Raw genomic sequence first — 144,179 nt, 5'->3', positions numbered from 1 at the left:
GTGTCCAGGGTCAAAAGGGATGGTCTGCAGAAGAACCCGGAGACTCCTCCGGTTTCCTGGTGTGCTGGAGAACTTCTGGTGGCCCCTCGGATCTCCTCTAACCTTTCTTTGTGACCAGGGCTGTCCCTGGCTGTCTGGTGTCCCTTGGGGTTCAGCCCATGATGCTGCAGAGAGGAGCCTGGGGAGTGGGGGAAGCCTGGGGAGTGGGAGGGGCCTGGGGAGTGGGAGGGGCCTGGGGAGTGGGAGGGGCCCAGGGAGTGGGTGAGGCATTTTTCTGCCAGCCCCCTGCCTGCGGGGTCACCTTCTCCGTGGGTGGCCCGGGTCTCTGCTCCCTTCCCTTGACTCTCCAAGCATCTGAGAGGTAGCAGCTCCCGCCCCCCAGCTGCTAGTGATGGGGCACTGCACGACCCCTTGCCGGTTTCCCTAACCCCTGCCCACACCTGGGTGAATAGACCCCGAGTGTGTTACCCAACTTGAGAGTGAGGTCCTTCCCTGCGGCCCTGACACCCCTGGCGGGTTCTGGGGAGTGGGCTGGGACCAGCCTTCTCCCAGGCGCTGTGCCCATACTCAGTTTTTAACGAGTTTTTAACAAGACACCAGGGGGGCTCTTTGGAGCACTGGGTGCTCAGCCCTGGCGACCCCTACTTGCTGTGCACCTCTCACGCATGCCCCAGCGACTGGGCCAGGGCAGCCTCCTGGGACGTCTCTCCAGGGGTGCAGAGGGCACCGGGAAAGGCTCAGGAACCTCCTGCCTCCCCGGCCTGTGGCTTCCAGCCAGCACCATGGGGCCTGCTCCCTTTGGCTCAAAGCCTGAGGCTGTGAATAACGTTTTGTGCAAGGGAGCCATAGGAACCAGGATCCCCAGCAGTGGCAGGGCTGAAATCAGAGTGCAGAGGGAGTCAGAATAGAACCAGAATTGCTGTTTCTTTTCTTTTTTTTCTTTCCTATTAAACCTAATGCCAGCAACTTAGTTTTAGGAAAAAAAAATCCGTCACATTGAATTAATATTATAATTAATTTTATTGGCATGGGGATGCTGTTTGTATTTTCTTTATAAATTTGTTTTGCTTTTATAGTTGTAAAAGAGTGATAACATAAGAAATGTACAGTCCTACATTTGTACACGCTTAAGTAACATTATATTAAAAATAATTTAAGCTGATGGCTAAATTCCATGAGCCATGTTATCTTGAAAAGGCTGTTATATTATTCAAATTTCACAAATGTGGCTTTGAAGTTAAAACACGAGCATTATACTACTTGGATTTTAATCCTGGCTCTAACAACCAACTGTGTGATACTGGACAAGAGAATTAATGTCTCTACACCTCAGTTTTCTCTTCTGTAAATGGGGATAATGATAGTTCCTACCTTTTATGGTGGCTGAGAAGAATGAATGAGCCAAATGGTATGAGGAATCAAAATACTTAGCACGATATATAAAATCCTATGTTAAAACTATGTCTTGGAGACAAAAGAAGATGGCGGCATAGAGAGGAGTGGAAGCTAGTTTGTCCCCATGGAACAACTAATAAACAACCAGGAACAACTAGTAAATAATCTGGAATAACTGCGGGGGGACAAATGTGACTGTCCACTCATCATACATCAACCTGAATTGGGAGAAATGCCTGAGATCTCAGCATAAAATCTGTGAGTAAAAACTGCGGATCCAAGCCAGGCACCCCCTTCCCCCATGGCCCGAGCTGCAAAGCCTCGCAGTGCTAGAGAGCAGCTCTCTCTGAGCAAGCGAATACATCTCAGCTGAGCTCCAACTGGGGTTTTAATTAACAAATGTGGACTGCTCAATATAAGCTATGAATTCCTAACAAGCAGACAGAGGCTTTTGGTGATGACTGACCTTGGAGAGCCGGTGGGTGGCTGTGGACTGGCCCTGAAGGGGGCTTTCTGTTCCTTTTTCAGCTCACTCAGCCATTTTCAGTTCCCAGTGCTCTGACTCAGACAAAGGTGGAGATAGCACAGGCAGAGAGACTATTCAAATGTAAATGGCCTCTCCGTAGGCAGTGTATTTTCCCTAAGAGGAAGAAGGTGGTGCCAAGCTGTACTAATCGCCTTCCATTCAGAACCAGACCCCAGAGCCTGGGGGAAAACAGCCACAGGCCACACCTCCTTACATCAGTCTGGAGCTACAGGCTGACAGGCGCCACCTACTGGGTGGAAAAGCACAGTGATTTGAGGCCTCACAGGGTGTACCAATCTTCTAAGGCAAACCCTCAGGGAGACATGATACTATTTCCTCCTTCTGAGACCTGAGCCTGTTCTGGTCTGGGAAAACCTGATTGGGGTAACCAAGGAAACCAGATGCCTAGACAACAGAAAACTATAACCTACATTAAGAAAAATGAAGTTATGGCCTAGTCAAAGGAACAAACTTACACTTCAGCTGAGATACAGGAATTTAAACAACTAATGGTAAATCAATTCAAAAAGTTTAGGGAAGCTTTGGCAAAAGAGATGAACCGTATAATGAAAACAGTGGGCATACATAAGGTAGAAACTGGGCATACATAAGTTTGAAAAACCAACTAGCAGAATTTATGGAAACGAAAGGCACAACACAAGAGATGAAAGACACAATGGAAACATACAACAGCAGATCTCAAGAGGCAGAAGAAAACACTCAGGAACTGGAGAACAAAACACCTGAAAGCCTACACACAAAAGAACAGATAGAGAAAAGAATGGAAAAATATGATCAACATCTCCGGGAACTTCACAACAAAATGAAATGCAGGAATGTACGTATCATTCATGTCCCAGAAGGAGAAGAGAAGGGAAAGGGGCAGAAGCAATAACAGAGGAAATAATCAATGAAAATTTCCCATCTCTTATGAAAGACATAAAATTACGGATCAAGAAGCTCAGTGTACCCCAAACAGAATAGATCTGAATAGGCCTACACCAAGACACGTAATAATCCAATTATCAAACATTAAAGATAAAGAGAGACTCCTGAAAGCAGCATGAGAAAAGTGATCCATCACATACAAAGGAAGCTTGATAAGACTATGTGTGGATTTCTCAATAGAAACAATGGAGGCAAGAAGGAAGTGTGGTGATATATTTCAGATACTGAAAGAGAACAACCAACCAAGAATCCTATATCTGGCAAAGCTGTCCTTCAAATATGAGGGAGAGCTTAAAATATTCTCTGACAAACAGACAATGACAGAGTTTGTGAGCAAGATAACTGCTCTACAGGAAACACTAAAAGGAACACTGAAGACAGAGAGGAAAAGACAGGAGTGAGAGGTTTGGAAAACAATTTTGGGAGATAGTAGCACAGCAGTGTAAGTACACTGAACAAAGATGACTGTGAGTGTGGTTGAAAGAGGAAGGCTGGGACCATGTGGGACACCAGAACGAAAGAAGAATGAAAGACTGGGACTGTATAACTCAGTGAAAACTAGGGTGCTCAAAGATCGTAATAAACGGCACAAATATGATTTTATATGAGGTAGAACAAATGAATGTCAGCATTGCAAGGTGTTAAAAATAGGATGGGATTGGGGGGGTGGGGAATACAATCAATGCAAACCAGAGACTATAATTAACAGAAACATTGTATTATGCTTCCTTTAATATAACAAGGTAAATACCAAAGCTAAATGCATATGGAGGGGGCATAGGGGAAGGGTGTGGGACTCTTGGCATTGGTGATGTTGTCTGACTCTTTATTCTACTTTAGTTTAATGTTATCTTTCCTTTTGTTGCTTTCTAGCTGTCATGTTTTGTTTTTTCTCTCTCTCTTTTTTCTTTTTCTTTTTCTTTTGTCTCTCTACCTTCTTTGACTCTTCTTTCTTCTTTGTGGAAGAAATGGAGATGTCCTTATATAGATAGTGGCGATGGTGCTGAATACATAAATACGTGACTATACGGGGAACCAACAGTTGTTTACTTAGGATGGAGTGTATGGTGTGTGAACTAAACCATCTTAAAATTTAAAAAATGGGTTGATGAAAAAACCTTGATGGCACTATATTGAGTGAAATAAGACAGACACATAAGGACAAATATAGCAGGGTCTCACTGATATGAACTAATTATATATGTAAACTCATAGACATGAAATATAAGTTACCAGGATATAGAAATGAGGCTAAAGAAGCTAAAGAATGGGGAGCAGTTGCATATTATGAGCAGAATGTTCAACTGGGGTGAACTTAAACAGTTGGAAATGGACAGAGGTGATGGTAGCACATTGTGGGAATAATCAACAGTGCTGAAAGGTGTGTGAAGGTGGTGGAAAGGGTAAGCTCAGAGTCATGTATGTCACCAGAAGGGAAAGCTGGAGGTTAAAAGATGGGAATGTATAAAACAGATCTTGTGGTGGACAAGCTCTGTGATTAACTGCACAAATATTAGAAATCCCTCTCATGAACTAGAACAAATGGATGACACTATAACTAGAAGTTAATAATAGAGGGGCCATATAGGAAAAAATATATATACCTATTGCAAACTATATACTACAGTTAGTAGTATTTTAACATTCTTTCATCAACAGTAACAAATGTACTATACAAAACCATGAATCAATAATGGAGGGGGGTTGGTTAGGGGTATGGGAGGATTGGAGTTTCCTTTTTGTCTTTATTTCTTTTCTGGAGTAATGAAAATGTTCTAAAAATTGAAAAAAAAAAATAATTGTCATGTTGGATGCACAGCTTTATAATGGTACCATGGGCAATTGATTGTATACTTTGGATCTTTGGATAGTTGTATGGTATGTGAACGATCTCAATTTAAAAAAAAGAAAAAAGTAAACAAACAAACAAACAGAAAAAACTGTGTCTTGTCTTAAAAAATCATTCTGGCCCTAATCTTGAGATTCTGGTAAATTTCCCTATTCAAATAAACAATTATTAATGGGAACACATATCTAAATTGTAATCCTTATGTGCTGTTGGTAAATGTCCCGGCCGGCGGGACGTTCAACGGAAGCTCCAAATCCTGTGAGGGAGGAATGGTATGGGACAAGAGACACGAGGAACGACAGCAAGACAGGTTTCTGATCAAGCTGCAAAACTTTATTGAAGAGGCAGGGTATATATACTCTAAGGTAGAGGGAGTGGCTAGTACTAACGGGTGGCAGCCTAGGATTGGTGGCTGCAAAGGCGGGTGGCAGTCTAGGATTGGCTGCTGCTGTTGCTAGGGCGGATGGCAGATGTAAGGCTAGCACAGGATTGGTGGCTACTGTTGCTGGGGTAGAAGGCAGGTAGTAAAGCTAGCACTCTAGGCGCGAATCTTAGGCGCGAACGGCTATCACTTCCGTAGAAGGCTGAGGGCAACTTAAGCTGTTGTTACATCAGCCCTAGCGGCCATGTTGCATATCTCCGGCATCGCTGAGGGTGGATTTTATACATGCTACCTTAATCGTCCCCAACAGGTAAATGGCTCTTATTATTCAAAATTGTTTAAGCAGAAATAAAGTATATAGACTATTCCGAAATTTCCAAGCAAAAGGAATTTAGTAAAGTTGCCAATAAGAAATCCTGAAAAAAAGAAAGCATGAACTGTATCACAACAACGTTCAGCTTGGGCTGCTGGTGCGGACACAGGAGCAGGTTATTTTCCAATAGTCGCATGGGCATTTGGTACAGAAGAGGTGTCATGGGGCACTATTTGATGACTTTCCCAAAGACCCAAAGGACTGATTAAAAATTAGATTTCCTTTTCACATAGGGCAACAGAATCATGGAATTACCTGAAAACATATGTTTAAAAACACGCATGCAGGCTTGAGTTGTATTTTGGGCACTTTACACCACTGTAGGAGATGCCCATGAGACAGAACGTGGAAACTTTTCATCTAGCCAGGGATTTCCATATGTCATCCGTATTTACTTCCTATTCTTGCTGGAAGAAATTGCTACAAATTTAGTGGCTGCAAACAACACAAATTCATTATCATACAGTTGTGGAAGTCTGAAGTCCAAAATGGGCCTTGCTGGGCTGAAATCAAGGTGTTGAGAGGGCTGTGGTCTCTCCGGAGGCTCTGGGAGATCACTCCCTAGCCTTTCCCAGCTTCTGGAGGCCCCTGCTCCCCTTGGATCATGGCCCCATCCTCCACTATCAGGGCCGGCAGCGTAGCATCTTCAAATCTTCTCTAACTCTGACCCTCCTGTCTCCCTCTAGGAAGAACCCTGGTGATTAATCCAGGATAATCATTCCACCTCAGATCCTTAACTTCTGCAAATATCTGTAAAGTCCCTTCTGCCATGGAAGGAAACATATGCACAGGTGTCGGGGACTATGACATGGATGTTTCTGAGGCTCAGACATTATTCTTCTTACCACATCATCCTAGGCTGGAGGTCAAATTTGCAAATTTTCTGTCTTCTATTCAGTGCTACTTTGGGCTATGTGTGGTTTTGCTGTATGTGTGACCAGCACTTTCTCTGCCAAATCAATTCTGCATGCATTTATGTGCACCTTGAATGCAAGCAACGTTGTTCTACAAATCCATTTCTCATGCCAGCTGGGCACATTTCTTTCTGTCATGAGACGGAAATCTTAGAACCTCCAGACTAGAGGCCCCTGAACTTTTCCATAACAGCTCATCAATATGTGTGTTCACACATGATTATCACCTCTTGGTGCTCTCACACTTCATCACCGGAGGCAGAGGATCTAATCAGGGAAGTAACTTGGTGTTTTTACAGTGATGTGTCCACTTCTTGGTGTCGCAATGCCATTTGCCAGAATGAGAGGAGCAGGTTTGCGTTGCAGGCTGGTCGAACTTACAGTGCTGGAGGTTTAGGACTGAGATTCGAGTACTTATCTCTCACAGTTTTGGGGTCAAGACCCAGGAATTCTGTGAACCACACGTGGGTATCCTGACCCCTACTCAGTTATGCCCACTGTTTCCACGGTGAACCCAACAAAGATGCGTGTCTTTCTGATCGAAAAAGTTTTGCCCCCAGTGTATCAAGCATCCATTCCTTAAGCATTATTTGCATTTCAACCTTATTCAACTTTATTTTAGCCACTTTGAATTTATCTCTTGGTTTGGGTAGAAAAAGTTCTGCAGTCTTCACCTAGATTTCAGCTACTCTCTTTGCTGTGTAATTAGAGAAAATTGACTTCCATATAATCTATTGAGTATTAACTCTCTTGCTATTTTATTTCATTATTTTCCCAAGTCAGATGGGAAAATATTGATAATACTTGTAGCTGACAAATAACATATGCAGAATATATAAAAGCACCTACAAATCTCTAATAATAAGACAAACAATTTATAAATGGGAAAAATGCTTGAACACTTTGCCAAAGGATAAATATTAATAACCTATAGGCACAAAAAAAGATGCTCAATATCATTAGTAAAAGTTTTGAAGTTTTAAACTTTCAAGGCAGGAACTGTGAAAACGCTGAGATTTTGTTGTACTTATAAGCTAACATGTTCATTTGTCATGATTTTATAGTTGCTGGTGGAAAGTATGAGACATCTGGGTCAGAAACAACAATTTTTACTCATAGCAATAGTAGTAGCCAGAGTAACACCTCTGTTCCCTGAGTCCCAGCTCCCAAGGGGGCATGTGACGAGGGCCAGGTGTTCCCTGCAACAGTGAGATGTGTTGTAGAAGAGCCAGAGAGGAGAAAAATGTGAACTGAGACAGGGGCTACTGGCAAAGCTGCCGATACTCTCCTCCAGAGAGAGGCTTTATCTTTATTACCCTGGAAGGTAAGCAGATCTGCTCTGGGGAGAGGAGGAAGACATCCCTATCTTTACTATCCTGAAATGTGAATAAATCTGCTCCAGAGGGAGTCACTGTCTCTTGTTCGAAGACCATTTGCTTATACAAATACTCTTGGAAAGAGGGTTTGAAGCAAATTGGCTGTTAATGCCTAATATGTAGAAATGTGAGATTTGTGGAGAATTAACCCTCCAAAATCAAGGAATGCAAATTAAAACCACAGTGAGATACCAGTACATACCCACTAAAAAGACTGAAATTTAAAAATGGACGACACCAACCATTGGTGAGAATGTAAAGCAACTTTAACTCTCAAACATTGCTGACAGGAGTTTAAAATGGCATGGCCACTTTGGATAACAGTTTAGCAGTTTCTTATAAATTTAAACCTATCTGTGTACTGTGACCCAACAATTCCACTCCTAAATACTGACATGTGTCCTGTAAAGACTTACACGTAAGTTGTTCATTGCACTTTTCTTCATAATAGTCTCAAACTGGAAACAGTTAGAGAGAATGGATAAACAAATTGTTGATTATTCGTACAATGCAGTACTACTCAGCAATAAAACCAGTGAATTGCTGATACATGTGATAACATGGATGAATATCAAAAAAACATGTTGAGTGAAAGAATCCATAGCCAATAGAACACATACTGTCTGCTTCCATTTATATGAATTGCAAGAACAGGCAAAACTAATCTGTGATGGTGGAATTAAAAACAGTGGTTCCCTAAGTAGGAAGGAGTGCCTGGAAGGGGGCTCAAGGGAAATTTGGAACTTTCTGGGATGATGGAAATATTCTGTATCTTGACTGTGGTGATGGTTATATTGGTGTATACATTTATAAAAACTCATGGAATTACACACTTAATGTCTATTCATTTCACATTTATATTTTACCTAAAAACAAACTGTAAGCAAGTTGAACTCTGGTTAGAGCCTTTGCTTTTCACAGTGGTCTGGATGGACCACAGTGACATTTTGGGTCCCCAGGAATTAGTGTCAGTTCAGAGCCAGTGTCAAGTAATCCCCGAAGAGTCTGATCACTGTAGGCTGGGAGAAAGATTAGCAGTATAAATTTTGGACAGTATGGCAGGGAACCCCCTCAAAGGGAGCTGACGCCCACTTCCCTTCGCTCAAGGTTCTGAGTCTTTTAACTGCTCATGTCTGAGAATTAATTGAGGGACTGTGACTCTCTGCTTTTGTGATTCAAGTTGGACTTCTTTTCACTTGGCCTAGAACTCTTCTGCTTGTGTAGCTCGACTAAGAATCCAGTAGGCTGCCCATCTAGTTTTCTGTAGACACCGTGGTCGACTGGCCAATGCCAGAGATTTCTGCCAGTGGGATACCTGGATTACTGCTTTGGCTTTGGTATCTGTTTCAGTAAACATAGCAACCTTGTCTTTGGTGATAAGTGTGACCACTTGGCCCCTGCCACCCCATTGTATTTAGAGATCCGGGTCCAATGGTAGCATCTTCTTGATCCACAGAGAAGAGCAACCACAGGGCTCCTCCAGGGTGCTGGGCATCCTTAATTCATTTCTCACGATTCTGGTAAGTTGTGTCCTCTGGACCCTTGCAAGGTGGGTGAGCAGGTTTTATGTGACGTGTCTACTCTAACATTCCGATATACCAGGTGTTGAATACCTTCCTCTAGAGTGTACCAAAGCAGTTCTGTCATTTCAGCTTCATTAGCCAGAGGCCACCTTTGGATCTTATTTCAGCCAGCCAACCAAACCCCCAGAGCCCTTCCTAGCCCCTTGAGCTACAGTATCAAATCCAGAATCCCAAATCAATAAACTCAGCCTGATCCAACCTGATATTCCTTTCATCTTGATCCCATACCTTTAAGATATGTGGGAATTCCCACATATATACCCTAGATTTCCGTCTACATAAATGGGAAAGATCATGCAATTCTTTTGATGTGTATCACATGTCTTCACACCTTGGACCTCAGAAAGGGGGAAATTAGATATCAAGGACATCATTGGGACAGTTAGTGGAATTTGAATGTGAACTGTGGATTACATGGTAGAATTATATCGCTTAAATTTTCTGATTTTGATGCTTGTACTGTGGCTACACATTTCCTTGTTAAAAAAATATATACAGATTGAGCAAAAATAACTCACCAAATCCTTTAAAACATAGCTAAAAATGAATCACATCCTACCATTTCAATTACAGTATTTTTGTTCATGTAACCCCTACAAGATCTTTGAAAAACAATCTTCCTTCTTTTATCTTTGTAAGTTGATGTTGAAAATGTTTCATCATAAGTTTCACTGAGGGAAATTTTCCAAAACTTGTAAATAAGGTAAAAAGATAATTATGTGGCTGTTTAATGTCTTGCTAAGAGCATTTCTAACAAGACAGTTTGAGCAAAACCTGACTCTCTTGGGGAGTGTAACTTTGGCTTGTATTTCCTATTTGATGAGGGCCCAGTCATTTCACAATTGTGTACAGTTAGAGGTCAAGTTGGAGAAAGATGATACGGTGAGTTGATGTTTCTTCTCAGTCTAGTAGAGCAGATAACCTCAAAGGTTATGATTTTATTGTTCTGTAGGACATGAACTAGTTTCATTTCCAATTTAGCTACCATTTGGTCATTCCTGCTTTCCTGGACAACATAAAACCCCACTTTCTCATATCCTCTTTGAAACAGCTCTGCTCCTGCTATTTCCCTCTTCAATGGTTTAACTGAAACTTTGACACACGCTCACCAGCTATTTGAATGATAATTATGTTTTGTGAGTTATTCTTTCACAGTTCCAATAGCCATAAAATGTGTAATTGGATTACATTGTAAAAGTTTTAAAATAAAACTACCAAATTACTCTTTCCATGCATCCAGTTGATAGATTTAAACCCACTGTCATTCATTTAAAAAATACAAGAAGGAGCTCATCTTTAACAATCAGAAATTTTACATCATTTTTTTTTCTCCTCTTTAACCTTTTGACCAGAACTTTTAAAGGTCATTTATTAATAATGCTATCATACTTTTGGAAAAAAGTATATAGATGGATATGTAGACAGACGATAAATGTTTTTAAAAAATGCCTTCTGATTCTGAGGCTTTAAAAAAATTCAGGGTTGATTTATTATTATGCTTATTATTAGGACACAACTGATCAAAATGATAGTTGTATATTAGATTTTTTGATAATTAAAAAATATAAGATATTTTATTGGAAATGCAACTCTTAATGAGATTGCTGGGGATTTATACAAATTTTTATGTGTATAATTCATGTATGTATATTTATTGCTATTTTTATTTTTATTCTATAAATAAGTAGATGGGCATAGGAAGAATATTATTATTGCATTGTCATTTAATTCTTTGAAATCCTCCTGAGTTATATGCCAAAAATTACATAGTGATTTTTTTTTTTTTTGGTTAAAAATGCTTTTTAGTGATCTACCAGCTAGCAATTCTGTCATCCTTCAGTTTCATTGACAGCAAAGAATTGATAACCAGCTGACTTATATAATGATGCTAACATTTTGAATGGATTCCAGAGGTTTGTCCACCCCAGGACAATATACACAGTGAAATTAGGGACAGGACACAGGTAAAGTGAGAGAAGGGAGATTGTGAAAGGGAAGATGGGGAAGGAGAAACTGTGCCTGCTTCCCTTTCAGATCTAGAAATTGACTCGCTTAACATCCATAACCACTTACATCGTTTGAAGACTGCTGCTGTAGAGAATTTGGCTGTAGACAATTGGATGTTGTAAACTAGGATTCCCTTAGCTACCAGTGCCAAACTTTCAATGAGTTTAAATGAATTTACAGTATAGGTGCACTGAATACACCACATCAGCTGTGTAATTAACCCAAATATACCTGCCAATATAATTCCAAAGAGGAACTTCACAAAAATGAAGGAAATATAACCTAGAAATTTACATTAGCATTTAACCAAAAAAATTTGTTGGGGGCTAAAATACTTTAAGAGAGATGAAACATATTCCCCATAATCAGGAGCTAAGGGTGACATTTTATTCTGGTATATCAATGGAGAAAGTCTCACTGATTCATGTGCCTGGATTATGATTACCATTTTGCCAATGATATGAAAAAAAATCATTCATCCAAAGAAAGTTAGCTGAACCCATCAATGTCTGAATAGTCTAATCAGGAAAAGCGTATTTGCTGGATAATCAGTACAAACCATACTAAAGGGAGAAAATGTGCTTTTCCCCTTCCTCTCTTCTTCCTCTCCCAATAAGCTTTCAGAGTTTGCTGCAGTTTGAAGCTATCTGGACCCCAGAAAAACATGTTCTTATTCTATTCCTGTGGGGACAGACCTACTGTAAGTAGGACCTTTTGATGAGGCTGCTTCAGTTAAGGTGTGGCCCACGTCATTCAGGATGGGTCTTAATCCCCTTCCTGGAGTCCTTTATAAATGGAATGAATATATAGAGAGGGAAAGAAAGCCATGGAAGCAAAAAGCTGAAAGCAACGAAACCCGGAAGAGGAGGAAGGGACCAGAAGATGCCAGCACGTGCCTTACCATGTGGCCGAGGAGCCAAGGATCGCCAGTGGCTGTTATTCAGGAAGAAACTATTGCCTTGATGATGCTCTGATTTGGACATTTTCCTAGCCTTGAAACTGTAACCAAACAAATTCCCATTGTTTAAGCTGAACCATTTCATCGTACTTGCTTTAAGCAGATTAGGAAACTAAAACAGAGGTGGTGTGTAATTTTCAGCAAGTGATCAGTTTGTAATTCTCGCTCCAAATATGTAAAACAAAGAGGCTTTTACATTCTCTTGTCATAATCCATTTCCAGGTAGTTTTGTTCTATAATCTCACTTGGAAGTCTGGGAAATTAAATTGGAAAACACATACACACGCACGCGCGTGCGCACACACACACACACACACAGATATATAACAAAATACAAAGCTCCCTAAACTCATCACAAGGCATGCCCTGACTTGTAGACTACTCTTCTTAATATCTTGCTAACAAGGCACTGTGTAGATTCCAAGATTTCAGATTATTAAGTTTTTCTGCCCACTAACTTTAAGAAGGCTGTTTTAACGGAAGAAGATTAAGAGGTTTCCCTAGCATGGATTTAGGGTTACCATATAGCAGCTCCATCTATGAGCGATTAGTGGTCAAAATACTCCCATTCTCTCGCTTTTCTTATGTGACTCATTGGCACCCACTCCTTCCAGCTGAGAGAGAAATGAGGCTGAGGATCCTCCCAATGGCCTCCAACGCTCAGGCTCAGCCATGGCTGTGGCAGAGGTGAGGAGAGACATCAGAGTGGCTGGATTCCACTCCAAAATATCCCACTGTAGTGACCTCTGACCCCAGGGGAAGGGAGGAGAGAGGTGAGTTATTAACTTCTCGTTCCTGTAGAAGTGGGTTGGGAGGGACAGAACACAGGTTTTTCTCAGAATTCCTATCTTTCAACATTCCAGGCGGGACTGTTAAGGAAAATGATACAGTATACCCAACCTTTCATTCTCTCAACTCAGCAAATGGATTGGTCTGGGTGAGAGGACAGAAGATAGAAAAGATAAAAATGAAAAGCACAATCAAACAATTCATGGGAAAACATTTCTCCAAACGCTTTGGAAATTCAAAACCAATGTTTAAAAGAGGACTTAAAAGTGAGGAAGGGGAAGGTTTCTCTTTTTCTCAAATGGGATTTTCTTTTTTGGTAATACCATTTGTTCTTCCTGTACTTTAGATTGGACAACTCAGAAGGATAGAAGAGATGTGATGCAAGAGAAGAGCAGAAGCAGTTGATCAAGAATAAAATTTCAGCTCTATTTAATGAACAGATGCCTTTTTACCCGCTTCTTCAAGTCCTCAACTCTGGGAATGATCATACGGCTTTGCTGTGTGACTTTTAAAAAATACAGATGGTCAGACTCCATCCCTGGAGAATCTAAGACAGGTCTGAATGGGGTCTGGGGTGTGATTCCAAAGGGAATGCTTCCTAGCACAGCAAGGAATGAGAGTCTAGAAATACATGAAGTACCTTTGGTACATATCCTGGTATGACTTGGATGGCAGCTACTGTTCATTCCTGGAAAGTTGGTCCCATGGCCTGACATCATATCATGGTATCCAGTTGGGTTCGGGGATTTTTGTCAAATTTAGTAACAAGAACACCTTTCTTTTCCTATCCTGGAATAGCTCCCAGCTACTTTAGGGATGACAATAATTTCTTTTAAGTTAATAACTAAGGAAATACTTTTTTACTAAGTAAGAAATACCTTGGTTTTATTTTATTATAAAACTGCATGTTCGTTACTGAAAATTCATAGAATGCAGAATATAGTAAATGTCACCTGTGATTCATCTACCTGGAGAAAGTCCAGTTCTCATACATTGTGTAAGACGTTTTATGTATGACCACGAAATTGTGATCATATAGTATGCATGGTACACCCCCATTTATTAATTGATCCTTTCCCCTCAAAAGTATCAGGAATATTTTTAAGGTCAGCAAATACTGACCTTAATGACTGTATCACATTCCATTGTATGGATGTATTTTAACTTATCCATCCTATATCCTGTTGTTGGGCATTTTGATTATTTCCAATGATTAACATGCCTGCACAAATTGCTTTGCACAATGACTCAACTATATGCTTTCTGCAAGAGACTTAAAGTCAAAGATACAAGTAGATTGAAGGTGAAAGGATGGGAAAAAATATACTATCAAGAAGGAACCAAAAGAGAGTTGGGGTGGCTATACCAATATCAGATGAAATAGACTTTAAGTCAAAAACAGTTTGAGGGACAAAGATGGTCATTATATACTGATAAAGGGGACAATTCAACAGGAAGAAGTAACAATTACAAACATATATGCACCTAACAGCAGAGCCCCAAAATATATGAATCAAATACTGACAGATTTGAAGGGAGAAACTGATGGTTCTACATTAGTTGTAGGAGACTTTAACACACCACTTTCAATAATGGATATAACAGCTAGTCAGAAAATCAATAAGGAAGTACAGGATTTGAATGATACAGTAAACCAACCAGACCTAACACATATTTAGAACACTGCACCCAACAAGAAGGAATACACATTCTTCTTGAGTGCACATGGATCATTCTCCAGGATACATCATATGTTGGGTCACAAAGCAAGTCTCAATAAATTAAAAAATATTGAAATTATATAGTGTAGATTCTCTGATCACAACAGGATCAAGCAAGAAATTAACAACAGGAAGAAATGGATAATTCACAAATATGTGGAAACTAACATACTCTTAAATAATCAATGGGTTAAAGAGGAAATTAGAAAAGAAATTAGGAAGTATCTTGAGGCGAATGAAGATGAAAAGACAACACACCAAAAACTTATGGGATGCAGCAAAGGCAGTGCAGAGAGGCAAATTATAGCTCTAAGTACTTACGTTAAAAAAGAAGACTTGAATCCAGAGACCTAACCTCAAAACAGGAAGAAATAGAAAAAGAGGAGCAACCTAAACCCAAAGCAAGGAGAAGGAAGGAAATAACAAACATCACAGTGGAGATAAGTGAAATGGAAAGCAAACAAACAAACAAAAAACAGTAGAATCAACAAAACAAAAGTTGGTTGTTTGAAAAGATTAATAAAATCTACAAACCTTTAGCTAGACTGACAAAGAAAAAAGAAGATACAAATAATGAGAATCAGAAATGAAAAGAGGGACATTACTACTGACCCCAATGAAATAAAGATTATACGAGGAATAGACTTGGAACTCAGAAGTCAACCCTCACATTTATGGCCCACTGATTTTTAACAAGAGGGCAAAGACCCCTCAATTGGGAAAGAATATTATCTTTGACAAATGGTGCTGGGAAAACTGGATCTCCATTTGTAAACAACCAAAAAACAAATGAACAAAAACTCCTGCCTCCTACCATAAACAAAAATCAACTCAAAATTAATCAAAGACCTTCATAAAAGAGCTAGAACTATCAAGCTCCTAGAATAAAATGTAGGAAAGTATCTTCAGGACCTTGTGTTAGGCAGTAGTTTCTTAGACTTTATACCCCAAGCACTACCGCTAGAGAAAAAAATAGATAAATGAGACCTCGTCAAAATTAAAACTTTTGCACCTCAAAGGACTAACTGTATCGTGAAAGTAAAATACAGCCTACACAATGGGAGAAAATATTTGGAAACCATATGTCTGATAAAGGATTACTATCCAGGATATATGAAGAAATCCTTCAACTTAACAACAAAAAGATAAGCCACTCAATTAAAAAATAGGCAAAAGACCTGAACAGACATCTCTCCAAAGAAGAAATACAAAGGCCAGAAAGTGTATGAAAAGATGCTTAACATCGTTAGCCATCAGAGAAATGCAAATCAAAACCGCAATGAGGTACCGTTTCACACCAATTAGAATGGCTACTATTTAAAAAAAATGGAAAATAACAAGTGTTGGAGAGGATGAGGAGAAATAGTAACACACATTGTGGCAACGTAAAATGGTGCAGCCCCTCTGGAAGACAGTTTGGTGGTTTCTCAGAAAGCTGAATATAGAACTACCATATGATCTGGCAATCCCACTACTAGGTATATACCCCAAAGAAGGGAAAGCAGGACTCGAACAGATATTTGCACACTGATGTTCATAGCTGCATTACTCATAATTGCCAAAAGATGGAAGCAACCCAGTCGTCCATCAGCAGCTGATTGGATAAACAAAATATGGTGTATACACACAATACATACAATGGAATACTATTGGCTGTAAATAGGAAGTCCTGATACATATGACAACATGGATGAATCTTAAAGGCTTCAAGGTCGTATTATGTGCTGCCATCAGTTGTAATAAATGATCTGCATGAATGCAGAGTGTTAGTGGTGGTGCTGTGTGGGATCCTGTTATTTTATGTGTGATTGTTCAGTCAGCTCACAACTTCTCTAATAAAAAAATAAAATAAAATAAATAGGTTTGCACAATTGTCTAATTATTTCCTCAGAATAAATTCATAAACATGAGTGTACGCATTTCCCCTCAGTCTCACCTGGGTAAGATATTATCACAACTTTCCATATTTGGGTATAGCACATCTTTTACTCTGGTAAAACTGGTAATTCTGCGTATTTACTCGTTATTTATATTTCTTCCTTGTGAACTCTCTGTTCCAGTCCTTTGCCTTTTTTTTCTGTTGGGGAATTCATTCTTATTTGTAAGATTGTTCTGGATATAAATTCATAGTCTGTCATATATTTTGTAAAATTTTTACCAGTTTGATGTTTTCCTTTATGGGGTTGATTTGCTTTTGTTTGCTTTTATTTTGCCATAAAGAAGTTTTAATTTTTATTTAGCTGGATCTATAAATATTTTTCTTTATTGTTTCACTTTGTTTTATTCTTGGAAAGGTTTATCCCAAAATTTAAACTATTTACCTATTTACTTATATTTTCTTTTCCCTAGTTGTTTTGTTTAGTCAGCCAGGCAGACAGGCAATTATTTCCTTTTATCCCCATTTCTCACTTCCATAACCCTTTTCTCCATATCCTTGTCAACGCTTGGTACTTTCCATCTTTTTTGGTTTTACCATTCTGATGGGTATGCTGTAGGATCTCTGTGTGGTTTTGATTTGCATTTCTATGACAATGAGGTTGAGCACATTTGCTTGCCATTGGGATATCCTCTTTTGTGATGTACCTGATTAAATCTCTTGCCTATTTTTAAAAACAGTGGGCTGTTTTCTTATTGATTTATAGGAGTGTGTTATATATTCTGGATATGAGTCTTTGATGTTTACTTGGTATTGGAATTATTTTCTCCCATTGCATGGTATATTTTTTAATCTATTAATATCCTTTATTCAGCAGAAGTCCTTAATTTTAATGAAGTGCAATTCATCATATTTTTCTTTATCATTAGCTTTTTTTTTTTTAATTCTGTTTGAGAAATCATTGCCCACTAGAGATGTGGGTTCAGGCTGAAGGCAGCTGACAGTGAGGACGCCATTGCAGTGGAGCAGGCAGGAGGTGATGAGGGTCTAAGACAGGAAAGTGCGAATAGAGAGAGATTCACGGGCTAAGTAAGCAGGTTGGATTGGTCAGTGGGAATGTGAAGGAGACATTTACAGAGGCAGAGAATCAAGGAAGGACAGACAATTTGGGGAGGAGGAAGAGAAGATAAAGAGTTTAGATTTGGTCACGCTGAATTTGAGCCTCCTGAAGGACTTCTGTGGGAGGCCTCTGGAAGGCGACAGGGCCAGTTGGAAATACGGGTGGGGAGCTCTGGAGGGATATTTAGGGCAAAAACACAAACCTGCCTAGTGTTAATTGAAATCGTCACTGTAGGTTAAATCCCACAAGGAATACAGAAGGAGTCAGGACAGTGTCCCCAGCAATGTCAATGTTAATTTGGTGGGCAGAGAAACAGGGGCATCCTGGGGACAGGGTGCCCTCAGAGGGCACCTCCTGGCCCACCCTGATACAGGTACACATCTCCTGGACTTTCAAGGTTAAGGTCTACTCTTCATTTCAGAACTCTTTGCACAGACAATGTTTAAAACTTCATTTGTTTTCACCCTCTTTATCACAATTGTCTTGTTCTGGATTTAATTTTGCCCCAAATTAGTGCTTAGCAATGGGAAGCATTGTCCATGGAAATAAAAACCAGGAAACCAATTGAATTTGTCATCTTTCATTTAATTGTTACATAGTGCAGAATTTTAGTTGGACAAATAAAAGCAGTTGATTCTCAGTGCATGCATTTGCTGGTACTTATTTTCCATGTAGCACTGGGCCAGATTTTCTTGTTTATCTACTACATTCAATATTGTCAAGATATCATCTTATTTCTTATATATATAATTTTAAAAACAAGTAGACACTTGGAGAAAGGATTAACAGCAGCCAGAATAGCAGAGAGACATGAAATCGACCCAGGAAAAGATCCTGTGAACAACTTATTGAGACCATTAAACAGGAAGATAAGTGGAATCAAAGTGCTCAATTGCACTACAACTTGCAAAGTGCAATAACACCTTCGTGAAACCAATTACCACGTTACCTTGTCCTGGCCACCCAGATTGGGAGATCTGGGCACATAAAAACCAAAGTAAACTTTTAGATGACAGATGGGTCATACATATCAAGTGCATTCTCTCAGTGGAGGCAGGAAGTCTCCTGCAAGCTGGTCTACACCAAACACTTGGACAGACAGTTTCCGTTTGTCAAATGTGTTATAGAATAGTATGGGAGTTTGGAGCTGTTCTGTACCCCAGAAAAGGCCATGTTCTTTTAATCCATCCCTGTGGGGGCAGACCAATTGTGGGTGGGATCTTTTGATTAGATTGTTTCAACTGAGATGTGACCCACCCAATTCAAGGAGGGTCTTAATCCTTTACTGGAGTCCTTTATGAGAGGATAGAAGAGACATTTAGAGAGAGCTTAGAGAGAGAGAAATGCCCTGGAGATGCTAAGAGAGAACCCACAGATGCTCAGAGAGAAAGCCACTGGAATCAGAAGCTGAAAGCGATGAAACCCAAGAGGGAGTGGAAGACCAGCAGATGCCCACCATGTGCCTTGCAATCTGACAGAGGAACCCCGGATGCCAGCAGCCTCTCTTCAGAGAAGGTATCCTCTTGTTGATGCCTTAATTTGGACATTTTCACAGCCTTAGAATTGTAACTTGTAACTTAATAAATCGCCATTGTTAAAAGCCAACCCATTTCTGGTATATTGTATTTCGGCAGCTTTAGCAAACTAAAACAGATGGCTTTACTCCTTCTAAAGCAAACTCAGCATCCAGCCTTATTTACTGCAGCCTAATAGTGCAATGAATGAGGTTTTCTTCATTGCCTCAGAGCACTTGGTTTATATATTTGCCTTTTAAATGAGCCCATAGAGATATAGGTTTAAATCATTTTGTTGACCGGAAATGAAAATGGTACCACAAAAACCAAAATGCTTGTCAAGGATACCCATCGACGAAGAACCCCAAGTAGAAATTCATTAGACATTCAGTAAGCCAAGTTTTCCCAGACAGGAACCACTGTTTTTCAATCTAAATGTATGGAAAGAAATGAAAATTCTGAGTTTGTGATTTTGTGCAGCAAAACCAGATAAGACAGTACATGGAGGAGACAATGGTGGGTACAAACTTGTTACAGAATTCTGAATTTATTTAGTGGTAATTCAGGGCTCTTTCCTGAGCTAACTAGGTTAGCCAATGAATTCGGAATAATGTAGATTATGTAGTATTAGGGTGCTTTAAGACAGAATCTTCAACACGCTTTAATTTCTCAGTTATATGGGAGCAGTAACCTGTGTTATGGTCTGGAATAATGAGTCACAACTTTGTTTAGTGGAGCAACAACTAGAAATCAAACATTCTTTTTAGAAATCCACAAATATTGGATAGTTTTATTTCCTAGTGAAACCAGGAAACACTTCAGCCATAGGAAATGGTGTCCTTGGGGCAAAAATGCAATCAAATTTAGCAACATCGCCTGGTTCTGAATTTTTCCATTAATATCTATTTGCTATTGATTCTTTAGATTGACTGACTACTGACTTTTATTAAAGATAAGCAGTGACAGCTTACACATACATACAAGATGTTTATGGGAGAAAAATCTTAAATTGAGAAAATATTTTCGATTGGTCTAGCTTTTTCCCAGGTAATAGGGTAAAGACTGTCTTTATGATTTTAGTACTCGAACACATTCGCCCAGCTCATTGGGAAACTATTCTACGGGAGCACATTTTTTGAGAATCACTATTTCAGCCAACACACAAAGCAAGACCGAGGCATGAGAAATGCGTACATCACATTTGCCCATTTTTACTGATGTAAACATTTGCTCAGCTGACCTTGAGAAAGCGATTGAGTCTTCAATTTTTTTTAGTGTTTTCCTAAAAACCAGCAAATCCTTTTCTCTATATTAAATGGTTGAATTAACAGAATAATATATTACCGTACTTCAGAAATTCAAAATCTTTTGAACCACTGCTGCGGTTTAAAGTAAATAAGTAAAAAATTGCTAGGTCAAAAAAAGGAGCCGTTGCCCTTCTCAGGCCTGTTTGCACCATCTAAAATTTTGATGAGAAAAGAGATATTGAAAATGCCAGTGTCTACAGGGCAATGAAATGGATTTCAGGTGAAATCCCAGAGAACCCTGGCAAGGTGGAGAAGAATCGGACAGGAGTATGGGAGGACTGGTAGGAGGACAGGAGAGAACAAAAACAATCAGGAGATACTGAGTTTTGGAAAGAGATAATAGTAAATTACAAAAAACATGTTTTTGCAAAAATATTACCCTTTTTGTCTCCCTCCAAATTTGGCAAGGTAACAGAAGGTAGATATGCAATTTTGGACCTAAAAATGGTAGTGATCCCCAAATTGGGAATCAAATACCACAGGAAGTGTGTGATGGGAGACCTCATGACATCTGTGCCAAGGTGGAAATGCATATTAAAATAAATTGTCTGCCCTCAGCCTCTCTTTCCCTTCAGCTCCCCAGAGCACTGGGTACCCAGGGCCTGCTTGTACTGCCAGGTTTGGCTTTGCAGTGAAGGTGAGGGGATCCAGCAAACTCATCTCAGGACCCGCTAAGATCTGCATTTGCACCGGAGAAGTTGTGAGCTACATGCAGGGATCAGATCTGGATGGGAATAGGCCATGGATTCCCATCTCCAAGTCTGGGTTGGCTGTCACCTTCTCACTGTTCCTTTTGCTAATTCCTTTGAGTGTACTTAAACTCTGGAGCTGGAGAGAAGTATACAGACCAGTTGTGGGTTGGGGACACCCCACATTTATTTTCTTCCTCTCCCTCTTCCTCCTGTCCTTCAACATAAATACTTTGCATTTCCAACATGTGCCAGGCCGTTGTCCTAAACATTATGAGAGAGTAATGATCAACCCAACCAGATCCTTGTGCTCCATGAGCTTACATTTTGGAGGAAGGGGATAGAAAATTAAGATACAATTTTTTTTTTTGCTCAGATTTTTATAGTTCCTATGAGAGAAACAGGCAGAATGATGTGGTAGAGAATAACTTGTGGGGAAGTGGGTCAGGAGAGGCTTCTCCATGTGTTAGGAATGAAAGAGGCCCCAGTTCTATAAACCCCCGAGAGAAGGGACCTTGTCTCATTCAGTGCTCTCTTTCCAGTGCCTGGAACAGTGTCTGGCACAGAACGGATGCTCACTGTTTACTGAACAAGGGACCGGATGACGTGCACCCGAGCCAAGCGCTGCATGATGATCCTTTTGAAGAACCAGGGAGGGTGCTCGGGGCAGAAGCAGCAGCAGGAACAAAGGGCCCAGACAGGAGAAAGATCGACAGGTTTGAGAAACACAGAGAATGTCGATGCGGCCGGAGCAGGGTCAGCGAGGGAGAAGAGTGGAGAAGGTGATGTCATGGGCAAGGGCAGGGCCTGGGTCATGCAGGGCCCAGTGGGCTGTATTTTGGAGCTTGGGTTTTATTCTAAATGTAATGAGAGGCCATGGGTGGAGGGTACTTGTGTGTTTGCTTTTCCCTAAAAGGGATTTTTAAAAGATCACCAGCTGCTAAGTGGAAAATGGACTAGGAAGGGAGTCAAGAGTGGAAGAAAGAAGATCAGTTTGTATAGCAGTATAGCTGAGAGTGATGGCAGCTGGAATCGGGTGGTAGCAGTGGAAATGGAGGGAAGTGGACAAAACAGATAGACTTTGAAGGCAGAAATGGCAAGTCATATTACTGGATTGTTTTTGAGGATGTGGGAAAGAGACAAAGATTTTACTCAAGTCTGTGGATCAGGAAGGGACATGTCTAAGGTTTCAGGGAATCAGGTGTTCTGTTTTGGAAATGTGATGGTTGAGCAGCCTGTTAAATAACCAAGTAGTGATAAGTTCACAATTGTTTGTGTGTATCCAGAGCCCATTGTAGACATAAGGGCATCTGAACCTCATAAACCTGTTGATCACATTTAAAAGCAGGGACTAGATGAGATCACCCAGAGAGATTACCCAGAGAATGAGGGTAGGCAGAGAAGAAACGACCAAGGAATCACCCTGGGATGTTTCAGTATTTAGAGATGGGCATGAAGAATGGATGAAGCCAGCAGAGGAGCTGAAAAAGCATAGCTAGAGAGACAGGAGGCTGTGGGTCTAAGATTTGACCTTATTTGCAAGAAAACTTGTTAGCCTGCTGCAGTTTCATGGATGCTGGCAGAAGACACAGGACTATGGGTCAGAAGCAGAAAGCTGCGTGAACTTCACATTCACATCAGTGTCCCTTGCTCCTAGGTCCCATGGGGGTGACCCACGGATATTGCATGCACAGAGGGTTTGCATCTCAGGTTAGGGAGCCCCAATTTTTTTTTAATGGTCCCCAAGCAACCTACCATTCTTTGCCTCAGAAAAAGACATTATCTTTATCATACTGGACAGTAAACATGTCTACCCTTTGCTCCAGAATGAGGCACTCTGTCTTCCAAGGTTGCTTGCTATACAAAAGTCCTTGAAAAGACAGTCTGGAACAGCAGCTCTGGGTCTCTCCTCATGACACATGAGGAATGTAAGAGACCTGTGGAGAGCTGCCTCCCAACATATGGTCACCATTTGTGGCACCCACCAAGGTTCTCCCCTTCCTGGTACCCTCAGGGTTGGTTGGGCCATGAGACTTCTTCTGAGCAACAAGTTATGAGCAACTTATGGCTAATGTGGAACTTCCCAGATCTCTCTTTTCCCTCTGGCCCAGTGGCTGTCATGTTTGAGATGGTGGCTGTTCATTTGGCCCAAGTGGTTGCTCAGATGCAAGAGTTAAACCTTTGTTGTTTAAGCCAGGAGTGGGCAAACTGCAGCCCGTGGGCCACATCTGGCCTGCAGCCTTTTATAGTGCAGCCGTGAGCTAAGAATGTTTTTGTATATTTTTCAAAGCTTGTTTAAAAAATAAAAAAAGAAAGAAAGAAGGGCATGGGATGGAGACCTGAGTGGCCCACAGGCCCACAAAGCCTAAAATATTTACTATTTGGCCCCCAGAAAATTTTTGTTAATCCTTGGTTTAAACCATTAAGATTAGGGAGCTGTTTGTTACTACAGCAAAACCTTGCCAATCCTGCCCAAGATGGGGGAAAACAAAGAAAATATGTTATCAGGAACCCAAGAGAGGTGATTGAAAATGAAGACAGTGCAAAGCCTGCAAAATAAATTGAGCAAGGTAAGTTTCTGAGAAATAAATACTGGATTTGAGAATATGAGTTCTGGGGCCTTGGTAAATGCAGTTCCATTGGGAGGGCAGGGACAATTGGAATGGGTGATAAAATAAAGGCACCCATTTCAAGAAGTTCTGTGGTGGAGGTGATGACTAGAGTGAGCTATGGAGTCAAAGACCATCTCTTGTAGGAAGGGAGACCCCAGAGCACGTGGACATGCCGGTGGAAGGGACTCATGGATGGAGAGGGAGCTCCGGTGTGGGAGAGAAGGAGAGAGCGGTGACAACGGCGTGAGTGAAGCCCTGGGCAAGGGAAAGAGCTCACGGGATCTAAGCACAGTGCAGGAATTGGCCATTATTAGAAGCAAGGACCCGTCTCCCATCAAAACAGGAGAAAAAATGTTTTCAAATGCAGAAATGCAGAGGACCCTTGGGTTTCATAGTGGGAAGACGAGGGAGTTCCTGCCTGATATTTTTTAGTAAAACATGAGGCAACCTAGGGAGGGAAAGTTGTGTCTAAAAGGGTGTGGAAGGTTTGAGAGAGAAGAGGGAGTTGAAATGCCTCGGAGAGAGGGAAAGGGAGTTGTGATGAGGGAAGCAGTACTGAGTGCCCTTGGGGGTCCGTGATCATGAACTTAAACTCAGTGTGACAGCCTGGCTTTGTGATGTCTCCAGCAATGCTTGGTGCTTGGATGCCAAGGCGAGAAGGTGGCTCTTTGGCTTCACGGAATTGGGGTGTAACCATCTGAGAGTAATAGAAGACAGAGTGGCTGAATTTCTGACGGAGTTTTCAAGGGCGGTCTGGAGAGAAGCCTCCAAAGGCACCAAGTACCTTTCTTTAACCGAGGGGTTAGAGAGGATTGAAACCCAAGCTCTACCGTTGATAGACCTCAACCAGGTTACTTAATCTCGTCTATAACACCAGCTCATGGCATGGTTGTGAGAATTAAGTGAGTTACTATAGTAAAGTCTTTACAGCAGTGCCTGATATGTAGAAAGCGTTCCCAAATGACCATGGCATCTGGATTGATGCCAGAAGGTTCAGGAAACCCAAGAGCCAACCAGAGTAATATCCAATTTGCCAAGATCTGCCCAGCAGGCACATGTTACCCTGTCTTCGTTCTTCCTGTCTTTTTTGCTCAGGGAGTAAGAGAGTGCAGACATGCTGAGAAATGTATGTGTTCCCTAAGGCTCATCCCTGTTTCCACATGTGCAGAATCTTCTGCAGGTTGAAGATGTTCACAGCGGGTGCTGTAAGTCTGGCATTAGAAAATGAGCATTTGCTAGCATTTGATTGCAAAGTGGGCTCTGAAGATGCGGAGGAGTGTGAGCTGGGGGAGGCCTGTGATAGCAAGAGACCCCACCAAAGCCTCCTGAGGTGGGTGTCTGGGGAAGCTGGTGCTCAGGCTGCTGGCCTGTCAGGCACTGCAGAAAGAGCCACACACATTCAGAGTCTGACGAGATGAACATACTAGAGCCAGAAAGAGAAGCCCCATCTACTAGCAGCGTCCCTCCAGCACCCTTTCCTGACAAAGTTTAACATCATGCCTGCTGTGAAGGAGAAATACCCAAGTGGTCCAGCTCCCTCTTACAGCAGAGCAGGTAACATAGGGTGGATTTGGAGCTGAAAGGCAATAAATTGATATCTGGTGCTATATCCAGAGGGTTCTGGGCCCCAGGAGCACTGAGCGTACTGGGCCTAGCTGTACCAGTCCTGGCCATGACCCATAGTTGTCTATTCCATCGCACCCACCTTGCAAGAGCAGAGGCAGAAAACCAGACCCAAGCAGCCTACCCTGAAGTGTGGCTGCCAAGGTCAGGGTCAGGGGTCTGTTTGCAGAGCCCCAAGTTAGTCAGCACCCAGACAGCTGCACCTGCCATCAGTGCTGACAGGCTCAGCAGGCAGCAGGTCATTAGGGTTAGGCCCCAAGCTTTCAATTTGATGTTTTGTTTAGTGTTCTCTAAAAGAAACAAAGATATATAAAGGTTCAGAAAAGCTCTTCATTATTCCTAAGATTGAAAAATGTCCTAGGTCCCAAGATTTCCGCTTCTGGCAACCTGTTAACCATTGACTCTTATCGACTTTGATGCCTCTAATCTCCTAACCAGAGAGAGCTCCAGATAAAGTGTAAAACGGAAGGTATGCGTCTCCCTAAGACCACCCCCAGGCTGTGTGGGGCCCTGGGAAAATATTTTTGCAGGGCCCCCGTCTATACAAACAGTCTGCTTAAAAAGGTTTATTACCCAACTTCATGGACGCAGGTAAGAAGCTGAAGAATTGTGGGTAAAGGTACTCACCCATCTACCTTTCCTTCTGTCTGTGCACGTGACGCCTCTATCCTGGGTCCTGTGTGCGTGAGCGCTGCCCAGAACCAGCATGCTGGCGCCATCCTGGTGGCCCAATCTCTGGTGCTCCTGAGGAGGGAACCCTGTGCTGGTTCTGGCTCTGGGGTTCCAGGATAACTCCATAAGAAAGCGTTCTGGAGCCCGATGGGGATTCTGGTCTACCCCAGACACGGGGAAGAGGGTCAGAAGGCAATCCAAACACAGGAGAAGACAGGGGCCTATGCTGGCCCGGGTCTGGGTTGGGGACACTGCATACACAAGGCATGGCCAGCTCCCGAGGTCTCAGGTGTCCCTTCCCTTCATGGAAGGTCCTCCAAAGCTCTGGGCCCCTGGGCATGAGGCCAACGGCAGAGGCTCTGCTCCCCTGGTCTAAGGGCCGTCCTGCCTCTGTCCGGTCCGCAATATTAAATCCTGGGCCTCAGCGGCCACCCACTCACTCCTTTCATTTTAACTGAGGGCACGCAGAGCAGGTGGGCCGCAGCACACCACACAGGGAGGGGCCCCCAAGCCAGCGCCCACTCCATGCCGTGTTGCTTCTCCATGCTTTTCTCTCGCTCCTTCCCTGCAACATTCAGCACCCATTCTCTTTCCTGGCTTCCTTTTACCTTTCCCAAAGCACCTTCCAGACCTCTCTTTGCAAACCTCCTTCAAAATGTACCCCTGTGTGATCTCAATTCTTCAGAGCCTTACTTTCTGCTAGGGCCCTTTGTAAATACACCTGCAATGACGGCTATCACTGTCACACCCCCCGACTAAGACATTTACCTTTAGTCAGGGCCACCTCTGAATAATTCTGTAACCACAAAGAATAAATTAAACAATGGGCTTTCAAAACACTAGGACAAGCAGCCTGAGGGAGTCTACTTTGCTCACACAGGCCTTTGGAGGGGCCCTTAAATCCCTCCGTGAAAGCAGTCGCCTTCTCACTGGTGGCGTCAGTTTTGGGCCTGTCTGCACTTGCCTGTCCCTTGCAGTAACCCAGCAGGGAATACTTATTTTACCCCAGAGAACAGGGAACATTTGTTTCACATAATTGGATTTACAAATATCAATTTTTCCTTACTGTATAATTTATTTAAAATGGAACTGATGTGTACCATGTGTTCATTATTTTACATATACTGGTAACATATTTCTCTGTTTAGTTTGAATGTCTAGTTCTTTAGTAAGGATCTTGTTGTGAACTGCTTTTCATGCATCATTAAACAAAGGCTCACCAAAGACCTTGTGTGCAATAGGTGTTAAATCTGCATTGACTGAGTAAATGAAGCTGAATTGAAGTTATCAGTTAGCAATGCATTAGGCTGCAAGTAACAAAAGTTAAAAGCACAGGATCTTAATAAAATAAGGGTTCATTTTTCTCCTCTATAAAATGTTCTAGAAGTAGGTAGTTTCTGGCTTTGGTTTAGCTGCTCAAAAATGCCATCAGGGACCCAGTCTCTATATTTTCACTCTGATATCCTCAGTGTGTTGGCTCTTATCCTAATGCTTGTGCCAACTGATCAAAAAATGACTGCTGCAAACACAGATACCATGTCTGTATTTGAGTCAAGAAGGGAGGACATAGCAGAGCTCTGTCCAGTGGTCACTACTATTTCTAAGAGGATTGGGAAGTGGGTAGTTTTTCAGCCTCTGTAATAGAGGTGGTAAATGGAGAAGATGATGAGAAATGGGTATTTGGTGAATCACAATTGGGAAGAACTATTTTTATGTTTAGAAAGAATGATGTTATTAAAATTATTCTTTGATGCCAAAATGTTTGGAGTAATTTTTGTACATATTTTAGACATTTTCTGTAAATTAATGATTTTGATTGAGAATTGCTTCCTTTTCTCTGATTGTAAAACGAATGTATTTTGACTTCAGCTTATGATAAGATATAGAAGGGAGCAGCAGACTGTTGTTTCTACCACAACAAATAGAAGAAGTTGGGTGAACTGGGAAATATGTTTTAAAATGACACTGGATATCAAGGATAAAGAGAGGCCTAGAGGAATTAAATTCCAGAGTGGAAAGAGTACCTTCTAAGTGAGTGTAGATTTGAAGCTTTTTTCCAACTTGAGGGATTTGACATGTCTAGGCATGGGCTGGCAATTGGGCCTACCAATTGCAGTGTGTACTCAGTTAGGATAAAGAGAAACCAGTAAAGCTTCGGGGGTAGCGGGGCTGGTGTGCAAGGGTCAAATCTGGGAGGTCCCCAGATGTGAAGAAACTTTTCCCTGCTGATTTCTCCTCATGGCAATTTTAATGGGGGTTTTTGTGGTGAAGGGGGTGAAAACTGGGCTTGAAAGGCAGAATGAAATTTCTTGTAGTCTCATGGAGTTTAAAAGCCAAGCTCATGCTACAGGGTGGAGCCTATGACAAACCACCCATCTCACCGTTGAGACATTTGAAACCAGAGACAGATTGGGTCTAACAGCCTTATCCCAGCACAAGCTCAACAGTTGATTGGATCATGGAGATCAGCATATTATCCTGTCTGCCTGACCAAGGAAAGGGAAAACCCTTTCTGGTGGAAAATATCATCTATTTCAGTCTCCACAGAAATTTTATATTCAGTTACAAGACATGAAGTAAAAGCAGAACAAGGTGACTCATCTTCAAGAGAAAAAACAACCAGTAGAAACAAATACACAGATGGCCCAGATGTCATATTTACCATCGAAAGTTTTGAAATAAGTATTATAATATGTTAAAGAAAATAGGGGAAATGGTGTACAAAATTGAAGACCGTATGAAAAATTTCAACAGAAAAATATCCACACCAAATGGAAATTGAAAACATGAAAATTTCAAAGAATTTATTGGATGGGTTTAATAGCAGACTGTTTTTAAACACACGGGGAGACAGGGTTAGTGAACTGAAAAGACAGGACAGCAGTAGAAATTATCCATACCTATGTACAGAGAGACAAACGAATTTAAAAAAAGAGAGACTAAGAAATGTATAGGACATTTTCAAATGATCTAACATAAGTAGTTGGAGTGCTTGAGTGAGAGAAGAGAGTAAATGGGGAAAAGCAATATTTGAAATTTCCAAAGTGGATGAAAGACAACAATCTGCAGATTTAAGTAACTCAGAACAACACAAGTAGGATAAATAAAAAAATTCCAAAGCTAAGTATATCACATTAAAAACGCAGAACCTAAGATAGAGGAAAAAAAAATTAAAAGCAACTAGAGGGAAAAAAGAACACATTAACTTCAAAGGAACAACAAAACTGATAGCATACTTTCAATAGAAACTCTGAAATCCAGATGACAGTAGAATGATATCCTTAAGGTGATTAAAGGAAAGAAATAAAGGAAAAAAGAAACTCTGCCAACCTAAAATTCTCAACCCAGTTAAAATATTCATTCATTAGCAATGAAGGTAAAATGGACATTTTCAGAAAAAAATTGAGATAAAACATTGCCAGCAGACCCACAATCAAGGAGCACTAAAGAAAATTCTTCTGACTGAAAGGAGTGATCTGTGTAGTTTATGGAATTGCATGAAGGCAGGGAGAACAGTGGAAAGGGTAAATATGTGGCTAAATATATATGACTATCGATTGTTTAAACCAATAGTAATAAAAAGGTCTTGTGGGGTTTATTACCTATATCGTAGTAAAATACATGCTAACCAAAGTACAAAGGACAGAGGGGGACTAAATGGAGTTGTACTGTTGTAAGTTCCTTGCATTAGTCTTAAAGAGGTAAAGTATTAAATAAGGGTAGACTTAAATATTTAATTATGAATTTGTGTTGTAACTGCTAGAGTAATCACTAAGAATAAAAAGAAAACTAAAAAAACCTAAAATTCAATATCCAATCATGATTTAAAAAAAAACCTTCTCATACAACTTAGAAAATAAATTCCTCAGTATAATAAAGCATATGTACAAAAACCCTACAACTAACATAGTACTCGATACAGTGAATGCTTTCCCCATAAGTCTAGGAAAAGACTAAGGTGTTCACTCTCCCTACTTTTACTAAAAATCATTTTGCATATACTAGCCATGGAAACAAAGCAAGAAAAATAAAACTATTTTATAGAGTGGAAAGAAAGAAATAAATCTATCTTTATTTGCAGATAACTTGATTGTAGATAGAGAACACCCAGATAAATTTATTACTGAATATAGTAAAAGACTTTTCCAAGATCACTAGAAACAGAGTTGATTTAAAAAAATAACTGTATTTTTACATCCCAGCAACAATCAATTGGAAAATAATATTAGACAAATAATACCATTTACAAGAACATCAAAAATATCAAATACCTAGAAATAAATTTAATGAAATATTTGCAAGACCCCTATGCTATGAACTATAAAATATTGCTGGAAGATATTATGCCAGTTTGGATGTATTATGTCCCCTAAAAATGCCATGTTCTTTGATGCAATCTTGTGGGTGCAGATGTATTAGTGTTGATTAGGTTGGAATACTTTGATTGATTGTTTCCATGGAGATGTGAGTCAATCAACTGTGGGTGAACCGTTAGATTAAATTATTTCCATGGAGATATGGACCCTGTGTATTTGTGGTGGGTCTTGATTTAATCACTGGAGTCCTTTAAGAGACACTTGGGAGCAGACAGAGATGCTAGTAACCAACCCAAATGCAGGCTGATGCTTAGAGATGCTTGGAGATGCAGACAGAAGGACATTTGGAGATGCTAAGCTAAGAGATGAGCCCCAGAGTTTGCTCTGGTGAAGTTGAGAGAAGAACCCAGATGCTTAGCTGCACAGTAGCTGAAGAAGCTGCAAGACACAAGCCCAGAAACATTCTGAAGAAAGCCGTTTTGAAACACAGCCCAGGAAACAAAGGAGCAGCAGACTCCAGCCTTGTGCCTTCCCAGCTGACAGATGTGTTCTGGACACCACTGGCCTTCCTGCAGTGAAGGTACCATCTTAGTGATGCCTTCGTTTGGATACTTATATGGCTGCAGGACTGCAAATTTGTAACCAAACAAACCCCCTTTAAAAAAGTCAATCCATTTCTGGTATTTTGCATGATGGCAGCATTAGCAAATTGGAACAGACATTAAAAAGGGACTTCAGTGAGAGAGATTTATCATTTCAGGGACTGAAATATTCAAAATTGTTAGGATCAAAATGATCTCAACTTGATCTCTAGATTCAATTCCAGTAAAAATCTCAATAGATTTTTGTTTTCAAGTAAAAATTGACAACTTGATTCCAAATAAATATGGAAATGCAAAGAACCTAGGATAGCCAGCCAGGTCAATCTTGATGACAATGCTTTAAGATTTGCATTACCAGATATCAAGACTTACCAAAATCTACTGTACAGTGTTTTATTGGCATAAGATAGAAATTAGATAAATTGGACAGAAAAAAGAGTCCAGAGGTAGATCCATCCATACGTGGTCACTTGATTAAAGACAAAGGCAATAAATGCAATTTATGGGAGAAAGCATGTTTTGTCCCTCAATAAATGTGACTAGGGAACTCAGACGTACACATGAAACAATGTGAAACAAATGTACAGCCTTTTGATGGCTCTGAAGCTAGGCTACGAAGCTTCTAGAGCAGTGCTTCTCAACTGGGGGCTTTTTGTTCCTGGGGAAATTTGGCAAGACATTTAGTTGTCACGACTAGTGTGGAGGTGCTTCTGAAATCTCGTGGGTAGAGGCCGGGGACATTGCTAAGCGTTTTACAATGCACAGGACTGCTTCCTACAACAAAGAAGTGTGCAGCCCAAAATGTCAATACTTCTGAGGTTGAAAAACCTTGGTCTAGAAGAAAACATTGGATAATACCTTCACGATCTGAGGAAAATGATGAATTGCTAAACAGAGCATAAAAAGCACTGTACATTAAAAAATGGATAAAATTGGGCTTTATTTAAAACAAAACCTTTTTTTCCTTCTATCAAAGAAGGGGAAAAAGCCAGTTACAAACTGGGAGAAGGTACGTATGATACATACGTGTATCTAATGAAGACTCTGTGGACAGATTCGGATCCAACCCATGACCCCTGACTCCCGGTTTCATATCCTCGTGTAATTCCCTCCCCTTGAGTGACGGTATGTCCTTCACTTGCTTCTAACAAAAAGAATATGGCCAAGGTGACGGGATGGTTTGTGGTTATGTGTACGGGATTATGTTCCGTAAGACTGTAATGTCCATCCGGTAAGGAGATACTCTCCCTCACTGGTTTTGAGGAAACTTGTGGTCATCTTGGGAAAGCCCACATGGCAAGGGACTAAGGACAGCCTCTGCAGGTGGCAGCTGGTAAGAGATCAAGGGCCTCAACCTGACAGCCCACGGGCACCGGGATGATGCCACCAACCATGTGACGGTCCACCAGACCTTCCCCACCTGAGATGCAGGTGAGACCACGGCCATGGCCAACACCTCGATGGCACCTTAGTGGGGGACCCCAAGGCAGAGCACCCAGCTGAGTCATGCCCGAACTTCTGGCCCATTATGGAAGCTGTCAGATAATAATTGTGTGCTGTTTTATGCCATGAAGTTCATGGCAATGTTGTTAGGAAGCAATAGACTCCTACAAATATGAGACAAACACAAATAATCCAATCAGAAATGGGCAAAAGACTTGAGCAAGAGAGGACATTCAAATGGCTGATAAGTATATATTTTTAAGGGCTCAGCATCATTACTATCATAGAATCACAAATTAAAGCCACAAGGATGTACTACACATCTACCACAATGGCTAAAACCAAAAAGACTGACAGTCCTATGTTGACAGAGATGTGACCCAACTGTCGAATTTTTGTCCAGTGTTTCTTAGCCTGTTAAATGAACAGCCACTTTTGACAACTATTCAGCAGTTTCTACTAAAGCACACTAATAAGCTACATCAGGGTTCAGCAAAAACTACAGTCACGGGTCAAATCCAAACCACCACATGATTTGAGGCATTAGAACAGAGTGTATGCTTGCAAAACTTGAAGTATTTACTCTGCTATTTCCAGAAAATTTTGCTGACCCCTGGGCTACATTGTCTCAGCAGTTCCTCTCTTATGAGCATATTTCCACAAAAAGAACGTTCAAAGAAAGTTCACAGAAGCTTTATTATAATAGCCCCATACTGGAAAAGCCTAACTTTCCACCAAGAAGAGAATGGATAAGCTGTGACATATTTATACAATGGAATACTTCACGTTACTTAAAAGGAGCAAACTATTGGTAGACATGACAACCTGAATGATAGTCACAGGTATATTGAGCAAAAGAAGTCAGATAGCAAAAAGAAAATATCATATGATTCCATTTATATGAAATTCAAGAGCAGGTACAAATAGTTGACAGAAGTCAGAATAATGGGAACATACACATATTCAATATCTGTAACTATTTTTATATCTATCTGTGCTTTTGTATTAAAAATTCCTGTGTACATCCAATTTCAATTCAATACTAGAATTATTTCTAGCCTTTCCCTTTTCCATGTTGGTGGATCTCTTCAACTGAGATTTAAGAATGGAGAAAAGTCAAAAACGCAAGCCTGATGTCATACAGACAGTATATATTGCATGGAAATAAATCGTAATTGGATTTCTGAAATGTGTGTTTCCAGAATTCCTTATACAGGTACAAGGACTTGCTGAAACCGTAATGGCTCTTTGTCACCTTGTTGCACAGAACAGAGCTAGGTCTCGGAGGTGGGGCAGAGTTTATTGATAGCATGCGGGGATTTAGGAGGTGACGAGGGATGGGAAATCACCCCAAGGAAGGGGTTCTCCAGACCTGATCTCCAGTCTCACCTTTGAATGCTCTTGACTACATGGACCCATTTAGAAATGTCCAAGAGGAGTCCTGTCTCTGGTGCTCTTTGGACTTTCTCAAGCATCTGTTTACTTGTTTCAAGGTCAGGCTTATCGGATGCATTCCCTCCCCTGCCTCAGGTTCTCTCCTTTCTAAGGATGGTGGCTATCAGGGATGGCCCGAAGCTGAGCATCTGACCTCTAAGAAAATGATGGTGGGGAGGTTACAGTCCCTGGATTCACATCTCAGAATCAAAGCCAGACAAGCTAGCCTCTCGGTTGACTTTGGTCCACAGATAACGTTGTTTGAGCCAGTTTCTTTAAAAAAAAAAAAAAAAAATTATTATAGGGTTTCAAATAAAAACCCAGATTCTGTCTTTTCCCATGTGCTAATCTTCAGCTAGACGTTTAGGGGGGTCAAGTCTTCTCCGGGATCCCGTTGCTCCCTGCCTGCCCTGCTCATTGGGATTTCCTGTGGGGTGGTCTTTTTAGGTATGTTGCAGCACAGCAAAGCCTTGCCAGAGGGCAAGGGATTCTCTTCCGCTCTGCATTTGCTTTGATCCCATAATGACTTCTCTGCTTTCAGGGCTGGCTCCTTGGAGGCAGAAGTCCACACAGCAGAAAGAGGTCAACTCTGGGCCAGTCAGGGGAGAGGAAACAGGAGAGGGTGGCAAGCTACATAGGCCATACAAGACTGAACTTCAAGTGTGACTTTGAGACAAAAGTGGAGGAGAAACCATGGCCTCTGAGCACCTGGACCTCTTCACTCCGCCAAGTACCCAGTGAGCAGAGGAAAAACAAAATGTCATGGCAGTGGGCTCAGAGAGGCGGGCTCAGGGTGTACAGCGGTGAGGGCCTGAACAGGGCTGAGACGAGCAGTTCATCGAGAGCCCACCTATGGAAAATCCCAGTTGACACTCTTGTTGAGTGGTGGTCCGTGGAGCCCTATGAGACCGGCTTTTATTTTATACAAGAAGACCTTTTGTTTGTTTGTTTTCCCAGCACTTGCCCTGTATGCGTGTTGTCAGAAATTTCCCAGGGTTGACAGAAAATTTTGTTCTGGGTTTCCTGGGTGACTCAACTGGAGGAGCTCTCTCTCTCTCTGGATGACCATGTCTTGCTTGTTTTTTCTTCCTGGGGATGCATCTAAACCATATTCCCAATTTCCCCAGTACCCCTCTGGTTAAGGTCAGGTCATGGGGGTGGAGGTGCTGTCTACCGCTTCTAAGCCTAGCCCCTACCTCCCCGGCACCCTCGTCTGCCTGTCACCATGTCCTCCCTTGTGAATAGTCAAAGGTCCGGGAGAGGATTCTGGGGTCTTAGAAGGAGCGCGGGTCCCTGACTATGAGGAGCAGAGTGTGCCTCCTCCACAAACATCGCTGGACTCTAATGAGAGCAAGAAGTAAACTTCTATAGTTTTAAGTCACTGAGAATTGGGGTTTTTTCAAAGCAACTCGTGTGTCCTAAGGTACTTCCGGAAAGTTCTGTTTCCTTCGAGGTCAAATTTCTCAAATAAATGTAAATGCTACGTACCCACCCACTTCTAACTTTAGCATCCTATACACCGGCTTCTGTTTCTGTGACTCTACCTGACTCTCACTTTCCACAATTTCTGATTTGCAAATCCAAAACACCTCTGGTTCTCGTTGGATTTGTGTTTCCGTGGTAACTGACACTGTTAACCACACCTGTCTTCCGGAAGTCCTTCCCCACTGCGGATTCCAACCCTACTACCTCTTACTAAATGTGTGGCCTTGGGCAGTGGCTCAACCTTGCCCAGCTCACCGGGGGGCTCCTCTGAGCCTCAAATAAGATCCCATCAATCTTCTAGAACAGAGCAAGGGTATTACTAGTATTGGGGCATCCGGATTTTCTTTTTGCTTCTCTGGCTTCTCCTCTGTAATTTTATTTATTTATTTATTTATTTTGGCTTTTCTTTCTCTGCCTGCTCACTAATTTTCCTTTTTCCCAAAGGTTATTTTCTTGGATCTTTTCATATCTTATTACTCCTTTGTGACAGTCACATTTTTACGTCAGGCTCTGAAAATTCCTGACTTTTATTTCCAATTTGCCTCCTTCGTACATCTTCCCTTGCACGTCATCAAAGTAGTCACATGTACATTAGAAGAGATTGACTGAGCGTCTTCCCTCTTGGGCTTTGTGACAGTGCCAGTCAGAGAACGGATAAAAAAATGAGAACGTCTTGGGGGCATGAATGGTGTTTTATCCACTAGACCATCAATGAAAAACCAACAGAACAATAGAGGGGAGAGAAACTGCTCGCTACCTTCTGAGGCCTTTATATGCTTGAAGATCATCAGGAATTTTACTCAGGATCCCCGCAGTCTTCTCTCCTAAATATAGCCCTGTCCAGGATGATTTCAGTTGGCTTGTTTTTCTTTAGAATGAGGATTCCCAGGGTGCAATCCACAAAAGCTTTCCACCTTTAAAATGCTTCTGAATAGGAGACTTTCAGGGTTAAGTAATATTGAAAAACTCTGTTGGAAATTCTCAGAGTACATTGAGATACTAAAGGATCTGTCTGGGAGGCCCTGCTTTGGAGAAATATGAAACTTAATTCAGCCTACCATTTTCCAGAATTATCTGGCCACAGAACCCTATTGACGTTGCTCACTGGGTTGACTGCAGTTTGTAGAGGTCCTTCAATTGCTACAGGAGGGCCTGGCAGGGGCAGGGAGAAAACAGCCCGGATAGGTTGGCAGCGGCTGCCAGGACAGCTGGGAGCAAAGAAGCAAGAGAGGGAGGGGCGGTTCTTTGAGAAGCAGAGAGATTTGTGCGGTGCCCCAGAGGTCAAGGAGTCTGAGAGATGAAAGATACCCGGCACAGTCAACCATGTGAAATGCTAGAAAATGTCCAAGTGATCTCGTTTACTTGTGCATTGAGTTATGCCAAAAGAATGTCTGGGTGGACGGCACCTGGCTCAGGATTTGTGGTGTAGCAGCGAGAGAGAGAGGTATGATCCCCGATCCTGAGACGGAAGAGGCTGGAGAGACCGTGGTTACATGTGGCAAATGGAGACCCTGGTGGGTCAGCCAAGACTGGGCCCAGCAGCCCGTGGGAGCAGCCCTTGGGGTTCCAAGGACCGAGCATCACAGAGCAGAAGTTAGCAGGGCATTGAGTCTTTCCAGATATTCCTCAAAAAGAAGAGGCATGCTGGAGAAATTGGTGAGGAGGGAGGCCTGCACATTGGGGGCACTTAAACCACTTGGAGAAGGCTCAGCGTGATCTTGCCTTCTGCTTATTGGTACCGGGGGCAGCTCTGGGAAACAGTGATGTGCTTGTTGTACTATGTCCTTTCATTCCAATTCCCCAGGAATCAGTAATTAAGGCTGACACCTTTGAAGAAGTGCTCCTAGTAAAGCCTTTTAGAATGTTTAGAAAGTTCAACTCCAGAGAGGACAGGAAAGTAAATCTCCGTGCCCACTGCAGCTCACGAGAGGGAGCTGAACTTGCACACAGAACGGAGCCCTTGATTCAGTTCTCGGTGTCTCATGAGGATGTTTGTCCTCTGCCAGTCAGCGAGCAGAGGCCCCTGGGCAGAAGTGGGCCAGTGGAAGCCCAGGGGCCTGGAGAGACGAGCAGGTTTGTTTTGTTTCACCTATACAGTGTTATAAAACATTGAAATAGAGGCCAACATTAAAAAATAGGGAGATTCAGCAGAAAATATGGCTTTCTAGCGTCTCTTGAAAAAAAACGAAGGGCCTGAGAAAATTGGTTGGCTCTGACAAGTGACTTCCCTCTTACTATGGGGCAGGCTCTGTATTTCTACCCCCAGGAAGATTCACTCACTTATGCTAGCTGCCTGTGACCCTTGCTTTGGAACATTTTTGGAGATGTTGATATTGAGATATCATATGTATGTGTGTATATATATAAAATTTTTTTTTAAATCAAGTTTTCAGATAGCATCAGGACCCGGTGCCATGTAAGCTACTAATACCACATGCAATGGCTAAAGGCCCCCGTCTGAAGTGGAGATTAAAATGATATTTTCTTCATAAGGTCATTATGAAAATCAAATGAGTTAATATCTGTAAAATGCTTCAAGCAGGGCCTGGTATATGGTAAGCACTGTATCTGTGTTGAATAAATTAAAAATTTTTTAATGCTTTCAATAAATAGTTGGTGCAGTTGCCAACTCTTTGCTTTTTCTCTGTTGTTCTCTCTCCAGTCTGGCTTCTGCAGCCTATTTCTCCAGCCATCGGTCTGATCTGTGGTCCGGGGAGGGGGAAAAGGACCCATCGCCTTCGCCTGCTTTTTTCTGTGCACTTATAATTTGCACAGGAGTCCTCGATGTCTTATGGAGGTTTTTAGTGAGAGAGAGCTTTCAGTCTTTATTTGCTGTCTGTTGCAGCCCCCTCTTTCCACCCCACTTGCCCCAGACACGAGAACACAGAACCTGAGCAGAAGGATAATCTAAACCTGGGGCTGGATGACATGCAAACTTGCATCTCCCCTCCCCATACGTCTGCCTCATGCCCACTTTCACTTCTGTGGGAAGGGTCCTTCCCTAGGGGGACCTGGCTTTGCAGCTACAATCCTGCAGCCCAGCCGCCAAGGGTCCTTCAGAGAGCCCAGCTCCTCTGGATCCAGTGCTGAGGGCAGCGGAGGCCATCTGGGTTCTCTTTCCTACTGGGGGCTGCCTTCCCAAAGCTTTTGTGCCCCAGTGGGCTCCCCAGCCAAAGACGCAGAGATTCCTGATTTTCGGAGCAATAACTCTCTTCAGGGTTGTGTCTGTCTCCATCTTTGAGTGTCTGTAATGTAAGTTCAAGGAATCTTCAGCAAGGAAATGTAGTAAAATCCCTATTTTCAGCATGGCTTTGATTAGTTCACTGGAGCCCTATAAAAGCTCAGACAGAAGGAGCGAGCTTGCTACAGCCAATAGGGACACTTTGAAGAATGCACAGGAGCTGAGAGAGGAGCTGCAGTTTGCAGAGACATTTTGGAGACGGCCTTTAAAAGCAGACTTTTGCTCTGAAGAAGCTAAGAGAGGACAAACGCCACAAGAGCAACTGAGAGTGACATTTTGGAGAGAAGCTGAAGCCTAGAGAGGAACATCCTGGGAGAAAGCCACTTTGAAACCAGAACTTTGGAGCAGACGCCACCCATGTGCCTTCCCAGCTAACAGGTTTTCCAGACACCATTGGCCATCCTCCAGTGAAGGTACCCAATTGTTGATGCCTTACCTTGGGCACTTTATGGCCTTAAGACTTACTGTGTAACCAAATAGACCCCCTTTATAAAAGCCAATCCATCTCTGGTGTTTTGCATTCTGACAGCATTAGCAAACTAGAACACATAGCCACAGTAAAAACAGGGCCTTCTTTTCCAGTGTCTGCTGGGTGCTTTGCTTAATATACATTCTCATTTAATTAAGGCTCTACCCCTGTAAGGTAGATGACAACATCTCCCTTTTACAGATGAAAAAACTGTTCTTCAGCCCTTTTAGCCACTGGCTCCAGGTCACAAAATTAGTCCACGTCAGAGCCCATAGTCAAACTCTGTGGTGCCCCATCCCAGTCCTTGATGTCCACCCTGGTGCACGGCCAGCTGCTCAGCCCTAACCCTGCAGGGACAAGACACTCCAAGACGTAAGACACTGTTCACAAAACACACTCGGCTTGGCTCCTCGACAAAGCCACAGACAGGCCGGGTCTTTGTGTGACCTGCAAGCCATTATGGACAAACTCTGCTGTTGGATTATATGGAGGGTGTGTCGACAGCCATGCAGTGCAGCAGTTGATATAGGAAGGAAAATTTACTAGTTTATTTGGGAATTTAGGGATAGATTTTTCTAGAATTTGACATAGATGAAAATATTTTCCATAAGGACACAGAGCTTGGATGAGTGATGTTTCACTTTAAAAAAAAAAAAGTAAAAATAAAGCAACCCCCCCCCCCACACTCATTCTAGCAGATTGAGTTTCCACAATTTGTTTAAGGGGTTTTGAAGGGCAGCATTTTGTGCAGAGCCAAGAATACAGCTGCAGAGTTGTTGGAGCAGGAAAGGCCGAAGATTTGGAGCCATGGATATAAAGGAAGTGGGGTGAGTTCTATCCAGGGAATAGCTATTATTATGGGAAAAGACAGCAAAAAGGACAGCATGGTTTTTACCATGTCCTAATGATGATGTTAGAACATGCTATTCTAACTCAAATATCAGGAGATTGCTCCGAAATCCTCAGAGATACGTTTCTGAGGCCAGATGTACTGCTTGCATCAGTGGTGTCTTTGGACTATTTTGACTTTGGTCTTCTAGCTGGATCTTATATAGGGGACAGAAAAAGTAATGCCCATGGTATTAGTGATGCATGCTTTCCGTAACAAATCTGGCAGTGCTGTTCGTGTTGTATCTTCAACTGATTGGTAGTCCAGGGTCATACATTAAATGGAAACTTAATGGAGACAGTTTGGGGAGGGAGCTAATCTAGGATGCTAACCTAAGATTACACCGATATATACATTTCTGGGAGACTCACTGGATTATATTTCAGCATTTATATTACTTTACTTTGCCTTCACTAAATAAAAATTTTAACCTAGCCCTCTCGTATAATGCTAGCAGAAAACGTGATGTCCCTAATGACTGAAATTCCCTGCGGCATCTTGCAGAGGTTCCAAGACCTCACACGGAATGGGATGTCGGGGTGGACCCCTGGATCTCGCTGCAGTGTCTGCGGGCCAGGTGCTGGTCTGTCCTGTGCCCACTTGGCTTGGCTGCACTTCAGCTCCCGGAGTGCCCTTCTCTCGACTGTTCCTTACTGGGGTGACCCACAAGGGAGATTCTCTCTTGAGAGGTGGAGGGTGGAAGGGGGGCAGCAGCAGCCGTCTGATCCCCCATCCCCTTGGGGTGGTGTCAAGCGGCAGCTGGGCCTGCCGGTGTCCCCCACCCCTTTGACCTCCCTTCATGTTTTCTGGCTCACAGGCCAGGTGTGTGTGTGCTCAGCTCCCTGAGGAAGGACCCTGGCTTCTTCAGATCACCCTGGTCACCAAGGTCAGAGGCAAAGAGAACGAGCGTGGGTTTCGGCCTGTCCTCCTGGCGTTCCCAGCTCATGCTGGTAAGGGTCCAGCTTCCTTCCTGGTTTCCCGCCTGTGGAGGCGGCTTTGTGGAGAACATTTAGCCAGCCCCGTAATTGCTTCAGCCAATCCCCTTCAATAAATCTGAATACATATACAGACACACACATACACACACACACTCTCCTACTGGTTCTACTTCTCTGACTGAACGCTGACAGGTACACACACCTCCTTGCACGGGAGCCTTTGTCAGGGCTGAATCCCAGGGTCCAGGGCCCGGCTTCCCTCCACACACCTGCAGCCTCTGCCCACCTCAGCCTTGTCACCCTGCCCGGGAGGTGCCAGGCCGTGGGGCATAATGTCCTGTCTTGGTGGGATGCTGACCTCCGTCCCTTCCCCGTCAGCTCCCTCCTCTGCCGGCGCTGCACCCAGGTTCTTGAGGGTTTCACAAAAGCCAGGAAGAGGGTCCCCCACAGGCCACTTCAGCTTTCAGCCCCAACAGAAGCCTACCAGGAGGCAAGCCGGTACAACCCCTTTCCTGCTGGGAAGTGGGGGGGGGTCAGAGTGGAAGAAAAATATGAAAGGAACGGGCGCCCAACCACAATGTGGGGGTTGGTGCCCAGAACAATAGACCCAGCAGTATTTATTCCCTATGCCTAACCGCAAGTCCCTCCCCTGTTTCCCCAGTGGCTGGATACTTCAGAGGTTACATTCTATTTAACAACTAGCCCGCACAAATTTGAAACATGCAGCCCACCCAAATTGGAAACATTTGAAAAAAAAGTCTCCTGTGCAAACTTGGAACATTTGAAACAAGTCTCCACCCCTCTTTCCTTTGTTCTTGAGCTGCAGAGCCAGTCTGAGCTAGTTTGGTAACAACTTATGAAGCTGTTTAAGGAATCTCTACCTCCCCCCCACCCCCAGTCTCCACTTTGTAAGGACAGTGGGCAGATAAACAGGAGGACCGGCCACCGATTATAGCTTGGCTTCTTGACCCTCTGCCATTCCCCTGAGCTGCCCCCACCCTGTGTGAAAGCTAAACTTAATCTAATTCTCACAGAACCCAGTGCAAATAAGGCAATAATTATCTTGCTACGGGAGGAAAGAACTAACTTAAGATGTAGAAAGAGATATCCTGCTTTGCCAGAGGTTCCAGGTAAGTCATTCCCAAATTCTACACTACCATATCAGAAACTTCTAGGGTAGGGTCCAGGAATCTGTTTTGGTAAACCTTCAGGTAGTTCTTACGCATGGCCAAACTAAGATCAGCTGCCTTACACCACCTTCCCTGTACTGAATATCAGTTCTCCAAGAAGGGCTTTCTGGGGGGTGGGCAGCAAGTCACTATAGTTCTCCCTCAAGGATCTGGCATGTTGGCTATTCCACATTGCTAAATATGCAGGAATAGGATCAATGTTCTACTCCGCAGGTTGAGAAATGTTCTTATCCAGTATTCTTACACTATTGGGAGGCAACGCTATCTGTGGGAGAACATGAACAGAGGGTTTATATTCGAATTAAACAACAACAACAGAAAAGCAACTAGTCTCAGGGTCAGGACTGGGCCACTGCTGTGGCCGCAGCTCACAGGCTGGGGGATGGGATGGTCAGAGATGGGGGGCAGCCTCCACTTTTGCCTCCATCTGCCTGAGTGCCGTCCCCAGGTGGACGGGCTGAGGTGTCCTCGTGGCTGTGGGCTGGGTTGCCCTGAGCTCCCCTGGCAGGACTCGAGCTGGGAGGTGTTTCAATTCATTGAGGAGAGAAACACAGGCAAAAGGACGAAGATGATGAAGATCATCCAGTAAGAAGGCCCACTTGGAGCAGCTCCCCATGCCTGCTCCTGATGGCTGGGTTCTTGGGGCACCTTGGGACGTGGAGGGTGACAGAGTAAATCCACCATGCATGGTGGCCTCGCTGCGCCTGGCCTGAGAGACTGTATTTGTGAAGCAATGTGTTGGGCAACGGGAGAGTCACACTGGGAGGATGAAAAGAGGCTTCAGGAGATTGAAGATGGAGTGATTAACGAAGATGAAAAAGTTGAAACTGACAGAACGATTGATATCCCCAGTCTTGCCCTAAAACAGATCTGAAGAGGGAATTTGATGAGGCTTTTCAAAGGAAAAGATGGAGTCCGTGCTCCTTTCTTCCATGGAGCATGTGTTCTGGGGGCCCTTTCCTCAGCTTCTTTTTGATGAGTGGAAGCCATCATCTCGTGCTAAGCACTCCACAAGAGAGCACCCCACCTTCTGGAGCCACTGGAGCCTCAGCAAAGAGGGCTGCCCCTTTGCGATGGTTTGCAGAGACCTTGCACAGAAGATGCAGAACTCAAGAATCAAGTTTCCAAACTAAAGTGGTCAATTTGTAGAAGGCTGCTGTGTTCAGCCATGAGCCTACCAGAATAATGGAGGGACTTGAAAGTTTTATGACATGGGTGCAATAATCACTCTGCTTGTGATTTGGGGTGGGAATTCTTATTCTGGGGAGACAATTTACTGAATACAGCTTCTCGCCAAGGAAGCATGTCTCAAAAGGAAAACAGCTCTTTAAAGGAACATCAGATGACAGCCTCTGAGATGGCCGGTGTGGAAGCTGTGTGCAAGGGGAACTTGGTTGCTCACCACACTGTCTAATCCTTTCAGACTCATGGGAATGTTCTCTTTAGGATGAAAGAGATGGCTTGAGAACCAAAGATGCTTCTACTCTAACTGTCCCCGGACAGCTGAGTCTTAGCTTACTCCCTGGTCGGGAGTTCAGTTTACAGCGTTTATATAATTGGTGAAAATAATTGGTGAAATCAAAAGCTTCAGTCTAGTGCTAAGAAATCTAATGGAGGCCCTGAAGCTTGTCTATTAGCTGTCGATTAGATATAGCTCTATTGATTAACCAGCCAGTGAAATCATGGCTCACCTTTTTGCCTGTGAAAATACAAACGTTTTGTTTGTTCGTTTCATTCTGCTCTAAGGTTTATTTATCTTGTGCTCGCTCGTGCTGCTCCTTGGTTTCCCTTGCATAATAGTGAGCTTGGCTATCCTGGATGTTCACAAGTTAATGCTGAGAGATCAAAAGACACAGAGGCAGCTCAGGTGCAGACTACACTGGCTACCTGGGGGCATCCCGGTTCACCCCAAGGAGGGGCTGTGTCAGCTGAACACAGAATTAACAACTTCTGCAGTTAAGAAAAAGTTACACCTCTATTAGCAAGATGAGTTTTTATCAAGGGCGAAGTTAGAGAACAATGAATGAATTCTAACTGAGAGTGTATTGACAAGTGACAAGTGGCACCTCACCAACTGGGCAGTAATCCTAAACCTTAGTGGGGAAGAGATCTGGGCTCCCAGGTTGCCATCTTGAGGATCTCAACTAGGCTTAATTGTTTCCTCTGAGAAGGAACAGGATTCAAGTTTTTAACTTCTCGGGAAGAGCTCAAGTCTGGCAGGGACTTGGTGTAGTGCCACATGAAGTGACAAGTCCTTTGCTGCTACTGAATATCCACTTTGACTTTGAAAAGTGGATGTAACTGGCCCTTCTATCACATGACAGAAGGCTGCCCTGAATTTTTTGTGTTCTGATTTCTTTTCCCTTTGTGAGAATTGAATACTTGTGCAGAAAAAATATGGTTTATGCCAAGTAGAGATCAATTTTTAGAAACCAGCTCCCAGGCATTTTTGAAACCTACGCTGAAATCCCTTCCTTTTTAAAGATGCCAATTAGGGTTATTCTAGTACAAGACAAAAAATGGAGAACTTGCCCAGAGTCAGGATAGAAGGTGTGATGGCAGCTTTCCAAAGAAGGGCCCAGAAACATTGACTAAAATTGTGTTCTATACTAAATTATACAGTGTACCCTTCCTATACACTATAGGAATGGTTGGGCAGGCCTCTAAACAAAGTCTGTACAATGAAAAGGAGGGAAAAAAGGGTCCCAGAACCAGGCTCTAAAACTGTTGGTAGAGATAGGAGACAATTAAGATTATGTTAAAATTCTAACAAAACTTGTTTTCAGGAGCCATGTTCTGATATGAAACTTGTTTCTGCAAGATATATTTAACGTCTCTTTTTGAACTCAATCTTCTTATATTTGTATAAAGATTGTTTCCTCCATCCTTGTGATGCTTGCTCATCTGAATCTTTCCAATCGTCATGCTGCTGGCTGTATTGTCCTTTTGTGGAGTATGGTTTGTGCTCTAAGATTTCACTAGGAAATCAGCAGTTCCATTTCATCTACAGTGATCTCTGCAACATGGATGGAAGGGTGGCCTACTATGTTAATGTGTGAAGAGAAAGAATTTATCTAAAAATGGTGCTCTTTAATGAACAAATGTGTCTTGTCTTTAAGTTTTGGCATAGGAGTTTGGTGGTGGTGTTGACTTTTGGGGGCTCAATATGAGGGAAGTGAGTTCAGTTCTCACAAATAAACCACTGATTATTGAAATGGTACAGATGTAAATTTTAGAAAAATAAGTTGGTAGAGACAGAACAATAAGAGTATTTACTGGTAAAGTATAATTTTACATTTGGATGTGAAACTTAGGTGTTTTGATTTGTTTTTTAAATAGTGACAAGAATGATGCAAGATTAAGGAAGTTCTGGAAGATGCTATAATTTTACTTTAAAATGAGAATGTGTTGATTCTGTGTGTTATCCAGACTACCAAGGACCATCGAGGACTCAGGATGCATTGTCACAAAACAGATGAGGCAGCCTGTCAGGGCAAACTGCCTCAGTGGGCTCTTCGGCTGCTTCTTTTTTTTTTCTATTTTGTCTGTTATGATTATGATTGAGGATAATTGACTTTCATGTATTAAATACATTTTAACCAATTTTAGTCCTTTTTTTTTTCTGATGGTCAAATTTTCCTAAATTTGACCAGTGGGGACCCCTTCAGCTGACTCCTGTGCCCTTTAGACCTGGCACGTCCTCCTCACCCCCAATCCCAGCCCTGGAATCGGCCCAGTCTCGTGTAGTAGGACAGTATTTTGAACCCAAAGTCTTCACCCGGCTGTGATGAAATCTGAATTTCACAGCCTCCCCAGTGACCTAAGCTGGCCAAAATGTTAAACTTGAATCAGGTCAAGCCCATAGATCTTACTTCCAGTTTACTGGAAATTCAGGGAGTGGAGGAAGAAGTTAAACCCACTGCAGCAAAACAATCAGGCAAATCCCCGCCAGGCAAATGGCCTGGTGTCTGAGCAGGTCAGCATCGCCACAAGTGTCGGGGACGCCGTAGAGGAGAATGGACTTAGGAGATACAACAAAAGCAATACAGGGTCATCAGCTGAATCCAGGTTTGGAAAAAAAGTATAAAATAGTTCTGGGGTCTTCTAGGGGGATTTTAGTACAGATTCATTATTACATGTTAGCTAATGACTAATTTTGTGGGGTGTGACAATGGATTGTGATTGTTTAGCTGAATAGTTTTCAGTCGTACGTTGCAAAGTGTTTAAGGGCAAAGGTATTGACCACTGTAGGTTTCTTGAAAATGACTGGACAACAAGGAAAACAAACACAAAAATAAAGTTGCATATAAATATGTGTAAATATAGTGTATATTATGTATACTTGAAACAAATGTGGCAAACGGTTCACCATTTTTGAATACTTGTCTGGGCACAGGTATCTATTGGGCTATCCCTTCTACTTTTCTGTTAAGTTTAAAGCTGTTTATAATAAAAGAAAAGTTGAACAAAACAAAACAGAAAAGCAATGGGGCACCCCCCTGCTTTTGGGACACAGAGAGCTCCTTGCTTCCTGCCAACCTTTCATTCTTTCCGTCCTCCCAGTTCTCCCAGTTGCAAAAGTCAGCGGTCTGGAGCCTTCCTCCTCCCCTCCTTCTTCTTGAGCCTTTTCAACCAACAAGTACCCTTTTCTGCCACGTCTGTCTCCTCGCTCTGTCCACATTCACATCCGCAGCCTCCTGGGTGCCTGCAGCCCTCTCCGCCCGGCCTCCCTGCTCCAGGCCTGTCTCCCCCGAACCCGCTTGGCCCCTGGGGGTCTCTCCAAGCGCGATGCGCCCCCCACTGCTTGCCAGCGACACCCCATTGCTTAGAGGATAAAGTCCAAGCCCGCAGCACGGCCTGCGCTGGCGCTCGGCCCAGGGGGGGTCTCCGGCGACTCCCCGCGGGACCCTCCAGTGCTTCCCGGGCGGCGAGTCCCCCATAGCAGGCCGGCGCGGAGGCTGGAACCGCCTTTGCGCGGACTCGGGAGAGGCCGGGGGGCGCCCAGGGGCCGCCGAAGCCCCCGGGTCGGCGCCCCGGCCCTGCCGCCCTGTCTCTCGTCCTGCGCTCGCCTTTCCGCGCCGGGCGCCCACCCCTCTGCAGCCGGAACCCATCTCGCCAAGAGCTGAGGATGATGAGTCCCAAGGGCTGAGCTTCCCAATGGCCCCTGGCACGTTCTCAGCACTCAATAAATGTCAGCTGTTAATATTGTCTCCACGGTTTGTGCAACAGATTGCAGCTCCTGAAGGAGGGGCAGTGTTTGTAGATATTATCCTGTGCCAGGCACTGTGTTAAGTGCCTATTTCCCGTGTGATCCTCCCAAGTGAGCTGAGTGCCTCTCCGTCCACTCCCTCCATCCCTCCTCCTCCTCGCTCACTTCCCTCTCCCCCTCCCTCCCCTTCCTGTGTCTTTCCTCCCTTCCACGCATTTTGGTGACAAGCCTGTGCTGTCATCCCTATTTCACAGATGAGGAAACCGAGGCACAGAGAGGCTAACTAGTTTGTCCCCATGCACCTGGCGAGTTAGGCGGCAGCCCCTGGCAGGGGGAGTGTCCCACTCTCTGACCGGACTTGGTGCACTCAACCCTGCACCTGCTATCTTTCTTTTTACTGCAGCAGGCAGGACCCCTATTGGCATGGAGTGATCACAAAATATTTGTGAAGTGAATGAATGAATGAATGAATGACTGTGAGGGACAGGTGAGTGGGGACATGGTGAACTCAGGTATGCCGGGCTCTGCTCATCCAGGTGAGTGGCCCGTCCAGGGAGGAGGGATTTGGGGAGTGCAGCCCCACATTCAAGTCAGGGGCACCCCGAGGGGAGGAGGTGGGAACCCCCAAGAAGATCCACGCCTGCTCTTGGAAAAGTCACCCATGCATTTTGCTGAGAATTCACATTAAACCCAGCCAGAATTTCATTCTCTTTCTCCTGGGGTGAATGATCAGCATTCATTTTTTTGAACTTAAAGTTTTTTTTTCCTGTCTTTTTTGGGCTCCCCTCTCGTCCTTGGCAATTCCTCAAGAATTATTTCATTTCCACAATTATGTCTGCAAGTTTCCTCATCATTCTAGCTCTTCTGAGTAGAGATTTAAAATCATTAGCTGCTGGGGGTTCTTTTATTACCTCCCTGGTTGAAACCTACTTCTTCGCTGCCTCTGCTGTGATTTTCCCATCTTAAATTCGTTCCCCTGGTATAGCCTGGGGAAAGGCCCCCTTGGGTATCGGCAGCGGGTAGAGGCCCAGAGGTCACTCCCCTTCTCCATCCTGTCCCAAGTCGCCCCTCAGCCCCGGTCAAGATCATCTTGCCCTACATTATATCCTTAATGACACTCATTTCTTTGGAATTATCTTAAGATGATGTTCAGTCTCCTCTCCCCATCAGAACCTGAGCTCTTATTAAACTGCGGGTGTCCTCACTACTGGTGAGTACACTGCAGGTGCCAGGTACATCCGTACTGAAGCATGAAAGTGGGATGCAAGAGGGGCAGGGAGAAGATGCAGAGAATCAAAAGCCCAGCAGAGCTCCCAAGAGCCCCCTGGAACTGCCACTGAAGCCCTTCCCTTCCATTTTTTAAATTTCTATTGTATCATTCTATTCTGCCCTGATTCCTCTACTGGCCTGGAGGCCCAGCTTGCTCACTCACTCATTCATTCATTCATTCATTTACTCATAAAAGATTTATTGAGTGCTACCACAGGCAAGGCAGTGTTCTGGGAGCTGGGGGATCTCCCCATCTGGGTGACAGAGGAAGAGGGACCAGAAGATGCAACACTTTTTTGACTTCATAATTTTGTTTGTGGTAGAGTCTGCAGCATCTGAGAAATCTTTTCCATTCCCTTCTGACTCAGAAGACTTTATTTAGAAGCCGTGAGCTCCAGGAGAGCAGTTTGCTCCCTGTAACCCACCTCAGCTCCTGAGGGGACCTTGACTTGTTTATAGGTTGAGCAGATCAGGGTTTTTTTTTTTTTTTTTTTTTTTTTTTTTAATGTATTTAACCACTTTCAAAAAACCTCCCATTAACGAGGCTGACTTTTTTTTTTTTTTTTTTTTGAGAAGAAATAACTTCTTTTTATTGAGGTAAAATTCACTTAAACATAAAATTCACCATTTTAACTATTTTAAAGTTTATAATTCAGTGACTTCTAGCACATTCTCAATGTTGTACAACCATCACTATCTAATTACAGAACAGCTTCCTCACCCCATACCCATCAAGTAGTCATGCCCCATTACCTCTTTCCCCAGCCCCTGACAACTACTAATGTGCTTTAAGTGACTGTGGATTTGCCTATTCTGGAAGGTCATATAAATGATTCTTGGTTTATCTTTTGTCCAATTCTATCCAACAGAAAGTTGGGGTGTTGAAGTCTCCAAATACAACTGTTATTTTCCCCTTCACCTATCATTTTTACTTCATGTATGTTGAGATTTTGCTGATAGGTACATTTATAATTGTTATAACTTCTTGAAGAATTGACCCTTTTATCAACACATAATGTCCTTCTTTATCTCTTACAGCAATTTTTGCCTTAAGGTGTATCTTGTGTGGTATTAGTATGGCCACTCCATTCTCTTTCAGTTAGTATTTGCATGGAATATCTTTTTTCATTCACTTTCATACATTTGTGTCTTTGGTTCTAAAGCAAGTCTCTTGTACACAACAATAGTTGACTCACAGTTTTCTTAATCTGTTTTGCCAATCTCTGCCTTTTAACCGATTTACATTTAATGTAATTACTGATAAGAAAGGAGTTAGGTTGCCCTTTGATATGTTTTCACAATTCCTCCATTGCTGCCTTCCCAGTTTATACAAAACTGCTCCTGTATGGATCCATTCCCCATCCCACCTGTTATTGCTACAAATTACATCTTTATGTGTTGTACTTCTATTGACATTGATTTCTTGATTTTTATGTAGCTATCTTTCAAATAAATAGGAAAAAAGAAGTACTGACCAGAAATACATTTATACTGACTTTTATATTTATGTATGTAGCTAACTTTACCTGTGTATTTTATTTCTTTGGTTTCTAGTTAGTCTCTAATGTCCTTTTGCTTCAGGCTGAAGGACTCCTTTCAGCATTTTTTGGAGGGCAGGTTTACTAGCAACAATCTCAATTTTTGTTGATCTGGGAATATGTTAAATTCTCCTTCATTTTTGAATGATAGTCTTGCTGGATATCGTATTCTTGGTTGACAGCTGTTTTTTTTCAAAATTGGAATATGCCACGGCACTACCTTCTGGACTTCATAGTTTCTGGTGAGAAATCAGTGGTTAATCTTATTAAGGGTCCTTATACATAACAAGATGCTTCTCTCTTGCTGCTTTCAGAATTCTCTCTTTAACTTTCAACAGTTTGATTATAATATGTCTTGTAGTGGATCTCTATGAGTTTATCCTATTTGGGGTTCGTTGAGTTTCTTGGATACGTAGATTCATGGCTTTCATCAAATCTGGGAAATTTTCAACCATTATTTCTTCAAATATTCTTTTGGCCCTGCTCCCCCTCTTCTCTCCCTCTGGGACTGCTATTATATGTATAGGTATGCTTGATGATGTTGATGGTGTCCCACAACTTTCTTAGGCCCTCTTCATTTTTCTCCATCCTCTTTTTGTTATTAGATTGGGTAATCTCAGTGTATTAAATTCAGGTTTTTCGTCGTTGTTGTTGTTGTTGTTGGCTCAAATTTGTTGCTCTTCTTTGGCAAATTAATGATTTCTGCTAGTGCTTTGTTTATATTCACCATTTCTACTGTGTGTGATTTCAACCCTTTGCAGCACTCTCTTATCATTTCTCTGATTTCCCCTAGCTGATTTTCCAATGATTCCTGCAGCTCTTTGAGCATATTTATAATGGTAGAGTATTCACTACTAGAGATACCATGTTCTGATGCCTTGAGTTTCACAGGGTGATTTTCTATTTTCTCTTTTTATACTGTAGAGTCTGTACCTGACAGTGTGCCTGCCTTGTACTTCTTTGTTGAAAACTAGACTTTCTGAATATTACAAATGTATAAACTCTGGAATCAGAGTCTTCACACTCCTGTTTACTGTTGCTGCCTGTTGTGGTGGCTGTTTGTTTAGTGACTTTTGTGAACAAATATTGTAAAGTCTGTACTCTTTAGTGTGGTCACTGAAGTCTCTGGTTGGTTGGCTGAATGGTCAACTAGTGATTTGACAATTTCCTTAAAATACCTGGAACTAAAAAACAACAGCAACAATAATAATAAAAACCTCCCCATCTTTGCCATGGGCTCCGTGTGCTTGGACACTCCTTCAGTACTTAGCTGGGCAGTTTACAACCCTGCCTTGGCCTTCACTTGCTGCTTGTGCAGAGATGAAGGTCAGTCAAAGGTGAGGACTTAGGGCCTTCTCAGGTCTTTTCTAAGCATGTGCTCCACTCTGGGCATGCATATGGCTTTTTAGAGTCACAGTGGTTAAGTGGGGAGCTTTTAAAGGCCCTTATTCTTCAAAGTTTTTAAATCCCTAACCTATCTTCCCATACTTTTTGGTGTCTACTGTTTGCCTCAACTGTTAATTCCTTGCCCTAGGTGGCAGTGGCTAATGCATTTGCTTTTGAATATTTTTCAAAATGCCTCTCAGGCTATCACTTCTATCTTGGGAGAGTTCCCACAAGTCAGGTGAAATACAGGAAGCTTCTTTGCACGGCTCCTTCAAGGTGCCACAACACAGGTCAAAACAACCAAATACAGTTCTTTGAGAAGCAGACTCTGCTCCATCTGGCACTGGGAATCCACACTGGGAATGTGGGTGCTGTCTTCAAGACTGTTGCTGAGTTCTCAAATGATGACAAGCATGCTCGAGGAAGCCTCTGACCCATCGCCAGGTTGTGCACTCTGCGTCGGGTGTGGGGAAGGTGCCCAGGCCTCGGTTCCGGCTCCATGGGGGCAGTGCCTCACTTTCCTGAGGGCGGCTTCCTATGGCCCGGAGCTCCTGTGGACAGCCTCGAGCAGGCCCCTTGGCAAGACCAGCCCCAGACAGGAACGCTGGCACTGGCAGTTGAGGCTGACTTTTCTTAAAGAGGCCAGTAGTTTACACCCCTTTCCTAACTTTCTGTGTTTCTAACTTGAATAAATTCAATTCTGACCATAAAATACTTTGTATTTTTCCCACTAGGCGGTAATATTTTTATTTTAAAAATTATTATCTTCCTCTTTAGAAAAGACCTGACATACTAAGGATATATGAAATATGAAAAAAAAAAAACTTCTCCTAAGAAATCAACCATTATTATAGACCAGTGCTCTTACCTAATAGCCAGATTCAAGAATATCAGGGTCTTACTTCAAAGGTGAAGTTTTGAGCACGTTATTTGGAACACTGTGCCTGAAATATCTACCAAGATCATGCATCAAATTTATGAATATTTTTCCTCTTCTATTCCCATCATCACCTCAGTGTCCTCCATATCATCTTTCAAAATCCCCACTTCCACCATATTTTTCTCCTTCCTCATCATCTCTCCTTCTGCCCAAACTTCCCTTTCTTGGGGATCCCTTCCTCTGCCATCATTTCTTTCTCCCCATTGCTCTCCTCCTCTCCCCACCTCCCTAGCCAACCCCCTCCTTCACAACACCTCCCCTTCCTCCACCACTGCTCCCTACCTCCCTCTTCCGCTATCTTGCATCTTTGGCCTCCTCCAGTGCCAGGCTCCCTCCCCATCAGCTCTCACTAGTGGCACATGGCATCTCCCCCAGCTACTGCCCCTCCTTCTTCTAATGGTTTTCACAACAGGAAAATGGATGGCCCAGGGCCGTAGTTGTCTAAGTTGGCAAAGCTTAGGCTAGTAAGTCCTTGCTATGTCATTAATCTCCCTTTGCTCTATTCAAACTGCACAAAAGACAACACAGCATGGGCCCATCTGTTTCTTGAATATCTGGAAATGGCATTCTTTTTCAAGAAAAGGGAACCTCATTTCCAACAATTTTTTTCTAATTGCAATAAAAATTGTTTTCCCACATAGCATTTCCAGACTTGAGAGAAGACTTGACCTTTGATTCCACCTAGTCTAGCATGAGCATAATGTTAGAAATGGATGCTTTTGGAAAACCAAATGTATCACAGATAGCTGGAACTACCTGCTACATTTCACTATTTTTATCTAACTGAGAAGTTTTGTTTCTTATTCTGGAATCTCTGCAAGGTTTAAAGCTTAGTTCTTAAAAGCAATAGAAGTTTCAAACATCAGCTTTTTAAAAATGGTCTTTACTGTCTTCTGATATGAGGTCAGGATACGGACCTTCTATCTCTTTTAGGAAAACCACTTCTCTCAACCTGGGAGCTCTCTGTATTGTCTCTTCCATGTGAAGTGATCCTTCCACATCAGATAGGTTTATTTGAGAGAGACTCATCAGCTATGGAGCTTCAAAATCTGGGTGCAGTCGGTCTGCCCTCTATTGCTTTGATATGGGCGGGCTTTTCTCGCTGCGTCCCCTTTCCTGCCCACTCCCCTCTAGGACGTCCAGCCCAAGCCCCTCTGCCACAGGTTCATCTCCCAGCTCCGCCACCCTGTGGCCCTTTGGAGGCTGACATTTTTAATGAAAAAGGGGTGTGGGGTGGGTCAGGGCAGGGAGTTCCAAATACCAAAGAAGGGTTTACCCGGAATACCACACACATCCTAAATCCCTCACCAACGTACACAGCTGGAACTCAAGTAGAACTGAGGTTCCTGAAAATTCCTCTTTTCCTGAGCAGTGCACTCAAGGCCATGTGAAATGAAATTGTTGCAATCGATCGGTGGCCTGAATCCAAGTCAAAAATAAAAAATTTCAATGTTGGGAAATTATGACCTTTGAACTTAAATTGCAGATGTGCAGAGGGCCCACAAGTGATGCATATAAAGGTCATATACTTTGGATGATTTTATGGTATGTGCATATATCTCAATAAATTGCATAAGACTTCAGACTTGTCACCACGCTAGGGGGAGGGTAAGGCTCCGTGCACCCAGGAGTACCCCAGAATGTGCCGGAGGCATGGCCCAGACCACGCCTGGTGGGGTGACGTGGTTGGGGACAGCACTGACCCAAGCTCACAGGAGGGCAGGCCCGAGGACGGAGGCCTTGGGGCTCCTTCTAAACACACACTCCCCGAGGAGCAGTGCACTAAGGGAGAACTCAGTGAGTCTATTTCATTTTCATTTGTGACCAAAGAACGAGGTTGACTGAGCACACTGTGGGTGGGCCATGTTGGGGGGATAAAAATGCGCCTGAATTTATACAGGCCTCAATGCCAAAATAAAGTCAGCACCAAGGGCCATCCTATCTCTTCAGGAGACTGGTGGCCATGGAAAAAGTTTAAAATCAAATCAATGCATGGATTGATCGTGCTTGGGAGGCACTAGAAGGAACGAGTGCTCTGCAGCCCCGGGGCCTCTCAAGGGTGCTTGTACTCAGTACAGATGTTGGCCATGCATCTTCAGAGTATTTTGGAGACTGTTGGAGACTCCAGTGTTGGTAGTTCATGGGAGATATGGAAAAGGGGACAGTCTCAGAGGAACAGTGGGGCTGGGGTCCATTCGGAAGGTTGGAGTTGCCCCCCACTTAGTTCTTGCAACTCTCCGGTCACAGCCCGGCTACACTTGGCTGTTCTTAGCTAAATTAGGGGAGCAGTGGGAGAAAAACAAAAACAAAACCCCACCTTAGTAGGCAATAAATAATGACTCAGGTAGGCAATAAATAATGACTCAGAGCTTGCTGAGAATCATGCAACCACAGAAGAGAGAAGAAATGCAGAAATGTTATCACCCACAGCCCCTGACTCCCCATTTGCCAGCTTGGCAGGCCTCTCCCGGTATCGGGCCCAAATATCCACTCCCTCTGGTGAGCCTCAATTCAATGACTTGGCACTTCTGGCTCCTGTGTCATGCCCTCACCCCCCAGGCTGCTCATCACCAGAGCTCATCATGAGCTCTCCCAGTCCACTGTCTAGGCTCAGAGAAGCTCCCACCCTGGGCCCTTTTTCTCTTTTCACTCTAGGCTTGGCCACCGGGTGAGCTCATGCATGGCATGACTTCTTGTACCTTCCGGACCTTGATGACTCCCAGGTAATTGGTCCTTTCTCTGTCTCTTGTAGAACTATCCAATCCTGTGTCCCACAGGCCTCTCAAATTTGTCATGTCGGGTGACCTTCACATATTACCTCTCGCCAACCAACCTCCTCCACCCCAACCCCTCTCCGGCCTTTCCTGATGAAGCTGGAGAATGACACTCCCACCCGTTCAGTTGTTCAAACAAGGGGAACTGGCCTCAAGTTGCCCTGAATCCTGTACTTTCCTTTGCACTTTCCTTAGTCAAATATCAAGCAGCAAGTTCTTTTGCTTTTACCCCCTAAATTCCTCTGAAATCCATCCCTTCTTATCGACCTTGTCTCCTAGACTGCTAAGTTAGCTTCCTTTGTGGTTTTCCTGCCTCTAACCTCACCCTCTCTCATCTATCTTTATTGCTACCATCGTTGAAACGGTGAGCGTGCACGTTTCATTTAATAAGTGGTTTTCTGGCTTAAATGAAATGTTTCCCAGATTATAACCCCCTTTTGCAGGACCACATAACCTTGCATAAGGAGTCCCGTGGACTACCATTTCCTGCTGCTTTCCCGCTTTGTCTTCTGGAACACTCCTGCAATACTGCTTTTCTTGCACTCCCTTCGGCACATAGTAGATATATGTCAGGCAATCATGAGCCGAGTGTGAGCAAGTGTGACATTGTTTTCTTCAACTGAACTCAGCTTTGCCTTGAGAGCAGATTACTCAGCCTTTCCCAACCCAACACATTCAGTCTAATCCAGAGACTTTTTCATCCACAGTCCAATGCAATTTTCTCGATCGTTGCGAAGTTCGAGCTTATCATTGTGGGGAAAATGCTCTGTTTCTTAGGGTTCCTTTCCTCTATTTCCACCTGCTTGTTTTCTTGGAGGTGAAATAAGTGGCTGGGGAGTTAATGTGTTTTGTGGCACAGGAAAGAGGGGTGCCTGGTGCCCAGTGGGTGCTTTTGGAGGCACCTCACCCTGCTCGGTCTCTGTCCCTGCAGTCTATGCTACGGAGTGGCTGGGTGGTCTGGCCATCAGCTGTCCCGTGCTTGTCCCCTCCAAGATTTGGCTCTTCAAAGGCCCCATGCTAATGACCAAACACCTCTCCATTCTCCTCTGTAGGTCCCTTCGAAGTCACTGTTCTCTCAGAATTCTAAAATCTCCTTGACTTCAGAGTCAACCTTCGTTGACTTTCTCTCTGCTCCACTGGGTGTGTGGGGCCTTGTGAGACCCCTCTCTGGCCTGCCTGGGCTGCAGCTCCTTCCCTGTTCTACCACGGTGCAGGCAACACCACACCAAGTGCACAGCCTCTTTGATGGCTTTTCAGAAGTGCGTGTGACATAACAAACCCTCAATAGATTTCCCATCTATAATAGGCTGGGCTCGACGGTTCCTACAATATTTTGTATACTTTCACAGGTATATCGGGCCACAAATCTCAGAGCTGTATCTTTCCAATGGTAAGCTCCATCTATCTTGTAAGCTGCCAATCTGTTAGGGTGATGGTAAATTAAATCTCAGTCCAATCCAGGACATCTACCCTCTGGGCTCAGGCTCTTGGCCTTTAAGTTGCAGGAGGCTTTACAAAAGTGTTGGGTGGGCCAACCGGTCCTCTGTGTCATCTGTCCACATGCTATCCAGTGTGTTGCCCACTGTTGCATTTGGGCCACATTCGCACAAGTGGGCAGGGATATCCCTTGTCCCCACCACATGTCGCCTTCTCCCAGGCACACAGCAGCCAGTTTCTGGGTCTTGGGAGGCCATTCTCAGGCCCCATATTTTTAAACACGCCTGTTAGCCATTTGTGTTTGGAGTTTGATGACTTCTCCAGGATTTCCACCCCCCCCCCCCCGGCTTGACCTGGGGATAAGGCCTCTTTTGGGGACCCACAGACATTAGCTCCCTCATCACTTCCTCTCTTTCTCTTCTACCCCCAAGAAGTAGAGGAGTCTTCCCCTGACATAAGAGGGGCATGCGGGAGAGAGAGAGGGTCTCGCTTGTTCCCACCATGTTTTCTACTCCCATAAAAGTCTAGGCTTTTGAAAGTCAAAAGGCAGGAAGACACTCTTTTCCCCTCTGCTCTCTTTTGTTACCTCCCTTTGCCAAGTGCTGTGGGACATACTGAGCAAGGATCTAACTGCCCGCAGTGAGGAAAGGTTCAAAGGCTGTAGATGGGAAGCCCGAGTGGGCTGGTTGACCAGCAGTCTGCTTCCTTTACTGTTTCAGGGGGTTTACACCACAGGCTAAGTGAGGCACCTGTGCTTTGAGTTTTTACTCCTTACTTGACAAATGTTTGCAAAACTATTCTCCAGGGAGATGTGTTTTTTACTCTTGGCCTCCAACTGTTAGTTTCACCATTGAATCTGTAACTAGGGAGTCTGCACTGCATTTGAGGAAACCCTTTCCGGGTCCAACCAAACAGCTGGGTCCATGTTCTCTTTATTTATTTTTCTCTATTTTGTACTGATTGACCTCTGAGGTATGGACCTGGATCAGAGTGAAAGGATAGATAATCAAACACCAGGCAATGAGCAGACTCCCCTCATCCAGCCAGATTTTTGCTCTGACCTCCTGGGAGAGGTGATTCTAGAAATCCCATGTTGCATTCTGGGGGATTAAAGAGCAGAGAAGTGGCTTTGACATCTTCAGGCCTAGGGGAACTTGATCAGGATTTCTCCCAAGAAGTCCCTGAAATTGCTCAGGGATTGACAAACATGGGTGACAAGGCTGAAAACCATCGAAAGCAAACAGAACACGTGGGAGAGAACTCCGGCAGAGAAACAGTCGGCTTGCCCAGGAGGACAAAGCTAAGACCTCTGGAAAGGGCAGCTGCTTCCCTTTGATGACAGCCCACCTGCTGCTGCTCCTGGAAAACACTTCCTGAGTGCTTGCTCTCTGCCAGGGGCTCTCTACGAGCCTGACACACATTAGCCCATTTAATCTTCACAACTCTATGAGATAGGCGCTATCATCGGCCTCATTTTCGGAGATGAGGAGAAACGAGGCTCAGAGACCAGGGTGCCCAAGATGGCACGGTAAGTGGCGGAGCTGGGGTTACAACCCGGCTGGGAGGAGCCCGTCGTTCCCCACCTTCACTCTTTAAGGCAGTGCCTTCGACTTGGGTGCTTCCTTCTCCAGTTGGCCAAGAGCTCACCCCTGGATTTTATTCAGGAAGGGCTTTCCTAAGGGCAGGGGAAAGAATTTACAGCATCCCCTTTTCCAAATCTCACTCTGGGGCAGCCAAAGCTTCCCCAAAGCCTCAATTCAGTTCTTCAAGTCCCATGCTTTGTCTGAAAAATCCAGGAGACTCTGTAACTTACTCCCTGGTACACCCGTGTTTATTTTTGTGCTCCCTTCACATTGACAAATGGAGCTCACGGCTTCCAACTTGAGAGGCTGGGGACAGGCCTGTCAAACAAGATTTACTTCTCTGAAGGATAAAGAACAAGTCTGGGCAAGTAGGTGTAGAGCAGAGAGAACAGCTACATCCTCCAGTGACAGATGGAGGTCTGAGCTTCCAGGGCCCCAGTGGGGCGTAACAGCAGATGCACAACACGTGAGCCCTGCTCCCTTCAATCCTCCCAGCACGTCCCACCGTCCTCGATCTCAGGGGCCCCCACAGGTCCTCACTCTCAGTGTTAGACCAGGTTCCATCCCAGGGCCAGGATGGCACACTCCAGCAGGGACGTTCACCTAGTTGATCACCCACAGCCCTCCAGGCTTACTCTGCCTGAGATCGTTCCTGATCTTGGAGCTGTGGATTTGAACAAAGGCCAGACACCCAGGGGTCTCTTGGAGTGATGCTAGAGGAGCAACCTGCAATTTTGACACTAGTTAGTTGAGTGCTTTAGGAAAAAGCATGGCTCACGTGCCCCATGGTCCATCCCCGCTTACTTCCAGGTCTAAGCGACCCTCGATCTGGGGAAGCATGGGGATGGCATTATAGTATCGGGGTTACGAGCATAGGGGCTTCAGGGAGCCAGACGGGACATAGTGGAGGGACCATTCCCACGGGGCCAGTTCATTTTGTTCAAGTACACCGAGTTGTCCACAGTCACCCCCCCCGGGCACAGTGACACCACCCTAGCCTGGGCATCAGGAAGCCAACATTGGGGAAAGGGGCCTGTGCTCGGTCCCCACGAGCTGAGTTCCGCCAGCTCTGGCTTTCAGGGCCATCAGAGCCCTGGGACTTTTTCCGCTGCTACTCTTCAGGGGCCAGAGACCATTTCCCAGGGGCTTTGTGATATGGAATTTTGCAACTCATGGGGACACTGAGGCCACACCAGGGATTCCTGAGGGAGGCAACCACTCAGCTGTATTTCAATACGCCCTTTAACAAAAATATAAACCACCTTAAGCGCTGGAAACTCTTCCAGCCATAATGTATTCCATGCCTAATAGGCATTTTCCTTTACACACCCCTGCAGAAGCATTAATTACGTCAACTCAAAAAAAAGAAGGCAAACTCTCACAAGCAATTAAACTCATCACGTTGAATTATGCCTATCTTGCCAACCCACAACGTGAGCTGTCAAAACCACCTCTTCCATTTCAATTGCATACGTACGATTTTCTCTAAACTGACCTCCGGGGACAGCCTCATAGGGTGGGTTGGTGGGTGGCTTTGCCAGCCTCGGGGGGATTCCCTGGGTCGCTGCAGGACGGCAGGCTCTGGGGGGACCTCAGGGGACCTTCTGTTCAAACCCAGCCCGGCCTCTCACTAGCGGTGTGACCTCGGGCCTGCTCCTCTACTGTGCTAGGGCAGTTTCTTCATCTGTAAAATGGGGGCAATAGTGTCAAACTCACAGAGAAACAGCAAGTCCCACGTGCAAGTGCCAGGCGCCAGCAGCTTTTCTTACTTTTACTGCCCAAAGTCCTACAGTTACTAGGGGGCAGGGGGCAGGGCTTTCTCTTGTGCTTTTTACATTCCACATTTTAAATGATGTAAAATAGAACAACATACAGAAAAGTGCATGAACGCATGCGGTTTAACAAATAGTTGTGAAACCAGTACTGGTGTCGCCACAGTCGGGGTCAAGGAAAGGACCCCACCAGTATCCTTGGAGCCTCTGCCCATCCCCTCCCTCCCTCCCTTGCCACACTTCTGCTGCCCCATAGCAGCCGCCTGGCTTGTACCAGTGGCTGGAGCCCCTCTTTCACACGGTTCCCCAACAGAGCTGGGCGTGGCTCTTTGACAAAACCCTCCTTCCCGGCAGCGTGCACTTCTCTGCAGCAGCCTCTCCTGGGCAGAGGAGGGTTCCAAAGGGGTCGACAAGCCTCCGCTCCCCACCTCTCCCCCCACCCCTCCATCACATCAGGAGCTGATTCATACAGCTGCCCCCGCTGACAGTTACTTGGGGGTGATCAGCAAGCCATCTTCCATTTATTTTTTATTTTTGCCTCTCCCAGTCATCTATCCTTATCCATCCAGAGACCAAGTCCTGTCGATTCTTTTTTCATGCGTCTCTTTCCCTGGCATCCTGCCCGATACTTGCAGGGAAGGCGCCCACGAATGGCTTGTCTCTGGGTGGATTGCTGAAGTTTCAGGCATCCTGGCTGGTTAGGATTTTATTTGCTATAAAATCTCAGCACTCGGGTCCACTCTTGTCCTTTAGTGCATTCATTTTCGAGTTCAGATTAACCTTGTTTAGGCTTTATTCTCAAGCATTAAAAAGGACTGCTTTGATTATTTGGGATAAGCCTGTTTAAAGAAAATCCCCACTTCATTTTTTAATATCAGTGGGGTGCCTCTGGGAAATGTGGGGTGGGGGCGGGGGTGGGGAATGTGCAGTGTGAGACTCTGGTCCCTGGGTTGAGATGGGGGGTTTCTTAGGTGGGGCCGGGTCACCTGTCCCCTGGCCTGGTGCACAGCCCCTGGCAATCACTTCACTATGTAGTAATCTTAAATTACATAGAGTAATCTTACTATATGTGATACTGTGTTTCAATCACTTCCTGGTTCCTCTCAACCCCAGGAGCCCTCAGGCAACCTGCAGCTGGGATCCTGGAGAACCTCTGGCTGGACAATAACCTAGTTGTACAAACCTTGATTTAGGAAATTCTGTAAAAGGCAAATGTTGAGATCTTAATAGCACAGACCCTCATTCTCGTGACCCGGGGGAGGCCCGAGTCCATGCACTATTTCTAAAAGGTGTGTGGGACAGGTGAGGGCGGCCGTCAGCCACACCACACAGCCCTTGAGAGATAAATGCCACGGCAGGGGTCCCAGCCCCATAGGGCAACGCAGCGCTGTGGGAAAGCCCTTACTTAGGCTAGAGAGGCTGATCACCCCCAAAAAGGGATCCCAGGGTCAATGTCAAGGTTTGAACACTCACTCCAGTATGTCCTGAGCATACTAATGACTCGAGGAGGTCCATGTAAATGAGGGCTTTTTCAAGGAATAAGACCTTGAAATACAGTGGATGCTTAGTAAAAACTTACTGGATTCAAGTTGAGTTAGGTAGGGCTATGATGTTTTGGGGGAACAACAGAAAATTGTAGATTTTGGACCATCAATCAGATATGCTGGCAATAATAACCAACAAAAATTTTGAGCTCTTACTATATGTGATCTTGCGTTTCAATAGTTGAAAGCACAAGCTCAGAGGGAGACAAATAATGTGTCTGCATGGCAAGGCATTTTCTGCAAAACTATGGGAAGTACTCTGATACTTCTGTTAAGGGTCTCTGGAAACGGTGAAATATATTAAAATTGGGTAGGCGAGTGGTGTGTCATTGTTTCCCTAGATTATCTTCGTGTTACTTCAACAAATGAAAAAGTTAAATTACCTCTGTGGTGAATGAAATATCTTGTAAATGTTACCGTGTGATCTTTCACACGGTCAAGACCAAGCCAAACCAAATCCAGACGGCGGGGTGATATCTTATTTCATCAGTGTGCAATTAAAGGTATCAGAAAAGATGGTCAGAGCAATCTACATTGTAAAGTTACTCTTAATTTAAGGCTTATCTCATAATATGCAAACACTCAAACTGACCTGGTGGGGGATGGTAATCAAGACAAAAAGACGTAAGTAGTGTTCAGAATTTGCAAGTTATATGTTGGCTTGTAATATCACTATAGAATTTATAGTGTCTAATGGTAAGAATTAAATCTTTTTTATACCATCAACTGCATTCATCCTTAGATACATCTGTGCAAATGTGCATGGGTGCTTATGTGTATACGTGAAGTCAAGTCCAAATTAAAGGAGGCACGTGGGGGTGGGGGAAAGGAGGAAACTGTGCTGAGAATGCAAAGAAACAGCAGCAGGTAACACATGAAGGAAAAAGGAATATTCGGTTGAGCTGGAAGGTGGAGGAGATGTGTGGTGGTGGCTGGTGATGGGAGGGGGGAGTTGAGCATGTTGGAGAAGTACAGCAGGGCTGGATCCTGTGGGGACTTGTAAGCCAAGATAAGGAATTTGGACTTCATCATAAGAGCAATGGAGGGCCTTTGCTTTAAAATAGGAAAGTGACGTGATCAGGTTTGCATTTTAAAGAGATAATTTGGCCTCCTTTGGGGAGAACAGATCAGAGGGGCAAGGGAGTTGGGGAGAGCAGTTAGGAGAGTATTACAGGTAAAAATAGTAAGAAAATATGTGCAGTCCTTTAAGGCCCACAGTTTTGGAAGCCATATGCCAATAAGATGAAAAATCAGGTGGAAATTATGGAAATCTTCTTGATATTTTCAACTTTATCCAGTGGCTCTTGACTTCAGGTTTAAAGTCCCCCTGTCATTGAATGGTAGGACCCTGTGATGCTCACAGTGGAGGCTCCAGAGTAGAAGAGGGTTTGGATGATGACTTAATTCAATTTGCATGAAGACCTCTGAAGGTATCTTTGAATCAAATAGGTTTTACTTATGTGAAGGATTTTTCTGGACAATAAGCACATCCCAAGAGCCAGGGAACTTCATAGTCCCCAGATCTTGATGAGTGATTGAACATTCATGGTTTAGGTTTGCTTTGGGAAAAATTTTTTATTTTTTAGCAGGATGAATTTTTCCCCAAACTAGGATGGATTTTCTTTTTGCCCTTTCTTGACTATGAGTAAAGGTCACCCCCGTACAAAGTTAGTGGTTTTGTAGAAATTTTGTAGCTGGGGATTGAAAGTTTTTTCTTCAGTCAAGACCAGTATAGGGTTTATTTCAAGGCGATATTTTCCTAATGGAAGGCCATATTGACCGTATACACTGTGTGTTTGCGTTCTGATAGATGCGATTACCTAGGTTTATGTAAATACTTGTATGTTCTGGGGATACTTGGTATGAATTACCTAAAATGCTTTGAGTAGTTTTCTTAATACTTTAAAAATCATTCTGCTTATCAATTTTCAATTACCCATCATAAATCTTTCTTGTCTCTTATTGCTGGTTGAAATCACTAGAGAACTTCAGTTGACTTTCTTTTGAGAAGGCAGGTAAACCAAGACTTTGAAGACATAGTTTGGCACTTAAAAGACATCCAGAAAAATAAAAGCTGTGTTAAGCTATGTATGCTGTCAGTTTTCTCAAAAATTCCATTTTTAACTTTATAGTAGTTTGTCTATCTCTAATAATGCTAACTCAATGAATTTTAACTTTGACCTTCACTCGCTCTCCATAGACATAGCTCCACATCGCATGCAAGTTTTTCCTTTCCTGACTTTTTAGTCTCTCTTGTAGTGGCAGATCCAGGCTCTCTCTGTTCATACGTGGGACACTGGTTTCAGTTGCCTTCTGCTCAAGACTTGGCGGTGCAGTTACACAGTTGGAGTTGGCCAACTGACTCAAGACACCAAAGGCAGTGAGGACATGCATGCGTGGAAAAGTGCCCTACCACGGGACAGGACGTGGCTGGTTCAGTGAGAAGCCTTCAGGTTGGCACATCCTCCCAGGGTTGTTTGCAGTATGTACTTGCTTTTTTCTCCTATATTTTGAGCCAACATTTATTGTACAGCTCCACGCATGTACAAAGCTCTGCAACGCAACTGGGGGGCAGGTAAAAGATGTGGAAGAACCATGACCCTCATCTCAAAACTTACAACAGTGGGAAGATAAGACACACCTACAGGAAAAGTAATAACAGGTTGTATCCAAATGAGCATAAATGGACCGGTCTTTGCTGATGGGGAGGGAGGGCAGGTGCTTGCGAGGAGGGATGGGTTTAGAGGGGTAACAAGCTTCTGTGGAAGAAATTATCTTTGAAAGGGCAGATAAGATGTTCTCCAGGAAGAGAGAGAAGGAATGGCAACACGAGCAAAAACCCAGAGGTGTGGGAGTATTGGGCACCCCAGGGATCTCGGCCAGCCCAAGGGATGTGAGTGGGAGAACGGACTGGAGGAAGAGAGGACAGGGAGGCTTGCGGCAGATGAGGTTTAAAAAAATGTAAATTTCAGGCCAAGGAGTTTGATTTAACTTGTTGGCAGTGGGCACCATCTAAAGTATTAAGTGGGGGACTGAAATCATCTTTTAGTGGGAAATAAAATGGAAACTCGTTCAAAGACAAAAGATGACATCATGAGTTTGCTCTCGCATCTGACATTAAAATCTTTTTTACGGCCGTGAAGGTTTCTGCTCAAGGCTGTTGACTGTGCTGGGGAAAAATGATAAAGCAGACAGGGAGGAACATCCTTAGCTGGGCAGAGGAGGGAAACTTGGACCCTCTTTTAGGGGTCCTGCATGACTTGGGAGTGAACAGCCTCATGAGCTGCCAAAGTAGGGTGGCACGGGGAGCCCCCACAGAGAAGCAGACGCAGCGGGTGTTGTAAAGCAGGGCTCACAACACCCTGGGCCTGAGGCCTTTCACCCCGGCCCCTCCTGCGGGTGGGTTCCCGGCCTCCTCCCTGCCTCTCCAGAGCCACACAGTTTCAGGGATTGCCCTCTCCATCTTTTCCCCATCCTCCCCAAAATCTTGATGAAGGACCACTGTTAGAAAGTCAGAGGCCTGCCTGCTTTCCCCCGACCTATCGTGGCAGAGTCAGAGCCTGAAGATGTGCCCTCTCCCCGATGCCATGGTGCCTTTCCCAAAGCTGCGAACTTCCACCCCGGTTCCCAAAGCTGCGAACTTCCACCCTGGGGCCTCTCCAGCTCTGGGAATCTGAACCTTGGGGCATCTACTTGTCCCTTGAACTCTGTATGACTTCTGGAGTCCAACATCTGCCTACACTTTCCAGACTCTTCCGTCTTATTAGGGTCCCGCGCCATCTCTCAGGAGGGTCTAGACCAGGGCCCAGTTGGCCGCAGGTCATGTTCTAGGGTGTAGGGTGGCAAATCAAGAACCGGAGAAGCAAAAGGACCAGTGGTGGGCAATGAAATCTAGGGGCTGAGCTGAGTTGCCACTTGGCACCCATTTATGTTATAAGAGGCACCCAAAGAGCAACATGTGTTGGCCATTAGCTACGAGGGCAAAGGCACTGAGTGGCACTGAGTGGCTCCAAAGCTGGAGATTTCACCTCAGATTTCTGTGCTAAAGTGATGTTAACCCCATCCCCATTTTTTGTCCAATGCAGAACACTTTTCAGCTTATATGCAGCTGCCGAAATAGGTTTAAAACATCTCTCCGATGACCATGGCATGGAGGGAGAAGCTGGACCCCAAAGAGAAAATGCAATTGCCAAAGAGAACACAAGAGCGGGCACAGCAGGCTTGGGCTGGAGAGCCAAGGTGGGATGGCTCGGCGGAGGGAAGCCAAGCCTTCCATAAAATCAGCGGGGAGGACTGTGCATCGCGAGCCTGCCTGGGCATAGCTCCTAGGATGGGGAGAAGGGACAGCAAAGCAAGAGATGGATGCCCAATGGAGAGCTGACAGTGGGGCAGGGAACCCAGGGGGCCTTCAGAAGAGGACCCAGACTGGACTTGATTATTCCCTGGTCCACTCTGGTTAATGATTATCATCTATCCCTTAACCTGAAAGGATTCCACGCTCAAATTAGCACCCACTATACTGCCTTCTAGTTGACAATTTAGACCCCAGCTTCACCTGCCAGCGAGTACGTGTAAACCCCATTTTTACCAACACTGCACTTCTCCCTGCTCTGATCTCCCACTTTTCCCTGAAAAAAAGAAAAAGTCCCCTTTCCCCTCTCCTCATCCTTCTTCCGAAAGGGATTTCTGAGTGTTCTTTCCTCTGTCACCCGAATACGCCGTAGGTAGGTGGGTCACATTCCTTTCAGAAGGTCTGCAGGGAAGCGGGGTGACTCGGAACATAAACTAATCCACAAGCTTCATACTCCCTCTGTCCCCATCTCCCCAGCTCCGGTGTTCCCCTCACAGAAGGTCCCCCCTGCAACTCTGCATCTCTGCTCCATTGATATTGGAGCACAAGGGACAGAGTTCTTTTCTTCATACCCACCACCTCGCCTTCCCCTGGGGTGATCGGGTGGGTTGGGGGCATGTAGGCAGAAAAGCTTCCCCAGGCCCAACATCTCTGCTCTCTGGCAGACATGCATGGACCAAACTTCTCTCTTCATGGTCCTATAGCCTTTCAGGAGTCCTATAGTTCTTTCCCTTCAGTCTGGGGCACCTAGTCCAGCAGAATTATTTGAATACAAGTTGGTTTCAGACATTTCTACAGGGCTCCTGCTCCTTCGGGCACCTCATGAGATGTGGCCAAGCACTGCTGCCAGTGACAGTTAAGGCTTTCCCAACATTCTGTGACAGTTGAGGAGTGGGTGGGCTTGCAGCAGCAGAGCTGACCTCTGGGTCAGAGGTCACGAGCCCTGAGGTTCCTGGGCTCTGACCTGGATGAAATAAATGCCCCCTTATCTGCATGTAGTAGACTACGTCTAGTTCTCATTTCAAAGTATGGGCTCAGTCGTGTTCAATATACTCTTTTGCTATCTCCACAGAAAGTCCTAATTTAATTCTAGGTATTGTCCCGTGTTCACACCGGAGTGGGTGGCCCTCAAAGTTCCCAAAGCTGATGAGGCTGAGTGGGCAGCTGCCCCGTGTTAACGAGGGGCATTTCATTTCTGTGCGTGTGTGGAAAGTGGGACAGTGGGCCAGGAGGGGCAGAGGGGCCTGAAAACGGGGGAGTGGGTGACTGGAAAGGGATCAGGAACCCACATGAAGACATGGGGTTCAGGAGGGGTCAAAATTCTGACCAAACTCACCAACAGATACGGGTGAGAAAAGCACATAACTTAAAAAGTACTAAAAGTAAGTGTGAAAACAAGCGCTGTATCTGCAAAGGAATAACCCTCACCCGACTGTGGAGAAGAAAAGATTTTATTCACAATCTTGCAAGAATGGGCACGCAACCGAAATATGGTGGTTGGCACGCCGAACAATAGAACGCAGCACTATTTATTCCCCAAATCTAACACACAAGTCCCTCCCCTGTTTCTCCATTGGCTGGATGCTCCAGAGGGTACAGCCTATTTGATGGGCCTAACTAACCCGAGCACATTTGAAACATTTGAAGCAAGTCTCCACCCCTGACTGTAACTTATATGCCCATGTAAGGCACTGACACCACTCCTGTGCTTCTGTGGCCTCTTTCCTTCACTTTTTAACTGCAGAGCCAGTTTGAGCTAGTTCGGTAACAAGTTATGAGGCTGTTTCAGGGGTTTCTACACCTGGGTCTCCATTTCCCCTATTCCATATCACTTTGTGTGAAAGCTAGACTTAATTTTTTATTTTCGTGTAAACCATTTGCATCACCCTAGAAATGTATTTTCTTTATTTTGACTTTTTTGGGGACATATAATTCAAATACATAAAATGACAGTTTCAAGAATAATTATTAGGCTAACACCCATGTAACGTAAATATGTATTTTCTATAAAGGCAAGATCTAGTTCTTGAACTTGGCTGATAATGGCATTTGCCGGGCAAACAGTGGGGAGGGTTGGCTCAATGTTGGTGATATGGGGTTGGGGTGAGCAGGAAGAAGGTGGGGGTGATTCGTTTGGGGTGCACAGCTTCAAAGGCCTGGAAAGAGATGCACCAGCGAGACGTGATGCAAAGAGCAGTGAGGGCAGGGGTCAGCAGATCGGGGCTCTGGTTCCACCTCTTTCCTTATCAGCAAGACAAGCCCACCGAGTGACACTTCCTTCGTCTGTAAAGGGGACTAACCACACACCCCCGTCCTGTGTCACAGGACTGTGGGAAAGTTGAAAAACACAATTTACCTCAGCTCTTTGAATGGAATTATTATATTTAAATGCTATTGTTTACTCTTATGCAACGTGCTGCTGTTTAATATGGTAGGAAGGTGACGTTCAGAATGTGATATCTTAATTGTTTTGGAGAACTGGGGTAGGTTTGGGAAATGTCGACAATCTCTCAGAACGTCTGGTGTGGATTCGCTGGAGAGTAGCCGTGGGACGATTTGGGGGAATCAGAATGGTTTTTAAGCTGGAAATCTGGCTTTGAAGGTTTCAGGTACTGCAGACCGATCTCTCACTGCCTTAGAAAGGGCTTGCTTGCTCTTTAACAATAGGAGATCTTTTGATTTAAAAAAAACCAAACAGATCAGGAAACACTTCCTTCTTGCTTTGTTTTGACATAAAAGGGATATTTGTTTTCCACTCCACTGGAGGGTGCTGGCTGTGAGCCTCCCTGTCTGCCCAGCTTGCCCCTTTGTCCGGCAGCCGTTTTGTTAGATTTAACATCACGCTTCAGTTACAGTCCCGGTTTTACAATTCGATAGGCACTATCCATGAAGGAGAAAGCCTTAAATACTGGGAACCAATTAGTGAAACGTGTGTAGTTTGAGTGTGGCTTCCTGGGACAAGATGCAGGGGTAAATGCTGTGGGTTTCCGTCACAGGCAAGCCGAGGGTGGCCACAGCCAACGGCTTAGCATAGGCCAGGGGCTTGGGCTTTGGAGTTAGGCACACCAGGGTTAAAATGCTGGCTTAGATTCTTCTGATTATTTTTTGGTGTGCAAACCCACATATGCACAATCCTTGTTTCTTTCTTTTTATAACAGTAGGACCATTTTAAATAATTTCTATAGTAATCTGCATTTTCATTTAATTTATAATGATTATTTCTGCATTACTAAAATATTCATCTGCAGCTTAAGATGACTGCATAGTATTTTATCGCATGTGTTCAACTAACCTTGATTGTTCATTTAGATGGCTTTCAGTTGCTTGTTTTTATAGGTAATGCTGCAATGAATAACCTCACAGATACTACTGGGTGCTTATTTCTAATATATCACTAGTATTAAATACAGACATAGGAATCTTTTCCAAAGGATGTGCATATTAAACTTTTTCCCCCAGATACTGCAAAAGAGCTCCAGAAAGGCTGCCAGTAAAGGAGAGAGAATGATATTTTTGCACCGATGGGCCTGATGTAGGAGAGAGAAAAACTGGTGTAGGCTAGAGAGGGCAGGCTAGCCGGGCTGTGACCTTGAGGAGGCAGGAAAGTGACCCTAGTTGTTCTAGTTTGCTAATGCTGCCGGAATGCAAAACACCAGAGATGGACTGGCTTTTATAAAAGGGGGTTTATTTGGTTACACAGTTACAGTCTTAAGGCCATAAAGTGTCCAAGGTAACACATCAGTAATCGGGTACTTTCACTGGAGGATGGCCAATGGTGTCCGGAAAACCTCTGTTAGCTGGGAAGGCACGTGGCTGGCGTCTGCTCCAAAGTTCTGGTTTCAAAATGGTTTTCTCCCAGGATGTTCCTCTCTAGGCTTCAGCTCCTCAAAAATGTCACTCTTAGTTGCTCTTGGGGCATTTGTCCTCTCTTAGCTTCTCTGGAGCAAAAGTCTGCTTTCAAAGGCCATCTCCAAAATGTCTCTGTAAGCTGAAGCTCCTCTCTCAGTTCCAGTGCATTCTTCAAAGTGTCCCTTTTGTCTGTAGCTCCTTTTCAAAATGTCACTCTCAGCTGCACTGAGTTCCTTCTGTTTGTCAGCTCATTTATGTGGCTCCACTGATCAAGGCCCACCCTGAATGAGTGGGGCCACGCCTCCATGGAAATATCTCATCAGAGTTATCACCTACAGTTGAGTGGGGCACATATTCATGGAAACACTCAAAGAGTCACAATCTAATCAAAACTGACACATCTGCGCACACAAGATTACATCAAAGATAATGGAGTTTGGGGGGCATAATACATTCAAACTGGCACACTAGTGTAACAAATGGGCAGGGGGTTGACTTCAAGTAGGAACACTGAGTCCATCTCTGGCAATGAGCAGGAAGGTAGAGTACGTGGGAGGAGATTCTGGAAGGTTGGTAGAGTGGTGGTGTGAGTCAGAAGCCAGAAGTTCTCTTCTGGTTTCTTCAGTTTCCTTAGAAGTAGAATACAAGATTGAGAATAAGGGTAGAGCTGAAGATGTTGGAAGCTTAAAGTGAAGTGAAGGTGTGAAGTATTTTTCTAGAAGAATGGAATGAGTGAACTAAGGGAGTTTACTAAAATTCCTGGGCAGTCTTGAGAGCCCAATTGACTTTTAGTTGGTGAATTTAAAGTAAAACCAGTTAGTTCTACATTTAGCTGCAAAGATGCAGGTTTGGAAAACATTTGTGGAGAGTTGGTTTTAACTAGGATTATGGTTTCACAAGACAGTGGTGACGTCTGATAGAAATGGGGTTGATATGCAAGCAAGAGGGTGGCTATGGGGCTTGTCCTTTATGGTTGGTTATGTCTTACTGTTTGTATGGAAATTGTTTTTTGTTAATGTAAAGGGGAGTCACGCATATCTCTTTTTTCCAAATAAAATTTAAATGTCTTAAAAAATATGTATTTCCCCAGTATCCTTCCATAAGTGTAAGGATTAACCATTTCCTAAGACAGAAATTATGACCAATGCCTTTGATTAGAAGAGACTAGAACCTGGCAGCTTCTCGTGGTGCAGTCAGCTTCCACTGCTTTCTTTGTATTCACTGAGAACTTCATGGCACATCAGGTTTGTACAGTTGATTATCAATTTTTCTGTGTGGAGTTTAAGATTTTGTGGCCCCTGTTATCAGTTTGTCAGGGTAGGAATCCATGCGTCTCCAAAGGTCTCAAGATAACCTCTTTTAAACCTCAGTTCCTTCATCTAGAGATAATGGTAGTGTCTTCCTCACTGGGATGCATGCATTCACTAGATGATATTTGTAAAGGGTTTATAGAGTAGTGCCAAACACATAGTAAGTGGCCAAAACATGAGTTGTTGTTGTGATTGTTATGATGACTGCAGGGGGTTGGACAATAGTTGGGAATGTAGGAAGTGGCTGCCAGCTTTTACTTCAGACAATAGGGATTATGTTCTGTATTCAGATTTTGGAAATACCTTGCCAGGTTCACAAATGAGTCCGCTCATCACCCCAGTATCGTGGAAAAACAAGATGCCATTAAAAGGGATATCCTCACAGTGCAAACATCTACGGCTGTTGGCCTCCGACCCTGGGCCAGGTCCCAGACCATCTGTTGGGTCAGGCTGTTGAGGAGATAAAGAAAGGAAAGGAAAGAAAAGAGTCCAAAGAGGAAATGTCCACACAAATCTTCTGCTGGGAGGAAGGTGAAAAGTCACAGATTCAGGTATGCTGGGTTGAAGCTCGAGAGCTAGATAGACTGGACACCACGTGGGCTTAAGGTGATAGCCAGGCAGGTGAGGGGTGAGTGGCTTAGGGAGACATGGGCATATGGGCAAATGGAGATGGAATGAGATATGGATAAGGTTAAGGATTCGTGGAATGACTCTCATGATCCCTGAGTTTCAGTGGAGGAAGAATTCCAGTCCTCTCACACGGGGTTTGGTAATCTCACAACTGGGCTGGGGACAGGTCCTTAAAATGAAAGGACATAGTTGGACACCAGTGACTTACCTGTCCAGGATGTTAGGGGGCAGCCTCAATATAAAATCCACCCTCTCCTCTGCATAAGTGACTTGACAACACTTTGTGGATTGTATGTCCTAGGTTTTGGTATTGAAAACAATAGTGTTCTAAATATAACCTTGGTATGGTTATCAGAATTAAGGTGAAGAGATTTTAAATCTCCTTCTAGCTAGTCAGGAAGGATTTCTTGGAGAAAGTGAGAGGGGAAACAAAAAGGGAGATAGATCGGTTTTCGAAAGAGAACTGTTCTAGGTGTGAAGAAAAGTCTGGGAGAAGGTTGGGGACAAGAATTGAGGGAAGAGAATAAAGATGGAGCTCAAGGTTACTTTGTAGCCCAAAAGTTGAAAAGAGGGGATTAGGAACTGCCAAGGAAGGAAGTATGGGAAGGGGTTGGTGGTTGGAAGAAGATATTAAAGACTGAAATGCCAGGTGACGTTAGGGGAAACCATGAAGGACAGAAGAGTTTGACCCACACCATGGGCTAGTGTGTCCAACCCCGCCGTGGCATGCCATACCACCACCGTTTAAGCTGAGTGGGCACCTCCGATTCTATGTATCCCCTGGTGGTGGTGGTGGAGGTGGTGGTGTCCATTCTACAGGAGAGTAGAAACAGCTCCTGTGCATTCTTAGCTTAGCATCTCCAAATGTCCTTCTGTCCACAACTCTAAGCATCTCTGAGCATCTCTGTCAGCTCCCAAGTGTCTCTCCAAAAGTCTCTCTCAGCTGCTCTTGGGGCGTTTTGTTCTCTCTTAGCTTCTCCGGAGCAAACGCTAGGCTAGCATCTCAGAGCGTCAGCAAGCATCTGGATCTGAGCCAGCTCTTTGATAGGACTCCGGTGAACTAATCAAGACCCACGCTCAATGGGTGGGGACACACCTCCATGAAAATAATCTGATCAAAAGTATTACCTACAGTTGGGTGAGTCACATCTCCATGGAAACAAGCCAATCCAAATATTCCACACGATTGGATTAAAACATGGCTTTTTGGGGTACATAACATATCCAAACCGGCATACATAGTTTGCAAAATTTATTCCTAGGAACTATATTTTTTTGTTGCCACTAAAAATGGTTTTCCTTTAAAAATTGCAATCGCTAATTTATATTATAGAAATTGGGAGTATAGAAACAAAATTTGCTTTTGAGTATTGATTTTATATCTCAAATTTGGTTACCTCTATACTTGATTCTTATAATTTGTCTATGGATTGTTTGGGGTCTTCTTTGTCAACAATCATATGTGAATAATGACAATTTAATTTCCTCCTTTCCAATACTTAAATCCTTTTTTTTTAATCAACTTACTGCTCTGTCCCAGACCACCAGACAAATGTGGGATTGATATGGTGGTAGTAGGCAACTTTCTTTGCTCCTGCTTTTAAGGAAATGCTCTTAATATTTCACCATTATGACGTTTGATGTAGGTTTGGGGTAGATAACCTTAATCTTGTTATGGGAGTTCCTTTCTATTTATTCTTTATCTTTGCCAAGAGGTTTCTTTTGTTCCCTCCACTCCAAATCATGAATGGGAGTTGGATTTTGTCAAATACTCTTTATGTACCTATTGAGGGGTTCACACTTGTTCTCTTTATATTAGTGTGGTGAATTACATTTAGAGATTTTTCTATTGGTAACTACCCTTGCGTCTCTAGGCTAAACCCGATTTGGTCAAAAAGTGGTTTTTATTCTGAACTATTTTGCTGGATTCAGTAGGCTTTTATTATCCCTATAGGATTTTTTCATCTAGACAAATGAGACTGTCCTGTAATTGTCCTTTATTATACTGTCCTTGTCTGATTTTGGTGTCATGGCTGTGCTGCCATCATAAATGAGTTGGAGAGGTTCCCTGCTCTGGTTTGCTAATGCTGCTGTTATGCAAAATACCAGAAATAGATTGGCTGTTATAAAGGGGGTTTATTTGATTATGAAGTTACAGTATGAAGGCCATGAAAATGTTCAAATTAAGGCATCAGCACATGTATGCCTTCACCCAATGAAGGCCAGTGGTGTCCAGAAAACCTCTGTTGTCTGGGAAGTCACTTGGCTGGCATCTGCTTGCTCCTAGGTTGCATTTAAAAATGGCTTTCCCCCAGAACATATCTCTCTAGGTGTCTGGGGGTATTGTCTTAGTTTCTCCCAGACAAATTCTGGACTAGCAAAAGTCTGCTTTCAATGGTTGCCTCCAAAATGTCTCTCTTAGCTGCAGCTCTCTGAGCTCCTTCTGTCTGATCTTTTGTAGGGTTCTGGTAAACTAATCAGGACCAGCGCTCAATGGGTGGGGGCCTCATCTCCATGGAAATTATCTAATCAAAGATGTTATGCACAGTTGGGTGGGTCAAATCTCCATGGAAACAATTTAATCCAAAGATTCTAATCTAATCAGCACTAATATCTTTACTGCCCACACAAGATTGCATTAAAGAACATGGCATTTTGGGGGACATAATACATCCAAACTGGCACAGTCCTCCTTATTTTTCTTCTCTCTGGAAAAATTGATGCCATATGAAATTGCTGTTTTGTAGATAATAAGGAAAATGCTGGATCTTTGGGGAAAAAACATAATTTCCTCCCAGTGGCATATTAAATGATATATTCAATTTTTAAACATTTGATGTCTTCAGATGGCATACATTCTTCAATCCTCCAACTTACTGCTTCTTTTTTGGGGAATATTTTGATTTTTAGAGTTCCCAGTGATGAAAGTGGTCATAATGCATTGGAGAAAGTTTTAGTGAGTATGTAAGTATGATTACTGTGCCAGTTGCTCTGCCTGGTTTAGCAGACCAGGATACACCACCAGGATCTTTTCTAGTTGCAGTGATAGCTTGAGTGCATATTTGTGTATTTTACCAACACCTAGTGCCATCCAATTTGCTTTCAATTGTACAATTTCTATTTTTTTTGTCACAGGTTTTGATCCTTTCCAAAATGCTTCTCTGCTGTTTGGAATCTTGACCATCTTAATTTTTGATCATCCATCAGTGTACTCAGTTGTCCAATTTTTTTCACATTCCCTATTATAGCCAGATGTTGACAACCTGCCATACCAGTTACCCCTTAAGTATGCCACAAAGCTTTGAATTATTGTTTGTTGACTTGCTTTTAATTGATTTTCATTTAAAGCAGACTTGGGTCTCCCTTGAAACTTGATTTTGAAAACCGAATTCCAAGAATTAAATTTTTGAGTAGTGCTTTCACCAGCAGCTTTATCCATGGACCAAATGATGCTTCTGTCTGCCTCGGCTCTTCTATGCACCAGTTTAAATTAATATTAAAAAGCATTTGCATACAACTTGGATGAACCTTGAAAACACTATGCTAAGTGAAATAAGCCAGACACATAAGGACAAATATTGCATGATTCCACTTAGATGAAAATATCTATAGCATGCAACTTCATGAACACAAAAAGTAATTAGAGGTTACTAGAGGTTGGGGAGAAGGAGAAAAGGGGGTTAGTGTTTAATGGATGTAGAGTTTCTATTTGCGGTGATGTAAAAATTTTGGTAACGGATGGCAGTGATGGTAACAGCATTGTAATTGATGTCACTTAATCGTATACTTAAAAAAGGTTAAGATGGCAAATATGTTACAACGATAAACATTTTTAAAAAGTATTTGCAATTCTTTCTTTCAAAGAGACCATATTGTTTACATCTGTGAAAAATAAAACCAATAAAAATCAACTCACCAATCAAAGGAAATTAAAGAGTGCAATACTGTTATAAATTATCAATAGCACAACTGAACTTATATTTATGCCGAATTTGCTAATCATAGTCAACTGTCAGCTGGTTGAATATTAGCATTTCATGTGGTACAACCTAATATATCATTGGAATAACCTGTTCCTTGAAATTTTGATAGAGCTTGCCTGTAAAACAATATAGACACACACACACGAGTTCATGTAATTTCTGTAATTAACGGTATTGAACCCATTCCGTTTCCTGGTTTTGCTATCATGCCACAGCTATATAAGATGGGAAGATGGGGGAGGGGTCACAGGACTCCCAAGTACAATTTTTGAAACTTCTTGCTTGTCTATAACTATTTCAAAATAAAAAGGGTAAAAACCAAATGGGCCCATTGTTTCCTACTTTTACTTCCTATTTTATTTATTTTTAAATTTTTGGTCAAACAGATGCAAAACACATAGCACTGACTTTTCAATCCATCTCACTGTGGCATATATTAAATAGAAATAGCACCCCAAAGAGGCATAAAATTTTCCTGTTTTTTTTTTTAAACTTTGTTTTACAAAATTTGATCTCTGTGTTAGTGAAGATTGTTGGGTAGCAAGATTGTTGGATAGAAAAATCCCAGGGAGGTTACCTACAGTTCTTTGCCTTCTAGTTTGACTCTAATTAAAGAGGAGACCACAATGTAGAGTCACCCACTCAGTGCTGTTCATATGGCTTCCAAGCTGATGGCTTAACTTCAACCCACTGACAGGAGGCAATAATTGGAGCATTATGCAGCAAATCCTTTTACAAGCTTTGCATTCTTAGGTCTCTGAGACCAATTTAAAATCACTTTGATTTATCTGGCACCGTTGTTTCGCAATGCCATTTCCTGTTCCTGATGTTTTAAAAATTATTCTGTTTTTGAACTTGAAAGTTCTCTGTCTGCTGCCAGGCGTGGAGGCATCTTTGGGACTGACTGGAGGCAGCCCCTTTGTCAGCCATCCAGTCGCCTTCGTGCTCAGTGCCCCCTGCCATGTGACCCTTCTTGGCCTGTCATTTTAAAGTGTCACTGGGCAGTGGTGAAAGAGAGTCTGTCCAGGAAACATGGTGATCAAAGACCACATTCACGAGAAGCTCAAAGTGGAGAGATTAATGTGAGGCTTTTAGCTCTTCTTGAATATCATCCTTTTTTAGAGTTGAGAGTTAAAAACTTTGGGAAAAAAGGCACCATGTGAGATGGCACAGTCGATCCATCATATTTTTTGGAAGGATAAAAGGTCAAGTTACATATATGCATCTTACTAGAAAAACCTAATATCTGGATTTTTATAGCCATTGTGCTACTGTGATTTAAAAGTCTATTCCTAGAGGCAGGGAAAGACGGTGGCACAGGGAGGTGTGGAATTTAGTTAGCCCTCTAGAACAACTAGCATACAGCCAGGAACAACTAGTAAATAGTCCAGAACAACTGCTGGGGGACATCTGTGACTGGACTCACATTGTACACCAGCCTGGAATGGGTGGAAGAGCTGATATTGCAGCATAGAACTGTAAGCAAAGCTCCCCAAACTGCAGAGCTGGTGCCCCTCCCCTACCAGCAAGGCAGGCTGAGCTGAAACACTTCCATGTGGGAAAAAGAAGCAGTCTACCAGGAGAAAGGGAAGGTAGCTCAACCAAGCTCCAACTGCAGTTTTAGTTAACAAAGCTGGACTACTGAATCCAAACTATGAGTACAGATAAATCCAGGGCAAGCAGGAAGAAACCTGGAGGCTTCTCCAAGCAGAGAGGAGGAGGGGCTAATAGAAAAAAAATACATAAATAAAAAAAAATTAGGCTTTTGGAGTCAGCTGAGCTCAGAATACTGAAAAAGGGCTGTGTGCCAAGAAAAGGGGCACAAAGAACTGGGCATTAACTTTGGTTCTTGACTGGTAACTGGAGGGCTGGGGACTGGCTCTGAAAAAGGGATTTCTTTCTTTTTTCCATTTTTTTTCTCTCATTCTAAATAGCTCATTAGAGAAAGTCTCAGGCATTTTCAATTGCCAGCACTGATTCAGGCAAGGGTGCAGTTAAGATAGACAAAAGGAGTAGTCAAATGTAGGAGACAAATCCCTAAAGGGCTTATCTTCCCTAAGAAAAGGGGGAGGTAGGGCACCTCAAGTGGCCGCCCTCCCTCGGAGAACTCAGACCCTAGGGCCTAGGGGAAAAAAAAACAAACAGCTTTAGCTTGGCTTCTGACACGCTCAGTCCCTGGCATGGTCAGGTTTTACTGAGAAGTAAAGGCAGTGCACCTCTTTATGCCACTGGGGAGCTGTGGGCTGACAAGTGCCACATGTGGGCAGGATAGGAAAAGCACAGTGTCTAGATGCTTCACAGGAAAGCCTGAAAACTTTCTGGGTCTCATCCTCAGGGAAACTTGATATGGATTCCACCCTCTTCCTGAGACCTGGGCCCATCTGGTCTGGGAAAGTCTGACTGAAGTAATCAAGGAAACCAGATGCCTAGACACCAAAAATTATAATTCACACTAGAAAAAATGAAGATATGGCCCAGTCAAAGGAACAAACTTACACTTCAAATGAGATACAGGACTTGAAACAACTAATTAAAGATCTTCAAACAAATATGCTGAATAAATTCAAAGATCAAATCAACAAGTTGAGGGAAGATATGGCAAAAGAGATGAAGGACATAAGGAAGACATTGGGTGAGCATAAGGGAGAACTTGAAAGTTTGAAAGAACAATTGGCAGAACTTAAGAGAATGAAAGGCACAATAGAAGAGATGAAAAACACAGTGGAGACATACAACAGTAGACTTTAAGAGGCAGAAGAAAGGATTAAAGAACTAAAGGACAGACCATCTGAAATCCTACACACAAAAGAACAGTTAGGGAAAAGAATGAAAAAATAAGAGCAGCATCTTAGAGAACTGAATGACAATAAGAAGCACTTGAATATACTTGTCATGGGTGTCCCAGAAGGAGAAGAGAAGGGAAAAGTGGCAGAAATAATAATGGAGGAAATAATCACTGAGAATTTCTCATCTCTTATGAAAGACATAAAATTTCAGATCCAAGAAGCTCAGTGTACCCCAAACAGAATAGATCCAAATAGACCTACTCCAAGATGCTTAATAATCAGATTATCAAATGTCAAAGACAAGAATTCTGAAAGCAGCAAGAGAAAAACAATCTGTCACACACAGAGGAAGCTTGATAAGACAATGTGCAGATTTCTCTGTAGAAACCATGGAGGCAACAAGGCAGTGGCATGGATATATTTAAGATACTGAAAGAGAAAAACACTGCCAACCAAGAATTCCATAAACTGGCAAGACTGTCCTTCAAAAATGAGGGAGAGTTTCAAATATTTTCGACAAACAGACACTGGGAGAGTTTGTGAACAAGAGACCTGCTCTACAAGAAATACTAAAGGGAGCACTGCAAGCAGATAGGAAAAGACAGGAGAGAGAAGTTTGGAGAAGAGAGTAGAAATGAAGACTATCAGGAAGAGTAAAAAAAAAGAGAAGGAGACAATAAAATAAAATAAAATAAGACATGACATACAAATTCCAAAAGTCAAAATAGTTCAGTGAAATTAGCCCTAAACAAAAGGATGGGTACTCTATGGACTCACTAATATGAACTAACATTGATAAGTGAAATTTGAGAGTTAAAGTTGAGAACACAGGTTATGAGAGATAGAAAGAGGTTAGAAAATGGGCATTTGATGCTGAAGAAGTATATAAGGGTAAACAGGAGTGGTTGTGTAGATCCAGAAATGGATAGCATAATACTGTGTGATGGTAGCGCAATATTGTAAATACTCTGAACAAAGATGACTATGAGTATGGTTGAAAGAGGAAGGCTAGGGGCATGTCTGATACCAGAAGGAAATATAGAAGATAAAGACTGGAACTGTGTAACTTAGTGAAACCTAGAGTGGTCAGTGATGGTGATTAAATGTACAAATATAAGAATGTTTTTAAAAGAGGGAAAACAAATGAATATGAGCATTGAAAGGTGTTGAAAACTGGATGGTACAAGGGAAAAAATGCAATCAATGTTAACTAGAGTCGATAACTAATGGTAACACTCTGAGATGCTTCCATTAATTGTAACAAAGGCAATATACCAAAGCTAAACGTCTATAAGAGAGGGTTATAAGGGAGTGATATGGGATTCAAGGTGGTGTTGGTATTGTCTGAATTTTTCATTGTATTTTATTTATTTTTATTTTTCTTCTATCTTTTGTATTTTTATTCTTCATTTTTTCCCTCCTTTTCCTCTTTCTTTGTGGAAGAAATGTAAATGTCCTCATGTCGGTTGTGGAGGTGAATGCATAAATATGTGACTATACTGAGAATCATTGATTGTTTACTTAGGATGGAATGTGTGGTGTGTGAATAAAACCATTTAAAAAATAAACAGAGGGATACAAGTGCTGGAGAAAATGTGGAGAGAGGGATGTACCTAATCACTGTTGGTGGGGAAGTAGAATGGGGCAGCCCATCTGGAGGGCAGTGTGGTGGTTCCACAGGAAGCTAACTGTGGGGTTGCTATATTGTCTGCAACACTGTTATTGGGTATATACTTGGAAGAACTGAGAGCAGGGACATGAATGGACACTGCACACTGGTGTTTATGGTGGCAGTATTCATGATTTGTAGGGGATGGTGGTTACCCATGGGTACACTGATTGTTAAATGGAATGGTGAACTGTGGTGCATACATTCAGTGGAATATTGAGCAGTGGCAAGAAGAAATGAAGTTGTGAGGCATGCAACTAGGTGAATGGACCTTAAGGACAATATGTTGAGTGAAATAAGCTAGAAACGAAAAGATAAACATTATAATGCCTCACTAATATGGACTAACTATAATGAGCAAACTCTGAGAATTGAATTTGAGAGCACAGGTTATCAGGGGAAGGCTTATGGTGAAGGTTCCTACATTGTAAGCTCTTACAGTAGTCACATCTATTCATGAGTTGTAATGTTATTTCTAAATTCTGAGACAATGAGCTGTTTGTTTATAACCTGGTCAGGCTGTGGAACTTCGTGTATCTGTATGACATCTGAGACTCAGAACCAGAGTCCAGCAGCTATGAATGTCAGCATTACCCTATACAGCAACTGTTAAAAAGCTGAAAAACAAATCAGACTTTAATTAGGAATATGAAGAAAATGGACTTGGTTGGGACTAAGGTAAACCAGACTAAAGGGAAAAGGATGATATTGATGGGATTTTAAAACTTCAGCATCTATGTGAGACCAAAGGAAGAGATGTTTATATGGTGGAAAATCTATATTCCCTGTAGCACACTATATAATTTAACTTGTATGGTCAGTTTATTCAAACACCATAATTACATGGAACCTTGAATAGGGGGGTGAGATCTGGTTGGTTTGTACAGGTCAGCATGAAGCCCCAATACATCCCAGAGTAATTTGGGCAGAGAAAAAAATTGTATTTGCAAAGGGACTGGGGGAAAAGTTGGAAATATTAAAATTCCCCTCCTGCGGACCTGATAATTTCACAAGCATTGGGGACTACCATTGTAGTAGGCCCAGCCCTCGATCTTGGGGCTTGCCCTTAGGAAGCTTCTTACTGTAATGGAGAGGCTACGCCTACTTAAAATTGTACCTAAAAGTCACCCCCAGAGAACTTCTTTCATTGCTCAGATGTGGCCTCTCTCTCTAAGCCAACACTGCAGGTGAACTCACTGCCCTCTCCTCTACATGGGACATGACTCCCAGGGATGAGCCAGAACCCAGCATTGTGGGATTGGCAAAATCTTCTTGACCAAAAGGGGGAAGATAAATGAAACAAAATAAAGTTTCAGTGGCTGGGAGATTTCAAAGGGAGTCAAGAGGTCATTCTGGAGGTTACTCATGCATTTTATAGACATCTCTTTTTAGTTATTAGTGTATTAGAATAGCTAGAAGGAAATACCCGAAACTATTGAACTGCGATCCAGTAGCCTTGATTCTTGAAGATGATTGTATAACTATGTATCTTGCACGGTGTGACTGTGTGACTGTGAAAAACTTGTGGCTCACACTCCTTTTATCCAGTGTATGGACAGATGAATAGATAAAAGGGGGGCAAAATGTAAATGAACGATAGATGGAGGAAAGGAGTAGGAGATGTTTTAGGTGTTCTTTCATACTTTTATTTTTATTTTTATCCTTATTTTCATTTTTATTTCTTGGAATAATGAAAATGTTCAAAAAATTGATTGTGGTGATGAATACACAACTGTATGATGATACTGTGAACAACTGTACACTTAGGATGAGTGTATGGTCTATGAATATGTCAATAAAATTACATTTAAAAAAAGTCTATTCTTAATTGTGCCGGTTTGAATGTATTGTGTCCCCCAAATGCCATTATCTTTGTAGTTTTGTGGGGCAGAAGTTTTGTGCCCCACCCGGCTGTGTGTAATGATTCTGACGAGATGTTCCCATGGAGGTGTGGCCCCGCCCATTCAGGGTGGGCCTTGATCAGTGGAGCCATATAAATGAGCTGACTCAAAGAGAAGGAACTGAGTGCAGCTGTGAGTGATGTTTTGAAGAGGAGCAAGCTTGCTAGAGAGGAACGTCCTGGGAGAAAGCCATTCTGAAACCAGAACTTTGGAGCAGACACCAGCCACGTGCCTTCCCAGTTAACAGAGGTTTTCCGGACACCATTGGCCATCCTCCGGTGAAGGTACCCGATTGCTGATGTGTTACCTTGGACGCTTTGTGGCCTTAAGACTGTAACTGTGTAGTGAAATAAACCCCCGTTTTATAAAAGCCTATCCATCTCTGGTGTTTTGCATTCTGCAGCATTAGTAAACTAGGACATTAACGTTCTAAAAATCGCAGAAATATTTTCACACTGTTCACAGTTGCTTTTTCTGTCATGGGTTTTCCTGGATGGCACAGTCTCTGTTCCTTGCTCTGAAGAGAGACCTGCCACAGTGACCGAGAAGACACCGAGAACCGTGGAGTATCTTATGCACGGAAGAAAACTGAATGACTTCCTCTTTCAGAGAGTGGTTCAAGTAAATTATTTTTTTCTAGTGTGCTCATTTGCAGCATTAAATATTGACTTTGTCTTAGTTAAAGTTAGGAAGACAGTTCTTATGATTTTCAACTATTCTATTTCTTTATCTTAAACATGCATTGTTTTATTTCCAGTGGCTCTTCTTTGAGAAATAGATCACATTCCATGGACTCATGAAACCAGTGCTCATAGTAGGGTTCATATTTTAAACTGCTTATTCTCCAGGTTCTCAGGTCCATGGCTACCCTTGGTTGACCTGGATCATCATCCCCAGTCTGTCAACTTAGAGGTTAGTCATACCTGATGGCCTTTCTTCCTGCATCTCTTATTTGGGAGGCCAGTCACTTGAAGCTATAAAGAGGTAGAATTCCTGGCTGACTTTTAAGAGTGGCAAGTGAAGTAGATACAGCTGGCTGTCAACTTCACCAGGCTTCAGTTTAACAAAGTGAAGATGCCTCTCTGTCTTCTCAAGGCTTGTCTAACGATGGTGTTTGACTCCCTGATGGCTGGACGTGGAGTACTGAGTAGGGAGTTGGCCACCAGATGAAAATTGAGTGGCACTACCCTGGCCATGCCTCCCCCAGCCCCACACTCCTGGCAGCTTCCCCTCCTTGGTGATGGCTCTCTCCATAATTACACCAGGGCTTCTCTAGCCACCCCCCAAGACACTCCAGTGGGTGTAAATGCAGCTTCTTGCGTTTGCAGCTTTCTCTCTTTCTGTCTGAGTTTAAGGCGTATCCTGACTGAGGATTAAGACCTATTCTGACTGAGGAGGGTCACACCTTAACTGAAGTAGCCTCATCAAGAGGTCCTGTGTACGATGGGTCCACACCCAGAGGAGTGGATTAACCTTAAGAACATGCTTTTCTGGGGTCCATACAGCTTCAACCCCTCAGACCTCACCAATCAAAAAAGAAGTGTGCCGGTTTGAATGTATTATGCCCCCCAAAACACCATTATCTTTGATGTAATCTTGTGTGGGCAGACGTATCAGTGTTGATTAGATGGTAATTCTTTGAGTGTTTCTGTGGAGATAAACCCCACCCAACTGTAGGTGATGACTCTGATTGGATAGTTTCCATGGAAGTGTGGACCTGCCCATTCAGCATGGGCCTTGATTAGTTCACTGGAGCACTATATAAGCTCAGACAGAAGGGATGAGCTTGCTATAGCCAAGAGGGACACTTAGAATGCATGGAAGCTGAGAGAGGAGCTGAAGCTTACAGGGGCATTTTGGAGATGGCCTTTGAAAGCAGACTCTTGGTCCAGAGAAGCTAAGAGAGGACAAACACCCCAAGAGCAACTAAGAGTGACATTTTTGAGGAACTGCAGCCTAGAGAGAAACGTCCTGGGAGAAAGCCATTTTGAAACCAGAACTTTGGAGCAGACACCAGCCACGTGCCTTCCCAGCTAACAGAGGTTTTCTGGACACCACTGGCCATCCTCCAGTGAAGGTACCCGATTGCTGATGTGTTACCTTGGACACTTTATGGCCTTAAGACTGTAACTGTGTAACCAAATAAACCCCCTTTTATAAAAGCCAGTCCATTACTGGTGTTTTGCATCCTGGCAGCATTAGCAAACTAGAACAAAAAGCAACCACCAAAAGATCAAAAAAAAAAAAAGCAGAAAAATAGGTTGAATCCCATAATTCAGACCCTGATTGCTTATATGCTCTCTCCACCTTATTAATAGCAGCTGGAGGTCAAAATAGACATGGAAAGGTTCCCACTAGGTGATGGACTGAGAGGGCTTAAATTCTGTTATATTAATATAAAAGAGCATAACTGACCTGATGGTGATGCTGGAGGGAGGAACTGACAGTCCCTTCGTCCTGGATTACGATGCCCAACAATGCCAGTAATTGGATTATTTCTCTGTGGGTCTTCATTCTACTGTGTTTGAATATGATCATCTTGCCTCTCAATTATTTTGTCTGCAGGATTGCATCATAAACATTACAATCAAAACAGTGAACATGTTCATCACTTCTGGAAGCTTCCACACCCTCTGCCCTCAGGCAGACAGCTGATAGAGTAGTTTACATTTTCTAGCATTTTATATGAATGGCATTATACAGTATGTATTATTTTGGGGGTTGCTTCTTTCACTCATCATAATTATTTTGATTCCTTTTTTTGCCTGTCATTACTGAATAGTAATCCATTATATGGATATGCAAAATTTGTTTATCCATTCATCTGTTAATGGATATTTGGGCTGTTTCTAGTTTTTGGCTATTACAGAAAAGCTGCTACGAATGTTCATGGAAGCTTTGTAAGGACATAGACTTTCATTCCTCTTGGGTACATACCTAGGGGAGGAAGGTGGATCAAATGTTAGGTTTATGCTAAACTTTTTCAAGAAACTGCCAAACTGTTTTCCAAAGTGATTGTAACATTCTGAAATCTGATCAGCAAACAGTATGTTTCCTCTACCTCCTGGCCAATACTTGGTTTGATCATTCTTTTACATTTTAATAGATGAATAGTGGTATCCCACTGTGGTTTTAATTTGTGTTTCCCTAATAACAAATGGTATTGAACATCTTTTCATATGCTTACCTGTCATCCATATATCTTTGGGTGGAGTCTATTTATTTTATTGAGTTGTATCTTTTCTCATTATGGAGTTTTGAGTATTCTTTACATATTCTGGATAGAAATACTTTATTGAACATACTAATTGCAAATATTTTCAAACTTAAAAAAAATCTCACTTTGATTTATACCTTGCGACATATAAGTTAACTCAAAATGGATTATACTCCTAAATGCAAAACCTAAAACCATAAAATTTTTGGAATAAAACACAGGAGAAAAAAATTGTGACCTTGAATTAGGCAACAATTTCTTCAATACAGCAATGAAAATGTGATCCATAAAAGAACAAATTGATAGATTTGACTTCAGGAAAAGTAAGAATGCCTATTCTTTAAAAGACTCTTATGAGAATAAAAAGATAAGCAACTGATGAAAGTATTTCCGAAACATACATCTGATACAGGACTTTTATCCAGAATATGTAAAGAACTTGAAACTCAATAAGAAGAAAACCATCAATCCCATTTAAAACATGAACAAAATATTGTCTTCCAGTGTGTAGCTTGTCTATTCATGTTCTTATATTTTTTCTAGAAGTTTTATAGTTTTTAGATTATTTACATCTACAATCCATTCTGAGCTAATTTTGGCATGCATGGATATAGATGCATGGATTAAGGTTAATTTTCTTTCGCATATGAATATCCAGTTGTTCCCCACCACTTGTTGAAAAAAACTTACTTTCTCTACTGGATTGCCTTTACAGCTTTGCCAAAAATCAGTTATCTGTATGTCTGGGTTTATTTCTAGAATCTTTTGTGTTCTAGTAATCTATTTGTCTATCTTCATGCCAATTTTATGCTGCATTGATTACTTTCACTTTTATATATTCCTTGAAATCAGATTAACATTAGTTCTTTAACTTTGTTCTTTTTTTCCAAGTTATTTTTATTGATTTAGATCTTTTGCATTTCCTTGTAAATATTAAAATCAGCTTATCAGTTTCTTCAAAAAGCTGCATGGGATTTTGCTCAGAATTGCATTAAATGTATAGATCATTTTTGAGAGAATTGACGTCTTAACTATACTGAGCCTTCAGAGCCCTGAGCATGCATATCTCTCCATTTATTTAGACTTCTTTAATTTTTCTCAGCTCAGACAATGTTTTACTGTTCTCAAGGTATTGGGTTTGTATATATTTTTGGTCAGATTTATCCCCAAGTATGTCATATTTTGGAAGCTATTGTAAATGTTATGTATTGTTATATCCAATTTACTAAAGTTCTGTTTAGAATTTTTGTCTACCTATTCTATTACTTTTTGATAAATAGGTATTGATATCTCTGGCTGTAATTGTGGATTTGTCTATTTATCTTTGCTGTTCTTTTAACTTTTGCTTCATGTGTTTTGGAGCTCTGTTATTAGGTACAAAAACAATGAAGATTTTTATGTCCTCTTCATGAAGTGACCTCTTTAACACTATGAAATGAGCTTCTTTGTCTCTGGTAATGTTCTTTGTTCTGAAATATATTTTGTATGATATTAACATAGCCACACCATCTTTCTTTTAGCTAGTGTTAGCAAGGTATATTTTTTCCCACTCTTTTATAATTTTTTTCTTTCAATGCTTTTAAGAAGTTGTCCAGTGACTTCTTGGTTGTATGTGTCCAACAAGAAATAATTCTTATTTTAGTGCCTTTGTACTTAATGTATCATTTTTTTCTCTGACTGCTTTTAAGATTTTCTCTTTATCATTCCTTTTGGGCTAGTTGATGTTCTTTGAGCATCTTGGTTCTGTGGGTTTGTAGTTTTCATCAGTTTGGAAGCTTTTTCCACCATTATTTCTTCAAATATTTTTACTCTCCTGCTTTTTCTTTTAGGGACTCCAATTACCCTAAAGTTAGGCTGCTTGCAGTTGGCCCACAGTTCACAAACGTTCTTTTATTTTTTTATTCTATTTTTCTTTGTTTCAATTTAGAGAATTTCTATCATTCTGTCTTCAAATTCACTTAACTTTCCTTCTATACCATCTTATCTTCTGTTAATCCCATCCAGTGTATTTTTTATCTCTAGAGATCTGACTTGGGGTTTTTTTTTTGTATCTTTCATGTCTTTACTTAACTTTTGGAATGCATATGTCTATATCAATCTATCTATATGAATGTATATATGTATGTATCTATATGTATCTATATGTATGTATACTGTATATGTATGTATTGTGGTCATAGTAACTATTTTAATATCCTTGTCTTCTAATTCTAACATCTATATCAGTTCTGGTCAGTTTCAATTGATTGATTTCTGGCCTCATTATGGTCATATTTTCCTGCTTCTTTGCATGCCTGGTGATTTTTTATTGTATTCCAGCCATTGTGAATTTTAGCTTGTTAGGTGCTGGATATTTTTGTATTCCTATAAGCATTCTTAATCCTTGTTCTGGTATGCGGAAAACTTGGAAACAGTTGTATCTTTTTTAGTTTGTTTGTTTTCTTTTAAAAATTTGTTTAGTCAGGATCAGAGCAACATTTGTTCAAAGGCTAATTATCCCCCACTACTGAGGCAATCTACTCCATTCCCCATGAATTGTGAGATTTTCTGCTCTGGTGGCAGGACAGGCTCTATTCCTGGCCCTGTGTGAACCCCAGAGAATGTTCCCTCTTATCCTTTGGGGTGGTTATTTCCCAGTCTCAAGCAGTTTTCCTGCACATGTGCCCTGATCACACTCTGCTGGGTACTCAAGGGGAATCCTCTGCAGATCTCCAGAGTTCTCTCTTTGGGCAATTCTTTCCTGTCTCTTACTTGTAGCAAAAGCATTAGCCACCTTAGTCCCTCTGGACTCTCCGTTAGTCTCCTCAGGGCATCCCCCAGGCTCCACTTTCACCCCACCTTGCACCATGGTCATATATCTCTCAAGGCACTGACAGGGCCGATGTTAGGGCTCACCTTAATTGTTTCCTGTTTCTCAGGTATCACTGCCCTTCACTGCCTAGCATGTGGTGATTTGAAAGAAGCCATTGTTTCATATATTTTGTCCATATTTTAGTTGTTTCAGAAGGATGGGGAATCTGGTTCCTGTTACTCCAACTTGTCTGGAACAGGAAGTCCCACTTCCCAAAGGATTTTAACAGGACCTGGAGTCTCACAATATTATCATCAAATGTCTGGGACATGATATAAAATTACTTGATGCATAGAGAACCAGGAAAATCTCAGCAAGTCATAAGGAGGAAGATGCTCAACTGAGGCCTGCCTCATGGTAGCCTGAACGTTAGTCCTCTGAGTCTGAGAAAGGCTTTAAACCAGCTTAATTTCTGGTCCATGAAGTCAGGGTGAATGCTCTCAAAACAAATGGAAAGACAGCAGTTCTCAGCAGGAGAATTTCAAAGCAACTGTGAGAAAGAGCCAAATGGAAACTTGGGAATTGAAAAATACAATAGCTAACATGAAAATGTCACCAGGTTGGCTCAATAGCATAATGGAGATGACAGAGGAAAAATTCCATGAACCTGAGGATAGGTTAATAGAAATTACCCAATATTAACAATAGAGAAAAAAATATATTTGAAAAATAACAGAGTCTTGGGGAACTATGGTATGAAATAAAATAGTGTAACATTCATGTCTCTTGAGTCCCAGATGGATAGGAGAATTTGATTGTTGTGGAACAAATACTTTAAGAAATAATAGATGACAACTTCCCAGATTCAGTAAAAGATATAAACTTACAAATTCAAGAATATCAGAGACCCCCAAACTGGAAAATTCAAAGGCAGCAATGCCCAGACACTTCATAATCAAACTGTTGATAACCAATTGTGCCAGTTTGAGTGTATTGTGTCCCCCAAATGCCATTATCTTTGTAGTCTTGTGTGGGGCAGAAGTTTTGGTGTTGGTTAGATTTGCTTGGAGTGTGCCCCACCCAGCTGTGGGAGATAATTTTGATGAGATGTTCCCTTGGAGGCGTGGCCCCACCCATTCGGGGTGGGCCTTGATCGGTGGAGCTATGTAAATGAGCTGACTCAAAGAGAGAAAAGAGAGTGCAGCTGGGAGTGATGTTTTGAAGAGAAGCAAGCTTGCTAGAAAGGAACGTCCTGGGAAAAAGCCGTTTTGAGGCCGGAGCTTTGGAGCAGATGCCAGCTGCCTTCCCAGCTAACAGAGGTTTTCTGGATGCTTTGTGGCCTTAAGACTGTAATTGTGTAGTGAAATAAACCCCCGTTTTATAAAAGCCTATCCATCTCTGGTGTTTTGCATTCTGTAGCATTAGCAAACTAGAACACCAATGTTTAGAAAAATACATTGAGAGCCTCCAGAGAAAAATGACACATTAAATTCAAATGATTGTGGATTTCACACGAGAAACAATGAAGGCTAGAAGGAAGTGGCACAATGGTTTTAAACTAGTGATAGAAAAGAACTGTCAACCTAGGATTCTCTATCCAGTGAAAACATGTACGTATGACAACTATCACTATGACATAAAGGGGGGAGGGTAAGGTTTCTACATTTCATTTGAAGAGGTTAATATTAGTTTTAAGCTCCAACCATGAAAAGTGAAGTATGTATTATAGTAATGCCTAGCAAAACCAGTAAACACTACACAAAGGGATATAGACAAAAAAAATTAATTAATTAAAATGGGATACAGAGATATATTAAAATAGAAATGCAAGATAGAGGAACCAAAGGAACAAAAAAATAGAGGCGAGAAACAGAAAAATAAAACAATGATATATCTAAATCCAACCATGTCAATAATTACATTAAATATAAATGATCTAAGTACACCAAATAAAAGACAGTGATTGTTAGATTGGACAAAAGAAAAAAAACAAAAGTGGAAAAACCCCAAAATCCCCACACACAAAATATATGCTATGTAGAAGCCCATTTTAAATATAATGGTATAGATAGGTTAAAAGTAAAAGGATTCATACCATGCAAACACTTGTGAAAAGAAAGCTGAAGTGACTATTAATATTGGACAAAGTAGACTTCAGAACAAGGAAAATTGCCGGGAATAGTGAGGGTGATTACATAGTGATAAAAGAATCAGTACATCAAGATGACATACAATCCTTAATGTGTCTGCATACAACAAAAGGGGGTCAAAATACAATGTACAAAATTGCAAGGGGAAATAAATAAATCCACAGTTATCACTGGAGGATTTAACACTCCTCTGTAATAGAACAAGTAGGCAAACTCTATCCACATACATTCAACAACTTTGATAAAATGTAAGAATTCCTCGAAAGACACAAATTACCAAAATTCACTGAATAAGAAATACATAACCTCAATAATTCCTATCTATTCAAGATATTGAATTCATAGTTAAATGGCAAAGGATCAGTACAGACAGAGAAAAACAAAACTGACTCACTGATATAGGGGTCCTTTATATATCCTCTGCTGAGGGATAGGACTGATCCCCAAATCTGAGATTTTAATTTTTATCTATTTGATGAAGGATTTTGTGTAATAGGCTGAGAGCTATGGGTTTTGAGCAAATGCCTTGACATAGGAGAAATGTGTTATGTGGTTCTTAAGGCCTTAATCTCTTTAAGTTAAGCTTATTTTGGCAAATGTGCTTAGAGAAAGTGATATTAACCAGGGGAGCATTACTGAAATGTATGTAAGAGGTGGTAGGTGTTTGATCTAGGCAGGCAGTTTTCAAAACTGAAAGTAAGGGATAAATCTAAGAATTGGTTTATAATTTATACATAACTACAATGTTTAAATTTATATTTTTCCTGATAAGATAATTATGTTTCCACATAAGATAATGTATAGATATGCTTCTAGGGTCAAAGGCAATATATGCTAAGTATTTCTAAAGCATCTGGAAAAATCTGTCAAGTTTAATATCCCTTTTCCCATCTGTGAAATATGTTTAGGCATCTGTTGAACCAGTTGTATTTTCCATAACAATCTCTTTGGACATTAAAATGACTGAATTCTCCAAGCTGAAAATGAAAACCCTGAAATGAAGGCAGAATAACAAGTATTGCTCCTGTTCAATCAAACATAGAATTTAAATGGACAAATTGCCTCTGTTTATGTGTTTTAACATTTAAGTCTTCTTAATCCCCGAACAATAACTGAAGTGACACAATAGAAAATAATGAATTAGGGACAGAATAAAATGAGACCAGTGATCTCAGGAAGAAGCACATTTAATTAAGTAGTGTGGGTTCAATCCATTTTTGTGTATAATTTTGAAAGTGAGCCTTTAGTTTAGCATTAAGCTTGTGCCTGTGGCAACAGCTAAAACAATGTAGCCAAGGAGAAGAGCTACAACATTGTGTCCTTCCAGTTTCTAACTTCAATTCCATCTGTCTGAAAAATTCAGCAGAAAAAATTAAAATTTGAAAAATTTCCAGAATAGCTTATAGGTTACACTGGGGCATTTTCAAAGAGCAAATGTTTCTAAGGACCAAGTAATTTTCAAAGCACTGAAAAGAAAATCAGAATGGCCTTCTAAGCCCTTGCTACTCTAAGAGTGGTCCATGGACCAACAACATTGACTTATTTAGGGAGCTTGTTAGAAATGCAGAATCCCAGACTCCACCCAGATCTATTATATCAGAATGTGTATTTTAGCAGGGTCCCAGATGATTCTTACTAAAATTCAAAAGTTTTGTTTCAAGCTTTTTAAGTTTTTGCTGAAACATGGGTTGGAGAGGGAGAGGGTCATGTGTTTTAAGAGTTAAGTGCTGATTCTTTGGGAGGAGTTTTGGCTTTGCAGCTGTGCAATTGAACAGTATGCAAGGGGAAAAACAAAAAGGGAAAAGACTCTGTCTTTGAGAGCACAGCCTTTGCTGGCAATTATCCTCGGAGGACTGACCCCTACTGTGGTGAGAGATACTGGGGCTCTCTGGGAAGCTTCTCAAATTCAAAGGCAAGAGCTTCACAGCAGACAGGGGTATTGAGGCTTTCTTCACAAATACATGAATCACCTGTTTCTGTTATGCATTTATGAATTAATAAACACTTTCAAGGGACGAATCCTTCAGCACTTGATCAGACCAAGAAAAAAATGGTCAGACTTGTAAACAATCTGACTTTTAAATCTCACCAAAAAATATCTCCCTCCTCCCACGGGAGGGAGAGTGAAAAGGTTCACTTCCTAATCCCAGACCTGGGGAGACACTAAGTGAGTAGTGTAACAAAGTCTAAATTTGTTTTTTTCCAGTTTTCCAAAGTGCAATCCTGGCCCACAGCTCTGGACCTCTGGACACACACAGAACCCTGCCAGTAACTCTCTGTGCGGTGCGAGGAACGCCTTCCCATTTCAGTCCCTGGAAGCTAGGACCCCTTCGCTTCCTGTCAAGCTAACAATCTTCACACTTTTTATTCTCAAAGATCCTTCTGAGTGGCACAGCCACATCTGGAGGCTCTGGATGAGCAGAGGTGCAGCTGGGTCAAGTGATGGCTCACCACAATGGAGACCGAGGTAGGCTTGGGGTGGGGGCTTCTCTCCCACCATCCTCCTCGTGGGTCTCTGGGCCTCCTGCCAGCCCTTCATGTTCTCATCTTTGCAGCTGTTACTTCCGTGGCCTTTACTTGGCTCATCGATGTGATCCCATTTAGAAATGACTCCATAAAATGATATCTAAATGTCAACTGTAGTGTAACCATCTGCTTTCATCGGTTGCTCACCCTGTCATTTTGGGACTCTTATCGTGATTTGCTTGGACATTTAAAATGTTCTTCACTGAATCATCCCCAAAGCTTCTGCAAACTCCACCAGTGACTTTCCCCATGGATCTTTCATGGAGTCCTTGGACCCTCATGCCCTGATACTGGAGACAGTACAGAACAGTGGGAAGAGCAGTGGCTTGGAGGCCCGCCAGCCAGGAGTTAGCATCTTGGCCTGGTCACTCCAGCTGTGTCACCGTAAGTTACTTCAGCCTCGCTGAACCTCGGTTCTCACTATAGTGTGGGAACAATACCTATTGCAGAGTTTTGTGCCAGGACTGAAAGAGAGAAGATGTAAATCTCTAAGCAAAATAACCGGCACTGAATAGGGAGTTAACAGGTTTCCTTCCCTTGATGAATGTCTTAGCCTGGCTTTCCTAGAAAACAGAGCCAAAGGCAAAACTTTGTGCTAAAGTTTCAGGGAGGGGTGCAATCCCAGGTAGAAGTGAAGAAACCAGGTAATGAGGCATGGGACAAGGGAAAGAAAGTACAAAATAGTGCATTACTGAGCTGTCCAGAACTTGCCAGAAAACATTCTGGTTGCTCAGCACCCAGGACATCTCCAGAGTTAGCACATGGGAGCACTGAGACTCAGAGTAGGCTCTCAGGGAGGAGGCAGAGAAGAATCTCTCTGTGGGTGTCTTTCTACCTCCTGTTGCTCACTGGCCAAGGTCCACTCCCCTCCCCCCTAATTAAGATGCTAACTCTCCCACATACCTGGGTTATTCTTTTTGCCCCAGATCCCACCAGAGCAGTGGTATTAAGCGAGTGAAAAGGCCTGAGACAGCAACATTTATGTCTGCCTCTCTGCAGCCCGCAGCTTCCCAGACCCATCCTGGCAAGCCAATGGGTGGGGTGGGATGGGGCAGTGTGCCGGTTTGAAACTGTGACGGACCCCAGAAGAGCCATGATCTTTTTCTTTTTTTAAATCAGTTTTATTGAGATATATTCACATACCATAGAATCATCCATGGTGCACAATTAGCTGTTCACAGTACCATCATATAGTTGTGCATTCATCACCCCAATCTATTTTTGAACATTTTCCTTATACCAGAAAGGATCAGAAGGAGAATAAAAAATAAAAATAAAAAAGAACACCCAAATCACCCTCCCATCCCATCCTATTTTTCATTTAAGTTTTGTCCCCATTTTTCTACTCATCCATCCATGCACTGGATAAAGGGAGTGCAATCCACAGGGTTTTCACAATCACACTGTCATCTCTTGTAAGCTACATTGTTATACAATTGTCTTCAAGAGTCAAGGCTACTGGATTGGAGTTTGATAGTTTCAGGTACTTACTTCTAGCTATTCCAATATATTAAAACCTAAAAAGTGCTATATATAGTGTGTAAGAATGTCCACCAGAGTGACCTCTCAACTCCATTTGAAATCTCTCAACCACTGAAGCTTTATTTCATTTCATTTTGCATCCTCCTTTTGGTCAAGAAGATGTTCTCAATCCCACGATGCCAGGTCCAGATTCATCCCGGGAGTCATATCCTGTGTTGCCAGGGAGATTTACACCCCTGGGAGTCAGGTCCCATGCAGGGGGGAGGGCAGTGAGATCACCAGCCAAGGGAGCCACAATCTTTTAATCCCATCTTTTTGGGTGGAACCTTTTGAGTGAGTGTTTCCATGGAGATGTGACTCACCCAACTGTGGTGAGACCTTCGATTAAATTATCTCCGTGGAGGTGTGGCCCCGCCCATTCCACGTGGGTCTTAATTAGATCATCAGGGTTCTTTAAGAGCTCACGGAAGGAAGGAGCTCAGAGAAGCTGAGAGAGACGTTTTGGAGAGGAGCTGAGATGTGCAACCCAGAGTTTGCCCTCGAGACAGTAGCCCAGAAGCATTTTGGAGAAAGCCATTTTGAAACACAACCCAGGCAGATGCCAGCCACGTGCCTTCCCAGCAGACAGAGGTGTTCCGGATGCCATTGACCTTCCTTCAGTGAAGATATCCTCATGTTGCTGCCTGCGTTTGGACACTTTTATGGCCTTAGAACTGTAAATTTGTGACCTAACAAATCCCCCTTTATAAATGCCAATCCATTTCTGATATTTTGCATAACAGCAGCTTTAGCAAACTGAAGCAGGCAGTTTAGTAAGTCCATAGCATCTGCACCCAGCAGTGAGAGGTAGGAGCTGAGAGCCAGGCAGCGTGAGGTGAAGGTGCAAGGCGAGACCCTGTCTGGTCCAGCCTCCAGTGACAGTGGAGCTGGGCAGCAGCTGTTTGCTACAGCGGGGCCTCCTGCCCAGTAACTGGTGCCCCGACGCATCAGCCTCGTGTGGGCAGGGACAGACCTCAGCGAGCCCTCTCCAGCTGCGATAGACATTCCTCTCCGTAGCCTAACAGAATGCCTTCCGGACACCCAGGCTGTCAGAGGGTGACCCCCCGTGAGGATACAGGCCTTGTCCTAACTCCTGAAGTCGTGGCGTGCCTCTGTTTTGCTTTGTGTTTCCAGGGCAATGGTGATGCTTATGACGCTGTTGTCCGAGGTCTTGCCCCGATCCCTGCTCATGGCTGATTTCACCTGGTGACATTCCATGGGGAAGGTCCCTAAGCACCAAGCCTGCAGTTCAATGCCAGCCTCCACCTCCTCCAGGTCATTCTGCAGCACCTCAGCACCGCCATATGTGCACCCTTCATTGTTACATTGCGAGTCGAAATTGAACCCCAGAACATGAGATAATGGGACAAGCAGAGAGCAGGGAGAGGCAATGGAGAGTTGAAACTCATTCAAACTGAGGAAAGCCCCTGACGAGAAACCAGTCTGCAGGCTGAGAGCTCACAGTAGCACTTTTGTTACTGTACCCGTTTTACAGGAGAAAGCATATTTTTCCAGGTCAAAAAGGTTGAATGTTGGCAGTTTTATATGACTCACCCTAATCATCGCACTGTTTCTCACCGTCATGGATTTATATAGTCTCTCCCCTATTTTTAATAAAAATATTTCCATGTTGAATAATATTATAACAAATCAGTGCTGTGTTTGGCAGTGCCGGGCAACTTTTGTGTATTATTGTTGCCGTTATCATTTGGCTTTTGTTACAGCAAAAGGGAAATCCAGAGCTGAGTCTTGGCTCGGGGAAGCTGCTTTCCTAGTGTCAGTCAGATGACAGGCCCAGGTGTGCTTGGCCCATAGCCAGAAAACACACCAGCGGATGCTGAAGTTTAACCCCCCTCCCCAGGATAGAGCAGTATTTGCTGTCCCATTGTCAGCTCTTCTCTGTTACTGTTTTGTGGATTTTCAATACAGAGGGTTGCCAAAGGTGGTGTGGCAAAATGCTATGCGTAGACGTGCATTAGCTTAGGAGAAAAATACCGAGTGTTATTTATTAAAGATTTTTTTAATGCTCTCTTATCCTTTGCATCATCTACAGAGTCTAGCAAAGTGTCATGTCCTTGATAAAATAGAACTGGTGCAGGGTAGTATTAAAAGACCTCGACTTTCAAGCTGGACTAACTGGACACAGATCACAATGATGCCACTGACTAGCTGTGTGACCCTGGGCAAGTTCATCTCTCTGTGACTCAGTTTTCTCATCTGTAAAATGGCAATAGAAACAATCCCCTCTCTTAAAGGGGGACTCTTATTGTAACTGTTTCTGCTGGAACCCATCTCTTCCTCCTGGCATCTGATACACCTTTGACAAAGGCGTGAAATGGCTGATGTGGTCTTTTTCCTCCCTGGTGACTGTCGTGGTTTACACGCTGTAAACTTCCTGCTGTGTGTGGCCTTGATCATCAGGATCAAGCAACAAGGTAACCTGACTGTACATTCAGGCCCACCTACTTACCTGAAATTGGAGATTGCCTTTGTAAAAACACTTTGTCCACAAATGAGTTAAAAATGAATGTTTCGCTACTTTTTCTCTCACAGCGCTCCCTGGCATTTTAGAACCCCACAGTTTGTAATCATAAGAAACTGTCATTCTGAGCTGCCAGCTTCTTTGAATGCCGAACCTCACCAGAATGCCAAGAGCCCAAAGCATCTTTATCATTTGTTTTCAAAAGATTTCTCCGGGGAGCTTGGGATTGCAGCCCTGCATGACTTTTCTCGCTGCTCTGAACACTACATTCAGAGTCACCCCCAAAGCTACAGAACTTGCCTCAAAGAAATCAGCCTAAGCGGAGAGAAATGGCATTTTCACTAAAAATGATAACAAGAACTTGAATTTCCAGGTTGCCTTTCTTCTGAAGAACTCATAAAGCTTTTACATCACGTGGTATGAAGATTTTTATCCAAAAGGTTTTTTTTCCCTTGGGCGGCATTTGATTGATGAAGTTGTTTCAATGTATTTCCGAATATCTTTTTCATCTGATGCTGTTGTGTTCCCAGGTTCAATGCATTTCAATTTCACTCATTATGGTTGCCTGGTCTTTAAAAAAAAAAAAAAATCTAGCATTCAAAACTGCTGCAGAGGAATTGTGGGCTCACTTTTCTTTGCTTCCCTTTCTGTTCAATTTCTCCAGGTGGCATTTTCTTCCTCTGTCTTTTCTTCTCGTTCAGCCACTCCACCCTTCAGCCTTCCATTTGATCTGGGGTGTCCCAGCTGGGGCCAATAAGCTGACGCTGTGGGAACACGCCTGGGCTCAGGCCCAATTAAGAGCCTTCTTTTGTAAAAGGTCTTCATCTCCCAACACTGAGCAGTCAGATCCTTTGGGCTTGACTCTACCAAGAAGTCAAATCTCTGGTTTCCTTCTGCTGGGTCATGGCTAATCCTATGTACGTGACTCCTGTCTCTGTCTGCCCTACACTTCTATTTCTTGGTGATATTAGGGGACTCCACCTACGTTCCTGTACACCCAAGTTCTCAACTTGTTACTATTTTCAGCATTTCTTTAATTTCATCCATGTTACTCCAAATTTCCCATTCTGCTTTCTTTGCATACTAAAAAAACAGATATTCCTATTTTGCAGAATCTTTATTTTTCCCTACCATAGAGTAATATATGTTCATTGTAAGAAAAATTTTAGAGAAAAAGCATTCATTGTTCAATCCCACCTCAAACGGATGAACAATGTCCATATATATATTTTTTGCAGTTTCGTTTTTGACTTTTTAAAGAAAATGAAAATGGGGATTATACTTAATTGGTATGAAGTTAAAAAAAAATAAAGAACCAAAAGCACCGGTGCACTGGGGGGCATGACACACTGAGAATTTAAAGATGTTGTTTTTGATTTTAAAATTTTATATTATTTTGTGAACATTTTCCCCAGGTTTTATAAATATGTGTATATATTTATACCCCAAAACTGCATGGAGTTTATTGTTTGAAAGTGATTTGATGTTTAGGAACTCCAAATGGCTCATGGAACTATACCCCTGAGAGGTGAGTTGTGTTGCCTGCAACTTCAAAGGAAGGAAAATAGTAATAGATTGCTGTGGTGGGAAAGTGAACAGCTTGTAAATGTTACAAGCCTTGGGGCGTGTGTGTGGGAGTGAGGTGAGAGAAATGGAGTTCTGTACCCACGTGTCTTGGTTTGCCAGAGCTGTTATAACAAACACCACACAATGGATTGGCTTAAACAACAAGAATTTATTATCTTGCAGCTTTGAGGCTAGAAGTCCAAACTCAAGATATTGGCAAGGCTTGCTTTCTCCTGGGGTCTGTAGCTTTCTGACGTTGGCTGCCGGCGATCCTGGGGCTCCTTGGCTTGCATTTCTGCCTCCCATCACTTGGCGATCTTCCCTTTCGTCTGCTCTGCTGACTTCCAGCTTCCAGCTCCTCCCTGTGGCTGTCTCTCTTATAGAGCCTTCAGTAACAGGGCTGATGCAGTTGGCCACAGCTTAACTAAAAATAATATCTTCAAAAGGCCCTATGTACAATGGATTCACTCACAACAGAATGTAGATGAAGATTAAGAACATACGTTTGTTGGGTTACATAATTCAGTCTACCACACTATGTAAGTCACTCAGCACTCCCTTAAATAATTGTTTTTATTTATAGTCTGCAACCAGGTAATTTGACCCCAAAGATCCAGAAGATGTCATCCAACTGGAATGATAAAATCCTTCCTTCTCTTGCATCCAATTTGCATTCATGGACACATAGCCATAGAATTACAGAATTATTCTCCACACTTATGTGTGTTAAAATAGTTCTCAACAATGGGCTAATGCTTGCCCTTACCTTGGGCTGTGAGGAAAAAGACAAACCACCTAAGGTGCAAAAGAATGTTCAATGAACATAAAATAAAACACCCATTTGAAGTGTGGGCAGTTTAATTTGTGAAGTTAATTGCAGGAAAAAAGAAGGTACATAAGCCCTCATACATACCCTTAAATTCCCTAAAATCTTTAAGTTGTTGCCATATTTCTAAATGTACATTTTTGTCATGACCTCCTTAGTGTTCTGATTTCTAAAGGATGGTGAAAATTATTCAGTCTGGGGCAAAAGTCTTAAAATACCACCCCTCTTTTAGATTGTTATGAGAATGTTTAGAGTCTCTTTTTGTTCTTCCATTACTTTCAGCACCAAGGTCAATGTTTCTTTTAATTCACAGTGATGTGTTCTGCTACTAATCAGGTCAATTAGATGGGAGTAAAGATATTCAGTGTATATGTAAACTCAGGTAAAAGAATTCATGGGGATGAAGAAGTGGAGGAGATGCTTTTCCACCTTACAGTTCATGTAAAAGTATACCTCTGTTTTGTGCCCTTCCAAAAGATGCTGAAGTTTGTCAGATTTTGAAAAATCAGTTGATCTTTAATTAGTTTAATTAATTTTTGGCTAGTATAGCCAGCTTCACAACACATTCTCTCTCCAGCATGCTCATCCTTGCTCTGGGAGTGTTGGATGCATCACTGATCTGCAGAAAGCCACTCATAAGTGTGTCACTGAGATGTCTTAGTCCTGGTAGCCTAGAAGCCTAGGGAACTGGCAAATTCTCACATTGTCTGAAGCGTGGTCACTCGACAAGAGCCAGGGAAAAGAAAAAAACAGTGAACAACCAATGAATGAAGCCATCCCCAGGTAGCAAGTCTTGGGCCATTCCTGAGCTATTTCTCAAAAGAGTTTGTGAACTGAGGTTTAGAGTTCTATCAGTAATGTCGGGTTTTCACCATAAAAGCATCTACCATGTACTTAGTAGACTACTGCGCTGGCCTTGGAGGTGTCCCTGACTTCTGTTTGCAGCCAATGGTGGAGGTGATCCCTGCTACACAAAACAACATGAAGCAGACCTCACAATCCGAGGCAGGCAGCACTGGTGGGGATGGAAACAGACCCAACTGATTTTCACTATCAAAGCTGAACACAAGGAATCAGCATAAGTGCCTAACAGTGGCGGAGGGTGGGAGGGTGGGAGACTTTGGTAAGCTCAGAGGGATGGCCAGGATGATATATTTAGCTAGTAAAGGTGAATTTACTACCCCCTTCCAGGAAACGAGCCAAGGTTTGGAAGAAGAGGTTGGAGTTTTATGATTTTTTTGTTTTTTTGGAGCAGAGGGAATGCATTTAGTGAACTGTGGTGTGGGGATATGAAGATGATGTTCCAGATAAACATTCATGAAATGATCCTCTCAGGATGAAGGAGCTCCATCCATCACAAGCTTTCTGAGTGGAAATATTGCAACTTAAATATCACTCAGCACTTGGTGTGTCAGAACACGCTGTACCCTTCGTTTACTTATCCCCATCCTGGCATTTCAGGAAGCCACATAGCTGACCCCTTCCTGTCCAGAATTTCGGTTCCCCACTTTTCTGTCATACTAGGTCATTCCACAAATCTGGAGACACTCTCAGTCATCTCCCTCCACATGCTCTTGAGGTTGTCATTTCCTCTCTTGAAATGCACTCCAGTCTGATCCTATCTCATGCTTGTTAAATGTTGAGTCCTTTATGCAGAGTCTCCTAATCCTTCTAACTTGGATGTTATCTCCGTCTCCTCTGGACAGCTATAGTATTTTATATTTGTGGTGAAATTCAACCCATTTCATTATATATTAGGGTTATCTTGCCCCTAGTCTGCTCCCAATCCCAATAATTATAAACTTTGTGAAGGTATGGAATTTTATTTTAATTTCCTTGGGATCCTTGGCTACACCTCACACAACAGAATTTGCATGATAAATAATTGTTGAACTAAATGAAAGCAAGATTCGTTGAAGGACAACAAATCAATCCTGTGGAATGGCTTCTCTTCTGTGGGGACTCCCTTACCAAAGAGCTCCAAAGTGGCAACTAGCAGTTCACCCAGAGGAGATAAGCTGGTTGTGCAGAGGAATGGTTAGGAGGTAGGTCTGAAGAGTTTCTCAGAGATAGAGGAGTAAGGAGGCTTGAACCAGGTTAGTGAAGAACCCTTAGGCATGGCAAGCTCTTCTTTAGTGCTTCACCCAGTGAGATTTCAAGTCAGTGCTTGCTACTATCTTAGCTCACATATCAGTGTAGCTTGGTATTATTCTTACTAACTAGTCTGTGGTGGGTCATCTTAACCCACCTCCAGTGCCTAGTTGCCATCTGTAATTTGCTCAATGTGGGAACAGGGAGAGATGGGCAGATTTCCCTAATCCTGTTTCCGTTGAGCTTGAGTGGAATGGACTGGACAAAGCACAAATGACTGTGCTGCCCGTAACAGACAGCCCAAATTTACCCAGCCTTCTGGAAGCTGACTGTGAGGTTGTGTCTCCTTCGACTTCTCCTGTACTTACTGTGATTTTCTTCTGGATTCTGGATCTAGTGTTTATGGTGAGATATGGTGACAAAAGTTTGTTCTGAAACTAAACTCCTTGTTTAAGTTCTACATCATTCAACAAAGAGCTTTGTAGTTTAAGGTTAGTCTCTTAGAGCTTCAGGTTTCTTGCTTGTAAATTGAGATAGTAATCACAGGTAGCCTTATTCATAAAATCTTCAAGGTAGTGAATTGAACAAAGTAGGTCCTGAAGTTTCTTTTCTTTAGTTAATTAATATTTCTTGAGCACTTGCTTGCTAGGGGTTGGGGTCACAGGCGTGAGCAAGACATGGCTGTTCCCAACTTTCAAAGCACTTACACTGTGCTTTGGATTGCTTATCCCCTTGGACCAATCAGTGCCTCCCATGGTTCTAGCAAGTCTCTGAAATCTAGGAAACTATTGCTAACAAAATCATAGATACCTGTCTTATGACTTTATAAGTGTTTCTCTGTAAAATAAAGGTGATAAAAAGAACTATTTGTCAAGCGTGTGCGAAGGATAAAATGACATGTGATTAGAAGGGATATGTGATCCGTGAACGACTATGGAAATGTAAATATCATTACTTCTTGGGATAAAACAATTTGTTCTGGATACCCAGGGGTGCCTCTTTCAGTCCTGGTCTAAACAGACACCTAAGAAGGAAATGGGGAGGATGAGGTAATATCAGTAATTGTGAGAATATCAGTAATTCCCCCGGTGGGGAAGTTTAACATTTCTGCCTTTTCCCCCAGTTTCTCAGGGGGACCCTGCAAATACATTTTTATTCTCTGCCCAAATTACTTTGGGATGTGTTGGGATTTCACACTAACCTACCAGCTCTCACTTCCTTTTCAAAGTTCCATGTAATAGTGGTGTTTGAATAAACTGACTGTACAAGTTAAATTATTTAGTGTGCTACAGAAAATATAGATCCTGCACCAGATAAACCTCTCTTCCCTTGGTCTCACACAGAAGCTGAAGTTTTAAAAACGTAGTCAATATCATCCTTTTAAGCATTTCATTTCTAAAAAGGCTTTTATTCCTGTCAAACTTTATTCATATTTCTGGATTCATATTGACAGGCTACTTGGGGCTGGGAATATATATTTAATCTTATTCAGATTATCTTGGATGCTTCTCCAAGAAACAGAATGTTCGCTCTCTAATCCTTTCAAAGGAAAAACAGTTGATCTGGAATCAATATATTCTACAATTGTAAGACTGGATAAATCTGCCCATATCCTCCAGTTCTCATTTTCCTCTTCAGATTTGTGGGTCCACTTGTTGCTTTCACTGGGACCTGCTTCCTGCCCAGCAGAGCTGTTGAATGGAACATCCTATGAGCTTCTGAGATGAAGGATTTCTTGGTTAACTGGCATATGCCCAGAACAAGTCTTCAAGAGCTGAGGAGCTGCCCAAGTGACATTCATTAGGCAATCATTCTCTCCACTTCCCTCCTATTCACCCTTCACACTAAAACCAAAGGGCAATTGCAAATCACATCACCCTCTTTGTGATTTGTTGGCAGCAAGTCATATTGGAGCAAGGGAAAATGATTTGATATTTCCAGGGTAGATATTTTAGTACTACCAGAATCTTCCAGGCATTTGAAGGGAAGGGTACTTTTATCAAAGAATCCTGTGGTGTGATATGATAAATCCACTGGTACCAGCTTAGGAGAGTCGACTGTGACTTTTAACTCCATGCTCAGTGACTCCGTGCTGATAGCTTGAAATCAGCCACTGAGGGAGTATTTACACCATGGAAATTGGCAAACACTACACATCAGGCCTTTGTTCCCTGGAGAGCTGGTTGTTAAACCATTTACCTGACTCGGGGTCTTTGGCTAGCAGCAGTAAAATGGACTAGACTAGAAGAGCTCTTGTTCAACTCTCTACTTTACAACCTGGGCATCTATTTTATGCCTCACATTATGCTAGGTACTACTTGAGTGAAGACAGTTTTTAAAGATCACTTTCTTCCATGTTCTCGCTACACTTAGTGCACTCACTCTTCATCAGGTTATTCTTGAGTGATTGCTATTACTTTCTTTCCTGAAGATATGATTCCTTGAACTAGCAAACAGGCTCTTTACCCAGTTTGCTGTAATGTCTAATTTTATGCTGAACTGTGTATGTAGAAGATACCAGCTTTGCTACAATGGATTGCCTCTGCTCACAAATGTTTGCTCCAAATGGAAAATCCAACATTCTCCAAACATCCTCTATGAATAACAGTCATCTTTCATGTAGCAATGCCACTCATGATCGTTTGTTTATTCAACAAATAACTGCTAATCACCTAATCCATGGTAGCCAATGTTCTTGGAATATGAGTGCATAAAACAGATGAAAATCCATGTGTTCCTAGAGTTTACATCCTAGGAGACAGACGGACAATAGACAAACAAACATCTGTTTCTTTTGTGTGTGTGTTACGTAACTTGGTATTGGTTTACGTAAAGCTCTAACATGTTTCAGATGGTGACAAAGATAACTACCATGAGGAATAATAAAGCAGAGAAGCAGACTATGGAGTGAGTGGGGAAGGAGAGGGTAGAGGAAAGATGTTTCAAATTTAAATATTGATTTTATTCCATTTTATTTAAGTTTAATAATTTAAATTTTTGCATCTGAACAAGTTTTAAAGGAGGTAAGGGTATGAGCCTTTTAGCTATCTGGGAGAAGACTGTTTCCTGCAGAAGGAACAAGTGCCTGGCATGTTTGAGAAACATCAAGGAGGCTAGGATGTCTGGAGAAGAGTGAGCAAGGGAAGCTCTGAGATCAGAAAAGTAATCAGGCCTTGTAAGGACGCTGGCTTTTCCTCTGAGTTAGACGGAATGTAGAGTTTTGGGTAAAACAGTGATCTAGCATCTTTTAAAAGGATCATCTGACTTCTGTTGTTAAGAGCAGACTGTAAAAAGGCAGCAGTAGAAGCAGGGAGAACAGTTAGGAATTTCCTCGGTTATCCATGTAAGAGACCCCCATAGCATGGATGAGGTTAGTAGCTGTGATGAGATCCTGGATGTAATTTGACAGTAGAATCTACAAGATTATTTGATAAATTGGCTTTGGGGTTTGAGAGAAAGAGGGAAGACAAAGACGAGCCCAAGTATTTTGGCCTGAGCAACTAGAAGGATCAAGTTGCCATTATTAAGAGGGAGACTGTAGGGGGAGCTGGCCATGGGGGAACAATCAGGAGTGTGATTTTGGGGTATGTTAAATTCGATTGCCTAATAGACATCCAAGAAGGGATATCAGGTTGGCATTTGGTTACATGAACTGAGAGTTCAGGCTTGAGATAAAAATGTAAAAGTCTTCAGCATAATATGGTATTTAAAGTCAAAATATGATATGAGGACACCAAGGAAGTGTATATAGTCAGAGAAGAAGTTCAAGCACCAAGCTCTGGGCTACTCCAGTATGAGAGGTTGTGGAGAGGGGAAAGAATCATCAAGGAGACCATAGAGCAACAGGCAGGAAGGCAGAAGTCAAACTAGGAGAGTGTGGCTCACTGGAAGCCAAGTGAAGAAAGTATGACAAGAATAGGAAGTGATCAAATGTTTTTGATAGGCCAAGTAAGATGAGGATATAGAACTGACTACTTAATTTAGCAACATGGGGGTCATTACTGACCTTGACAAAACAATTTCGCTAGACTACCCCATGTATCTTGGTTATTTGTTTCTATATCTTTATATCATTGATACTGAACTTCTTGGACAGAGGGCATATGAGGTCTCACTCATTCTGTGTCCCAGCACACAGGAGGTGCTCAAGGAATCTTTGCGGAATGAATGTATAAAAACATAAAAGGGGATATTTTAGGTATTGGCCTAAGACGCCCATTATAAAGTTTCCATTACCCTGGAAATATTAGACCCAAAGAAGGTCTGTCAGCAGACAGGAAAGTACTTGAATCATCTCAAGGAGCTAGATTGCCATTTATCCTGTTCTTAATGCCACTGCCATTCCATTAGTCTCATTTTTGTATACCATCAACCAATAAGCACTTTCTGTCAATTCATCCTTCATAGTTAATCTTAGAGTTTTCTATTTTCTACTTACCAAATCCTCACACGCCCCATCATTATAAGCTCCCTAAGCCCATATGTATGCTGCTCCTGTATTAATTGTCTTCATGACCAGAATTTCAAGGACAGTTAGTGGCTTCTAACTGCTGCATATTATATTTATTATCCTTTTCTGGCTTTGGAAGATGCCTGCAGATATTTATTAGTTGTGTTATATGCTAATTCGATGTTACTTTTTGGTCACACAGTGGTGATTAAGGTAGGCACGGTCACTGCCCTCAGGGAGCTCACAGTCTAACGGGGCCATGTGACAGAGACACTGAGCAAGCAATTGTAACAAAGGGTGATAATCGCCATGAGCGGGAAACGCAGAGTCCTCTTCCTCCATGTTCCCCAGGGAGCTCTCTAGGTCCTCCTCTCCCCGCTCTATATGCACGTGATGGGTGATCTCTCTTTCTTGGATTCAATTAATGACTCTCAAAGAGGGTCAAATATTTCTCCTAAACATTTCCAACAAGCATCTATTGAACCTCTCCTTTTGGGAGTCTCACAATCACCCTCAAACTCAACATGTCAAAAAGAGAACCAATCACTACCCACCCCACCCCCCCATCTCCACCCAGGTTCTGCTTCTGTGTTTCCAGCCACTGTCATCCACGTGGCCACTCAGCCATCTCCTCCACCAGACACCAGAGCATCGGCCTTGACTTTCTGGTCTACCTCATCCAGAGTCTATGATTTCCTATGTATTCCTACTCCTAACAATCTCTTAAGTCCCCTCAGTTATCTCTTTTCCTGCTGAAATGACAATTAAATAACAATATTTAATCTTTATTGGGCCTTTATTATGTATCAGACCCTGTACTAAGTGCTTTAAATGTATTTCCTCACAGTTCTGTTGGGTGAGCTCTAGTGAGCTCAGATAAGGAACCTGAGGTATAAAGAAATTAAGTACTTTGTGGAAGGTCACACAGCTGGGATGTGGAGAATCCCCATTGTATGAACCTGTGTCATTAAATACTGAGTCCCTTAGATCACGCAGCTATTATCTTTCCTCTGGATTTGTACAACAGCCTCCAACCATGCTCATTCTGAGTTACATTCACACCAGAGTAAAATGATGTTTTAAATCACAAGTTTGAAGATAGCGCTCTTCTACTTACATCCTTCAGTTGTTCCCTATTATTCTTGGGATAAATTCCAAAGTCCTTACCACAGTCTCTGACATTGTCCTCCATGATCTAATCTCTGATTATTTTTAAAGACCTTCTCCCTACTGTCCCACAGCCCCAAAGCACTTTCATTAGTTCCCCAAACATGGGGTGCCTTATTTTAACTCTAAGTCCTCTCACAGATTTCCTTTTTGTGAATCTTCCTGACCTGCCTGCCTTGCTTGTCCCCCTTTTTTCCTGGAAAAATATTATGTTATCTGTCCAGTGTTAGTTCAGATGTCTCTTCCTCTAGGAAGCCTCCATGATTCCCAAGTCTGGGTTAGTTCGTGTCATAGGCAGAATAATAAGCTGCTCCCCCCCCACCAAAGATATTCATGTCCTAATCTCTGAAACCCGTGACTATGTTACCTTAGGTGGCAAAAAGAACTTTGCAGATATAATTACATTAAGGATCATGAGAAGGGGAGATTATTTTAGATTATCTGCATGGGTTTATGTAAACACGAGTTCTTAAAGGAGGGAAACAGGGTGGTCAGAGTCAGAGAAGAGGGTGTGATGATGGAAGCAGAGTCGGGGAGATGAAGCCACAAGCCAAGGAATGTGGGCAGCCTCTAGCAGCTGGAAAAGACAAACGAACGGATTCTTCCTCGGAGCCTCCAGAAGGAACACAGCTCCGCGGACCCTTGGTTTTAACCCTGTAAGACTGATTTTGGACTTCTAAACTGCAGAGCTTAAGATAATAAATTTGTATTGTTTTTAACTGCTACATTTGTGGTAATTTGTTACACTAGCAACAGGAAACTAATACATACGGCTTCCTATGTACTTTCATACCTTCCTCCCTTTTCCATGTCTTAACAGCCTTCACAATCTATTTAACAGCTTGATTACTTGTTCGTTTTCCCTGGAGCCAATAAACTCTGTACGAGAAATCACTAAAGCAATCTTGTTCAACTTATATCCTCAGAGACTAATATGGTTTTCAGAACATAGCTAGTGTCAAATTAATATTTGTTGGAAAAATAAATGCTTGCCCAGCACATGGAAAGCTATAATTGTTTTTTCTGTGTTTCTCAGAGAAAGAATTGTGATGACTGGGTAAGTGTACTATTTCTTTGTAGGTTTATCTCAATCTTTAAGATTTATATATATATATATATATATTTACTTTTGTTTTTTTTTTTCTTTTTATAAGGAAGGACCTATAGTCACAGCTTTTTCTCCATAGGAGCATCCTCAGTCTGATTCAGGCTTGCTTGACTTCACATACCCCTGAAATCAACTCTTGCATAAAGTCCTTTCATATCTTTGCACTCCTGCAGGCACAGGGTCCCTTTTTATGCAGAGCTTAACATGAAGACCTTTCTCATCTACAACGCTCTCTGAACCCTCTGGACCATTGGTTCAAACCATCTATGGATGGTGGGTGGCATCAGAATCAGTTTAGGAAGCTCTTAAAACTAGACATTCTCTAGTCTTATCCCAGATCTGAAGTATCAGAATCTCCAGATGAGTGAGCTGGTTCTCTAGGTGATTCTAATGCAGATCCAGATCTAAGTACCTCTGAGACTCAACCCTAAGCCACAGCAAGATGAGGTGCAGCTGTATCTTTCACCCACTGGATGGCAGAACTTTGCTCTCCACTCTATGGTTATAGCATTGTAAACTCGGTCACTTTCCCCCACCATCACTGCCAAAGGGAAATTCAGTAGGTAGGTGTTTTCAAATATGTTATATCATTTGAGTCTCGCTTCTACACTGCAAGTTAGGAATCATCCCCAATTAACAGATAAAGAAACTGAGGCCCAATGGGTTAACACAGTAATTAGTTGAACTAGAATAACTCCGTTTAACCATGCTGCCCTAACCTGGTTGGTTTAGACTATTGACTGTCCATGTAAGAGGAGTTTGATAAATACTGTTGAACACATTAATTAATTTAAAAAACCATCTCAAGTCTAAGAACAGAAACATGAAATCCCCAGTCTTTCCTCAAAGCTCTATTATTACAAAAATTTATCTTTATTTCTACTTATGTTTTCATAAAAGGGCACAGAGAAATAAAAAAGGGTTAAATGATGTGGCTCCTACATTTCCTGGACAGTCTGTAGAGATGAATAAGCAAAGTTTAATGCTGGCTGTGCTGAAAAGATAATCATATTCAGGATAACCAATATGGCTGCCTATAAAACATGGTCTGTGAGATGCATCTAGGGCTGTTGTTTTAAAACTGTGTCCCTCAGAGACTTCCGTTTTTGAGAGGTGAGATAAGAGCCTTCTCTGTGTGTGGTATGTGTGTGTCGTTTGTGTGTGTGTGTGCGTGGAGGATGTGTGTGGTGTGTGTGTGTCTGGAAGGAAGGCAATCAGGGAAAGTCAACAGGGAGAAGACATCAAGGCCTTCCAGCCATCTTTGCAATGAGAACATTCACATTTTAGAGATTTTCATTATAGGTTCGTTCACATTTCACATAAGCTTCTGTTTGAAAAAAAAAAAACAAAAAAGATTTCCACTGCCATTAAAAAGTGAAAACTGTTGACCCAGTGTCGTCACAAACTGATAAGCAAATGTAATATTGTGTGTAAAATTTTTATCTGCATTGACTATATAAATATATAGCCATGTATAAAATACTTTGCATTTATTCTTAAGATTTTTCAGTTAATGAAATAGTGTTTGGGGTTCATAAGAAAAAAGCAAAAGTAGACACCCAAACAATAGTCTTGGAAATCCAAAAACTGTTCGAGTATGGGAGGTCCAGATAGAAGCCTTCTCTTATCTATGCCATATGTATTTTTTCTTTTAAAAGCCAGTAGGGCAGGTCAGCTCCAGCACCACTTCCAGGGCAGCCCGCGGGGCTGATGCACTCGGAGAATGTTTCACTGCTGCACCGAGGGCACAAATCTTCCTGTTCTGCAGGATTTGTGATTACTGGAGAATTGCCCCTGTGCAAAGCTGGGAATAATTTCTTTAAATTCTTTCTCTTCATTTTCCATTTTGTTGCATTTCAGAGGAACATCAAGAAACCACGAACAGCTTCGGTTATGAAAAGTTTGACTCCCATTTACTTGATGAAGGTTTCACTGTGAAGGACAGTCTAGATCAAAAAATTAATGAAGCGTGCTCTTCTGATGATAAAGATGCCTTCCAGGCTGTGGACCTTGGAGACATTCTAAGAGAACATCTGAGATGGGTAAAAGCCCTTCCTCGTGTCGCCCCCTTCTATGCAGGCAAATGGGATAACAGTAGAGAACCTGTCAGCCATCGGGACAGGATTTGGCTGAAATACAGTTGATGTAGAGTCTGGGCGAGAGGCTAACCTATGCAAACCCTTGTAAACAAGTGTCTCAAATTAAGAATGCTGTCAATAATGGAGTTGAGATGATGACGTGTGACAGCAAGGTCCAGTTGATGAAAGTGGCCAGGGCCCATCCAAGGGCGAGGTTGGTTTTGTGACTTGCCACTGACGACTCCAGGGCAGTCTGTCGCCTCCGTGTTAAATCTGGATCCCCACTCAAAACCAACAGGCTTCTTTTGGAATGGGCTAAAGAGCTGATCACCGATGTCCTTGGTGTCAGCTTCCATCTGGGAAGTGGGAAGTGGCTGCACTGGTCCTGAAGCCTTCCTGCAGGCAGACTTGGATGCCCCCTGTGTCTTTGACATCAGAGCTGAGGCTGGTTTCAGTGTGTATCTGGCTTTCCTGGATCTGACAATGGGAAAGTTAAATTTGAAGAGATTGCCATTGTAATCAATCCAGCATTAGACAGGTATTTTCCATCAGACTCTGGAGTGAAAATCATAGCTGAGGCAGGCAGATGTTATGTTGCATCAGCTTCCACACTTGCAGTGAATATCATTGCCAAAAAAAAAGTGTATTAAAGGAGCAGACAGGCCCTGAGGATGTATTATGTGAATGATGGAGCAGTTGGGTCTTTTAGTTGCATCCTTTACGGTCATGCACATGTAAAGCCCCTTCCACAAGAGCCCAGTCCTGACGAGAAGCGATATTCACCTGGCATTTGGAGACCAACATGGGATGGCCTTGACTGAATTGTTGAGCACTGTGACATGCCGGAAATGCACGTGGGTAATCGGAGGCTGTTTGAAAGCCTGGGTGCTTTCAGGTCGCTGCTGCTTCTACTTTCAGTGGATCCCAGAGGTCGATGATCCACGACGTGGTGTCAGGGCGAACGTGGTGACTCAGGCAGCAAATCCAGAAGGAGTTTCTCCCTGCGGGAGAGGGCAGGATGTCTGCTCTCTGCCTGTGTTTTGTGCTTGGGAAAGTGGAATAAGACATCATCCAGCAACTTGTGCTTCAGCTGGGGTGGATGTATAAATACCGTTTCTGTAGCTGTTAACTGCGAGTTTAGCTTGATGAAGGGATTTGGGGGACTATTAACTTATTTGTTGCTAGTTGGAAATGTCTTTGTGGAAGTAGGTTTGGCACAGATGCAGCCATCTGGAAGACTAGGGGATGGGGGTCACCCTTATCTGTGTTCCTATGGAAACCACGTGATCATTTCTTTTATATGGAGTTTTATTCACTTTCAGACATGCTATTAGAGGGTGCCCCTCAACTGCTGAGCAAGCATTTGTGGCTTGTCCAACGGCAGAATGGGCCAAAAGCTCAGTGTGGTTGATCTGTTTAAAAATAGAGTATCTTGAAATTAAAAAATAAATAAATAAATAAAGCCAATGGGGGTGTTAACACAAAGGATAAGACTATAAATGAGAAACTCCTTCTTTTCAGCAACTTTGTCCTGAAAAAGGGACTGCATATGTGACCACGGAGATTGTGTGAGGGTCTATGAAGCGTGATGCACAATCTCGAGCTTTGTGACGAGGGGATGGGCTTGGGTGGGGGGGGCTTTGGTGCCGACTTCTCTGAACCTCCCTGCCCGCCCACCCCCTGCCCAGATTTTAATGGGAGTTGGAGAATGAGAATAGATGGCGGTCAGTACGTTAAGCTTGAATGATTAGCACCGTGTTTCTCTTTCTGAGCTGCTTAGGCTTAAAAAGAAAAAAAAAAAATCAAAGGTAAGGGGAAAAAATCAATGTCAAGGGTAATATAAAATTGGAAGCACAGCAGTGGTTATAACAAATTAGAACCACATTTCCAACATCAGGGTCCAATAACCAAGGAAAACAGCCTTCCTTCTTTTTGGGAACTCATTCCTTGTGGAGTTTTGGGGCATCCGTGGCCTCCAGGCAGGGCTGGGGTGCTGCGGGCTGCATCGGGGTGGCCCCTCTGCTGCTTTTCTCCCCCTTAAATGACACCCATCTCGTTCCTTCACAGGTCACCTTATCTTTTAGGAGCAGAGGTAATGGTAGCCTTTCCCAGAGATTTTGCAAATACACCAAACCTGCCCTATGCTCCTATGGGGCCAAAAGGGGTGAAAGGGGACAGAATCAAGGCCTGCTATTGTTAAAGCCTTTGTCAAATCGTTCTGTTTGGGATAGTTACCCTTATTTTCCCGTTTCCGTATGTCCTCCAATGTTTATTCTCCAAGTGCTTACACTTGCATAAATTCTCACATATTTGACTGTTTTTCAAAAAGTTTTTGTTTCCTCTGACAAAACAAAGATGTTTCTAAGCTGTAACACAGCAGAGAAAAGGCCACTGACACTTGACATTAAATCATCTGAGGAGCCTTTCCTGATCACCCCTTTTAATACTCTGTCTTTCACAACATCCATTCTCTTTTATTTGTAGCCCTTAACTCTATTTATTCTCTCTTGCTCCCCACTCCCCACTTTAGGATGTAAATTCCACAAAAGCCAGGACTTGGAATAGTGCCTGACATGTAGTAGTTGCTCAATAAATATTTGTTGAAAAAATGGGGAAGGAGCTTATTCACGTGGTGGGGGCTTCAGGGGTGCTGGGCAGAGTTGCTGGCTTGGGTGCCACTTGGGGAGGGGATGCGGCCAGGTCAGAGGACCCAGGGTCTTGGCCAGGATGTCTGCATCTGGACTCCACAGCTCTGGTGTCTGAAGGCTCCTGGAAGGTCTGATGGTCACCTCTTCCTTCAGTTTCCATCCAGCCTCAAGCCAGGTCAGTGACTTCAGAGATTTATCAGCATCCTTTTCTCTTCCAAGTAACTGAAAACACTCACTGTGTTGCTGTCTTGGAAGCAGAGTCTTAGATGAATGAAAACTGCCATCAGATTTTTATTTAACAATCTAATCACTAAGCCTCTCTTTTGTCTTTTCCTCTTTCTCTATTCCAAGGCTTATAAAAAAAATTAAAATGTAAGTACATGTAGATTGGATGGAGAGGAGAGGCAAAGAGCCAGGTCGTTTGAAAGTAAAGAGTATTTTTAAAAGTGTTAAAAAACAAACAATAAATTTCATTTTAAAAGCACTGAATGCAAGGACAATAAGCAGATGAAAGTCTCACTTGTTGAACTCAAAAAGTGATAGTTCATTGACTTAATGGATTTTCAACTCAACAAAATTGCCCTTTAAAAAGTAATTAATGCTGTCTTTCTCATAACAAATGCTTTTTATTCACCTTAGCTTTTTCATAAGCCCCAAGATCTCTTTGCACTGAGGCAGCCTTCTGCATATGGGTTTTGCATGGATGTAAATGTTTCCTAAGTATCTTTCATCCAAACTGCTCTCCAGCATTTCTTCTGTGAGCATGCTTTGAGCTGGACACATTTTTATTTATAATATCTCATTCAGCTAAAACAACTTCACTGACTCCTCAAAACTTGCTTTATAGTAGTGGGAATACTGAAGGTCACCGGGTCACCAAGGGGAAAAAGGGTACTAAATGTGTTAGAAGCAACTCTTGATTGGTCTCCCTTGTGTCTACGACTGGCCCTGACTGGCATTACGTGTAAACCGCAGAGTGGTTGTTACCCATGTAGGGGTATTCCCACGACGGGCCTTTGTACCAGAGTCACACGGTACCTCCCCAGCAATGTTGATTTCTCTGTTGTATTCTCGCCAGGAGATAGTGAGCAGCCAGTGACCCCTGGGGGACCCAGAAGGAAATCCAGGGAAGTTGAGGCAGAGCCTTTTGAGGTGTCTTGGCTCATGGAGTGGGAAAAAGAACAGCATGTGCAAGTCTATAAATCATTTTGGACTTGAAGAAAATTCCATATTGGACATCTTGTATGCACTTTCTAAAAAAGAACGTTTCCCAGCACTTTGTTTATGCATTTGCAACACTGTTGGAAATGTTCTTAATCATAGCCACAGGGAGAGAGGAGACGGCGATTAAATTCGGTACCTTGCCAATACGAGTGCTTGGGAAGAAGAGATGAACTCTGAAGGCATGCTTTCCTGCATTCCATACTCCCTAGCTGGATGCAAACCCATATTGTGGTTGAACAAACCGTATCTGATTCTTATTAATACTTCAAGTTTATTCTAGGCCTTTCCTTTGAGAAGCTATAATTATTCTACTTGAAAGGTTCATGCACTCTTACAGTACTTCAGAAAAAGGAGAAGCACTGCCCCAACAACTCCCCTCCCACCAGCCACTTCACTCCCCTTTTCCAAAACAAATAAGCAAATATAGCTATAAATGTGCATTGCCATTAATAAGAAAAGGAATTGGAGGAGAAAAAAATTTAAGTAATAGGACAAGCACTGGACTGGATATAATAGCCTGACTTCTGCTCACCAGCAGTGCAATGTGGAAAAAAGTTAGCTAACATCTCAGGGCCACAATTTTCTCATCTGTAAAATAAGAAGCGTAGACCAGATGACTTAAAAGTTCTCTTCAAGTTCAAAATTCTAGGATTAGACCTCGGAAGGCTGCAGAAAGTAGCAGGAAGTATGTAGCATAGCACAGGCTCTCTTCCTTCTGAGACAACATGCACACTGTGAATTGTAATAAAGAGCATTCAACTGGTAGACATTGTGTCTTCATTGTGAATATAGCTTCCAAATGGAAAGGGAGGGAAAATGAGAGGAGAGAGACTAAAAACAGGGAAAAGAATCTGTGAGAGAAAAACCAAGCGTTTGTGCAGATTGGGGAAATTCATGCCTAGTTGAAAACCAGTGTCTTGTTTGTGAGTCAAAAGAAACACTCATGGGGCACAGGTAGGAGGGGAAAGTGAATGAAGATAAATAGTTATTAAGAAGGAAATACTATTTAATTATAATCCAGATCAATTTACACAGCGATTTAAAGTATGTCACAATCCAGAATGCTTAGGAAAGGTGAATTTCTGAATGGTCACGTTTATCCAGATATCTCAGGATTAATAACCCTCTTAAATTTCATAGTCCTTTTTTTTTTTTTTTCTCAATTCATAAGGGTTGCCCAAAGAACTGATTGGATGTTATGGGATTTATTCTAGGAAGTGACTCACATGACGTGGGGATTGGCAAGTCCAAGTTCTGTAGTGTAGGCCTCAGGCTGGGGGCTCTGATGAAGGTTTGGCTGGCTGAAGTAGAGGTAGAAATTCTTTCTCACTGCTGAAGTCATCAGTTCTCCCTTTAAGCCTTCAACTGATGGATGAGGAGACTCTCACTGCTGAAGGCATTCTCCTTTGTTGTTTGTAGATGTCAACAACCATGGGTGGAATCAACTGGCTGATGATTTAAATCCATGAAAAGTCCTCATAGTAACAACCAGGCCAGTGCTTGCTTGACCAAGTAACTGGACACCACGACCTGGACAAGTTGACACATGAAATTAACCATCACAGGAAACCTTCTGAAATGTCCATTTATTTGTCTTATGAGATGGAGCAGACTAAATGAATATAAAATTTCAGTGTAACTAATCCTTGGGAATATAAGTATCAGCTACTACTTAATTTGTGTAAGATTTGCTCACTGTGCTCAATACGTAGCTATAGACTCTGTTGTAGACACAGATTGTGTTAGACTGTGGTGTGGGGGCATATGGGCACAATCATGGTCCTGAAATGTGTTACTGTTTTTGTTATTATGGCTTTGGAAGTCCTTGTTATCAGTGTGTATCATATCATTTGCCTCTTTCTCATAAATGTGGCCTAGGGTTACAATAGCTAAATGAATTCTGTAGGAGTTTGGCACAGTTGCCTCTTGGAACATTAATGATCTAATTAAGGCAATCTTTGTAATTATTGTTTTCAGGGCCTTTTTACTTGTAAACACCCAGACCACAGGTCCTCCTTAGCAGGGGCCAAATTCTCTCTGGAGGACATTTATAATGCCTTGTTGTAGCCAATTCTGCCAGGGCCTTATGCTTTGAGATGTAAAACTGCACTAATAAAGCAGTCAATGATCAGCAAATCAACAAATTGTATTGTATTAGTGTCATCTTTAGGTATAAACCCCTGTGCCAGTTTGGATGTATTATGCCCCCAAAACACCATGTTCTTTAATGCAATCTTGTGGGGGCAGACGTGTTAGTGTTGGTTAAGTTGGAATCTTTGGATTAGGTTGTTTCCATGGAGATGTGACCCACCCAACTGTGGGTAATACCTTTGATTAGATTATTTCCATGGAGGTGTGGCCCCACCCATTCAGCATAGGTGGATCTTGATTAGTTTACTGCAACCCTATAAAAGCTCACAAATAGAAGGACCTCAGAGCAGCTGCAGCTTAGAAAGACATTTTTAAGACAGCTATTGAAAGCTGATGCTGACATTTTGGAGAATGCCATTTTGAAATGCAACCTGGGAGCAAGCAGATGCCAGCCATGTGCCTTCCAGGCTAACAGAGGTTCTCCGGACGCCAGTGGCCTTTCTCCAGTGAAGGTACCCAAATGTTGATGCCTTACCTTGGACACTTTTATGACTGTAACTTTGTAATCAAAGTTATAAAAGCCAATACATTTCTGGTATTTTACATAATGGCAGCATTAGCAAACTGGAACACCCCCCCAAATTGGGTTGAATTGTGTCAGTGTCATTGTATTCGTGTCATCTTTAGTTATTTGACTTAAAAAAAGAGGGTTTATTGTCTGCTGAGTGTTTAAGAGTTGGTGCTTTGTTGCGAATGAGGCAGTTAGAATGACTAACAAAAACACATCTTCAATAGATCAGAAATTACTCTAGTTATGGAAATCTATTGGGTTTATTGTTTTATGAACCATATCCCTCCAACTCCTGCCAAATGTAAAGTGTTTTCCCCTGTATCCAAAAAAAGCAACAATTACAGCTGTTAGTCCCCCATGGAAAGAGGGGTGAAGGAAGATGGCACAATCTTGATTTAGTACTGCTCCTTATGATGGAGTCTGGTATTCATGGAGAATGTTTGTCAGCTGGTTTGATTTTTAAATGAAAAAATACAAGCCCAAACCCACACAGCTGACAAAAGTTATATTTTGGGTTATTTCACTAACATTTAGATTTAAATTGGTCTCAACATAACCTGTGACTAAAATCAATAGAGAGTGGCATCGTGGCTGTGGCAAGGGAGAGCCGACTGGGGGAGGTTGAGGCTGCAGGAGATGGTGGCAACCCCATCCTGAACTTGTCCCGGCACAGAAGTGCTCCGGGGTCCGTGGGCAGCAGGAGAGGGAGGTGGTAGCCTGGCATGCGTGGGGCACGATGTTGAACATGTGTAAGGTGTGGCAGCTGGTGGACAAAGCGAGGAGGAAAACATATGGGAGAAGGTGGTAAAGAATTTGTGGTGAACTAACATAGCCAACACAAAATATTAGGAAGATGAATCTGGCCATGGTTTGGAAGATGAATGAAAGGAGAAGGAGGATATACCAGAAATGGAGAGATTGTTAAATGACTTTTGTTAAGCTAGAGCACCAATGTGGTTATGAATTATTCAGAGATTGAGTCTAAGGTTCGAGAAGGAAAGAATGATGATCCTTAGGGACCTTCTGAGAACTCATGGGAGACATTGCCAAGGCTACATTTATATATGAGCAATTTTCAGAACTTATGAACATGCTTTGGTCATGAATGTTAAAAGACAGCAAAAAGTATTGGAGAAAAGTTTATAAGTCATTGCTGCTCCTAGCTTACCTCATAAGGAATGGATCAGAGTGTGCTGTTAAAAGTGCCAGAGAACAAAGTTATGATTTGCGATCCCTGGAAAATTACCACTTTTTAGATGAACATGGCAAGGACCAAGGTATAAATATTCACCAGAAGGTGAAAGAATTGGTTGAATTTGCTCAGGATGACGACAGGCTTTCTGAAGAGCAAAAGAAAGCAAACAACAAAGACAAATACGTTGGGGTTTCCTCAAATAGTGTTGGAAGATTCAGATACAGTGAAAGATATGATTCTGAGCCCAAATCAAAATGGGATGAAGAGTGGGATAAAAACAAGAGTGCTTTTCCAATCAGTGATAAATTAGGTGAACTGAGTGATAAAATTGGAAGCACAACTGATGATACCTTCAGCAAATTCCAGAGGAAAGATAGAGAAGACTCTCCAGAAAGATGCAGTGACAACAAAGAGGAAAAGAAAGCAAGAAGAGGCAGGTGTCCCAAAGGTGAATTCAAAGATGAAGAGGAGACTGTGACGACACAGCCTATCCATATCACACAGGCCACAGAGACTACTACAACCAGACACAAGTGCACAGCAAATCCTTCCAAAACCATTGATCTGAGAGCAGCAGCACATTACACAGGGGATAGAACAAGTCCAGATCAGAATGCTTCAACCCATACACCTCAGTCTTCTGTTAAGACTTCAGTGCCTAGCAGCAAGTCATCTGGTGACCTGGTTGATATTTTTGATGGCACCAGCCAATCAACAGGAGGATCAACTTATTTATTTGGAGGATTTGCTGACTTTGGCTCAGCTGCTGCATCAGGCAGTTTCCCTTCCCATGCAATGGCAACAAGTGGGAATGGAGACTGGTGACTGGAGGGCCCTCAACCAAGCCCCATCAGGCCCTGTAGCTTCTGGTGGTGAGCTCTTTGGTAGTGCCTCACAGCCAGCTGTACAATTCTTCAGTGGCTTGCAACCAGCTTTAGGACCACCTCCAGCTGCCTCAAATTCTTCAGACCTATTTGACCTTATGGGCTCATCCCAGGCAACCAAGACATATTCCCAGAGTATGAATTTCTCTATGATGAGCACTAATGCTGTAGGACTTGGTTTGCCCATGTCAAGATCACAGAATACAGATATGGTCCAGAAATCAGTCAGCAAAACCCTGCCCTCCACTTGGTCTGACCACAGTGTAAACATCAGCCTAGACAACTTACTCTCTGGTATGCAGCCTTCCAAACCCCAGCAGCCATCACTTAATGCACTGATTCAACAACAGAATCTGCCGACAGCCTATGAATGTGATGATGCAAAATTTTGGAGCCGTGAACCTCAGTTCTTCATTGAACATGCTTCCTGTCTGCCCCCAAACTAACCCTTTGAAGGGGAGAGCCGTGCCTCTGAGCATGACCAGTGTGACAACTGGCACCATGGGGATGGCCCTTCTTGGACATGCTCCAATGATGAATCAGAGCATGGTGGGCATGAACACGAACATCGGGATGTCAACTGCTGGGATGGGCCTGACCAGCATGACGGGAATGGGCATGCCCAACATAGCCGTGTCCTCTGGAGCTGTGCAACCCAAGCAAGATACCTTTGCAAATTTCACCAACTTTAGCAAAGAAGAGATTATAATGAAACAGATTGAATGAAGGATTTTTAGCTGTGCAGATAGGTGATTCTGGGATGGAAGACGCTAATCAACTCCCCTTTCTTTTATCAATTAATTAAATAAACCTACATAAGAACCAAAAAGGCCGTTACGTAAAAGGGAAAAATGTAGCATTCCAGATGGACAGGTAAGGACATGTCAGATGAGGCAGTCCAGATCATTTTTCCCACGAATGGTGTAGTGAGGCCATCGAAAGCCTTTAAAAATTGAAGAACCTGCTTTAACATCATCATTTGTGGGAAGACTGGAATAGGGCTGAATAAATGTGTGTGAATCTCTAATTTTGTACTTTTTGTTTTCTGAGGAAGTTGATTTTTCTGTCCCTGAATCGCCTTGTCACAATCAGATCTGTTGCCTTTACTACCACTCTTGAATCCATATATGAAATCACTAAAGTTGGATGATCAGTTTTTTATAAAAAAATATATTTTTGTCCAAAAAGGCATACATATGTGATTATGGCTAAACCAAAGGTAACTGGGATGTATATACTTTTGCTAATGTTCCAGCAACACTGCTCTTATATTATCCAAATTTTTATTGTAACAAAACCTCTTTAAACAATTGATGATAGCTAGGGGTTTTTTCCCACATCTGCTGTAATTATCCTGTGTAGAAGTAGAAAAAATATTTTTTCAGGACTGCTGTATGGTTACCTTAAAAAAAAAAAAGAAATACCCACCGTATTTTTGTTTGTTTTAGCAGTCATTTATAATTTGTCATGATTAATTTGGCAAGACTTCCTTCTGTGATTATCCCTGTAGCCATCGTTTTAATAGTCAACACCAGTCAAAAAAAGAAAAATATTTAGTTTTTTATTTTGTTGTATTTTCAAAAAATTGAAAACATAGAAATCCATTAAAACCTTAAGTTAAATATAAATAATATATTTATATAACCATAAACAATGTTGGTTTTAAAATTTTATGCAATATTTGTTTTGTTTTGGTTTTGGGTGTATATAATATGGCATTAGCAAGCTATGGTTCCAACAGACAGGAGTTAAATATATATTATTAAAGGAGACCTACAGTAGTCAAAGATTTTATTAATTTAATGAAAAATAAAGGAAATTAATTAAAATGTTTTTGTTTTCCTGCTGTAATTCTGCATTAAGCTTACATGAAAATCATGATTCTAGAGTTTGGAATGCAAAATTAATTGTTTCTCCCTCAAGCTGGGAATATTTTTTAAATCAAATTCTGTAATGTAGGTATCAAATTATTACCTCCCAACTTTATGTTGAAATTTTTTATTAAATTGATAAAACTTTGTTTCCATTGCATTTATAACGTTCTGTTATACATAACATTAAAATGTTCATTAAAATAAAAAAAGTCAATAGAATCATTACAATAACAACAGGTTCAAGCTAGTGTCTATCAGAGTTCATTCACCAGTTTTCCTTGTTTGTTACTGTTTACTCATAGTCAGTGAAGTATTTGGATTTGCTGCATGCCTGAGTATGATACTGGTATTCTTTCAAATATATTATTTAGTTTAAAACTTTCTATCAATTATTATTATTTTTTGTTTATGTTCACTCTGAATCTATATCTATAAATTAACTTTTAAAAATATATCTTTTTTGCCAATATATTTTCCTACCATTTTTTTCCTGGTATATTTACTTTGTCCAGAATACTATATAAGAATCCATTCATATAAATTTTATATTATGACTGGCTTTTCAAGTAAAAGTATTCACTGAATAGAAGGATTGGTACTTGCATTTATAGCATCAAATAAATGGTGTAGGATTTTACCTGTCAGTGAACGTGTTGCATTTTGTATTTATTGATGTCAATCTATTTCTTTTTAGCCGTGTGATTTTATTCCTTTTTGCCCAGAATTATTGGAATATTGCTCCATATCCAGATTATGATTTTTTATTTGTTCCGATAAACAGGATACTCTATTCTTATGAGAAAATGTTTCTCCTACAAAACAATAATAAAATGACTTTCAGTATTAAGTAAAATGAAAAGTGCTTCATTTTCCCTTGAAACGCACTTCATAAAATCTAGAGGTATCTTACACATCAGCATGTCTTATAAATGTCTATTCAGGATGTACGGAAATAAATGTTTCTACCTTCATTTTCACTCATCCAAAATTTATTTAGCCTCTTCTGAGTGATCATCTGTGAGAGATGGTTCAGCTTCAGAAGCAGCATGATTCTGCCCTCCTTTCAGCACATCTTGAGAATGGATATTTGAACAAGCTCACAAAACATGTGTGTGTGTGTGTGTGTGTGTGTGTCTGTGAGTGTGTTTGTGCGAGCGCATGCTTGGGTGCCTGTGTGTTTTTCCAGGTCCACTCCTCTCATTTTATATTACAGCTTTCACCATTGTGTTCCCTTAACCAGATATCTCCTTACAGGAACGATACCTCTGTCACTCTAATGCTGGAATTAAATCCACCTGCAAAAAACTGACATAAAATCTGGAGAGACTGAAAGAAATACTAAATTGAATGATTCAGGATCATTTGGTCCAGGAAATGATTGTCCCGTATGCGAGTTGGTCCTCAAGGAGCTGCAATCCATGAAGGTCACGTTCATTTAGTGATTTTTAAACTCCTACTTCAAATTTGCTCTCATCTAGCTAATTTCTGTGTTTCTTTAACCATTTTTAGTTCTGGTTCAAATTCAGCACCCTCACAAGGGAAAAACTGTGGTCTGTTTTTATAATAACATAGTACTGAAATGTCTTATTTGTCTATGACTTCTGATTTATTCCACCATCTAATTCCAAAAGGGATTTGAGGTGGTACATGGAGATGTTGATTTTGCTCTTATCTGGGAGCCTTAAAATGTAATTTATGCTGGTTCTTTTCCCTGTATATCACTGCTTCTTGGCATTTGGTGATTAGTGTCTGTGAGTGGAACAAAACTTACACTGAACACATACAACGTCCCCCCATCTGCGAGGTCTTGGCAAGGGCTGGGAAAACTTGGCAAGGGCAAGAGGAAATAATTTGAAATTGTACACCAGGCGCAGAAGAGTTGAATGGCTATTTTAATCTTAAAGAGACACTCTTACTGAAAGATGAAATCACTTTTTTAAAAGGCATTTCCGGTCAGGCCTCCCCCTTGCACCCCTGCGTATGTGGCATTTAACCACCGGTGCCTCTCTGAGAAAGGAATACAGCTGACACCAAGAATGAAGCACTGGGCCGCTGGGTTTTTCTTTGTGTACTTGAGGGACGAGGAGACACCTTTATGTATCTGTGTTTGTGCAATGTCACATCTGAAATCTTCGAAAAAATCAGACAACGCGTTTGACGTCTTGTCAACAGTGCAACTTTTTAATTAATCTCCCTTCTCAATTTGGTATTTCACATCACACCTAGGGAAGTAAAGAAAGGAAGGAGGAAGACGAGGTGGGAGGAAGGAACAGCAGAACCAGACATTTTTGTTGCATTTAATTAGGTGAACGACCGATCATCCATTTAACAGGTTGGCAGATGGGCGATGGCAGTTTTTCAACAGCACTGACGGGGTGTTTGGGCTCGGTCACCTCCTTTGACGAAGCTGTGAAGCCTTGGAGCCGTCTTCACCTCCGCTCTGGTTTTCCTCCGTGCCGCCCTCCCTTCCACCTCTGTACTTTCCTGCTTTCTTCAGGTGCTTTGCTGGGCCCACAGCGCCCGTCCCGGAGAGCCAGGGGGGAGGCCCAGAAGGAGGAGTCACAGAAGCAGAAGGAGAACGAGAACTAGCTGAGATGAAAGCAAGGGCAGAAAGCACCTGTCTGAGGAGGTTGGGGAGCCCCAGCTCCATCATGTGGGGTACACACAGAATGTAGTGGATGTTTGCAGTAAGAGATGTGCCTCTCTCCTGGTCTCCAAATCAGAATAAAGATTCACATTCCTGGGCTCTACTGCGGAGCAACTAAACTGTGGGGTAGGGCCCAGGAATCTGAATTTTTAGCACCTCCCAAGGTCACTCAATGGCCCATAGATCTGAGCCCCATCAGCCTGTGGCCTGCATGGTCTCCTGCTTCCCTTTCCGCATTAACATTCCATGGCAATAGAGACCACTTGGGTTTGTCTCACTTTCTTCCCCCTAGAGAGAAGCCCTGGGGTGCAGACGTCCCCCAGGAACTCCCTGAAAGCCCTGAGCTCCTCAGCCTGAATATCTGCAGACAGCTTCCTCGGTACATTGTGTCTTGGCAGATGCTGGGTGCTCTCCCCAGGGAACGGGGTGCAAAGCCGCGCGGCTCCACTGCAGGCCAGTCCAGCAGCCGAGTGCTGGCATCACCAGGCGACATCCAGAGACAATTAGGAGGGATGGACTCAGGCACCTGGTGCAGGGTCAGCAGGCAAATTCCAGGGCAAGGACACTAGTATCGGACAGAGGCAAAGGGACAGAGAATCAGGTCAGGCTGGAGGGAGAAGGTTCTGGATGACAGCGAGATGGCCAGGAAGCTGGGTCAGACCGTGCTGAGTCCGCCCAACCCTGTGAGAGCAAGACACTTCCATCGTGCTCGGTGTTGTTGGACTTCTGGGGCATCTGGGAATCGTCCACCACCCCAAGAAACCATTGACACAAAGTCCCAGAAACCAGCCAGCTCTCGGGGACAAGCCGGATCCTTTTCAGAGATTTCCGTGGCTCACTAAAATCAAAATATAACGTCTTCCCAGGCCTCGGTTTTCTCATCTGTAAGATGTGGACTTTGCCCTGATAATCCCAAAGCACTTTCAGCAATATGTTTCTAAAAAACATAACAAAACACGGTATCAGAGACAGGAGAACACGAAGGGGAATTGCCAAACCTCAGGTTACGAGGGGAGGTAGCATTTCCCCTGGAGACGGAAGCTGCTGAAGGGCGGAGGGGAAGCTTGGCCGCAAGAGCACAGCGCAGCACACAGACGCAGGCAGAGATGGGAGGGAGACGACGGCCAGGCCCAGCGCACGTGGTAGGAGGCGGCGGGGCCGGGCTGGAGCCCAGCTGAGGTCAGAGTGCAAGTGAAACCACTTAATGCAAGGCCTGCTTCAAGGCCTAGGGTGCCCTCCAATGAAATTACTTCCGCTCTGGGGTCTGCTTTCATGGCACCAAGTCGTTTCCATCCCTTTGCACAAAGGATGCCCATGATGGCATCAAAGCCTCCAGTGAACATTCCTTCTGCTCAAACCCTCAGCAACGGTGAGCACCGGCCTTTCTAAGGGCAAGTACATCATCCGTGGTATTTTTTTAAGTCTGGGTGAATTGAAAGAAAAGCCCCCACACAGGTTCTGCGCTGCAGCCTCAGTCCCAGGTGCCCTGGTTTCCCACGTGCTTCGGGGGCCTGGGCACAGAGCGCCCTCGTGGGGGGAGCCACCTCACCGCCCCCTGCCGTGGGGCCCCGAACCTCCTCTGCAGTGCATCTCCCATGCTTCTCCCTGACCACCGCACCCCAGAAATCCAAGGGAGGGCAATGGTTTCACGTCAGCAGGGCCTCAGCTCTAGCGTATAGAACTGGGTAAGAGGCTCCTTTAGACGCATCTTAACCCGGTGTACCTCGAGGCTCAGCCAGCCCCGGGCACGCACAGCTCATGCACAACTCTTCCCTTGGAACTTGATTTTGCCCTGGCCTACAGAAAGTCCAAGGCACCAATTCTCCTGTAGGCAAGGCGACAAAACCTCTTCCTCCCACACTCTCTCCTCTGCAACTCCCGGACACAGAGAGGAGGGCTCCTTCCCTGAGGGATTTGTCCCTATCCATCCTGGACTCCACTGGAACACAGGAAGGTGGTGACCAAGTCACTGCGGGCAGCAGCACCCCCGACCGCGAGGCCCGTCCCTGTCCTCTGTCTCCGAAACGGGCACGAGGAGGGGGAAGGGACCAGCCCTTCTTCCCACTGGCTTAGAATCCTCACTCCAGCGAAGTGGGGCTCCCTACGCTGACCGAACATCCAACCCTCAATGTGCAGAAAACGCGACTCATTTCCTCTTAGAAAGATGGTTGCTAAACTAAGGTTGAAATAGACACAAAGCAACACCCTCTCGCAGGTGTTAGGCTGCTTTGGGGAGAAAAGGACAAAACAGATTTGGTATTTTCTCCCCCACGTGAACTGAAAGGCAGGCTTTGTCCTCTGTGTTAGTGCTGAAATTACTGTTCCTGTCTAGAGTTTACCATGTTTATTATATTTTTATTTTGATGTTACATTTTTCATGCCCAAATTAGAGTTGGTTCTTTTTCACTGATCACTACTTGCACTTGTTTCGTTTCTCCATATTTTTGTTTCACAGAGCCTTTTTCTTGTTAAAAGGAGTGATGCCTTCGTTTATCTCTTTAAATAACTTTAGCATATATGTTTTAAAGGTTTTGCCAAATATTGTGTAAAATTAAGTCTGGAGTAAACTCACATTTTGATTGTTGATTTGGCTGGCTGTCGTTGTCAGTATTAGATTTCAGCATGTGTTTGGAATTTTAGTTTGCTACCCCATGTTTCTTTCTTTTCATTTTTGCTTTTGTCTCCGTTTCTCTCTCTGTGATTGGCAGTCCTGCGATTGCTTCCTCCTGGCCCCCTGAGCCTCTAGAACTGAGAAGTAGCAAAGCAGTTCAGGATCCTGGTTCACGGTGATATGGGAGATATAAGACCCTCTCTCAGAGCCAGCAGGCAGCTGGACTTCTTGTCTGGTATTCGGGATGTTTCTACGTGTTGCTTTCTCAAGGTTCTCAGCTTCCTAAAAACCATGGCTCCTGGAGGAAATTTACCACGGTCCTTTTACTTGTCCAGTTTCCTTTTGTGATTAAGGAAACCCCCCCAACCCCCAACTTGAAAGCTTCTACTTTCAAGGCTGCAACCTGGCTCCGACCACATCTTTGGTGGGGAACTTCTAGTCCCCTTTACCCATCAGCTCATCTCCTGGAGGCCACTGCTCCCAGACCCAGGGCCTGCCGGGCTCTGGGTGTCAGCCAGCTTACCACCTACCTCTCTATTTCATTTTGGTCCAGGGAGAGACTTATCCTGTGGGATCTGGCTAAGTCTCTCTCCCTGACTCCCTCCCTCCCTCCTTCCTTCCTTCCTTTTTTCTTACTTTCTTCCTTTCATCTTTCTCTTTTTTAAAAATTATTTTTCCCTATCTTTGCTATTTTTTACGTCATTTCTATACTTGAGGAATTCAAAGAGTGAACACTTGATATAATTCCAAAGCTGTAGTCATGATCCTGCATCAATCCACACAAAATCTTGCTCTGCCTTCATGCATGTAGTGAGCATTTGTTGGCTCCTGCTGGGCACTGTCATTGTTCTGAGTTCTGTGTGTGTGTGTGTGTGTGTGCATGTGTGTGGAGGGGGAAAGTTACCCAACCCTGTGACTTCCAGGACCTTTTAATTTCATCGAGCATTAAGTCTTAAACTCAAATAACAGTAGTGCAGACAGTGCACTTCATCTTGTGCACCCTGATCAGGATGCCTGGTCTGACCCTAAACCACTTAATCTGTCTCCATTTCCCCACCGACTACTCTGAGTTGTTTTGACGATTTAATAGTATAATCCAAGTAAAGCGCTCGGCTCGGTAGCTGGCACGGAGAGCGTGCTCAGTGATAACAGCTCCCACTATCTTGATAGATACTGTGCCAAATTCAAGCACCATGATCAAAAAATATTTAGTGGTAGTCTCCTGGGAACAAAATATTTTTAGTTTTAAAACTTTTATCTCACCAAATTCTTGTTATTCCTACTGTGGTAGAATGGGCTTTTCTGTTCCCTTTAATACCCTCCTTCCTATGCATTCTCATCTCTGTCCAGGAGGGATAATTTTTTAGCAGTATAATGTGCTGGTGTTACACACCAGTGTTCAAAAGGGGTGTTATATACCCTTTTGAAAGGGTGCTGCTCTGAAAATGATGAGAACTCATCATCTCCTCCCTGGATGAAATCATGGATGGGTTTCCCAGCACTCAGACACAGGAACAGTGTCAAGGGGGTCCTGGGTGTGGGCAGAGGGTAGAAAGGAAGGAAGGATGGAAACCTCTTCCTGGGCATGGCCAGAGGAGTAACCCAACAGGAACGTGACCCAGTGGGACCATGACTCAATGGGGTCATGACTCACAATTCACTAGGATCCAATGAGACCATGACCCAGTGGGACTGTGACTCTATGGGGTCATGACTGCTGGGAACCCTGAAGCATTAGTTTCTACTGTCCTCTGAACTTCAATAATATTAGTGATTGGCTGTGAGTATGATGGGATTCTTTCTGGAAATGGTCTATTCTTGCATCCCTTCCAGATGTCACACTGAAAAAGTGACTGGGCTACACCAAGTTTTTATAAGGGTCAAAGCTTGGTCCCAGACTTGATCCCCTGGGATACCAGACACTAGACTAGCATAGGCAAAGCAAGTTGTGAAGACTGGTGAGGAAGGGCTGCTTACACCAAACATTTCTGTAACCCACATGGGGATACTTTGGTCCAATAGATGTCCCGATGGAAGCAACTTCATATCCAGTGGTTTAACTCAACAGAGGGTACACTATTTAGAACACAGACTGAGAAAATCTAGGATAAGTGGACACCAGATTAGGGTACATGCTACACACATTGTTGGACAGAGAAAGGCTTAAGGGCTACTCCTTCCTGCTCCAGAGAGCCTTTGGAGTGAATTGAGCAAATAAAATCAGAATGAAGGTGTAGCAGGCACTGAGAGGTATGTGTATTTTCATGTTCTTGTTTGTACAACCATAAGGGAAGCAGAAAGGGATGTAGAATGTTGGCTGATAACCCCACTTGGTGATAAATGAGATGGCTGGAAAAGAGGTGAGAGATTTGCACACATAGCTAAATACCACTTGGGTCACGCCTAACAAGCCAAGATCATTTTGGTGATATCAGAAAACAAAACAAAACAAAGCACCAAACCTTGAACACAGTCCAAGACAGGCTGGATTTCAAGAAAAAACGTCAACCAACCATCCTCAGTTTTCACCACCACAGCATCATAGCAAGAATATTTCCGATGTGCTGAAACTTCAGGAAGAACAATCCCTTTGTACAGCGACTGCTATTTCAGCAGAAGCCAGAGAATGTTGAGATCCATTTTTAAACATTCCCTTAGATTTGGTGTGGGGCAGATCAAAGACATAAACAGCTTTGGATTTTGCTGATTCTCTATTTGAGGGTGTTTGTTGAGAGCACTCAACCCCCAGATAGTTGGCCAAGACCCGGGATTCCTCCAGGTGTGGAGTGAGTTCCTTGTCCTTCCAAATGCCAAATGCTAAGGTTGGGGCTTCATTAATATGTTCAAATTAGGAGCTGGGGAAAATGTCTTATTTCCTTCAAAATTTGTCTTTTCCTCCACACTGTAAGTTGGGAAATACGGAGGTGGTTTGTTGCCTCCTGGAATTTTGACTGGGGCATCCCTCTGTGCCCAGGGGTGGCTGGGACACTCCTCTCCCCCCAGAGAGGGTGCAGCCTGGTGAGCTTCGTGGGGGGGCTGGGGCCCCTGTATATGTGGCTTCATGTTCAGGTTCAGTTTTATATTTCTCTCCAGGAGTTTTATAAAATAAGTTAAGACCCACACAAAATGAAGCGTGGCCATTTCAGCCCATCTAAAACAAGGGAGGAAACTTGGAGAATCATTGGCTTTATTCTTCAGAGAAGTGAATCTGAGGCCACAGAACACTGGCCTCTGCCAAGCCAGAACCCAACTCAGAGCAACATCAACATGCTGTTGGCCAAACCCAGGCCCAGAACACCCGAGTCTAGGAGGGCTCAAAGCTTGTTCTCAAAGTTGATCTGTTTTTCTACATGACCTCAAATATAGTTACAACATCAAAATAAGAGCAAGTTCTTAAATCAGATGACCAAGGCTTCCTGTAGGAAAGAAGGTAGTTTTCCAGTTCATAGTACTTGCTGAATGGCCCTTTGTAGTATCTGGTTCAGGTTACAGAATTTCATGAAGTCAGGATTTAAAAACAGGCTCTTTCCTGTGTTACTTTTCTTTATCTAAGGATCACAATCCACTGAAAATGGCAGTTTGTTAATTTGCTAATTTCTTTAATTTTCCTGTTCACAGCTCCATTTTTACATCCACTATTCTCATTCTTATTTATTTTTTTCCATTGATACCTTCAATTCTTACTGATTGCCACTTTTTTTTGGATTATCTCTCATTAGTTTGAAGTATTTCTCTGTTACTGTATCTTGTTTCTGTGTTGAGTGCGCCATGTTATTCTTTCATGGAACATCATTTTGGGAAATTGGGCCTCAGTATTTTCTGATCTTTTTTTTCCTGTAGCACTATTTGCTATCTCATGTTTTTAAAATGATAGTGTGACTAGTTTTCAATATTGCCAAAAGGAATCAATTAGCATTTCTCTAGACTCTGTTTTGGATATTAGAAGACCATAAATAATTCCATGCTAAAACATGGAACAGAAGATGGTCCTTGTGTTCATCACGATCAATTAAGGTTGGTTTTGGATTTGAAAATAATCTCTAAACACAAAGAAAACTTATGAGAATGATATGAGGAAAAAAATGTCAAGATTTATTTTTTACAGTTAGTTAATGCAGGAGAAAAATCATGTGGTAGCTAGATTATTAGAGATATACTTTTACTGGCTTAGAATATAAAAATTCCCACACCCAAAAGAAGGCTGTCTTGTCCGTATGAGTGAAAGTAGAACATTCTTGACTACATTTCAATAAACATACACTTTATATGCTCATATGAAAATACCCCATAGATGCTTATAAATGCCATCAAAGGTAATTATTAGAAAATATATTGAAAGAAGGGAGAGTGTCATGTTACATGAAGTTTCCACATCGTTCCCTGGTGAAAACGTCTTTGGTCTGGTGTCCTTAGAAAAGCCTTTGCCTTAGAACAACTAACCCGGGTCTTGGAATAAATGCTGATCTGAAACCAAACTCCTGCAAAGAAGCATTGTTAGTGAGACATGGTCTGCTTAATTTTCCCTCTGAAGTATCATCATTTTAATTCCAGAAGTTTCAAATCAATTCCTTTTCCATTACAAGTACCCAGAAGCTATAAAATCAAATATTAGCAATGGGAAAGATTTACTACAAAATTTTTATATTGAATTCTTCATTACTAGAGTCCTGATATAGTCAGATACCACAGTGAAATTCTTGGGCAATTATCTTGGAGAGTTTTTTGGTTTGCATTGTGGGAAATCAATACTATTTCATCTGTTGAAATATGTTACAACCTGGCAAAAAGAAGCTTAGAAATTGATAAGTGCCATATCCATCATTAATGAACACTGAATCTACACAGAAATCCTTAGTACTTGGGAGATCTCCCAGTCCCATCTTCTGTTTTCATTTCATTTAAAACATAATATTAAATCTCTCTTAAATTGCATTTTTAAAATAATATAGGAAAGTATTGTCTTTATGAAAAATTCAAGCATTATAAATTAAGCTAGCACTTTTCAACCCTCCACTCCCAATTCTTGTTCTCTTCTTAGAGTTAACCACTATTATCAGTTTGTCATAAATGATTCCAGACCCTCTATTTCTTCTGTGCCTTTCAATAATGTCTACTCTCTTTTACAGGGGCACTCTTCTAAGGATTGTAATTTTAGCCCTATTTAAGCCCTAAAAATGTTTTATTGACTGCAAAACTTAAAAAGAAAGCTACAAAATTTAAACATAATGTTTAAAACCCTATCAAATTTGAGATGGCAAGATGGCAGCATAGAGAGGAGTGGAAGTTAGTTAGTCCCCCTGGAACAACTAATAAACAACCAGGAACAACTATAAATAATCTGGAATAACTGCTGGGGAACAACTGTAACTGTCCACACATCATACAGCAACCTGGATTGGGAGGAATGCCTGAGATTGCAGCCTAAAATCTGTAAGTAAAAGCTGTGGAAACATGCTGGGAGCCCCCTCCCCTCATGGCAGGCCGAACGGCAAAACCTCACTGTAGTGGAAAGCAACACTCTCTGAACAAGTTCCAAATGGGGTCTTTTTTTTTTTTTTTTTTTTCATTTTTATTGAGATTGTTCAGATACCACACAATTATCCAAAGATCCAAAGTGTACAATCACTTGCCCCTGGGTACCCTCATACAGCTGTGCATCCATCACACTTAATTTTTGTTCAATTTTTAGAAACTTTTCATTACTCCGGACAAGAAATAAAGTGAAAGATGAAAAAAGAAAAAAAGAAAAGGAAACTCTAATCCTCCCCTATCCCTAACCAACCCCCCTCAATTGTTGACTCCTAGTATTGATATAGTACGTTTGTTACTGTTTATGAAAAAATGTTGAAATACTACTAACTGTAGTATATAGTTTGTAATAGGTATATAGTTCTTTCCTATATGCCCCTCTATTATTAACTTCTAATTGTATTGTCATACATTTGTTCTGGTTCATGAAGTGATTTCTAGTATTTGTACAGTTGATCATGGACATTGCCCACCATAGGATTCAGTTTTATACATTTCCATCTTTTGACCTCCAACTTTCCTTCTGGTGACATATATGACTCTGAGCTTCCCCTTTTCACCTCATTCACACACCATTCGGCACTGTTAGTTATTCTCACGTCTTGTTACCAACACCCCTGTTCATTTCCAAACATTTAAGATCATACTAATTGAACATTCTGCTCATACTACGCAACCACTCCCCATTCTTAAGCCTCGTCCTATATCTTGGTACCTTATATTTCATGTCTATGAGTTTACATATTGTAATTAGTTCCTATCAGTGAGACCCTGCAATAATTGTCCTAATGTGTCTGGCTTATTTCACTCAGTATATTGCCCTCGAGGTTTTGTCATCAACCCATTTTTTTTAATATGGTTTTGTTCACTCACCATACACTTCATCCCAAGTAAATAATCGATGGTTTTCTGCATGGTCATACATTTATGTGTTCACCACCTTCACCACTATCTGTATAAGAGCATCTACATTACTTCCACAAGGCAGGAGGGAGAGTCAAAGAAGGTAGAGAGGCAAAAGAAAGAAGAAAAAAAAAAATGACATCTAGGAAGCAGCAAAAGGAAAAATAACCTTAAATCAAAGTAGAATAAAGAATCAGACAATACCACCAATGTCAAGTGTCTAACATGCCTCCCCTATCCCCCCCTCTTATCTGCATTCACCTTGGTATATCACCTTTGTTACATTAAAGGAAGCATAATACAATGATTCTATTAGTTACAGTCTCTAGTTTATGCTGATTGCATCCCTCCCCCAATGCCTCCCCATTTTTAACACCTTGCAAGGTTGACATTTGCTTGCTCTCCCTCGTAAAAGAACGTATTTGTACATTTTATCACAATTGTTGAATACTCTAGATTTCACCAAGTTACACAGTCCCAGTCATTATCTTTCCTCCTTTCTTGTGGTGTCTCACATGCTCCCCATCTTCCTCTCTCAACCGTATTCATAGTTACCTTTGTTCAGTGTACTTACATTGCTGTGCTACCATCTCCCAAAATTGTATTCCAAACCACACACTCCTGTCTTCTATCACCCTGTAGTGCTCCCTTTAGTATTTCCTGTAGGGCAGGTGTCTTGTTCACAAAGTCTCTCATTGTCTGTTTGTCAGAAAATATTTTGAACTCTCCCTCATATTTGAAGGACAGCTTTGCTGGATACACGATTCTTGGTTGGCGGTTTTTCTCTTTCAGTATCTTAAATATATCACACCACTTCCTTCTTGCCTCCGTGGTTTCTGCTGAGAGATCCGCACATAGTCTTATTAAGCTTCCTTTGTATGTAATGGATCGCTTTTCTCTTGCTGCTTTCAGGATTCTCTCTTTGTCTTTGACATTTGATAATCTGATTATTAAGTGTCTTGGCGTAGGCCTTTTCATATCTCTTCTGTTTGGAGTACGCTGCGCTTCTTGGATCTGTAATTTTATGTCTTTCATAAGAGATGGGAAATTTTCATTAATTATTTCCTCTATTATTGCTTCTGCCCCCTTTCCCTTCTCTTCTCCTTCTGGGACACCAATGATACGTACATTATTGTACTTTGTTTCATCCTTGAGTTCCCGGAGACGTTGCTCATATTTTTTCATTCTTTTCTCCATCTGCTCCTTTGCGTGTAGGCTTTCAGGTGTTTTGTTCTCCAGTTCCTGAGTGTTTTCTTCTGCCTCTTGAGATCTGCTGTTGTATGTTTCCATTGTGTCTTTCATCTCTCGTGTTGTGCCTTTCATTTCCATAGATTCTACTAATAGGTTTTTTGAACTTTTGATTTCTGCCGTATACATGTCCAGTGCTTCCTTTATAGCCTCTATTTCTTTTGCAATATCTTCTCTAAACTTTTTGAATTGATTTAGCATTAGTTGTTTAAATTCCTGTATCTCAGTTGAAGTGTACGTTTGTTCCTTTGACTGGGCCATAACTTTGTTTTTCTTAGTGTAGGTTGCAATTTTCTGTTGTCTAGGCATGGTTTCCTTGGTTATCCAAATCAGGTTTTCCCAGACCAGCACAGGCTCAGGTCCCAGAGGGAAGAAATAGTCAGTATCTGGTTTCCCTGCAGGTGTGTCTTAGAAAATTGCTCCACCGTTTGATGCCTCAGGTCACTGTGCTTTTCTGCCCAGCAGGTGACGCCTGTTAGCCTGTAATTCTTGACTCGTGTGAGGCGGTGTGGCCGTGTTCCCCCAGGCTCTGGGGTCTGGTTCTGAATGGAAAGGGCCCCACCCCTTTCCTCCTAGAGAAGAGAGACCCCTCAGGTGGAGGTCATTAGCATTTCAATGGTCTCGCTCTCTGCTTGTGCTGTCTCTGCCCTTCCCCGAGTCACAGCCCTGGAAACTTAAAATGGCTGGGGCTTTCTCCACTGATCCGAAAAAGAAACAGATAGTCCCCTTCAGACCCAGTCAAGGCGACTCTCTGGCTCTCCCAGGTCAGTCGTCACCCAAAGCCTCTGTCTGGTTTTTTGGGGATGTGTACCTGTAGTGAGCAGTTCACACTCGCTACTTAAAACCCCAGTTGGAGCTCAGCTGAGCTGTATTCGCTTGCTGGGAGAGAGCTTCTCTCTGGCACCACGCGGCTCCGCAGCTCGGGCTATGGGGGAGGGGGTCTCCTGAACTGGTTCCGCAGGTTTTACTTACAGATTTTATGCTGTGTTCTCGGGCATTCCTCCCAATTCAGGTTGGTGTATGATGAGTGGATGGTCTCGTTTGTCCCCCCGCAGTTATTCTGGATTATTTACTAGTTGTTTCTGGTTTTTTGTAGTTGTTCCAGGGGGACTGCTTAGCTTCCACTCCTCTCTATGCCGCCATCTTGCCCCTCTGCCCCCAAATGGGGTCTTAATTAACAAATGTGGACTGCTGAATACAAGCTACAAATCCCCAACAACCAGACAGAGGCATTTAGTGACAATTGACCTTAAAGAAACAGAAGACTCATCTGTTCCAGGAGGGGGAGCCCAGAAGACCAGGTGTTTCCTCTGGCCAATGAGTAAAATTGGAGGCTTGTGGACTAGCTCTGATAGGGGGCTTTCTGTCCCTTTTCTTTCTCTCAACCTGAGCAGCTTAGTGAAGAAAACCTCAGCCATTTTTAGTTTTCATTGCTCTGACCCAGACAAGAGTGTAGATAGCAAACTCAGAGTGACCAAGAACCTATTTAAATGCTGATGATAATATCCTAGGGGGTGTACCTTCCCTAAGAGGAAAGAAGTGATGCCCAGCTTTACTACCTGCCCTCCATTCAGAACCAAACCCCAGAGCCTGGGGGAAAACAGCCTAAACAGAAACTAAGGGGGCCACACCTCCTTACACCAGTCAGTAATGACCAGCTGACAGGTGCCACCTGCTGGGCAGTTTAGAAAAAGCACAGAGGCTAGAGGCCTCATGGATGTGTCAATCTTCTAAGACATACACTCAGGGAAACCTGATGCTGAATATTGCCCCCTTCTAAGACCTGAGCCCATTCTGGTCTGAGAAAACCTGATTGGGGTAGCCAAAGAGACCAGACGCCTATACAACAGAAAACTAAAACCTTTTACACTAAGGAAAATGAAAATATGGCCCAGTCAAAGGAACAAACATACTTCAACTGAGATACAGGAATTGAAACAACTAATGCTAAATCAATTCAACAAGTTTAGGGAAGATATGGCAAAAGAGATGACGGGTATAATGAAAACACTGGGTGAACATAAGGTAGAAATAGAAAGTTTGAAAAAACAACGGGCAGAATCTATGGAAATGAAAGGCACATCACAAGAGATGAAACACACAATGGAGACATACAACAGCAGATGTCAAGAGGCAGAAGAAAACACTCAGGAACTGGAGAACAAGACACCTGAAATCCTACACACAAAAGAACAGATAGGGAAAAGAGAGGAAAAATATGAGAAACGTCGCATGGAATTGAATGACAACATGAAATGCATGAATGTATGTGTCATGGTTGTCCCAGAAGGAGAAGAGAAGGGAAAGGGGGCAGAAACAACAATAGAGGAAATAATCAATGAAAATTTCCCATCTCTTATGAAAGACATAAAATTACAGATCCAAGAAGTGCAGCATACCCCAAACATAATAGATATGAATAGGCCTACACCAAGACACTTAATAATCAGATTATCAAACATCAAAGACAAAGAGAGAATCCTGAAAGCAGCAAGAGAAAAGCGATCCATCACATACGAAGGAAGCTTGATAAGACTATGTGCAGATTTCTCAGCAGAAACCATGGAAGCAGAAAGGAAGTGGTATGATATATTTAAGATACTGAAAGAGAAACATCACCAACCAAGAATCCTATATCTGGCAAAATGTCCTTCAAATATGAGGGAGAATTTGAAACATTCTCAGACAAGCAGACAATGAGAGAGTTTGTGAACAAGATACTTGCTCTACAGCAAATACTAAAGGAAGCACTGCAGACAGATAGGAAAAGACAGGAGTGAGAGTTTTGAAACACAGTTTTGGGTGATGGTAGCACAGCAGTGTAAGTACATTAACAAGCATGACTGTGAGTATGGTTGAAAGAGGAAGTTTAGGATCATGTGGGACACCAGAAGGAAAGAGGAAAGATAAAGACTGGGACGGTATAACTCAGTGAAACCTAGAGTGATCAACAATTGTTATAAAATGTACAAATGTTTTTACATGAAGGAGAACAAATGAATGTCAACCCTGCAAGGTATTAAAAATAGGGTGGTATTGGGGGAAAAATACAATCAATGCAAACTAGAGACAATAGTTAACAGGAACATTGTATTATGCTTCCTTTAATATAACAAAGCAATATACCAAAGCTAAATGCATGTAAAAGGAGGACATAAGGGAAGGGTGTGGGACTCTTGGCATTGGTGATGTTGCCTGACTCTTTATTCTACTTTAGTTTAATGTTATCTTTCCTTTTGTTGTTTTCTAGCTTTCATGGTTTTTTTTTTTTTGTTTTTGTTTTCATTTTCTTTTTTCTTTTTCTTTTGTCTCTTTACCTTCTTTGATTCTTCCTCCATCTTTGTGGAAGAAATGGAGATGTCCTTATATAGATAGTGGTGATAGTGGTGAATACATAAATACATAACTACATAGGGAACCATCAATTGTTTGCATAGAACAGAATGAATGGTATATGAACAAAACCATCTTTAAAAAAAATGGGTTGATGATGAAACCCTGAGGGCACTTGAGTGAAATATGTCAGACACATAAGGACGAATATTGCAGGGTCTAACTGATATAAACTAATTATAATATGTAAACTCATAGACATGAAATATAAGTTACTAGGATATAGAACAAGGCTAAAGAATGGGGAACAGTTGCTTATTATGAGCAGAATGTTTAACTAGGTTGAACTTAAGTGTTTGGAAATGAACAGAGGTGATGGTAGCATGTTGTGAGAATAACCAGTAGTGCTGAAAGGTGTGTGAAGGTGGTGGAAAGGGGAAGCTCAGAGTCACACATGTCACCAGAAGGAAAGTTGGAGGCTAAAAGATGGGAATGTATAAAACAGTGAATCTTGTGGTGGGCAATGTCTGTGATTAACTGTACAAATATTAGAAATCTCTTTCATGAACTAGAACAAATGTGTGACACTATGACTAGAATCCAATAATAGAGGGGCATATAGGAAAAAAATATACACCTATTGCAAACTATGTACTACAGTTAGTAGTATTTTAACATTCTTTCATCAACAGTAACAAATGTACTATACCAATAGTATGAGTCAATGATGGGGGGGTGAGTTGTTAGGGTTATGGGAGGATTTGAGTTTCCTTTTTTTGTCTTTATTTCTTTTACGGAGTAATGAAAATGTTCTAAAAATTGAAAAAAAAAATTAATTGTGGTGATGGATGCACAGCTGTATGATGGTACCATGGGCAATTGATTGTACACTTTGGATCTTTGGATAGTTGTATGGTATGTGAACAATCTCAATAAAATTAAATTTAAAAAAATGTCTACAAATTTAAGAGTTCTAAACATGTCATTGCATTTGGAAACAATGGGTAGGTTAGACTTTCCTCACTTCACTAATGTTCCCTGGTATTCATATTAATTATTGAGCAATCAGAGCTAATTGCAAATTAAATAAATTATTTATAACTCAATATTTTAAGAAGCACAATTAGAAAAATCCTAATTTTTACAGCAAAAATTATATTTAATTTGGGAAATAGGTCCATTTTTATGTTTATAGTGAGGTTTGGTTTGTGGCTTTCAAAGTCTAACATCAAAGGCCTATAAATTTGTTAAAATAGCCCTGTAGTATTAGTAGGTGTAAGTATTTTTTAAAAAACTTCTTTGTTTTCACTCAGATCTCTTAGAGGCTTTCAATATGAGTAGATTTATAGCCACTTCCTTGGTTTGTTAGTTGAGTGCTAATATTGGGATGTGTGTGTGTGTGGGGGGGAGGATTTGTTAATTGGTGAGAATAATCACCAATGAAATCAGCGGATAAAGTTGGAATTTAAACAATGTATGCTGAATGTAAGTGATGACTAAGAACCATGAGTGATTACAAATAAGAGCCATGATAAACTTAAAGAGGATATTTGACTCAAGTCAAGGAGCTCAGAGTCTAGTGTGGAGGAGAGAAATTATACAATAATGCGTAACAATTGCTATTAAGGGAAAGGAGAGAGTGCTCTAATCCGTTTTAGGGGTTCATCAAAGGCCCTCCTGAGGAAGTGAAATTTACACTGGACCTGAAGGATGAGAATGAGAGTGAATTTTTCCAACTGCATGGCAGTGTCCAGTTTGGACTGGTGAACCAGTAGCATCACAGTCTGAGGGAACAGCATGTAAGAAGGCAGAGGCAGGAGGGAATATGGTGGCAAGTGCAAAGAACTGAAGGAGAGTAGAAAAGAAAACAGGAAATAAGGCAGGAGAGGTGGGCAGGTGGCAGACCCTGGGGGCTTTCTAAAGGCAATGGAGAGTCATCAACAAAGAGTTCTCTCTTTCAAGATCACTACAGGGGCTGAGGGATGAATGGGTGAGCTGAAACACCAGAAGCAGGAAGTTGTGTGTGGAGGTTGTTGCCATGATCAGATGTGATTTGAAGAGCTGGACCAGAGTGATGGAGAGAAGTTCACTGATTCAACAGACAATGAGAGGCAGAATTGGCAGGGTTGGTATGGGGAGGAAGACATGATGCCTAAGTTTCTAACTTCAGAGATGAGGTTCAGAATGGACCAGAAACAGTCTTATAGCCCTATGGCTTAAAGCTAGCTCAGATTCCTCAGGGGGGTAAACAAGAGAATATCAGAACTGAGGTTCTTATATTTAAGTATGAATGATAAATAGTATTTATTTTCATTTCAGAGCCAAGCTACAGTCATTTTCAAGAATACGGTTTTTTCATTTGTATCATCTTAAATTAAAGAACCCTCCCTACAGTTTTGCAATACGTAGCTAGATTTTGGTCTTCATTTTTAAGTTAATAGTTAAAATCTTGGAGCAAGCAAAACCAGGAGAGTGCCTGATCTGGAGTTCTAAGTGAAGGAGTTTCATTTCTATTTGGATAAGTTATTCATTTTGTCTTCACATGTATAAACTCAGGATTCTCATCATAGATATTCTCATTAAATCCTCTGAGCTTGGCAGGGCAGATATGATCCCCTTCACTGTCCAGAAGGGAAGCTGAGTTCAAGAAAGTTTAAGTGACTTGCACAAAGTAAGGTGGAACCAGGATATTTGACTCAAGTCTTGGGAATTCTCTAGTTTAATGCTCTTTCTTGGATCTCCAGCAATCTCAAAAGCTGGAAATAGGCCAGCTAGGAAACAACTGGCTGCTATCTGTGGCTAAATCAGAGAGGCTTGGAGGAATCAGGCAAAGCAACCCAGCCACAGAGAGAAATCTTGGCCACTTTGTAGCTGTTTTACAGAAAGTGGCTGTTCCAAGCGTTTGTCCTGAGAAAGTCAAACGATGCCCAAATGTGAGCATAGAAAACATCAGTATTGACCATGTAGCAACTCATACCTTTCGCTCTGTGGAGCAGTGCACCTAAAGTCCTCATCTTGAAATGGGGTCTCTGAGCAGCCTGAGGGTGGGATGCTGAGAAGAGATATCTCTTTGGATCCACACAGCCCTGGGTGCAGAGCAGGGATGTGAAAGGGTGTGGAGTAGCGGACATGTGTATGCCACCCAGCCTGCAGGACCTGAGCACAGTCGAGAATTATTTCCAAGTTCCCGTCCACACAATGGGTGATGCCAATTGACAGCCCGATTTCTGTTTCAGCCTGGGCTGATTAGAGAGCTTGCAAGTGAAGAGTGTCCTTTTAGCCTATGTGTGCACATATGAGGCAGCCGATGAAAATCTGTTTTTACAAAACAATTCTATTCATAGACTCCAGGTTGTGTGTGTGTGTGTGTGTGTGTGTGTGTGTGTGTGCGCGCGCGCGCGCGCATGAGTTAGCTGAAGTTTTTTGTTTTGGTTTGGTTTGGTTAATTTGATTTTTTTTTTAAAAGGATACTCATACAGGTAAGAGGTTTGACCAAGTTTCTCACTTTGAAAACTGGCTTCATGAAGTCCTGACCTGCTTCACAGGAAGTAGGTGATGTATTGCATGTTCTGAATGAAAATCATTTTAATGAATCTCTTTCTTCATGCATATGCTGCTCTCAATCAAATAACACATTCCTATTTTAAGAGTTATCTCAAATATGTACGCAAAGCAGATGTTTTCATTTCCTGGCTGTCAAAACAAATACCATACAATGGGTTGGCTCAACAACAGGAATTCATTGGCTCAAGGCTGCAGAGGCTAGAAGGCTGGCTTCCCCAGGGGTAGGTATCTTCTGGCCGCCTGGCAATCTTTGGGGTCCCGTGGCTTTTCCATTACATGACCATGCACATGGCAGTGTCTTCGCCTCTCTCTTCCTTTGCATGTGAGGACTTCAGCTGTATTGGATGAAGGCCCACCCTCATCAGTTTGGGCACCTTAACTAGTAACATCTTCTGAGGTCCTACCCATAAATGGGCTCACACCCACAGGACCAGGGGTTGGGACCTGAATGTGCCTTTTATGTGGGACACGGTTCAATCTCCAACAGTAGAATATCTGTATTTTTGAGATAAGTAGCTTTCCTCTGCCTTATCCCCTCCCTTTGTTCCAATTGCCAGCTCCCCACGTGGTGCTCCAGGAAGACGTTTCAGACAGGCTTGGTAGTAATTTTGTCTGAAATGCAATTCATGGTCAATTTAGAGTGCCTAAGTCTTGTTGCTTTTCCTATTTAAAAAATGTTCACCCAATTACTGGCTTCTGAAGCTGCCAAACCTGCCAGCAGGACTTATCAGGGCTGTCTCTGCTTGGCCCTGGATCCTTTGGATTTCCATTCTTACATGGCAACAAGCAGCCTGTTGAGCTGAGGCCTGTGCCTCTCCTTTGCCACTTGCCTCACCCTTCTCTCTTGCCTCCCTCTGAGTCTCATTTACTATTTATGGTGTTTGTGGTGTTGTGCTGTATTTCTCATACTCAGCCTGGTTTTGCTCATTTATATTTGTGGGCATTGAAATTTGTGATCCCTGTTCTAGGATATTTTATTTAAAAACCTTGTTTTGGCTTTAATTGATTTGATTTCACCTAATAAGTGCTAAGTCTCTGTCTTACCATAGTTTACATTTAAGCTGGAAAAAAGGGCTAATATGGTTGCTGTGGAAAAGTGGAAGAGGAAGCCTGAATTTACACAAACCAATTGAGAATCTATAAAATATAACATGTGTGCTCTGCTCTTGGGGTGGGTGGATCATGTGACATTACCAGGACGTCTGTGCTGGGGACCTGGGAGGTGTCACAGAAGAATTGCCTGGGATACTTGCTTCCTGGGATCGGGACTCAACTCTAACGCTGTGATGGCCCTAAGGGAACGATCCTTTGGAGCCATGAAGTCATCTTGCGCTGTCACTGTCCTCGGGACTCTCACCAGCAGCATGTCTTCACTATACTGACATTTTGCGTGTGTCATTAGGAGAGTCCCTTAACCCCTCAGGGCCTCAGTATCGTGTTCTGTAAATGATCTCTAGGCTCCCTTCCAGCTCTGAAGTTCTGTGACCTGTCAATTGAAAGGCTAATTTTGCACGAGAAAGGGCTCAGAGCCTGAACAGGTATCACACTACCAGCCTTCATGGCAACCACAACGTCTCTGGGGGCTGGAGTAAGTCTGGTCATCTGTGAATTCAGTTTAAGAGAGTATCCTAGGTAGGGAATGAGCAGCAATGGTAAAGATGTAAAAGATGGGTGGGCCAGGATAATAAAGGGCAGGGAACGACCAAAACCAGCTGATGAGGGAGGCAGAGCAGGAGAGAAGCTCAGAGAACTCAACTGAGGCCTCTAAGGTGAAGGGATTGGATTGAGGCTCGAGAACTTAACCTAGACCCAAGAAGTTTTTTTAAGAAAATTATTCAGACAACTCCGAGTCTCAGGCTATTGCTTCCTCTTTCACACCCTTCCCCAGTGCCAAGGACTGACACCTGTCAGAACCACCCTCCTAGCTTCTGGGCAGGGCCTCCTGAATTCCTACATGAAAAAGGTCTAGAAGCACTTGGGTCTCAAAGGAATTTCACAGCCTAATTGAGCTGCGATAAATAAAACTGTGATTGAAATGAAAATATGAATATATGCAGCATTATAGCTAGATATGTTTTTTTAAGCTGTTGACTGAAAAATTTTCATCAGTCTATAGGTAATAGGTAATTCACCATCTTCTTTGGCTAAGAAAAGACGAGGGTCTGCCAGCAACAGATACGAGGAGGAGGAAGCAGGGCTAATTGATTTTCAAGCTCGCTGGCCTACAATGCCATCTCCGTGGCTATTTTTAAATGGCAGGCAGGCCAGCATTTGCCTGGGTTCTCAGGATCAAGAAGTCTGAGATTGAGTTTTCTAAAGTCTCTCACCTCTTTTAAAAGTAAAAAGATGAAAGAGGGAATAGGAATCTGTTACTCTCGCAGAGTAGAATTGGGGTCATAAGCACCGAAAGATGATTTCCAAGTTAAGATGATTTAAAATGCAGGGATAAAACCCAATTGCTTGCCAGTATCCTTGGGCCATCTTGCCAAGAATTCTGAAGCACTAATCTGGACAGCCATGGCTTTCTTTCAGTCCTACCCAGTGTCTTCACATGCAATTCTGTTTAATTATTTTATGTCTTCTACATTGAAAATCATTAACTCAGCAGGATGCTAGCAATAAGAAGCAAAACCTGAACTCAGTATTCCTCCTTGGAAAAATATGTGGGGCCTAGCATATTCAAGTTTGTCCTTATTTCGAGAAATGTTTTCATAGGCTTTCCTCGTTTGTCTTGAGGAATGAAGCGAATCTTGTCCCAGGTTTACAGACAGCCCAGAGAGCACTTAATTCATGGCGACATCTCAAAGCAATGACAAATGCAAGTCACCCTAAGGTTTCAAGGAAACTGTGGAGCTCTTTGGTGGGAAAATGGAAGTTAGAAATGCAGGGAACTTACCCATCAAATCATTTGGACTCATTGCCTTGATACTTTGGAAATGTTTGTGGAATGGGTGGTACAAGATCAATCACAATTTATCAGGTTTAAAAGGAAGACAGTTGCTTTAAGCAAAACTACTATGTGCCACTGATGAATGGAGAGATATAATAGTAAAATGTTGTGGCAATAAGTCCTTTGTAGGATGTCACCTCCCATCCCATCTGAGGCACGCCCACTTCCTAAAAGGGACAAGTTAAGGGCTTGCTCTGTGGAAGCAGAAAGTTTGCAAAATAAAATCAAATTCTAAAAGCAATGAGGGGGCTGATATTTAAAGAATTCTGCCCTTCAAAACTATCCTCAATACCATCTCTAAAATGATTTTTCAAAAAAATTACAAATCAGCTCAGGCCACTTCTGCTCTTACTGAAAATCTTCAGTGACTTCCCACTGCCGACAGCCACTCTCTCTGCCTTCAGAACCTGCAATTTCCCCCGCTCTGACTCTGGTTCAACCATAACAACAACAAACTTCCCCATGCTGTGACAGACAGGGAGGATCACCCACGAAAGTCCTTCGGTTATTTTATCTACCGGAAACCATGGCAACACATTGATTTTTCTTTTTCCCCAGGACTGACTTCCTTTCTATTTTGCCCTTCTTTAGGAAAGCTATCTCTCTCTTCTGGTGAACCCTATTCGTCTTTCAAAATCCACTTCATGTATCACCTTCTTTTGGAAAATGTCCCTAGTATCAGCTGGGATTAGCGATCCTGATCGCTGTGATGCTAAGCTGGTTACCTTTCTGTCATGATGGTTGAGGGAGGCTGCAATTAGT

The 144,179-nt window shown here is 42.4% G+C and overlaps 2 pseudogenes; both read left to right on the top strand.

The window, feature by feature from the left end:
* The first annotated feature begins 47,949 nt into the window (after window positions 1-47,949).
* Window positions 47,950-111,252, top strand: LOC119506757 (annotated as a pseudogene).
* Window positions 111,253-117,415: 6,163 nt separating this feature from the next.
* On the top strand, window positions 117,416-119,484 carry LOC119506756 (annotated as a pseudogene).
* The last annotated feature ends 24,695 nt before the right edge of the window (window positions 119,485-144,179 follow it).

Source organism: Choloepus didactylus, chromosome 12 (genome assembly GCF_015220235.1).
Source record: "Choloepus didactylus isolate mChoDid1 chromosome 12, mChoDid1.pri, whole genome shotgun sequence".
Classification (NCBI taxonomy): Eukaryota; Metazoa; Chordata; class Mammalia; order Pilosa; family Megalonychidae; genus Choloepus; species Choloepus didactylus.
The sequence above is the reverse complement of the archived record's forward strand: the minus strand, read 5'-3'. Positions and strand labels throughout refer to the sequence as shown.